The sequence below is a fragment of the Crinia signifera genome, chromosome 6 (assembly GCF_055691185.1).
Source record: "Crinia signifera chromosome 6, ASM5569118v1, whole genome shotgun sequence".
Classification (NCBI taxonomy): Eukaryota; Metazoa; Chordata; class Amphibia; order Anura; family Myobatrachidae; genus Crinia; species Crinia signifera.
The window spans coordinates 165,044,482-165,188,660 of NC_139222.1; the positions used below are offsets into that span (position 1 = coordinate 165,044,482).

Sequence of the window (144,179 nt, forward strand, 5' to 3'; positions counted from 1 at the left end):
AGCAATCTGGCTGTCCATGGACTCTATGCTGCATAAAGTTCCCCCTTACTTAAACATACGCCTTACAAATGCAGAAGGGGCATATTAATGCCCAAGGAGCTTGTGTGCAGTGAGCCTATTCCTCTGAGCAGCTTTTGCCCAGACCCTCCTTATCTTATATTAATAAATAAATAAATACTTTTTCTTATAGGGCAGTGGTACCCAACCTGGGCTACTTGTACCCCTGGGGGTATGCTGCAGACCATTTGGGGGTACTTGAAAATAATATTGGTAATGGCTCCCATTGCCATGGAGACGAACCACATTGCGTTACTTCTGGTTCCGTCTGCAGCATCATCAGCCATCAACATCTCCTCATGCTTTTGCCCAACCAGCAATACACCTGCGCTGCCCTGCACTTACACAGGTGGTGAAAGCAGCGGCATTAATCCTACAGACATTACCGGGAACCCCAGAGACAGTACTCAGCCAGCGGCCAGACACAGAGGGACCTGATTCCTGACCGCACACAAGGCCCCCGCTACTCCTTAGCATACCGCTCACTTCCACTGCACTAATAAATACTGTGGATATTTCAAATTGAGAGGAGGGGGTAATCATACAATTCAGACGGTTATGGTATAAATGGTAGACGATGTCTGGGTCGACCACTAATTGATGAAAGTGACTAGGTCGACACCTTGGAATGAACGACATACCCAAGGTCACCATTGACAAAATGTCAACACAAGCTTATGGTAGACATAGATATGGTCAACATGAATAAGGTCAACATGATTTTCACGTTTTTGGTGTCTATGTCGACATATATCGACATGGACATCGTATAAATGTACGCACGGCTCTCTATACTCACCAGGCTCACTATTATATACCCACTTGGATTGGAAAATATGAAAAAAGGTGAAAAACTCATGTCAACCTTTTCATGTTGACCATGTCTATGTCGACCATAGGCTTGTGTGAATCATTTATCAATGTCAACCTTGAGTATGTCGACCATTTGAAGGTGTTGACCTAGTCACTGTCAACCATTAGTGGTCGACCTAGTGATTGTCAGCCTAGACATTGTCTACCCAGTAACCGCATACCATTCTGATTTGATCGCAAAGCTAATTTTTTCTCAAATGGACAAAACCATGTGCACTGTAATGTGAATTGGTACTAATATGTGGCCACACCCATTCCCCGTATTGCCACACCATTACATATCTGGCACATGCCTTTGACACGCACTGTTCTTAATTTCAGTATGGGGGGGGGGGGGGGGGGCACCAATTCCGTTTCTGGCACAGGTACCAAGGGGGAAATTTACTAAAGGAAATTTGTAAAAAATAGGTGTATTTGTATCCAGAAATACACTTATTTTTGACATTTACTATCCCGAAAATACGGCAATTCGTATTTATAGCACATCAATACGAATACGAATTGCCGAATTTTCGGCATAGTAAATGTCAAAAATAAGTGTATTTCTGGATACAAATACACCTATTTTTTACAAATTTCCTTTAGTAAATTTCCCCCCAAATGTCTAGTTACAGCACTGCATGTAATAACCTGGCATGTTGCTTCTAGCGTGAAAGGGGTATAAGTGAATAAATCATTTTAATTTAATTGGTCTTGTACCACCAACCCATGGCACCCCTGTTTGGGAAACACTGCAATAGACCTTGAAAGTCTTGTCCTCCCAGATGCAGTGACTTAAGGTGTGTACACACGGCAGGATATGCGGTGCTATGCGAGTCCCGATACGATCAGATCTCATCTCACGGCATGCTGCAGAGGGACAATTTAGACTATATAATGCAGATCTGCACTATATAGTCTTGGGTGCCCTCTCTATTTCACTGCCGATTTGCACTCACACGGGAGCGCGCATCGGGCTCGCAAGCCCTAAAAAAGCATGCGATATGGCTTCCGATGTTCACTATATCGGCAACATCAGAAGCCATATCGCCCTGTGTGTACACACTATCAGCCTGGCAGTGTTGTTTAATTTCCACATCACACAGAGACTGTGTTTCTATTTCTACAAATATTCATCAAACAGATGTGCATTGAGCCTCCAGCAAGTTTAAGACGGGCTTAGCAATTTCACTGATTTCTGCAACATTTTATAATAGGACCTCAAGTCACTTCCTGACCTTTAAAATATTATAGAGAAATTTGTTCTCAATATAAAAAAAATACTGCTGTGATTTATTCTGACTTTAGGGCTAGCTGCATTACAGTACTGATTATGTAAGAAGCTAATTAAGCAGCCTGATGGTCTTGAAAACATGAAGCCAGACTCACAGTAAGTATGTGGTCTCACCACAAATCTATTTTCCCCAGCACAGCACAGAAGATGACTGGATTGTTTCTGTCAATTTCTTTCCCAGTGCTAAGCAGAGATAATAGAAAAACAATATAGTGAACTGTACAATATATTCTACCATGCAGCTTTGGAAGATTGAAAGCTGTCTGCACACGGGGTGCGGTCAATATGCCGGTGGTCGGAATCCCGGCGGTCGAAATACTGACGCCAGAATCCCGACCGCCGCAATTCCGGCACTTTGTCCCTCATAGAGGGAGAATAAAATAGTGTGCGAGCGCAGCGAGCCCGCAAGAGGGAGGCGATCCATGGCACAATCCCCCTTGTCAGCACTGCGGCGGTCGGGATTCTGGTGTTTGTATTTGGACTGCCAGGATTCCGACAGCCGGCATATCATACCGGACCACTGCACACATATAGATCAGATTTCCTTGTCTGACTAGCTAAACTGGCAGATTAATGTCCAGTGTGGTCACAAATGTGTACTACCAATAAGGATAGATCAGTTATTCGAACTGGACAGAGAAGAACTTGGCTAGGTTCGGTGCACGAGAAGAAAAAACGTAATAATAAATTGTAACCTTTAATGCCCCCCCCCCCCCCCCAGCAGCAGCACACCTGACCGTATCACATGCATGCAACAATAAGCTTCTGTTTATAAATATTTCCTTTATTTCAAACAATGAAGAGAGATTTACAGGTTCCCCTATTGTATTATACTTCGATTGATCTCTCTTCAGTTGGATGAACAATGGATGAAGTATCTGTATTAAGGCCCATACACACTAGGCAACTTTGAGCTGAAAGTCGCTCAAAACAGCATGTTTGAGCGGCTTTCAGCTCAAAGCCGTCCAGTGCGTATGCCCCGATGATGAGCGGTGAGCGCTGCTGCATCATCGCCGGGAAAGCCGCTCATCTGCTGGTATTACCAGCAGATGAGCAGCTTTGAGGATGGCTTTGCATAGCTCTGCAATATGATGGCGCCGGGGAGAAGAGAAGTGGCTCAGTGTGTATGCACTTAGTGGCTTTTCTCCCAGTGATGATAGTGATCATCGCTGTCCATACGCGCTGGACATAGTCGCCCAGTGTAAGCTTGCTGCAAGGAGAATCAATATCTATTGTTGCAAAATAATGATACTAAATAGTAACTTCAATTATTTGTGTAAGTCCCTAAGGTGTTCTATCAGCAGCGGTCTGTGTCTGCGGTGATTGTTGTTTTGTATAACGCCACACATAGCTGGCATTACAGTGTATAGAAGTTTATTTTGCAGGCTGAGGCAGCAAAGTCCGAGCAGGAAGCAGTGAATCCGAACTCCGGAGCTAAGCAGAAGGCTGGGGCAATTTACACCGTGCTCTCAGCTCCCGCATCCACTTGTCTGGCACCAGTCAGAAAATAGAGCCGCTTCCTTGCTATTGGCGTCCAGCAGTATGTATTGCGCATGACCCCTAAAAAATGAATGTGCATTTGCAGACAATGCAAACATACTGCCCATTAACATCACAAAGAATGGTGTAACCGCATTAGCAGCATGACCAGATGACCGTAATATAGGGTACACTGTGAGATATGCACTATTTTTCTATTCAATTTTGCATATAGAAGCAAAATCGAATAGAAAATCAAATAGAAAATCAAATGGTTTTTCTACATTCGATGCAGATTCGATCCCAATGCGCTCTCCCGTGTAGTGTACATCAAATGGAAAAATAGTCTTGACAGGCAACACTATACAGATCTGTACTATATTGTCAAATCTAATGCATTTTGTGTACCATTCGATTCGATCCCAATCGATTATGGATTGATTTGCAAGCAAAATTGCCCTGCATGTACCAACTATCAGTACATTACAGTAGCCGATATTTTAAAACTAGCTAACATCATGACATTATCATTGCGATGTTAGCGCGAACAAAAACATATAACAAAATGAAAATTAGTACATCCCGCTCAGGGAAGGGTATGATGATGTGAGACACAGAATGAAGGGGGCAGGCTGAGAAACACAGAGCGAGGATGGCAGGTGGAGAGACAGTGATGGGTTAGAGGCTGAGAGACACAAAATGAAGGGGGCCGACTGAGAGACAGAAAGTGAGAAGAATGCTGGGGAGAGAGATGACGCAGATAGAAGATGATGGTGTGGGCTGTGAGATGATGCAGGGAAGAGATGATGGTGTGAGACGATTCATAGTAACATAGTTTGTAAGGTTGAAAAAATATGTAAGTTAATTGAGTTCAACCTAATTATGAAATTATACTATATTTCCTATTCAGGGAGGAGACAATGGTGTGGCTGAGAGACAATGCAGGGAGGAGAATTTTGGTGGTGTGGCTGAGAGACAACACAGGGAGGAGATGATGTTATGGATGAGAGATGACCCAGGGAGGAGATGGTGGTGTGGCTGAGAGACAATGCAGGGAGGAGATTACGGTGTGGCTGAGAGACAGTGCAGAGAGGAGGAGATGATGGTGTGCCTGAGAGACAGTGCAGGGAGGAAATGGCAGTGTGGCTGAGAGACGGCGCAGTAGGGAGATAATGGTTTGTAGAGAGATGTTTTCAATTACAGTGATTGCCAATTGGCAGTGCTAGACATGCCCAATAGGTGGTGCTCGACACACCGCTCTGACAGCACCACCTAATAAAATGTGCTGCATCCTATATTGTACTTGGTTAATAAGACACAACCTGCTTATTCATCATGTGGACTGTCCTAGGTCACACCATACTTGCCTACCTGACCCTCTCCATGAGGGAGAAAATGCTCTGTTCCTGGACTTCCCTGGTAATGTATGATTGCCATCACCTGTGGTGATAAGAAAGGAGTTTAACCACAGGTGATGGCAATCATACATTACCAGGGACAGGGCCGGATTGAGCCTTTGGGGGGCCCCTCCCACCAACTGCACTGGAGAATATTACACTGACAAAACACATGGCAGAGTAAACAGAGTAAAATACCACATGAAAAGCCTGTGTTTGTCCCTCTGTATCTTACTCTGGCTCAGCACTGCCTCTGATTAAAAACCCTCCCATGATGAGGCCGCTGCTGCTGCTGTCCTCCATGGGCCTGAGAAGCATATGGTGAGCTCCACCAAGCAGAGCTCAGCACAAGCCTCTCAGCCTCTGACTTCTTGCACAAAGTCTCATGGGATTTAGGGGGTTATTCTGGTTTACTCCTTCTGGCAAATTCCTTCTTAGATGGACAAAACCATGTGCACTGCAGGGGGGCAGATGTAAAATGTGCAGAGATAATTAGATTTGGGTAAGTTATTTTGTTTCTGTGCAGGGGAAATACTGACTGCTTTATTTTTAAACAGCAATATAGATCATACTTGCCGGAGAGGAGTGAATGGGGAGGGGGGAGTGGCTATGTTGTGGGGGCGGGGCAAGGCTGATGTCACTAAGCTCTGCCCCATGACCGGCAGCCGTATCAATTTGCAGGTCCATGGATGGTGGGCGGGGCTAAAATGACGCGATCGTTTCATTTTAGCCCGCCCCCTCCCCGCGGACCCACGAAATTCGGAGCTTGAAACTGCGCGGAGCTTTAAACCGCGGGGGAAGGGGGAGCCGGGGCAGTAGGGAAAATGTGGGAGACTTGCCCACCTTACCAAGGGGCCAGGAGGGGGACCCGATTTGCGGGACCCTCCCGGCCATTCCAGGAGGGTAGGCAAGTCTGATATAGATTTAACTACCCCACCCAAATCTAACTATCTCTGCACAAGTAACATATGTCTCCTGCAGTTCACATGGCTTTGTCCATCTAAGAAGGAATTTGCCAGAAGGAGTGAACCAAAATAACCCCCTTAGTCAACTCCCAGTAACACACTGCACACTTGTGCAGTCAGTGTGTCTTAGTTCCTAATGCTCAGCACCAATAATCATTGTCACATTGGCAGATAGGTGAAGCTGCAGCACTACCTCACTCCCATGCACAAAACCTTTAGCTAAAAAATATACATGCCAACCACAGGGGGCCCTAGATGAGGGGTTCCCAGGGTTATAGACCCCCGTGCCTCCCCTTAATCTGGCCCGACCAGGGAAGTCCAGGAACAGAGCATTCAGGAAGGCAAGTACAGTATGCATCACACTCGCTGCCGCCTATTTATCAACACCTATAGTTTTTGCTTATATAAGATAAATAGCATTGGTAAATTATTAATAACAAAAACCAGTACAATGTTTTGGGACAAGCGTATGAAGTGGATGCTTGTTATGAGTAAAAATAAAAATGGATCCCCAGCTGTTGTGGAACAACCTGTTGCTGTCCCTACAGACAGAATATTTCCACTACAGCTGGAAAATCACACATTGCCTGATTACATTTATAAAGCCAGCTTGGATGAGTACATTGCAATTGTTCTGCTACGTACTTTGTCATACACTGGAAAAATCCTGCTTCCCATGCTCTAATTAGCCCTAATTACATTTGGTGGCATTCTGATTGTTAGACAGTTGCAATACAGGCAGCTCTGAATATTGAACGTTTCCTCTCTACACTCCCATACCTATCTCACTGCATGAACATTCAAAAGGTCATGCAAAGTCTCTTATTCATTTATGGTTATATGTTTCTTTCTTATGTTGTTCATTAATCCATGTTACGCTCCCTCAAATAATTTCTTACCTGTAAAAAAGGGGGAATAGTTACTGTAGTTCTGGGTGCAGTGTTGCCTTAAGATAGGTTGATCCCTAAATAGGTATCACCTAATCTATAACACAGTATCGAAAAGAGTGGAATCAGCGTGATCTATTGGGGCAAAAATGAAATAAGTGAATAAACATCAAAATGAATCAAAAAAGTATAAAAGGGACAGGAATACGCAATTTAGACCCGATTTAAAGATACAGTTATATGTGTTGTTAATCCCTCATTTAATGTGAGTGGGGTATTTTACCTCAGCCCTTCGATTGGAAAATACTACCACGCAATTTCCTGTCCCTCATATAGAGGAGGACGAGATACAGAATATACCACCATCCTAAACAGTTTAGGATTTACTATTCTGTATTATAAAATCTATGCACTGAACGATCTTACACATTTGCTTATATTCTTTCCACATATTTGCCGAGCAACACTTACAATCAAAATGTCAAGATCACCAGCTATATTCTGGGGACGCTACAGGATTTCATCTTCCCTCCATAACCAGGATCGGAATGGTTCTCAAATGCTCGTAAAATAACTTTTCACTACCCAATTTTTTTTATTAATTTTGATGTTTTATGTTTTACATATGTGTCTATTATGTGTCTCTATTAGGGTGGGATGTATTAATATACATCGCTGCCCCTCACCGCCCAGCCGCCGCGATGCTAGAGCATATGTATAACATATGAAGCTAGCATCGCACTGCGGTGACGGAGGCACCCCGCAATACCTGTAATGTGGTGTGCGTGGGGGGTCTCCGTTACCTCCTTGTGTGCCTCCTCCTCCCGTCATGCCAGGACAGCTAAGCAGACTGTCCCCGGCACCTCCTCCTCCCCCCTGCAGCCAGTAGGACATCCGGCTGCCTTGCTAGGGGGAGGAGGGGTTTACCTTCCGGGTCCAGGAGGACCTGCAGCAAAGTAAGCCAGGGGGAGGGGGAGAGGGGGGTCGGCGGTGGTGGCAGGTTTGCGACAGAGGCGGGAAGCCCATAGGCTTCTATAGGGTATCGCCACCCAAAGGTGGTGATACCCAGCGGTGTAGCTAGGTGCCATGGTGCCCGGAGCAAGGGCATATTTCGCGCCCCCTCCGTAATGAATTGGGGGCGTGGCTAACGTAATCTGCTGTGCTAGCAGGAAAATGGAACAGGAAGCCTATCCACTGCAACAAAAGATAATACCAATCAAAACCGAATAGATATAGGCAGAAAGATGAACATAGCTAGCAGCAGGAGAAGCACAAACACAACTTTAAGAGCTATGTGTGCAAATGCTAGAAGCTTAGGAAATAAAATCCCAGAACTAATTGCAATAATGACAAGGGATGAACTGGATATTGTGGCTATTACAGAGACATGGTGCAATGAAAATCATGACTGGGACATAGCTATACCAGGATATACTTTATTTAGGAAGGACAGAATGGGAAGAATTGGAGGAGGGGTTGCAATATATGTGAAAAAAAGTATAAAGACTACCTTAATACAAAGTATTGAAGAAAAAACTGAGGCCCTTTGGGTGACCATAGAAACAGGGGAGAAGGCGATTTTTCGTATAGGGGTGATCTACAGACCACCAGGTCAGGAAGAGGAACTTGACAAGAGCCTATTGCAGGACATCAATAAAATGGCATTAAAAGGAGAGGTGATAATCATGGGAGACTTTAATCTACCTGATGTAAACTGGGAGCTGCCTGTTGCAAGTTCCACCAGAAGTAGGGACATGCTGAATTCCTTGCAAGGAGCATCCCTCCAGCAATTGGTGAGGGAGCCCACTCGTAAGGACGCAATATTAGACTTAATACTTACAAATGGTGACAGAATATCTGACATAAATGTGGGTGAAAACCTGGGATCCAGTGACCATCAAGCAGTATGGTTCAAAATAAAGACAGAGACTGACTCATCGCACACAAAAACAAAGGTGTTAGATTTTAGGAAGGCTGATTTTGTAGAGATGGGAAACTCTGTAAGGGATTCTTTGGCAGAGTGTAGGAACTTGAAAGGAGTGCAGGATAAGTGGGAAAAATTAAAAAGTGCAATTCTAAAAGCAACAGAACTTTGTGTCAAAAGAGTTAGGAAAAACACACGAAAAAGGAAGCCATTGTGGTTTGCAAAAGAAGTAGCAAGTATTGTGAAAGCAAAAAAGTTGGCCTTTAAGAAATTTAAGAAGACGCAGAAGAATGAGGACAAAGAGGTGTATCTTGTTAGACAGAAGGAGGCTAAGAAGGTAATCAGATGTGCAAAAGCACAGGCTGAAGAGAAAATGGCCCAATCAGTGGGTAAAGGGGGGAAAACTTTTTTTAGGTATATAAGTGAAAGGAGAAAAACAAAAAGTGGAATAATAAGACTAAAGACAGAGGGGGTTATTCTAGTCCATTCTTTCTGACAAAATCCTTCTTAGATGGACAAAACCATGTGCACTGCGGGTGGGGCAGATGTAACTTGTGCAGAGAGAATTAGATTTGGGTGGGGTTTTTCTTCAAAGTGAGATCTATATTGAAGTGTAAAATCATGCAGTCAGTATTTTCCCTGCACAGAAACAAAATAACTCACCCAAACCTAATTCTCTCTGCACATGTTACATCTGCCCCCCTGTAGTGCACATGGTTTTGTCCATCTAAGAAGGATTTTGTCAGAAAGAATGAACTAGAATAAACCCCAGAGAGTGGAAGTTTTCTTGAGGCGGACAATGTAATAGCAGATAATATTAATAATTATTTCTGCTCAGTATTCACTGCTGAAAGAGAGGGGAAGGGGCCACAATTAAGTTGCAAGTATAGTCAGAAAACTGAGGGAGAAACAAGTACATTTACAGAGGAGAAAGTCCTCACAGAACTCTCAAAACTGAAAGTGGATAAATCAATGGGGCCAGATGGGATACATCCAAGGATACTAAAAGAGCTCAAAGGGGAGCTGGTAAAACCAATAACAGAATTATTCAACCAGTCACTAGCTACTGGAGTAATCCCAGAGGACTGGAAAACAGCGAATGTAGTCCCACTGCACAAAAGTGGAAGCAAAGAAGAGGTAAGCAACTATCGACCAGTGAGCCTTACATCAGTAGTAGGGAAATTGATGGAAACACTCTTAAAAGAAAGAGTTGTAGAATATCTCAAAACCAGCAATTTACAGGATCCAAAACAGCATGGGTTTACTGGGGGAAGATCATGTCAAACTAATCTTATTGACTTTTTTGACTGGGTGACTAAAGTAATAGATCAAGGTGGGGCTGTAGATGTAGCTTATCTAGACTTTAGTAAGGCTTTTGACACTGTCCCACATCGCAGACTGTTAAATAAACTTGAAAGCTTGGGATTGGATTATAAGATAGTTGAATGGATAAGAGCATGGTTGCAGGACAGAAAACAGAGAGTTGTAGTAAACGGATTACAGTCAAAGGAGGGAAAGGTTACAAGTGGAGTACCGCAGGGATCTGTACTTGGACCAGTGCTTTTTAATATCTTTATTGGTGATATTGCAAATGGAATTGAGGGTAAAATGTGCCATTTTGCAGATGACACAAAGGTATGCAACAGGGTAGACACACCAGGAGGGGTAAAACAAATGATTTATGATCTAGGTAGATTAGAGGAATGGTCAAGAGCATGGCAACTACAGTTTAATGCCAAAAAATGCAAAATCATGCACTTGGGTTGCAAAAATCCAAAGACTAAATATAGTATAAATGGCACTATAATGTAAACTACTGAGGAAGAGAGGGATCTAGGTGTCACTATTTCAGGGGACTTAAAGGCAGGTAGGCAATGTAACAAAGCAATGAAGAAGGCAAGTCAGATGCTTGGTTGCATAGGGAGAGGTATCAGCAGTAGAAAGAAAGAAGTAATAATGCCACTGTATAGGTCATTGGTACGACCTCATCTAGAGTATTGTGTTCAGTTCTGGAGGCCATATCTCCAGAAGGATATAAATACATTAGAGACTGTACAAAGAAGGGCAACTAAAATGGTGCATGGCCTACATCACAAAACGTACCAGGAAAGACTAAAAGATCTTAATATGTATACTTTAGAGCAGAGAAGGGAAAGGGGGGACATGATAGAAACTTTCAAATATATCAAGGGTTTTAACAAGGTACAGGTGGGAGACATTCTTCACAGGAAGAGGAGCAGCAGAACACGAGGACATGCACTGAAACTAGAGGGAGGAAGATTCAGGGGAAATTTGAGGAAGAATTACTTCACAGAAAGAGTAGTAGATAAGTGGAATAGCCTCCCATCAGAGGTGGTAGAGGCAAATACAGTAGTACAATTTAAACATGCTTGGGATAGGCATATTGATATCCTTACAAAAAAATAAGGATCAAATATGGTTTGAGGTAACATGTTTAAAAAAGGGGCAGACTAGATGGGCCAAGTGGTTCTTATCTGCCGTCAAATTCTATGTTTCTATGTTTCTATGTTTCTATGCTATATAAGAACCTGTAACGTAATCTGCTGCGCTATATAAGACACTGTAACGGAATCTGCTGCGCTATATAAGATACTTTAACGGAATCTGCTGCGCTATATAAGACACTGTAACGGAATCTGCTGCACTATATAAGACACTGTAACGGAATCTGCTGCGCTATATAAGACACTGTGACGGAATCTACTGCGCTATATAAGACACTGTAACGGAATCTGCTGCGCTATATAACACACTGTAACGGAATCTGTTGCGCTATATAAGACGCTGTAACGGAATCTGCTGCGCTATATAAGACGCTGTAACGGAATCTGCTGCGCTATATAAGACGCTGTAACGGAATCTGCTGCGCTATATAAGACACTGTAACGGAATCTGCTGCGCTAAATAAGACGATGTAACGGAATCTGCTGCGCTATATAACAACCTGTAACGGAATCTGCTGCGCTATATAAGACGCTGTAACGGAATCTGCTGCGCTATATAACAACCTGTAACGGAATGTGCTGCGCTATATAAGACGATGTAACGGAATCTGCTAGGCTATATAAGATGCTGTAATGGAATCTGCTGCGCTATATAAGACACTGTAACGGAATCTGCTGCGCTATATAAGAAACTGTAACGGAATCTGCTGTGCTATATAAGACACTGTAACGGAATCTGCGGCGTTATATAAGACGCTGTAACGGAATCTGCTGCGCTATATAAGACACTGTAACGGAATCTGATGTGCTATATAAGACACCGTAATGGAATCTGCTGCGCTATATAACATGCTAACAGCTGTAAATAAAGATAAATAAATAAAGATAGATATATACAGCATAAATAAAGATATATACAGCACAGCAGGCCAGGGCAGCAGCAGTCAGCAGAAGCCAGAGATTCACTCCCCCCCCCCCTTCCCACATCACCCCACCAAACCCCCCCCCCACACACACACACACACACACACACACACACACACACTTTCTTTAGCTGTAAAAAATAAATAAATAAATCCACCTTGAATAATGGAAATAAGGCACGGGCGGCATCCAGCAAAACACCTTCTCCTCCTCCAGGCTACAGCCAGCGCTTGGGAAGGCTGATGACGCTGCTGTAGCCAGGGAGGAGGAAGTCAGAGACAGGTGACTCTGGCTGCCGCTGGGAGGAAGCTGTACACAGTGTCAGTGCTGCTACGCTGCGCTGCCCGGAAGCCGGACCGAGCAGCAGCAGCAATTCAGGGACAGGAGGAGGACAAAGGTTCGAGTGTCAGCCCGCCGCCCGGCCTCACCGCCCGTGATGCTTGGCGGCAGGGACCGGGCGAGCAGGGCAGGAGGCAGGCGCCAGGCAGGCCAGCCGCCGGCCAAGCGCACGCTGCCCGGGCCGTTAGTATAGTATGGTGCTTGCCTTGCACAGCTTGCTTCAGAAGTTTAGACACTTGCAGGGATCATTTGCGGAGGGGGGGCGGGCTGGCGGCGCCATTCAACCAATCGGCGCCCGGAGCATGAGCTCCGGTGGCTCCGCCCTCCCTATGCCTCTGGTGATACCCTGCCCGCCGAAGACGGTGCGGCCTGGTTTTGGTCAATATGAAAATGCGGTAAAACAGGGGGTTTACGGCATTTTCGGCTTAGTACATCCTGCCCTTATTCACTTATTTCATTTTGCGCCAATAGATCAAGTTGATTCCACTCTTTTTACCTGCTCTCTGTGATGGGTGAGGATTTCTTGACTTTATATGGCACAGGTTAATATAAGTATCCCTCTGATTTGCATGTAATGTAATTTACACACTTTTGAAAAAAAATGCTACTATTGGTTATAGAACTATTACAAGAGAGAGACCCATTGGCACTGTTCTGAGACTGATAGCCTACAATTGTATTGTGGATTAGACATCCACATTCTTTGCATGCAGGTAGAAAGGGGTGGTTATACTATTTAAATAGCATCTCCAATATCAGTTCAGGGATAGCCTCACAGACCCAGTAGGGTGGTATGCTTTTATGAAATATATATATATATATATATATATTTATTATTTATTTATTTATTTCCAGTTTCTTATATAGCGCAGCAGATTCCGTTGCGCTTTACAATAGTAGACAGTGATAAGACAAACTGGGTAACAACAGACAGACTTGGAGGTAGGAGGGCCCTGCTGCAAGCTTACAATCTATATTGTGAACTATGTACAGTAGTTTACGGGTTACCTGTAATAACACTGCTTTTTCACTGTTTGTTTGGGGACTCCTAGTAACAAGCACAGCCAAACATTCCAGCTAACTAACTCTGCAATCACTGCAACAGTAACCAGCCAGCACATCTACTCACTATAAGGTCCTGCAAGCCAGTGCCAGATTAAGATCTAAATGGGCCTGGAGCTGAAAATGATCAAGGGCCTATTATGCACAGGGCCGGTGCGATCCATCTTACCACCCTAGGCAAATCTGAATCGGCACTCTCAAGGGAAATAGTCCACATTTTTATTGCATAGAGCCATAGACACTCTTCACTATGATATAAGAAATACACAACAAAAATTGATTATTGTTGTTCATTTATTTTTTCTTTTATATCCATTAAATAAAACGGCTTGAGATTAACATCTTTGAAAAAAGACCATCAACATTTAAAGACACAAAGTTATAAGTATCCACTGCGCCTTTATATCTATATTCCATTTTTTTCTCCCAATTGAATAAAGACTTGCGTCCATCTAGTTCAGGGCTGGGCAACACTGGCCCTCCAGATGTTGATGAACTACACATCCCAGGATGCTTTGCATTAGTTTTGCTATGTGGCCATGCTGAAACTGATGCAAGGCATGCTGGGATGTGTAGTTCATCAACATCTGGAGGGCCGGTGTTGCCCAGCCCTGTTCTAGTTCAACCTATGTTTATAATGGCTAATCCCTTGTTATGTAGTATGTGCTGATAATTTAAAGACAGAGAATGTTACTTATTCGTACCCATGGATGTTTTTACCATTAAATGTTTATCCAACCTTATTTTAAACGTATTTGTGTCTACCGACACCACTTCTCCAGGAAGTTTGACTGCCCTGACCGTAAAGAAATTTTTTCTACTAGATGAATAAAATCTTTTTTCTTCTAATCTAAACTCATGCCCTCGCATCCTAGATTCCTTTCTAGCAGAAAATAGGGTGTTTGATAGTTCCTTATATTGGCCTCTAACATATTTGTACATGTTGAGCATGTCCCCCCTTAAACATCTCTTCTCTAGTGTAAATAGTCCCAAATTGCTTAGGGGCCCATTTATCAAACCATATTTGCGGCTAAATCCCCGAAAAACACCAGTTTTCGGGGTTTAGCCGCAAATATTAATTATCACCTAAATGTATCAAAGGGGTCCGCAGCAGGAATCTCCAATCCCTGCTGCGATCCCCCCTGCACCGCGGCCGGCCGCATCCCCCATAGGTTTCTATGGGGGATGCGCATGGCCGTTGCAAGGCACCGGAGCACCCCAGGCGAGGGGGGGACCCGCTTCACCGGGGGGGATTGGGGTCTGAGGGGTACCTCCCCAGCAACCTACATAGCCCCGTCGGGTGCCGTCGTCGGGCAAGGAGAGAGGGATCCGCCCGTTGTACTGCCCAGCTGGAGTGAAGTGCTGACCGCTTCCGTCCATCATCATCCGCCGGGCGGCGGCGTGGGAAGCGCTTCTGATTTTGAATCTCAGCCAATCAGCGTGTGGCCAGTGTTTTTAAACCCAGAAGCGCTTCCCGCGCCGCCGCCCGGCGGATGATGATGGACGGCAGCGGGCAGCACTCCGGCTGGGCGGTACAACAGGCGGCTTCCTCTCTCCTGGCTCTCTCTCCTCTCCGGGCGCTCCCTCTCTCCTGGTCCTGGACGATGGCACCCAACAGGGCTCTGTAAGTTGCTGGGGGCGGTGGGGCACCGCAGGTACCCCTCAGACCGCGCGGACCCCCCTGCTGCATATAACCCAGCCTGCCGGATAGCACCACGGGAACCCCTTTGACGGACCCCCCTGCTGCATATACAGTAGGGGGGGGAGTTCACCTCCGCTCACCTCCATCGGGGGTCCCTGCGCCCTTCTAATGATACATCCAGGCGGTATTTCACAATACCACAATGCGATGTCCGGCAATGTCACCTCGCTGGCATCGCTTTATGTTGATAAATGTGCCCCTGAATCTCTCCTCGTAGGTTAAATTCTCCATTCCCCTAATAAGCTTTGTTGCTCTTCTTTGAATTTTTTCTATTTCTATTAAGTCCTCTTTTATAGTGTGGGGCCCATAATTGAACTCCATATCCATGGTGAGATCTAACTAGAGATTTGTATAGTGGCATAATAACGTTTGAGTCCCTAGTTTCTATGGCCCTTTTGATACATGCTAGAATTTTGTGGGCCTAGATCCTTTTCTTTTCTTTTTTTACATCAATAAATTTTTATTGAGAAAATTTTGTTCCGTTAGCCACGGAAGGGGAAGGGATACAGAAAATAAAATAGGAGGGGGGGAGGGGGGGTTAAGTCCGAATACAATACATCCAAATCACATTATACATGTAACATGTCTATACACATAACAGATATAGGCTTTATTTTACCATCAGCAATGGCTTTAATGTACATGGGGTGAGTCTGGCCTTCCTTTTCCCGGTACTTCTGTAGTTTCACGGCGTGCGTCTGAGTCCCCTTGCGGGGCTCGCTTCGCTCGCCCACGCTGCGGGCTCGGTGGCTCGCTACGCTCGCCACGCTATTTAAAATCAACTCCATGCCAACATGGATAGTGGGGGTATGAACTATCCATGTTGGCATGGAGTTAAGTTACTTTTTTTGACATATTTCGTGGCGAGCGTAGAACCCGGAAGTAGCACGGCGCCATGCTGGCGCCGTGAAACTACAGAAGTACCCTTTTCCCTTAACTGTGTTAGTCTGGGCCTAGTATAGCTTCGAGGCCGTCTCTAGACATCGAGTATACCTGCCAGTCGAGCCATTTAGCCGCTGGTGAGTTGGTCTGGGCAGAGTGTGGTAAGCCAAAGGTTTCCATTTGGTATGCATGATAATCTTCGCAATCGGTGGGGGGTTTGGGTTTTTCCAGTTTTGTGCTATCGCTGCTCTAGTAGCGATTAATATATGTCCAAGGACATATCTTGCTGTGACGGGGGTCTCGTCTGGATAAATGTGGAGAAGGGCGAGTGTGGGTGATAACGGGATGGATATTTTCAGGATTTTGGAGGCCAGTGCAAATACTTCTCTCCATAGCTGGAGAATCTTGGGACACGACCAAAATATGTGGAAGACATCTCCTATCTCCGCACAGTCTCGCCAGCAGTATTTGGAGATCGACGGCCATATCTTATGTAGTTTGGCCGGTGTGAAGTAGAGCCCATGTATCAACTTAAAGTGCATCTCTAGACGGTTGCTGCATTTAGACAAAGAATGAGACGTCATGTAAATCGATTCCCATTGTTTCTGAGTAAGCGAAAGGTTTAAGTCTGAGTCCCATTTCAATTGCGATGCTGTTTTAGCATCTGGCTCACCACTATTTGCTAGCCCGTACCAAAATCTAATTGAACCTCTAGAGTTACCAGATGCAATCTTGGTCATTATGTCAGGAGGGGGGAGGAGAAACGGCCCCGAGGAGCGAAGTGAGCTCGTTATCCAGTGGACAACGCGGGTATATGAGAAAAGTTCTGTCGGGGGCAAATTATGTTGAGCTTGTAATGTTGAGAAATGAGTAATTAAATTGCCCTCTACTAGTTCTGCAATGTTGACAATACCTCGGGAGGTCCAACCGGTCAGCGTCAAGTCTGGGATTATAGCGGATATGGCCCTTAGTGATAAAGATCTAGAGGGTAAGGATACTCTCTTTGAGAGGGTTAAGACCTCATCCCACGCTTTTAGTGAGTTCTTGATCACACATGGAATGTTGTGAGCTAGCGGTCTCTGTTGGACTGGGATCCACAATAAATCAAGTAAGGGGAACCGGGGGTACATTTGTCTCTCTAGGTCTACCCAAGGTTTTGTACCTGGAGGTAAGGACCAATCACACGTCTGAGCTATCAAACTTGCTAACTGATATCTTCTTAAATCTGGCACTGCCAGATCACCCATTCTCCTACACTTAGTCAGCCGTGAATATGCCACTCTAGGAGGCTTCTTCTTCCAAATATATTTGAGGATTATAGAGTGTACTTGAGCGATAACTTTCTGGGGTATTAAATAAGGTATGGAGCGGAAAAGATACATCAGCTTTGGTAATATAGACATTTTAAATGCGGCCAGTCTACCTAACCATGAGACCTCCAGACTCAGCCATCTCTGTAGGAGTTGGTCTATTTGGGATATAAGAGGTTTATAATTAATATCTACCGTCGTGGAAAGGTCATTGGGTATGCGAATGCCCAGATATACAATAGAATCTGTTTTCCAATTGTATCTATAAAGTCGTTTAAGCTGGGAAAGTTTACGGGTGTCTATGTTGAATGGGAGCGCTTCTGTTTTAGAAGTGTTAAGTTTGTAAAATGATGCTGCACTGTAGTTGTCTATAATCTCGTGGATGATAGGTAAGGATGTTGTGGGTTTTGTAACAAACAATAATACATCGTCTGCAAACAGACTCAGTTTGTGGGTGGAGGACCCCACTTTAATCCCTGGGAACTCCAACGTTTGGCATATTTCAACTGCCAGGGGCTCTATAGCTAGCACATACATCAGGGGGGACAGTGGGCCTCCCTGTCTAGTACCATTTGAGATCTTAAAGGGAGATGAGGAGAATCCGTTACTAAAAACAGATGCCGTTGGGGAGCTATACAGAGCTAAAATGGAGGATAGAATGCCATCTCTCAAACCTATTTTCAATAATATTTCCTGAAGGAAACCCCAGTGGAGCCTGTCAAATGCTTTTTCGGCATCTAGGGCCAGGAAGATGGCCTCCTCACCACTATTCGCAATATACTCAGCAAGATCAAAGACACGTCTGGTGTTGTCCGTTGATTGCCTGCCTCGGACAAAACCTGCTTGGTCTGGATGTATAATTTGGGGGATTAGGGGGGCTAGTCTATTGGCTATGAGTTTAGAATAAATTTTAAGGTCGGTGTTAAGTAGGGCAATGGGTCTATAATTTGAACAAAGTGAAGGATCTTTGCCCTGTTTGTGGATTGTGATTATTCGTGCGTGTAAGTAAGCCACTATCAGTTGCATGCTGGTATAACTGAGTAAGAGGGGGTAGCAAATCTGAAATTATTTTTTTGTAAAATGAGTTTGTGTAGCCATCTGGGCCAGGGGCTTTTCCATGGGGCAGGGACTTGACTACCGATTTTATCTCTTCTTCAGTCCATTGTATGTTAAGGGAGTCTACGACCGCCTGGGAAAAGTTCGGGAGGTGGAGATTTTGCAGAAAAGAATGTATCAGGGAGGGGGAGGGTTGTATGGTGTCAGCGTCGGACTGAAGGTTATATAGCTTTTTATAGAAGTCAGCGAACGCTTCTGCTATGTCTGTTGGGTTAAGGAGTTTCTTTCCATTGGAGGTTTGGATGAGTTTGATTCTATTTCTGGTGTGCTGCAGGCGAAGCCTGCGGGCCAGAAGAGCACCGGATTTGTTTCCCAGGGAGTAATATCTCTGTTGTAGTTTATCGTAAGCATACTTCATACGCTGCAGGAATAATGCCTGGAGTTGGTTACGTATGGAAACTAATTCCCTTTTCAGTAGTCTGGAAGGTTGTGCTCTATTTAAAGATTCGACTTGGAGTAAGCGACTTTCCAGGTCTTCCTGTTTTTGTAAGTATTGCTTTTTAAGTCTAGCTCCTGTTTGGATGATTATCCCCCGTAATACAGCTTTCAGGGCACACCAGTGGGTTGGTACCGATGTGTTCCTAGATCCTTTTCAAGTACTGAATTACCCAATTCCACCCCGCTTAGGTTATAACTAGCACACTGGTTAAGTCCCCCAAGGTGCATGACCTTTCATTTGTCCACATTGAACTTCATCTTCCATTTTTTTGCTATTCATCTAGGTTGTCAAGATCATTTTGAAGCGTGGTGACATCTTCTGAAGATTTAATAACTCTGCTCAGTTTTATGTTGTCTGCAAAGATGGATACATTGCTGAATAACCCCAACCCAATACCGTTAATAAAAATGTTGAAGAAAATGGGCCCTAGTACCGAACCCTGTGGCACTCCACTTAGTACTGGTATCATTTTTGATACAGCACTGTTCACACTAACTCTTTGTTCTCTATTACACAGCCAATTCCCTACCCATCTACAGATATTGGGTGAGATTTAATAGGATGAGAGATTCAAAAAGTGAGAGATTTGGTAAGAAATCTCCAGTTTTTTTAAAGCGGCAACCATTTACACTGCAAAACCAGTTTGATTTTGACGTGTAAATGATTGCCGCTTTAAAAAAACCTGGAGATTTCTTCCCAATTCTCTCACTTTCTGAATATCTCATCCTATTAAATCTCACCCATTATCTCCTAATCCCATGTCCTCCATTTTATTTATCAACCTCTTGTGCGGTACTGTATCAAAAGCTTTAGCAAAATCTAGGAAAATCACATCTACAGCGTTTTCATTATCAAGGTTTTTGCTAACATCCTCATAGAAACCTATTAGATTTTTCCCAAAACCATGCTGGTTAACCCCTTAGGTGGTATGCCCGGAAATTTTCCGGGCTCAGCTGCGCTGCCGCAGCGGGCTGTCCCGGAAAATCTCCGGGCATACCACTTTACATTAGGTGCACGCCAGTGGTGCCTCCAGTGGAGCACCACTGGTGCACTACCTTTAGGGGTTCCCCCGGTCACCCCCTTCCCGTCCTGTCACCTCCCACCACCTCCGCTCGGGCAATCGTACCCGGAGCGCTCCTGCCGCCAGCCGCCATTCACTGTGACGTAGGCAGCAGGCTCGGGGATGGTCAGCACGGCTCGGGGGGACTTGGGAGAGTTCAGGCACCCGAGTCCTCCCGAATCGCCGCGAAACATCCCGAGCCTGCCGCCTGTGTGATGACTGACAGACGGCAGGGGGAAGCGGCAGCAGGGGAGCCCCGGCGTACTAACGCTGGAGCGGAGGTGAGAGGGGGGGAGCGGCGGTTTCCTAGATTCCGTAGTGGGTTTTGCTGGGGCAGGACAAACCTGCCCTAGTAGGTTTGTCCTGCCCCAGGAAAACCCACCACTCAAGTGGTTAATACTGAGTAAATTATGACGGTCTAAATATTCCTGGATACCATCCCTTAAAAATCCTTCAAATAGTTTACCCACTATAGATGTTAAGCTCACCGGTCTGTAATTAGCGGGATCCTCCTTTTTTTTTTTTTTTTTTATATTGGCACTACCTCTGCTATTCTCCAATCTTTAGGTACCTTACCTGATGATAGTAAATTATCAAAGATGTAATGCAGAGGGGTCGCTAGTTCCTCCCTTAATTCCATTAGCACCCTAGGATGAATCCCATCTGGCCCTGATGATTTATTTGTTTTGAGTTTGCTTAGCTTCAATATTATTTCCTCGGTCGAGAAAACAATATTTAGATCCGGCTTGTTCATCCCATTTGTGGTACTTGTGCGTTCCACTGTCTGCTCTCCCTTAGTAAATACTGATGAAAAGAACTCATTTAACAGTTCTGCTTTTCCCTTATCCTGAGAAAAAAACTTTTCCTTTGGTATTGGTTAATGGGCCTATGTTCTCTTTAATTATTGTACTTATAAATTTGAAAAACAAATTTTCAAATTTTAAAAACATACTTATGTATTTGAAAAACTTCTTGGGGTTAGTTTTGCTTTCAGTGGCTATGCGCTCTTCATAATACCTTTTAGCTACTTTGATTACCCCTTTACAAGTTTGGTTTGATTCTTTGTATTTGTTGTACGCCTCCTCATTTAAGTTATTTTTATAGAGTTTAAACGCTCTGTTTTATTGTTGATTGCTATCCTCACTTTTTTGTCCAACCATGGTGAATTTTTTTTTATTGACATTACCCTTATTTACTTTGGGAATGTATTTAATAGTTAATGATTCAAGCACATTTTTTAGAGTATCCCACATTTCATCTGCATTTTTTCCCTCAAAAACCGTTTCCCACACAATTCATTTTAGTTTTTTTTTGAATAATTTGAAGTTAGCTTTTCTGAAGTTTAGTATTTTTGCCGTCCCTTATGATGTAATTTACTGAAGTTGATTTCCAATGAAACCATATTGTGGTCACTGTTCCCTAGATGTTCAATTACTTTGGTGTTTGAGGCTAAATCTATGTTATTAGTTAATACTAAGTCCAGTAGTGCCTTATTGCGAGTTGGAGCTTCTACTGTTTGTGTGATAAACTGGTCTTTGAGTAAGCTTAGGAACCCCCTGCTTCTTTCAGTTTTACATGTTTCGTTTTTCCAATTTATGTCGGGTAAATTAAAATCCCCATAATTAGTACCTGCCCCTGATCTGATGATTGTTTGATTTGGGTTAAAAGAAGAAACTCTTCCCTTTCATTTATGTTCGGTGGTCTATAGCATACCCCTATTAGAATTTTGTTATTAGTTTTTTTTTATTTTCGGTTATCTCTGCCCACACGGCATCTGTGTTATCTTCCTCTGTACCTGTGCTCATTACTTTCTCACATGATGTTAAGTTATTTTTTACATATAGGCACACACCCCCGCCCCTTCTATTTCCCTGTCTTTTCTGTAGAGTGTATATCCCTCCATGCTTAATGCCCAGTTGTGCGATTCATTACTCCATGTTTCCATAATATCAATAATGTCATAATCGACCCTACTGACCACAGTTTCTAGTTCCCTGATTTTAACTGCTAAGCTTCTTGCATTAGCTAGTAATTACCCCTAGACTTATTTGTATTCCTTACTAACTTCCATGTTCTCACATCGCCCTCAATAGACTCTCCATAGCCCTCTCCATACTCCACGACTTCCCCTACCCTAAGATTATCTGTACCTAAGAGCTGAAATGAGGTAACATAACTGTTATTACATGACATTCCTAGGCACCCTTGGACTTACCCTTGATATTACCCTTATTATTACCCTGGACATTGCCTGTAATACTGCCCTCCCCCCTTCACCTCCCCCAAATTGATTCTTAACCCCATCCTACTATTCTCACAACAGGTCCCATAGTATCTAGCTATCCCCTCCCCCCCCCCCCATCGCCTAGTTTAAAATATCCTCCAACCCTCTAACCATCCTTCCCCCAAGCACCACAGCCCCCTCCTCGTTCAGGTGCAATCCATCATGGCAAAAAAGATGGCGCCTTAACCGAGAAGTCCGCCCAGTGTTCCATGAACACAAATCCCTTCTTCCTACACCAGTCCTTTAGCCAGAGGTTTACTTACCTGATCTTCCTCTGCCTTCCTGGGCTAGCGTGTGGCACTGGTAATATTTCTGAGAAAATTACCCTAGATGTCCTCGCCTTTAATTTCTTACCTTATTCCCTATACTCTTTCTTGAGGACATCCCACCTACCACTAACTTTGTCATTGGTACCGATGTGTACCAAGACCGCCGGGTTGCTCCCAGCCCATCCCAACAATCTGTCTACTCGGTCCGCGATGTGCCGCAACAGACTGTACGGCGATCACAGTCCCGATAGCAGATTGTCCTATCTGTTCTCTTGATGATAGAATCCCCTACCACCACTATCTGACTTTTCTGCTCACTATCTTTCATCCCGTTTGAGCTAGAGGGACCGCTCCTCTGGTTGCTAGAGGGAACAGTCTCCTCCAGCTCGGTCATTTCATAGCTATTCTCCGCCGAAACTTCATCCAACCAGGCAAATTTATCTGGGTGTGATAGATCCGAGATGTCGTGCCTGTCCCTCCTGACCCTCTTTTTCCTCTTTCTGACCGTGACCCAACTGGCTACCTGTTCGACCTCATCTACCGGTGACCCCATATGTCCCTCAGTCGCTGAATGGTCCGGTCTAGATCAGTGACCTGGACTTTCAGGGCAGACGTTCGCTCACATCTCTTGCAAATGTATTCACACTGGGACTTTTGCTCCAGATGCGCAAACATTTTGCACGACATGCACTGAGTGAGATTCTCAATCTGGGCCCCATCCGCTGTGCAAGAGAGGATAGTCCTATTCCTCATTTAGGGCCTTATTTTGGTTCATTCTTTCTGACAAAATCCTTCTTAGATGGACAAAACCATGTGCACTTCAGGGGGGGCAGATGTAACATGTGCAGAGAGAATTAGATTTTGGTGAGTAATTTTGTTTCTGTGCAGGGAAAATACTGACTGCTTTATTTTTACACTGCAATATAGATCTCACTTTGAAGTAAAACCCCACCCAAATCTAATTCTCTCTGCACAAGTAACACCTGCCCCACCTGCAGTGCACATGGTTTTGCCCATCTAAGAAGGATTTTGTCAGAAAGAATGAACCAAAATAAGGCCCTTAGAGTATTAAATCCAGACCATGTAATAGGAGTCCCATAACCTGATTAACTCCCCCCCCCCCCCTGCACCTCAGCCCGGAGGGAGCCCTGAAGTTACTGGCTCTATCGCAGTTGGGGTAAGTGGTGGGCAAATCGGATGTGACCCATTTACATGAGACAGTATCATACTGAATAACTTTTGAGTGGACTTCGGATGATTTTGGTCCCGTGAAACTGGGCCATTTGGTTCCAGAATAATCTGCCCTCAAAGAACATGAAACAGCCATGAAATTACATTTCAGAAATAAAAAAAAAATCAGTTTACCTCTGAAAACAATTAACCCATATGGACCAGCTTGGTATCAGATTGAAGGCCCAGCGATTTGGGTTCAACTTAGATCAACCTTGAGCTTCTGTGATGCCGGAGGGGGAACTGGCAGCTGTTGGAACCGGGTGGCGGTCGGAATTAACGTGTCCTATGTTATTCTATGGGGGAAAAAACCAGCTTTGCCCGGCAGTATCTCCGGTTCCCAGTGGGCTAGTGACGGGGGGCGTGGCTCCTTGGAAAGTCCCGGCCCTCAGCTACAAAATGGGCCTACTTGGAGAGTGGGCTTGGAGCTGCAGCTCCATCAGGCCCATTGTTAATCCAGCCCTGCTGCAAGCCATAGCAAGCACATTTCCCACTGCTGCCATATGAGTGGAAAGGTAATACATTGCAATCAGTTACTATGACTATGGGGGTGATTCTGATTGACTCGCAGAACTGCAAGTTTGGCCCCATCCCAGTGGCAAATGCAGGATTTATAGACGGGGGTTTCCAAATACATACCACAATCTCTCACTCTGCAGAACATTGGAGTAAGTGCAGGAGTCTGGGGGAGCATAAGAAGAATCTGGGCACAAATGTAGATGGGTATGGATCATTGGGTAAACAGCAAGTAGGTCAACAAGCATTAGCAATATGTATTAATGTGGACATGAATCAAGGTTGACATGCAGAAAGGTCAACATGACTGAAAGTCGACATGGGTTAGGTCGACAGGGTCATTAGGTTGACACAAGCATTAGATCGACATGGGGAAGGTCTTCGGAAGACCCGTATGAAGACTTTTGCAATAATTAATGCGGGATATAATGAGTGCATGGATTACAGATTTAGCAGTGTTGTGTGTAAAATAGGGTCATATTTTGGATAGGGATGAGCGCATTCGGAACCTAGAGATCTTAGTTCCCAAGCTGTTTGGTTCCATCCTGCCGATAAACTGAGTTGTAAAAGAGGCCAAACGTCATCTTCCCGCTGTCGGATTCTCACAAGACTGGAAGTCCCAGCTTCCGCCGCCATCTTCATTCCGCATGTGAAATTCAGACAGCAGGGCTATTTTTTTTATTTTTACTACACGGCTGCCCCGATCAGTCCAGCTGTGCTGCGTAATGACTCTTAACCAGTCCAGCTGTGCCATTTTTTTTAATAAAAATAAAAATGGGGGTTTATTTGTTGTTGTTTTTTTACTGCAAGGGCTGTTAAGTGTGCCATATCATACCAGGGGTGTTGTATCAGTCCAGGGGTAAGCTAAGTGTGCCGTATAGTTTATGGGTTGCTGCTAATGCTGGCCATACATCAGACCAACTTTCCTCCAACCATCCAACTAGTTGGTTGGATGGAATAAAAACCTGGTACTGTATGGGAGCAAATGTAATTTGTAATTTAAGGTGCCCACACACTAGAAAGATCTGCGATCATAAGATGTGCGCATAAATTAGCCTTCAAATCTTTGGTCCAAAAAATCGTTCTAGTGTGTGGGCACCTTAAGTCTTCCCAAATTTGTTTCCCAAATCGGAAAATGGACAATAACTGTCACTCACACAATGTACTGTAGTTGGACCTATTTAATTTAAACAATTTAACTGAATGTTTTTGTCCATTCTCCTGAGTTTGTGAGCAAATTGCTTATTGGCATTTGCCCCCATACAGTACCAGATTTTCAGTCCAACTAACCAACTAGTTGGATGGTTGGAGGAAAGTTAGTGTGGCCACCATTAGTCTGCCATACCAGTCCTGGGCGCTACCTTTTTTTTAATGCAAGGGGTGTTAAGTGTGCCAGTGTCCCAGATCAGTCCAGGGGAGCTGCCCCCCCCCCCCCCTTTGTAATTAAATTAAAAAAGATGGGTTATTTATCAGTCCAGGGGTCATGCTAACTGTGCCATATCAGTCCAGGGGTGATGCTACCTGTGCGGTATCAGTCCAGGGGTGATGCTACCTGTGCTTTATCAGTCCAGGGGTGATGCTAACTGTGCTGTATCAGTCCAGGGGTTATGCTAACTGTGCCGTATCAATCCAGGGGTGATACTACCTGTGACATATCAGTCCAGGGGTGATGCTGTCTGTGCGGTATCAGTCCAGGGGTGATGCTACCTGTGCTTTATCAGTCCAGGGGGGATGCTAAGTGTGCCATGTCAGTCCAGGGGTTATGCTAACTGTGCCATATCAATCCAGGGGTGATGCTACCTGTGCAGTATCAGTCCAGGGGTGATGCTACCTGTGTGGTATCAGTCCAGGGGTGATGCTAAGTGTGCCGTGTCAGTCCAGGGGTGCTGCTAAGTGTACCATATCAGTCTAGGTGTGCTACTTAGTATGCCATATCAGTCCAGTGTTTGTACGCCCACGTGTTGTTTAACATAGTCATCCAGCTACCTCAGTGCCTTTTGGCCTAAAAACAATATTGTGAGGTGTAAGGTATTCAGGATAGACTGGAAATGAGTGGAAATTTATGTTATTGAGGTTAATAATAGCGTAGGAGCAAAAAAAAACCAAATCCTGCGAATATAGCGATTTTTATGATCTTTTTTAAAAATACAGATCCAAAACACAAACACAAAACACTGAAGGGTGGTGTTTTGGAACAGATCCAGATCAAAAACACTGCCGGAGATACAGATCCAAAACACGTTTCACAAAGTGGCCGGTGCACATCCCTAATTTTGGATGTTTTTTAGATGCATGTAACATTAGAGACAGATTGAATATGGGGAACAAAGTACAGTTAAGAGTCGAGGATGACCCCTAGGCAGCAAGCTTGTGTGGTAGGGTAGATTGTCGAGTGGTCAACAGTTATGGAGATATCAGGATGGTAACTACTCTTGGCTGGTGCGAATATAATTAATTTTGTTTTGGAAGTGTTGAGTCCAGAATGAGATAGCAGAAAGGCAGTGAGAGCTAGCCAAAAACCACTGGTGACAACTCTGGGGTTGATAAATAGATTTGAGTATCGTCTGCTTACAAATGATATTGAAATCCAAAAGAGCTGATTAGTTTGCCAAGAGATGAGGCATAGATTGAGAAAAGTAGAGGACCTAAAACTGATCCTTGCGGAACTCTGACTGAGGGCGGGATGTTATAACATCCGCGGCCCCCCTTCGCCGGACATCGCATTTTTAATAACGGCATATGCTATAACATATGCCGTTATTCATGCAAGGGACAGCTCTTGCGGTAAGAGCTGTCCCTTGCGATGCGGTGCCGGCACTGGACTTCCGGGTCTGTGACCCGGGAGTCCATCTGCGCATGCGCAGACCCCGGCGCCGGCCGCAGGTCACGCTGGGAGGGATCCGTGACGGATCCCTCAAACAGCGCTGCGGTAAGAAGCCCATAGGCTTCTGCAGGGATTCGCCAGCTTTAGCTGGCGATTCCCTCCGCAGCGCTGACACTGCGGAGGCGCCATATAGCATATAGAAATGCGGTAGAAACCCCGAAAACGGGGTTTTTACCGCATTTCTGCTATATAGCATCCCGCCCAGTCAGAGGTAGTGAAGAGGAGGTGGAATCAGAGAAGCGAACACTAAAAGAGCAATCAGAGAGGTAAGATGACAACCAGAAAAGGGCTGTATCATTAAGACCTAGGGAGTGTAGTGTTTGTATGAGAAGAGTGAGGTCAACATTGTCAAAAACAACAGATTTTGTCACGCAGCACCTGGCCACTCAGAGAGAGGAGGCTAGTTCAAATGTCCGGCGCCTGCTCTGGCAAACACTAGTTATAGCTCTGCTATAGCCAAGGTGCGGTATACACTCTGTTCCCCTGGATCTCCTGACAGCTGTCCGGTCCCCTTGTGTCGCTAAACACTGCTGACTCCCTGGAAGCTGCTACAGTATCCCACTAGTGTCTCTGTTCCTGCAGCCTTTAGCTAAGTCATTTCTTTATATAACATACTTTGTTGCAATTAGGGGTCAATACCTCAGTGTATATTATTATTATATAATTCTCTGCATTGTTGCAGTCAGGGGTTGCTCTCTTCCCTGTTCCTTATATCCTATTAATAGTGTACACAGGTGTGTAATTGTGGGTATCCACCCTGTGAGCACTTCCCTATGCACAGTAGTTGTCGGTCACCTTGTCCCTGATTAAGTCCAGACGGCATCCCGATAATTGATGGGCATAACCTGCTGAGGAAAGGCGACTGTTATTGGTAAAGCTTTAGTTGCAGGAGACCAATCAACTATTGTGCAAGGAGTAACAGCCGCTGTCCCTGACCTTGCCACCAGTACACGCAATACTGTCTCTGTGGAGTGTTGGGAATGAAAGCCTGACTGAAGTGGGTCTAATTGGTTGTGAGAGTTAAGAAAGTGTATGAGGCAAGAGTAGACAAGTCTCTCGAGTAGCTTGGAGAGGCATGGAAGCTGAGAGATGGGATGGTAGTTAGAAAGAGAGTTAGGGTCAGAATTGTGTTTTTTTAGAATGGGAGTAATTACTGCATGTTTGAACATAGAAGGAAAAGTACCAGTAACAAGAGAGAGATTGCGGATTTTACTTAATTTTGGGATAAGTACAGTAGATAGAGTTTTATTAACTTGTGCAGGTATAGGATTAAGAGGAGAGGTAGTAGAGTAGGAGGATAAGAAGAGTATGGATACTTCCTTTTCATTTTTTGGCTCAAATGAAGAGAAAGCGCCAGAGGGTTCAGGTGGGGGATTGAGTAGGTTAGTGGCTGTGGAAGAGCTAACCATTTCATCTCGGATGTTATCAATCTTGTCCTTAAAGAAGAGGCAAGTTCTTGTGCACTGATGGTAGCTGGTGGGGGAGGAGGGTGAGGGTACAGAAGAGACCAAAATGTGTAAAAAAAAACTCACTTAGATTCCAAGATCTATGCCACTGACGTTCTACATTACATGACTGATTTCCTATTTATTTACACAGCTGCGATCTAAGCCTGCTTTGGGTGTAATGGGAAGCTGTAAGCTGATCTAGCACAGCCTACAAAATGAAAGTTTGAAGCTTATTGGTTGGTGTGAAAAACTTCACTTTATTCAATTATTTTATACAAAATGGTAGACACAAGGCCACACCTCCATTTTATGTGTAATCGCACCAGTTTGGTGTTGCCGAATTATGAAGACGGATGTAGATTGATATGGAAAACTATCCCAGGAAGATTTTTTGGAAGCAGCCCTCATGGAGGTGGGGTCTGTCGAGGGGGCGGGATCCCTCTTCATGGGCCCTGATTTTGAGTTGAACACAGTTGTAGCTATCCTTGTCACTTTTCCTACAGATGTGTTTGCGACTGTATGCTATTTCCACTACAATGCTCTTCCCTGTAGATAAGATAAAGCTGATACTGTAATTCTAACATCTACTGGAATTTTTTTATATCATTACATCTTCAATAAATGTATTTATTGTAATCTATACAATTGTTCTGAATTACTTTTAGAAATATAACACTGTGAATTTATGGTGTTAATCACTTCCGTTTAATTACGACAAATCTTAAGCTTTACAATACAACAGAAAAACACTGTACTCATTACATGACAGATACATCATTCCCTCTGTTGTCAGAGAATAGTAGATGCTCTACCCAACATGTCTGAGATGGGGGAAGGCAGGTGCAGAGTTTAAAGATCCCTTCTCAGAGGAATGTAAACTATTCTCAGCCTGCAGGGCTGCATGTCCCTCTCCAGCTTGTTTATAATTAGGGAGAGTCATCCCATAGGGACTGAGGAGGGGGGTAGGAGTGCAGTGTCTTCCTAAAATAGATGCATTCCATGTGGGGACAGAAACATGGTTTGAGCACGAAGGGAGGGATTAGAGAGGGACGCAGAAACACAGTCATTCCTAAACTAAGAAAAGGTGTCAGCTCCTCTCCCAACTGATATACTGCCTAAAGAGAAAATAGTATGTAATCATGTATGTTATTATATATCATAGTATTCACACAATATATAATGTACAGGACATTATTATATACTAGTTTGCACCAAGCACTCTGTAGTAGTCAGTGGAAAACTTGCCTCCTATTAGTGTTCTTTACTTGTTTCTCTTTAAAACAGCAGATGTAGCATTAAGCTCTCTGAGACTATAAATGCCTATCTAGGGCAATTCCTCCTACTGTCTCCAAACATTCCCAAATGCCTCGGCATATCTATAATAAGTGCAAGATGTGTGGTACACACGTGTGTCTCTGGGACTAGGGGGTCCGCCAGACCCATATAATTATGCTCACTCTCCGAAGTCCCGCATCAGCGAGTAGCAGCAACAAAAAGCAATAGGAAATGGTGCAGCGGCAATTTCTCAGAGATTTGCACATGCACAGTAGAGAAGTCAATGGGAAAAAGGCAAGGGCACTATGATTTACTGGGGATACAGTAATTGGTCTACAGCATAATGGTCAACAAGAATTAGGTCAACACCATTAGGTTGACATGGTTCTAGGTCGACATGGTTCTAGGTCGACATGGGTCAAGGGCGACATGGTTCTAAGTCGACATGACTTTAGGTCAACATGGCTTTACCAGTGGCGTAACTTCAAATCTTGAGCCCCCCCGCCAAAAGTTTCTTTGCGCCCCCCAGCCCCCCCTCCCCGGCCCCCCGCCCACCCACCAGCCCGCTCGCCCACCAGCCATACTTACATACATAGGAGTCCGGCTGTCAGCGATGCGGGCAGCGGGTGGGAGCCGGGCTGTCATCGGTACGGGTGGGAGCTGGGATGCCTGTCAGCGCGGTGGTGGTCCCGGCTCCCGTCCTGGCTTCATTCTGAGCCTATGGAGACGGACCATCACAAAATGTCTGCCCCCATACAGCAGACAGTTTCAGAGAACTGTCGCTATATGGGGGCGGACATTTTATAATGGTCCATCTCCATAGGCTTAGAATGAAGCCAGGACGGGAGCCGGGACCACCGCAGCGCTGACAGGTAAAGCTGCGGTGCATATGGGGGAGGCGGGGGAGCAGGCAGGCAGGCATTACAATAGCACCGCAGCCACCCGGCGCCCACACTTACACTGCGCCTCCCCGCGACCGCGGGGGTTGCGGTGCTATTGTTACGCCACTGGGCTTTACGCTCGGCACACTATTTTGCCCTATGCATGGGTCTTCAACCTGTGGCCCTCCAGATGTTATGGAACTACATGTCCCAGCATGCCCTGACAGTTTTGGCATGCTGTTATAGTAAAATTGTGGCAATGTATGTTGGAACATGTCGTTTCACAACATCTGGAGGGCCACAGGTTGAAGACCCATGCCCTAGTGGATGGTAGGGCATGAAATACCACCTGTCGGCACATATCGGCTCAAAAAACAGTGAAAAACCCCACGTTGACCTTTTGACTGTCAACCTAGACCATGTCGACCTAATGCTTGTGTCGATCTAATGACCTGTCGATCTAAAGCCATGTCAACCTTGACCCATGTCGACCTAGAACCATGTCGACCTATCCCCATCTTGACCTAATGGTGTCCACCTAATGCTTGTCGATCAACTAGCTGTAGACCAAATGATCCCATTCCGATTTACTGCACATGTGCATGTGCATCCAGGGCTGCCACTAGAAATTGTGGGGCCCAGGAATTACAAAATAGACAGCCCCCCCCCGCATACCACCATGTGATGGCTGTCAGTGCTTCGTTGCTGTCAGAGTTGGTGGCATGCTTTACAATCCCAGGTCACGTTGGTGGGAATGTCGCGCTAGATCCACCTCAGCACTGCGCCTCTGCCCCCCTCCATGCCCCCAGAGCATGGCTCCTCTGTCCCCCACCCTGCCCCCAGAGCAAGGCTCCTCTGACCCCCTCCCTGCCCCCACAGCACAGCATTACTTTTCTGTCATTGTCCCCATAGCCCACACGCACTGATCATCCTCCAGCATCCTCCACAGCAGCGAGAAGCAGCCTGACTTCCACCAGCTTTACGTCTAAACCCCCCTCCTCCCCGGCTCATTTCATTTCTCCCCTACTCACAGCTCCCCCAGGCTTCATTAATCCCTACACACACAGCTGCTTCCACCCCACCAGGACAGCCCTTACACACCCCTACACACACACCTTCAGGCTCTGTTCCACTCCCAGCATCCATCCCCGGGGCGGGTACTCATAATGGCATGCAGTGAACAATAGGCTGCAGGGAATTCCCGTGTCCAGCAGCAGCAGGTGACAGACGTCTAGTCCCAACTCCCTTGGATAGATGGGGTGCACGTGGTCACTGCTGCTGAGCTCCTGTACACACATGACAATGCAGGCGCTCAGCAGCAGAAACTATGCAGACGCAATCCAATCATCAGGTACAGCACACAGGGGAGGGCTGAAAGCTGACTGACAACCAGCCCAGCCTGACTGACAACCAGCCCAGCTGGCATTATTTGGCGGCATCATTCGGCGGCATCAGGGGGTGCAGCCAGTGATGAAGACACTTGCGCTGCCTGAAGGATACGGGGACAGGTAACGGCAGGCATACAACTTGGGCCCTTCTCTTTATAAATTCTAATTTGTTTGTATGGGCGGCAAGGCAGTGAAGATGCAGGTGCTGGAGGCTGGGGATGGATAGCAGTGGGTGGTATGAGCGGCCAGGACACCCCCTTCACTGTCAGAGTGGCCGGACCCGGGACAGCTGTACCCACAGTACCCCCTTGATGGTGGCCCTGTGTGCATCACTAGCTCTTCTGATTCCTGTCCCAGTGTGTAAGTAGTACAGAGGCTGCTGCTACTCTTGCATGTGACAAGATAGATGATACAGTGGTTTTTATTTTTTATGTGTATTTTAAGGTTGTTTAAGTTGTCTTGGTACCGCTACAAGAAAACTGTACAAAATAGTTGTCTCTCAATTAGGTGGAGCTATAAACAGTACTCAGGCATCATTACACTATTACTGTAGTTTCAATCTAATACATTTAATATCCATAATCCATACCTTCCCACATGTCCCATTCCAGAAGGGACAGCATCCTACCTGGACTTAACCCTTAGTTTATGATTGCAATCACCTGTGTTAAAATTCCTTCATTATAAATGGAATAGTTCAGCACAGATGACACCAATCATATATAAAGAAGTGCAGATAGAGAGCATTTTGTCCCTCCTGGAATGGGTCATTTTGGGAGGTATACACAATCTAATATACCCCTCCCCCTTCTGTACCTGGGCTCTTCTGTTTAAGTGCCCAGGTGTCTCCATATCTTATTCAGGCCCTGCCCCTGCCCAAATGTACAATGTTATGGAGTGTTTAAAGCAGTGGTTCCCAACCCTGGTCCTCAAGTACCTCAAACAGTGCACGTTTTCCAGATCACCCAGCAGGTGCACTCATTATTCAGACACATTTTAAAAGATCCACAGGTGGAGCTAATTATTTTGCTTGTGATTCTGTGGGGAGACCTGGAAAAGTGCACTGTTGGGGGTACTTGAGGACCGAGGTTGAGAACCACTGGTTAAAAGTACAACCTCAGAGGAGTATGCAAATGTCAGTACATTTCTGAGTACAGATGTCTGAGTATGCCATTTCTCCTGGGTAATCCGTACCCTGATAATAATTGAATTGTTGCACATCTAGAGTAATCCAGTACTTATGAAGAATGCAATTCTAGCTGGAATCATTGATTTCTGTGAGACACCAATCATCATGTTATATTTACTAATTGGTAATTTGTCAAAGCCTCCAATCATTTGCAGCTTAGATCTTTCATTTAAAAGTGCCAACAGGAATCAATGCTAAGCAACCCTTATTTAGCAATGATGATCAGAAGCTTTGACAAATCACCAAGTAGTAAATAGGCCATGCTATGTGCCATGCTATGAATGCACAATTAGCAAAACATTGACTCAAAATGCTAACCATATTGTTAGATATGTGAGGAGACCGAGATTGACAAGAGAACCGCCCAAAGCATATCATGAGGAAGGGATCCGTATGCTATTTCCTTCTGGGCTCACTTCCCACTCTTCTGAGCTCTGAGCACTAGCATGCCAGAGTCTACTGTGAATGGGCAGGTCTCCAGGAAAATGGCTGCTGCAGACATTTCCAGTGATATGCCTACTGTGCATGGGCAAAATGCTGGGAAAATGGCCATAGCATCAATTTAGGCACATGACCAGAATAAGGTCTGTGGGGTCCCTGGACAACAAAAGGTCTGTGGCCCCCCCGACGAAGGCAGCAACCCCTCACCCCATATCCCCCCCCCCCCCCCGACGGAGGGGGTTCGGCTTCCTCCCTATGGATGGTGGCGGGTCGGTTACAAACACCCCCCCACAGACAGAGGCAGGTTGCCCCCCTCCCCTGGTACCTGGCCAGCACAGGGATTTTGGCAGCACGGTCCCTGCGGTGGATGGGAAGTCAGCGGCGGGGTCCCTGCGGCAGTGGGGGGAGCAGGTCCTAATTAGCGTGATAGCTCATGCTGAGCCTGCACATGCTGTAGGTCTGTGCTGCTGCTAGGGCCGTCTTTTCGTATGGGCTTAATGGACACTTGCCCAGGGGCCCTATGCTGATAGCTGAGGACCCCCTTTTTCCAGGGATACCCTCATTTTGAAAATCGGCCCTGGGGAACTGGAGATATCCAACTTCATTGCAGCAGTCCACCTCCGACTTGTTAATTGCACTTCCCAGTCAGATTTCTCAGGTTCTCTCTGACTTTGGGGCCCATTTATCAAGCAATATTTGTAGCTAAACCCCTGAAAACATCCGTTTTCGGGGGTTAACCGCAAATATTAAGTATCACCTAAATTTATTAAAGGGGACCGCAGCAGGAATCTCCGATCCCTGCTGCGATCCCCCCCTGCAGCGCCGCCGGCCGCATCCCCCATAGGTTTCTATGGGGGATGCAAAGCTGGCCGATGTATCAACATCGGGCAGCCCGGCATCGCAGCCCTGGGCTATCGCCATTCTGATATGGCGATAGCCCATTGTAGCCTATGGCTACATATCACACTGCCCGAGCGGCAGTGCGGTCAGCGGGGTCGCGGGGGGGTCAGCGCATAACCGTGCATGCGCAGACCCCCCGGCTTCCGGCATCGCAGGGACTGGCTCCTTTTGGAGCCCTGTCCCTGCGCCCTGGCAGATCATACATTCAGGTGATATGATCGCATTTTACAATGCGATCCTGGGCGGTAATATTCTGCCCAGATCGCATTTGTCAATGATAAATGGGGGCCTTAGAGTTTTTCTGAGAATATATTCCAAAAGCTGGGACTCTCCCCTTTCTGTCGACACTAGCGGCGAGATCCAGAGATATCAGCCTTCCAGCAGCCGGTCCCTGCGCCAGCAAACGTCTGGTGTACAGTTTTATATTTTTGTCGATGGATTGCTCTGGCTCCTGATCTCTGATCCCCAAGTTCCCAGCACCTCCTGAAAGTTGTGACTCTAGGTTTTTATACTATTGAAGGCTAAGAATCTATTTCCAGATAATGGCGATATCTGCAGTCAAACAAGCTGCCCTTCCACCGGAAAATAACAGATATTAAGCCCACTCCATTATCCAACCCTCCCCTGCCTATAAAACACTCCCTACCTCCCTGGAAGTCATTAACAAGGGACCCTTCATTCAGCTCAGTGCCCCCTTCTACACATTAGTGTTCTTCCTCCCACCACCTGTGCAGTAAAGGAGTAATTAGCAGAAGTTACTGCTCCAGGTCCTACATGTTGAGTGGAAGATAGAGCACCACCTGCCACCCGTGGGACATCAAAGCTGCTGCTGATAGCACCCCCCACCCCTAGGAGGGGAGCATGGGTAAGGGCCCCAGTGCATTGCTTTGCCCAGGGGCCCACACTGCTGTAAAGATGGCCCTGGCTGCTGCTGCTAAGGTGGGAGGTGGGCAATAACAACCCCCCCCACCCCTTGATTTTAGAGTGTTTTTTCACCCACCTTAAACATTTCAGGGGTGTGGCCTAATTGCAGGAAGTGGCCACGCCCATACCTCCCAACTGTCCCGCGTACTACGGGAACTTTCCTTTTTTTGGAAATGTTCCTGCATCCCTCCCGCCCCCAGCAGGGTCCCGCAGTGGGGGGAAGCAGTTGGGAGTCCCCCCTGTCACCCGGTAAATAGACGCTGTGCACATGAACACAGTGTCTATTCCAGCAAGCAGAGGGGCTGGGGGCTGACCAGCAGCTTACAGAGCTGCTAGCCATGCCCCCACAGCATCGGAAAACGGGGAGTGGCCTCACTAAATGGCTCAACTTTAGGCCACGCCCCCTTACAGCAAGGCCACGCCCCTAATTTCTTCGGCGTGCCTTCTGCGCACAAGTATGTCCCTCCTTGCCTACTACAAAAGTTGGGAGGTATGCACGCCTCGCATGATTAAGCCACACACCCCAAATTTTACCAGGGCTCAGCATACCTCTTGGCTGCCCTGGCGGCAGATGGGAACTAGTAGTGCTACTAGTTCCCATCTGCCGCAGGGACCCCGCTGCTGACTTCCTATCTGCGGCAGGGACCCTGCTGCTGACTTCTCATTCGCTGCGGGGACCCCGCTGCCCAGATCCCTGCACTGGCCAGGTACCAAGAGTGTGGGGGGGACTGTTGTGTGGGCCCCAGATGTGTGGAGGCCCTGAGACGACTGCCCCTGTCACCCCATGTATAATCCGCCACTGATTTTGCAGCACTGTTGCTTCCGACTCCAGAGAGATATTATAAGCTAAATGGGTGCAGGGTGTGGGACCCAGGGGCACTACACCCATTAATGGTATTCCAGTGGAACTGCCTCTCCATACAGTAGACTACAGTGACTTTCCTTACTATACCGTAGTAATTTTCTTTGTCGACAATCAGAAACTCAACAGCATTATGAGGTCTACAAGTGTATAAAGTTACTTGCAGCATTTTATACAACTGCCAACTTGATGTATTACTATCAAGTTTACAGTTGTATTGTCGGCACACATAAAATATTTTAGCACTTTGCACTTACTGGCATCCCTGTGACTCTTTATGGGGTCCACATACAGTTAGTTGACATTCTGATTAATAATATGAATCCATTGAATCTTTTCATGTGATGGTCACTGACCATCGCATAAAAATAATTCAATAGAAAAAAACGGTACTTATATGTTAGTTGGGCGCCAACTATAGTTAGTACGCTCATACCCCCACTATCCATGTCGGCATGGAGTTGATTTTATATAGTGTGGCAAGCGTAGTGAGCCACCGAGCCCGAAGCGTGGCGAGCGGCCGCGGAAAACTAAGCAAATAGCTTAGTGGGCGCCCAACTAACATATAAGTACCGAAAAACCTTTATATGATTAGCGCATGTGCAACCACATGCGCAACCATCTTCAGCACAGCCACACAGGTGCAGAAGCACTGAAGCTTGGCTGGCTGGGGGGCAGGACCATCAAAACTTCATCGAATGTTTACCATTTGATGGCAGCAAACATCGGAATGCTGCCATTAAATGGTAAAACCACTACCATCGACACAGAACATTGACGGACGGGAAACAGCGCAATGCGGTGTCCATCCCTACGCGGCAGCACTTCTTGGGAGTGGGGAGGCATGCTATAGATGTGCAGCATGGTCACAGGAAGATTCCAGAGACATTGCAGCTGCCTACCAGTTTGCAGTTGCACCCTCAAATGCCATAAAACGGTTATGACATGCCTGCGTTTTTTTGCTGCCACTCCCCAATATCTCAAGGCAGGATACAGGAACAGAATCCAAGTCTCAACAAAGAAAAACTCACAGGAACGTGGTATCAGCACACTGTGTCCGACTACAAAGCAACAAGCACAGATGCAACAGACAGGAAGCTATTTAAACCCCAACACTCTAATATACAGTAGTGAGGCCCAAATACCCTGTCCAAATGAGAGACTAGTGACATAAGAGCAGGGCCGGATTAACAATGGGGCTGATGGAGCTACAGCTCCAGGCCCACCCTCTAAATAGGCCCATTTTGTAGCTGAGGGCCAGAGCTTTCCAATGAGCCCGGTCCCGCATTGCTAGCCCTCCGGGAACCGGAGATACTGCTAGGTAAACCTGGAACGTTTTCCCCTCTTAGGATAACATGGATCCCGCTAATTCTGACCCCCACCCAGTTCCAACAGCTGCCAGTTCCCCCTCTGGCATCACAGAAGCTCGAGGTTGATCTCAATCCCAAATCACTGGGTCTTCAATCTGATACCAGGCTGGTCCATATGGGTTCATTGGTTCTAGAGATATTGCGGGTAAACTGATTTCATTTCATTTTTTCATTTCTGAAATGTCATTTCATGGCTGTTCATGTTGTTTGAGGACAGATTTTTTTGGAACCAAATGGCACAGTTTCACGGGACCAAAATCATTCGAAGCCCACATGTAAAAGGCTCAGTTGGTTCTGAGGATATAGATGGTTGTTTTAGGAGGGGGGTTTTCTCCCCATCACTCCAGAAAATGCAGGGACTAGGCTGGTGTAAAATGGGCCAGCCCGGGAATGTCCCTGCATGATCCTGGGACCATATTCCCAGGTAAATCCCTGAATTTTTACTCAATCTGTGTGCCATTGTGTGAATTTTGGCTCAGTCGGTGTGAATTTTGGCTCATTCAATATGGCATTATGGGGGAAATTTACTAAAGGAAATTTGCAAAAAAAATAGGCGTATTTGTATCCAGAAATACACTTATTTTTGACATTTACTATCTCGAAAATATGGCAATTCGTAGTCGTATTGATGTGCTATCAATACGAATTGCCGTATTTTCGGGATAGTAAATGTCAAAAATAAGTGTATTTCTGGATACAAATACGCCTATTTTTTTTTACAAATTTCCTTTAGTAAATTTCCCCCTATGTGTAAGAGACAAGTACAGTATAAGGGGTTACTATTGTGTTGCATGATTTGTATAAGGGGTATATGGTGTGGTAAACTTAGGTGACCACATAAAAGGTGCTGAAATGTTACCTAAGTTTCGGCTTTCAGTATTTTTTTATGGATGACCCCACAAGTATCTTAGGATATCGGCATCCTGCGGGTGCAGCTTTGGAGTGCATCCGCCAAAATATCTCCCTTCATTTTTCCTATGCCAGCCCCCTGCCTTTTCCAGGCATATATAATTAGTTGAAAGTATTTACACAAATAGAGACACACCCATGAGCAGACCACCCAACCAGAACACTGGTCACGCCTCCCACATTATTGGGTGCTGGCCACAAACCCTTTGTTGTTTGCATTATTGCGCATAATAGGCCCTTGATAATTTTCAGCTCCAGGCCCATTTAGACCTTAATCTGGCTCTGCATAAGAGGCAGCACAGAGTAGACTTAATAGGCAGCCCAGGGGAGCAAAGGAAGCTGCCAGCTGTTCAGCTTGTAGCCAGCGAAGGAGCCTTGGGTTCTGAGGGGTGAATTTATGAAGCTTGGAGAAGTGTTATCTATCCCCATAAAGAACGTTATGAGCAAGGTGATAATGGTTCAGCCAATCAGCTACAATATGTAAATTGACAGGTAAGAGCTGATTGGCTGAACCATTATCACCTTGCTCATAGCGTTCTTTATGGGGATAGATAACACTTCTCCAAGCTTCATAAATTCACCCCTGAGTTCAGAATATCCATTCCTGAGACGTCTCTGCTCCAGAAATGGAGTGGTTTTATTTCCTTTTTCATACCGGCGTCAGTCTCTGTATAAAGATAATTTTGGAAAGAGACGTCCACAGACCAAACCTTTTCTTAGAGCATCAATCCATTGACCTCTTGGTATAACCTAGCTACTTTAGCTGCTGAACCTTTTGTTATATTTCTTAGTAGCCTTGACTTCTCCACTCCTGTGCATTAGATGTTCTGTCACCTTGCGGAGCCATGCTGTTTTATTTTTGTATCTTATTCTTCAGAGGTGGACGTAGAGTCCACAGGGAACGCAAGCAGCCAATGTTTTATGGCTGTGTATGCATCTGAGTTGCACTTGTACATGCAAACTGATGTTTACCGCCAGCAGAATTATTTTAGTCAGCGAGAGAGAAAATCTTGGTGGTGGGCATTCTGAAGCAGGTTGCCGTGGCCAGAAACTGCATATTTTGCCTCAGTAACACTGGCACAAGTGGCCATATTCCGAAGGACAATGTGCAATCCATAAGGCTGGAGCAATGTCTGATTGTGCAACTGATAGTACCACTTTTTTCACACACAGCAGTGGATTAGTGCTGCAGCTAGTGGGCGTCTCAGTAAAAAGGCTGCAGCACTAGCATGAAGATGCAGTTGCACTGCACAACATGATGCAGTGGTGTCTGCAACAGTGTCCACCTCTGAATCAGGGTCTGATTATATTCACTGTATATATAAATAATAATTTAAAATAAATTTGAAGTTCATCTCTAGCGATAATATGGCTGGATAGCAAATGGGGTGCCAGATGACTGACCGGCAGTCGGGATTCCGACAGTCAGAATCCCGACTGCTAGAAGCCCAACAGACGGGCAGTGGCTATTGTCCCTCATGGGGGTCCACAACCCCCATAGAGGGAGAATAAAATAGGTGGTAAGCGTAGTGAGCCACTGTGCCCGCAGCATGGCGAGTGCAGCGAGCCCGCAAGGTGCTTCGTTGAGCTCCCCCGCTGACTGAGTCCCCGCAGTTGGGATTCCAACGTCGGGCTAATGACTGTCGGAATCATCAGTCATTAGTGTTATAAGTCAGTGTGTTATACCACACCCAGCAAAGGCTACCAAATAACACACATTTACAGCAGCAGTGGAATAGAAATAGAAAATAGAAAGTGGTGCCTCCTAGTGGCTGAAGTCCCAGAGTCTCACCAAAGGCATATCTGGAATGAAGATTCCTTATTGCAGCTAATTGTGATTTGAAGGAATGTATTATTCGGTGTTGGCTGCAAGTGGTAATTTATAGGGGATGCAGTCAAAATCCCGACAGGGTCAAAATCCCGACAGGGTCAAAATCCCGAATGGGTCATAATACCGACAAGGACAAAATCCCTACATTTAAAATCCCGACAAGGTCAAAATACCGACATATAGAATGATCAGGTGAAACAGTCAACATGACTTTGGGTCGACAGGTCGCGAGGTCGACATGGGATATTTTACTGTTTTTTGACCCAACATGTGCCGACAGGTGGTATTTCATGCCCTACCATCCACTAGGGTGTGGTGGGAGAATAAAATAGTGTGCTGAGCGCAGCGAGGCACCTTGCCTGAAGCATGCGAGAGGCTGCGGTTCACTTCCAACTGTGTCCATGTCGACTGTGTCGACATTTGGGTAAAAAAACAGTGGAAAAAACCCATGTCGACCTCGCGACCTGTCGACCGAAAGTCATGTTGACTGTTTCACCTGTACATTCTATATGTCGGTATTTTGACCTTGTCGGAATTTTAAATGTCGGGATTTTGACCTTGTCGGGATTTTGTCCTTGTCGGTATTATGAACCATTCGGGATTTTGACCGTCAGGATTTCATACCGAATCCATTTATAGAGCCTTAAGTACTAGTCCCCATTATCTCTCACAATTGTATCTAAATCTAAGCTTTGATACCCCCACCCTGCTAAGACACAACAGCAGAGCTGTATCTCACTATGGGCCTAATTCAGGCTGCATCGCAAAGCACCTTTTTTTCTCATGGACAAAATGATGTGCAATGCAGGTGGGGCAAATATAACGTGAGATTTAAGTAAGTTATTTTGTTTCTGTGCAGGGTAAATACTGGCTGCTTTATTTTCACACTGCAGTTCAGATTCCAGTTTGAACACACTTCACCCAAATCTCTCTGCACATGTTACATCTGCCCCACCTGCAGTGCTACATGGTCCATCATTAGAGATCGAGGGTGAAGTTTAATAGGATTTGAGATTCAGAAAGTGAGAGATTTGGTAAGAAATCTCCAGTTTTTCAAAGAAGCAATCATTTATATTTCAAAATCAAACTGGTTTTGCAATGTAAATGATTGCCGCTTTAAAAACACTGGAGATTTCTTACCAACTCTCTCGTCCTGTTAAATATCCCCCAACATGTCCTTTGCAATCCAGTCTGAATTAGGCCCTATATAGGCACATTAATCTGTTATCTCACATTCCGAGACTCTTCAGCTCAAGGGGCTATAAAGGGGGGTTTTGAGTCAGCAGTGACTGTAGCAAATCTCTATGAAATCAGTGAAGAGAAATCTGTCCTAATTCAGCAGACCCCTTTTTGGGGCCCCTTTGATAGCTGGAGGCCAGTGGCCACTGCCACCAATGTCTCTGGGAGTTATGCCAATGTAGAGCAGGCATGTTTTACTTATATTTATGTGGTAGATTCCATCAATGCCACTGACCACTATTTTACTAATTAAAACTAGAAGACTCAACTTGCACAAAAATGGCCTACATAGCTACTATCGATACGGTGTAGTTTGTGTAATATAATCAAATGCACCCTTCCCAGCAGCCTGTTTCCTCCCTTTTAAATCCAAGTAAAAATAATATTTTTATTTATTTTTATTTTAGTTTTATGTAGCTACTATGCTTAGCACTAAGCAAACAACTCTTATGCTGACAAATCAAACATATGTGAATATTTGGTTACACTGTTGGTTCCCCTCTGGGACACTGACACAATTTTACTTACTCTTTAAGGTGTGCACACACTTGTACAATTTAGACTATCTGCATACAATTTAGACCAGGCATGTCCAACCTGCGGCCCTCCAGATGTGCTAAAACTACACATCCCAGCATGCATTGCCATCATTCTAGCATACCCTAATAGCCAAATTGTGGCAAGGCATGCTGGGATGTGTAGTTTTAGCACATCTGGAGGGCCGCAGGTTGGACAAGCCTGATTTAGACTATATAGTGCAGATCTGCAATATATAGTCTATGCAGCCAAGACTTTCTGGCTGCGATATGGGAGTGCGCATCGGGATCGCATCGGGATCGCAAGGGTTAAAACCCATACAATCTGCATGAGATCCAAATGAGATTTTGACTATATAGTCAAAATCTCATGCACATTGTACAAGTGTGTACACACCATTACTGTAAATGACATGTTTCTGCAGTGTTTGGATAATGATTGTAACAAAAATATTCTGTTTTGGAAATTTGTATTCCATATACAAATACATTTGTTAAATGATTAGTAACTATTAAAAAAATATATATATATTTTAGGTTACATATTATCATTGAATAAATGTTTCCTATAATTCCTGCTGATGCATTGTATAAAGCCTCCTCTCATTCATATTTATTCCATGCACATCCTGTACAGACAAATGGTGTCTGACAGGAGAAGGAAGCATATTTTTTTTCTAATACTTCACTCACTTTGGCGCAGTTCCTGGACTACGCTTATGAATTTAGGAAAGGGTTAATTGCAGCCTCGTTGCCAAGTAACTCTGGTGTGAGAAGCAGCAGGTCTCTACTCGGCTCACGCTTTGCAGAACTATACTCTGGCTCACAAGCGGCATCTTTTTCCAAAGCAGGCAACAACACATCAATGGAAAAATAGAGGGGGGAGATGCTAAGCCTTTATGGAGAGGGAGGAACACCCTAAGGAGATACAGTTGCAGCGTCCATGGGTTCATATGTGTAGCAAATGGAATATGCACAGGCATAGTGTGATGTCTCACACAAGTTGTCGACATATCATTAACATGGAGGAGCTTATTCATCACCAACATCCTCATTTATTTATAGGGTGCCACAGATCAAATAATACTAGACAATTATCATAAGGAAGTGACATACATGAATACAATAACAAATATAATAGATACAAGACTATGACTAAGCATAGTAAAACATACAGACATGTCCCCAGTCTCACTATGGGCCTTATTCTAGTTCACTCTTTCTGACAAAATCCTTCTTAGATGGACAAAACCATGTGCACTGCAGGTGGGGCAGATGTTACTTGTGCAGAGAGAATTAGATTTGGGTGGGGTTTTACTTCAAAGTGAGATCTATATTGCAGTGTAAAAATAAAGCAGCCAGTATTTACCCTGCACGGACACAAAATAACTCACCCAAATCTAATTCTCTCTGCACATGTTACATCTGCCCCCCCGGCAGTGCACAATGTTTTGTCCATCTGAGAAAGATTTTGTCAGAAAGAGTGAACTAGAATATGTCACGCAGTGTGACATGCCTGGCATGAGTGAGCTGTCAGGTCCCAAGCAACTCTGCTAACAATGTGTGTGTCTTTTTTTGGGGGGCCGAGTGTATTAGTCACAAAGCATGACAGGGTATTGTCTAATCGCTGTGCCCAATTATCCCCCCAAAAATGACATAACTCTCTTGTTGGATAAAATTGGCCACAGCAGCCATCTTTATTGAAACAATACAATTTTAACAATAACCAAAAACATTCCCACGGAAGGTGGTCCCCGAGGCCCTCAATAAATCTATCCACACCTCTAAGCACTTCCAGGAGCTCTTACCCCCAGCCGATAGCGATTGGCTCGAGGGCACCAATTGTAAACACCCAGTGCTCATTAATTAACCTCACCCAAGGGAGTCCAGCCCCCTCATGGGGCCCTCCCCGCCGCATAATTAAGCCTCAATGCCACTAACCTCGAGGACCCCCCTCCGCACAGGCCACTGTGACAAAAAGACATCCTATCAAATAGTCTACCTAACCTATAAAAAACAGGGAAGGGTGGGTGGGAGCTGTTGAGAAAATCTCCCAGTGACCCCTATTTCCCGCCTGAACCCTGCTTATAAACCCCTCCAACACCCCGTTAAGCCCCTCCCCCTATGACCCTCTCCTTAGACACCCCTCCTATGACTATCCTGCTAGTCAGCTCCCTACAAACCCTGTCAGGGGAGCCTACCCCCAGGCTTTGCCTCCAGTCCGGCTCCTACATGACAGGGTATTGTCTAATCGCTGTGCCCAATTATCCCCCCAAAAATGACATAACTCTCTTGTTGGATAAAATTGGCCACAGCAGCCATCTTTATTGAAACAATACAATTTTAACAATAACCAAAAACATTCCCACGGAAGGTGGTCCCCGAGGCCCTCAATAAATCTATCCACACCTCTAAGCACTTCCAGGAGCTCTTACCCCCAGCCGATAGCGATTGGCTCGAGGGCACCAATTGTAAACACCCAGTGCTCATTAATTAACCTCACCCAAGGGAGTCCAGCCCCCTCATGGGGCCCTCCCCGCCGCATAATTAAGCCTCAATGCCACTAACCTCGAGGACCCCCCTCCGCCACCAAGCACGAGGTTAAACTCTTAACCCCGTGCGCCCCCCCCACATCCGGAACGCTGTTTCTATTCCTTCTTGTAGTCCCAAAGACCAAACATCTATCCCCACAGCATTCAGATGCACACCGTCCCCTCTCCAAAATGCCCCGGCACCAGACTCAAGTTCCCTGTGCCTCACCACAACAGCCCCGTTCCTGGCCATAAAACGCCCAATCGCCCTGTTAACTTTAATCCGTGCCTTATTGAGCTTGTCAGCCGACCTTGCATCCCTCCAATAATGGCGTGGCACGATATCCGACCAAACCGTGATCAATTCCGGAAACATTGCCCATAAACGTAGGAGATCAAACTTGATATCCCGTATCAACTCCCTAAATGGTCTGCCCCCAAGGTCATTCCCGCCCACATGCAAAACTAATATGTCGGGAACCCTATCGAGCCGAACAAAACGGTGAAATTCCTGCAGCACTCCACTCCATACCATACCGCGCTTCCCCAGCCAGCGGACCAACGCCTCCTCTCTATTCAAACCTAGCTGGCGGCCATTCGGTCTAACATCAGCCCGTAAAGCTCCCCAAAAGACATATGAATGTCCTAAAATCCAAATCAGGCACGGAGGCTGCCCTAAAAACAGAAAAGAACACAGTCAACCTCAACAATCCCCCAAACGAACATAAGAACGAAAACGAGACGATTCCCACCGCCCAATACGCTTAATTAACTCATCCCCAAATCCCATTCTAGCAGCCTCAGTTGCGGCCCCAATGCGGAAAGAATGACCCGCGTATTCCTCCCCCTTGAGGCCCAACGTCCGTAAGACTGCTCTAAACACACTTGTGAACTGGAACCGTGATAAAAAGGAACCATTTGCATGCATCAACAAGGGATCCCTTTCCCTGCCCACTCTGACTTCCTTAAATATCCTTAGCCGTGTCACCGGGCACATATCCGACCCTGGTACAGAGAAGAGAACTACCTTCTTCCCCTTCCCTAACTGATCCGTCTTTGACCTCCTCACCACTAGCTCCACCCTATCCGAGTATAAATCCACATCCTCCTCTAACAACCCCCCTGGCCTGGACACGCTTGGACTCACGAGCTCACCTATCCGCAGTGCCCCGAAGAAGGCAAGCGAAAAGGCTACCCCGAACAACCTTTCCTCGAAATTGGAACTACAGACCTCCCCTAACTTCATGCCCATATTCTGTAACAACTGGAAGGACACCGGCCTTCTCTGATCCTGCACTACGTGTCCTTTCCTCCAACCTTTCAAGGCTTGCGCAATCAGGAAATTTTTAGTAACATCAGGCCTGCCGCCTGCACGAAACCCAAAAGCCAAACCCGCCATGCAGCGCGTGATTTTCGCCACTGACCAACCAATCTCCTTACAATGGCCTATATACAGTAGGACAGCCAACTCGTCATCATCCTCCTTCAAACCTACTACCTCACGCCATTCCAACCAGCTCCGCCATTCCTGATTGTATGCTGACCATGTATTCGGGGCCAAAGATTCCCTGATGAGCTGATCGACTACCCGTCCAGCAGAGCCCAGAGCCGACTCGGGAACCCGGTCCCCTCCCTGTCCGCCTCTGGTGCCAACTCCTGGAAACGTTCCCACTGTGAACGAGATAAAGAATCCGCAATGCCGTTAGAGACACCGGGGACGTGCCTAGCCACCACCCACAAATTCAAAGCCAGACATTCTAATACTAACTGCTGCAAAATAGTGACCACTGGCGGTGAAGATGACGACAATTGGTTAATAGCCATGACAACGCCCAAATTAACGCAGTGAAAACAAATCTTCTTATTGCGGAACAACTCCCCCCAAACAACTACCGCAACCAAAATAGGAAACAACTCCAACAATGCCAAGTTTTTTACCATGCCCCTCTGCACCCAAGACTCCGGCCACCGGCCTACACACCAATGTCCCTGGCAATATGCTCCAAAACCGCCACTCCCGGCCGCGTCTGTGAAGAGGTCTAGCTCAGTAGCCACGCATGTGTCTGACATCCACAAAGCTCTGCCGTTAAAAGCTTCCAAAAAAGTTGCCCACACCCGCAAATCCCCTTTCAACTCACTACCCAATCTGACAAAATGATGAGGAAGAACCACCCCCGCTGTCGCTGCTGCCAGCCTCCTGCTGAAAATGCGGCCCATAGGCATAATGCGACACGCAAAATTCAATTTACCCAGCAAGGACTGCAATGCCCGCAATCTAATCTTCTTCAACAGCAATGCCCTCCGTACCTCGGCCTTCAAACCCAGCAATTTCTCCTCGGGCAGGCGGCACTCCATATTCTCGGTATCAATGACAATACCCAAAAAACTGATCACAGTCGCAGGGCCCTCCGTCTTACCTGGCGCAAGCGGGACCCCGAAATCCGCTGCCACCCTTTCAACAGTCCCTAACAACAAATCACATACACCGGTCCCCCCAGGACCAATACATAAGAAGTCATCTAGGTAATGAATAACTGAACTGCACCCAGAAACATCCTTAACCACCCACTCCAAAAAGGAACTGAAGGCCTCAAAATAAGCACACGACAAGGAGCAACCCATCGGTAAACATCGATCAACAAAAAACTCCCCGTCCCAACAACATCCCAACAAACGCAAACTGGTTGGGTGAACCGGCAGCAAACGGAATGCCGATTCGATATCAGTCTTTGCCAACCTGGCCCCTTTCCCAAACCGCTTCACCCACTGAACTGCCGCGTCAAACGATGTATAAACCACCGAGCAGATGTCGGGGTCAATGCCATCATTGACCGACGCCCCCTTTGGAAAAGATAAATGGTGTATAAGACGAAACTTGTTCGCCTTCTTTTTAGGTACCACCCCCAATGGAGAGACTATCAAATCTGGCCATGGTGCCGCCCCAAAAGGTCCAGCCATACGATCCAGCTGCACCTCCTTAAGCAGTTTTTCCTGCACCACCTCTGGATGCTCCCTTGCCGACTTCAAATTCCTCCTAAAACTCCCTGAAACCTGCACGTCAGAAGGTATCTTAAAACCTTCCCTAAACCCCTCCTCCACCAACACGGCTGTCTGCTGGTTAGGATACCTACGCAGATAGCCCAGCATCCTTTCCAGCCGAACCGGTGTCTCCCCCTTTTGAATTACCGTCCCGTGACTTCCCTCTGAAACATTTATTTGCCCCATGGGTCCCTCCACACGAGGAACATTCATGCTTAAATTTGCATTTTGCCCCAAACCGGCATGACCCGTCATTAAAGGCAAAGCAGAGTCCCTTCTGCATGGCCGTCCCAATAGTGGCCTCCCTCGGCCCCCCCCCCCCCCCCGTCCCCACGAAAGGGCTGCCCACTTTTTACGGGAGCCGTCACCTTTAACCATAAAGCAATATCCTTATGGTCCCAACGTATGTTAGGGCGCACCGCTTTCCTCTGTCTAAACTGCTCGTCGTACCGGAGCCAAGCCAAGCCCCCATATACCCGGTACGCCTCTCCTATCGCATCCATGTAACAAAACAAGCCTGAACAATTGTCAGGTGCCTTCTCCCCAATCACGCTAGCTAGAATAGCAAATGCTTGCAACCAGTTCGTAAATGACCGCGGTATCAGCCGATACCGCCGCCGTTCCTCCTCCTCCTTCTTCTCCTCCTTACGGGGCCTATCCAGATTAAAACGCTCTAAAGGGAGCAATGAAAATATATCCACGTATTCCCCTTTCCAAATCTTCTCCCGCACCTCCTGCTTCAGATGGGCCCCCAATGGCCCCTCAAAACATACATACACCTGCCCTTTTGCAGTGTCACTGAGCCTCCCACTTTCCTCCTGCGACCCCACACTGCCCCCTTCTGCCCCCGCACTACTGCTACTTTGCTCACCGCCAGATACCGGCACCCCGCTGCTCACCGGCACCCCACTGCTAACCGGCACACTATTACTGACTGGCACACTATTGCTAACTGGTGTGCCCGAATTCTGCGGCGCCCACGCCGCCGCCGGGGACGGCCCCGCCCCCTGCCGCAAACCCACCAAACAATCTGCAAAACCACTCAATAATTCATTAAAGCCCCTGCTCATCTCCCCCTGGAGGGCTAACCCTCCCCCCCCCTGACTCTGCGCTAAAGCATTAACAGACATAGAGACAGACTCACCAGGCTGCCTGGGGGCTGTGAACCCAGCAGCCGCAGGTCCAGTGTCCTGACGAGCCCCATCCAACGATGAAGGACCAGGTACTTCTCCATCATCTGCTGACGCTGACATCTCTCTTCTCCTGTCATCCCGACCCTCCGTAACAGCACCAGCCGGCGTAACCTCGTTGGAGGCGGAGCCAGCTGTGCGCCGCACGCTCCGTGTACCAGGCCTACGGTCCCCAGCCTGTACTTCAGCCCCCCTGGCACGACTCTCCCCACGCTGGGCGGCAGCATGCGCCGCATGCCCCGCCGCTCCAGGTCCAGTACCACGCACCGCCGGATCTTCTTGCACGGGGGGGGGATCCCCCCCGCGCGGAGGGTTCCGCCTGCTGGTTGGATTCCTCCCAGACCTGGTCCTGCGGGCGGAAGGTGCCCGGCCCGCAGCCTGGCCTGGAGGGTCCCTAACGGGGCTCCGCGAACGGCGCTGAACCCTGGGGGACACAGATGGGCTGAAGCGCTCCGGAGGCCTAGACCTCTGAGGCCGTGCACCCGCTGGAGCAGCCTCCTGCGTTGCTGCTCCCAGTCCCCCCATCAGACCTGACATCTGCTGCTGCAGCCACACAGCCCCTCTGGTGCCCGCTGCCTCCCTGAGGGCAGCAAGCGCAGCGGATACTTCAGCATCAGCGTTGCCTGAGGAAGCCATGGGAGATGCCAGCGCTGCTTAGCTGTTGAGAAAATCTCCCAGTGACCCCTATTTCCCGCCTGAACCCTGCTTATAAACCCCTCCAACACCCCGTTAAGCCCCTCCCCCTATGACCCTCTCCTTAGACACCCCTCCTATGACTATCCTGCTAGTCAGCTCCCTACAAACCCTGTCAGGGGAGCCTACCCCCAAGGCTTTGCCTCCAGTCCGGCTCCTACAATATGACTAGGATGCACTAGGAGACTGTGCAGATAGATTTCCTATATGACACTTGTATATTGTGTGTGACACAGAGCAGAACAGAACTTGTATTGGCAAAAAGCTGCCAATGCTGCAGTATACAGATTTATAGATTCACACACAGATATTCAACTGTCATATGTATATATACAATTAATCAGCACAGTCTCTTGGTGCATCCTAGTCGCACAGGTGTTGCAATTATGATGCATTTCTGGTTGAACGCTAAAATATTCTCACATGACCTAGTGTGGGCTGTTTAGGGTGACTGCAGCAAAGATGCAAAAAGACTTATTTGTGCAAACTAAGGATACCAATCGGTAGGATCCCGGGATTTAAGGCATTGTTGGCTGGGATTTGAATCCCGGGATTGGAGGCTCCAATCGCGGGATTACAGGATCAAAATGCGCATGCGCATTTGATCCCCTTCTCCCGTGCAGGACTGAGCGCAAGTAGCGCTCAGCTCAGGCATTGCGTGGCAACAAGGTTGCGTGGCTGCGCAGCGTGATGTTAGAGGTCACGCAGCGCAGCCACACTGGGGTTCCATGCCGCCGCATCTGCCTGGACTCTGGAGTAAGCCGCCTCCTCCCCGGGCCCGCCGAATCACCTGCTCTCCCACCTCCTCCCCGGCCTGCCGTAGTCTCCTCACCTACTCCCCCCCTCCTCCCTGGCCTGCCACAGTCACCTTGCCTGCTCCCCTGCCGCCTACCTGGCCATCAAGTATGCCCGCCACAGTCACCTTGCATGCTTCCCCTCCTCCTCACCCAGCCCGCTGCCATGGCTCTAACTGTGCGGAGTTTGTATATTCTCCCCGTACTTGCGTGGGTTTCCTCTGGGTTCTCCGGTTTCCTCCCACAATCCAAAAATATACAGGTAGGTTAATTGGCTTCCAACAAAAAAAATTAACCCTAGAATGTCTGCGTGTGCGTGTACATGTGGTAGGGAATATAGATTGTAAGCTCCACTGGGGCAGGGACTGATGTGAATGTTCAAATATTCTCTGTAAAGCGCTGCGGAATATGTATGCGCTATATAAGAAACTGTTATTAATAATAATAATAATAATAATAATAATAATGTACAGGGCCCGGCTGCCGGCAGTGTCTCCATGCTCCTTCTCACTCGCCTCTCATGTGGCCAGAGAGGTAAAAAATGCAGTGCTTTTGGAAAACAACAATGATGGCGCTTGACTCCAGTTGTAAGGTGATGATTATTCAATTTTTGATGTGATATGTATAAAATAAAAATATAAAGAAAATAGGTGTCAGGTGGTTATTCAATTATGCTATTAATCAAATTCAATCAATAATAGAGGTTCTTGGTATATTCATTGGCCAAGAAATATTTGCCCACCAACCAGCTTCACGGTAACCTCATTTCTGGTGGGTCCCTAATACTAAGAATCTGGGGCGCGGAACCCCAAAAAGGCCAGCATAAGCCAGTCACCCCAGGGCAGCACATAAGTGAAAAACTAAGCTATAAATGTGTGTTAATATTTCTTATTAACACACATTTATAGCTTAGTTTTTCACTTGTGTGCTGCCCTGGGGTGACTGGCTTATGCTGGCCTTTTTGGGGTTCCGCGCCCCAGATTCTTAGTATTAGGGACCCACCAGAAATTAGGTTACCGTGAAGCTGGTTGGTGGGCAAATATTTCTTGGCCAATGAATATACCAAGAACCTCTATTATTGATTGAATTTGATTAATAATATGGAGTGTGCATCTGCACCACATGTCTTTCTTTGCAGAACTACAAGTCCCAGCATGATAGCACCTCATATAAATCGGGTGTGCATTCTAAGATCCCCCCCCCTAAGCTAACATTGTGTACACCTGTACACCTGAAGGTTGGGACTCCTTCAACTTAGAGTAGCACCCCGCCCACCTGATCTGAACATTAGTTCACCAGTTTGGTCCCTGGTAGCCACAGACTGCAAACTGAGGGCACAATGAAGGTAAGACCTAAAAATTTACACTAATTGCTAGTCTTGGAGATGGATTTGGGGCGCGGCTCCCCTTGGGTTGGTTCAACCGAGTTGCTTTCGGGGTGGCACACCCTAACATTTATTTAGCACTATTTATTTTCACTAATATTATACTTCCTAGCACTACACTTTTTAACCTCTAGCTCCTGCTTCTTTCTTATTAACACACATTTATAGCTTAGTTTTTCACTTGTGTGCTGCCCTGGGGTGACTGGCTTATGCTGGCCTTTTTGGGGTTCCGCGCCCCAGATTCTTAGTATTAGGGACCCACCAGAAATGAGGTTACCGTGAAGCTGGTTGGTGGGCAAATATTTCTTGGCCAATGAATATACCAAGAACCTCTATTATTGATTGAATTTGATTAATAATATGGAGTGTGCATCTGCACCACATGTCTTTCTTTGCAGAACTACAAGTCCCAGCATGATAGCACCTCATGTAAATCGGGTGTGCATTCTAAGATCCCCCCCCCAGGTTATTCAATTATACCATATCAGTGAGGTGGGTAAAGGTGGTAGCTAGAGTCGTAGAGCCTTGATAAAGACAGCAGGTAGCTGTCGAAACGCGTTGGATTCTGGAGTGACTGATACTACCTTCACCTGGGTTGTGGCATTTCCCACTCCCAGCCACTTTCCCAGGTATTTTAATGTTTTAAATTATCCTTTATATTGTATGTGAATAAAAGTATATATGTGACCCTAAGACGGTTCCTATATATTTTTTTTTACACTGCACTTGAGATCCGGAATTTGTCCAACAGTCTGATGACCGGGGACTAGGATAAAAGAAACCTTGATGTACTTGTTGAATACTATGTGACCGTAAGTACGGTACGCATTACTTCTTTAGGAGTTCCTTACACTGATGGTGTTGACCTTCTAAAAGATACCTTTACAAGCACGTAACCACTAATCTTTGTGTGAGTTTGGTACGCACAGACCCCTAAAATACCTCTATGTAATCATTTACTTGATAAGGTCTTGAATTACATATATTATTTTTCCTTCTCTACATCACTACAACGCGTTTATGGTCATATATGAAACCTAAATCTATGGTCTGAGGGGAAAAGAAACCGCTACGAGAGTATAAAGATCCACTTATTAGTGAGTACGGTATGCGGCATATTCCCCATCTACTTTTCCTCTGCACAGAAGGTGATCCATATAAAAGAAACCTTGATACATGGGATCTCACAATTAACCTTGTGAGTTCGGTACGACTCTAGCTACCACCTCTATCCACCTCACTGATATGATATAATTGAATAACCACCTGACACCTATTTTCTTTATATTTTTATTTTATACATATCACATCAAAAACTGAATGATCATCACCTTACAACTGGAGTCAAGCGCCATCATTGTTGTTTTCCAAAAGCACAGTATTCTTCAAAGGAGGTGTTTCCAGTAACTTTGAGGCAGCACGGACTTCTTTATTGGGACTTTCTATTTTTTATTTTTTGTTTGTTCTATAGGTAAAAAATGCAGGATTGGGCATATCAGGATGACAATCTCGAGATCCCAGGAATCCCTAGTGCACACTAATATAGGTGGAAGTATGAATACTATGCCTGAACATCTGAATGACTAGACTTACTAATACACTGCATGCCATTTACATATGGTATATCTACCTGTATGACTGTACGTGTTCCCAACTTGTTTACTTATTACCCTCCTGGCTGTTGCATTGCAAACCGAAAACAAATTCCTAGTATATGCAAGAATACCTGGCCAATAAAGCTGATTCTGACTCTGATGTACGTAAACATCATGGATTTAGCATGTAAAGGCAGTTTACCTTCTACCATGAGTAAAAAAAAAAAGACAGAAATAGACTATGCTGGAAAAAGATTAATTACAATTTAATATATAATTATAACATAAAATATATCACCGTCAGGTAAGGAAAAGAATCCTAAAATACAATATTCGTAATAATCATAAAGTCTTGTTATATATCAGGGGCCCAATGATGACCGTCTGCTAGCTGGATAGATAGTTACGCTATCACATTGAGCAATCACACGCTGTGCATACCTCTCAACTATCCCGATTTTCACGGGACTGTCCCTTTTTTTTGGGGACGGTCCCACATCCTGACTGGCTCAGCCTCCTAACTCATATTGGACCTGTTTACCTCCCAGAGGACCCATTATAAACTTTTTTATTATTATTATTCATTATATTGAGCTCCATTTGCTCTGTTCAGCATTCTTGGGATTCTTGACAATCAAAGACAGGGAATGGGGCATCCCATGTCCAGTGCAATACTGATGGCTCTGTCTCTCAAATGGCACAGCACTGGGAAGTTGGGCCCTGTCAATGATAGTGGAAGTGACATTGCCACTAAAGATATACTGTAGGAGTGGGGAGCCCACAGCTTGCTATCTGGGACAATATAACCACTAGAACACTAGGTGGGCACCAGGGACGTGCAGTCAGGGGAGGCAGGGGAGACTGCCTCCCCTGTCATAATGATGAAAATAATAAAAAGAAGATATTTATATATCTTCTTTTATTATTTTCATAATTTCTACCTCTCTTCCGCTGCCTCCCACCCTCTTACACTGCTGCATGTGAGGGTGGGAGGCAGCGGGAGAGGTGCCTCCCACTGTTAACATTAAAACTCCCGGCAGCAGGGGGAGGGGGCAGGCTGCCGCATTTACCCCCTGCTGCCTGTGCCCCCCCCCCCCCCCCCCCGCAGCAGTGCGGGAGGTGAGTGCCTCCCCAGGCAATGTCCTCACTGCACGTCACTGGTGGGCACAGGAACTGCACTTGGCCCAGTATAGATGAGCTTCCTTACTGAACTTTGTTAATCCCATGGAGGGGGAGGGCAGATTTATTAAACCTGGTGAAGTGATAAAGTGTCTAATGAAGCAGCCAATCAGCAAACTGTCATTTTTTAACCTCAGCCTGTAACTTGAATGTTAGGAGATGGTTGGCTGGTGTGCAGTGGTGCAAGTAGGAAAAAATTCTTAGTGGTACTGTGTGCGTGCAGTGGAGAGAGTGGGTTCACAGGGAGGAGAGTGAGAACACAGTGGGGAGAGTGGGGGCACAGGGAAGACAGTGACACCACAGAAAGGAGAGTAGGGGACACAGTGGGGCCACTGAGGGGAGAGCGGGGCCACAGGGGGGAGAGTGGGGGCCACAGGGAGCAGAGCAGGTGACACAGGGAGCAGAGTGTGGACATTACTTTCTGCAAACATGAGGCCATCCTTTACTAATTCAGCATTTCCATGTATGAAATACCAATGTGCAGTCACAGTCTGTGTCTTTGGAGTGGATACATTTTTCACCTTACCAACATGTAGATGACACATGTATGGGGTCTCTTACCATCATTGAGCTGATGCTGGGGTCCCTCAGACTGTCATGATTTCTCTCCCGGGTCCGGCCCTCTCTGGGTACTGGGTGGCTCCTCTTTACCGGTAGCAGCAAAGACCGTCACACGGCCATGATGCCGCTGTGCTATCAATGTCCAGAGGGGGACTGGAGGAGCTGGGGCTATGGAAGCCGCTGCTCGCTCAGCACATATATGGAGTGGTGGAGAGAGAGCACGCTGGGGTCAGGCATAGAGGACAGGCACATAAGGGAACATCGCTGCTTCCCCACCTTATCACTGGCTGTTACCATGGTAGCAGGCCGCTGATTGGCTGAGAGACAGCCATTCTGAGCCAACCAGTGGTCTGTTATGCAGTGGGTAATAATTTTAAAGTTTTCAATGCAGCTATGAGATAGGCGGCACGAGCGAAATAGCGTACTGGCTGCCAATTTATTAACGGTATACCGTACCGACCCATACCACCATACTTTCACCTCTGCTGGTGTATTATCATTGCCCACTTTATCACATCATCAGGCTTAAAAATCTGCCCCATTGTTCGATCACTGTTCAAGGGGTATATAATTTCATCAGTTTTCCTAGGTTTTCCCCTGTCTGTCTGCCCCCCCTCTTTAGAATGTCACTACCTATGTATTGCTTGGCGTTGATGGACTCTACAAGTCTCTCTCTTGTCATGCCATCCTCCCAGTCCTCCCTGATTTTCTAGTAGACCTCCCTCTTTTCCATCCTTCCTGCCCAATACCTATGATCCTCCTGCCACTGTTACTGCACAGTCTTATCCACCTCAGTAGGGTGGCCAATCCTGGAAGCAGGATCAGCGGGCTCCAGAGATTTTGGCCTTATATTGCTGGGATTTGAATCCCAGGATTTTAGCTTGTGTTTGAATTTGGATCCAAAGGTTGAACCTCCTGCACATAAATTAAATTGGAATAGCAGCCATCAGTTCACACCACGACTGCATCTGATTTCCCTTAAACTCCCCCGGAAACTTCCCGGGAAGGTGTACGATTGTTAGGTTGTTCGACATGCATTGGGTTGACACATGAAATAGGTCGATATGGTTAAGGTCAACAGGGTTGGGAGGTCAACAATGGCTAGGTCAATAGTTAAAAGGTCAACATGGCTTTTTCACAGATTTCTTTAGCAGACAGGTGGAATTGCATGCCCTGCCATCCACTAGGGCATGGAGGTAGAATAGAATAGAATGTCTGAAGCATGGCGAGCGCAGCAAGCCATGCAAGGGGACGAGGTACCCTTTGATGGTGTCCATGTCAACATTCGGGACATAAAATGTGAATAACCCTCGTCGACCTTTTGAATTTCGACGTAGCCATTGTTGATCCAACCTAATATCGGCCCAATGACCCATAAGTCATGCCATAAAACTGTCAAAAAAAGAAATGTCCAAACAGACCAGCTGGTGATTACCCAAATACAATAATATACATGCTTAATGAGTTTAATATAAAGAGCTCGGCTTTTGAAAAACAATGGTCAGTATGGCTTCTTGTGACAGTGTCCAGGATTGGACTGGCCCACAGCACTACAGGGGAAACCCTAGTGGGCCCACATACTCAATTGATAATTTCCACACTGTGCACTTGAATTATACTTTATGGCCCTCATTCTGGTTTATTCAGTCCCCGGTGGATGTGCAATGGGGACTGATGTTAACGCACTGTGCATATTCGCATGTGCAGGGCTTCTGTGCAATTGCCTTCGGTGATTTGCATAGTTGCAGATGCGTTCACACGGGGAGGGGGGGCGGGATGGAGGCGGGCAAGGGGGCGTTCGCATGCAAACAAAAAAGGTGTCGTGCCCAGTAAACCGATGGGTGTCCTCATGAGAACGCAAGCGGGCACCTGCCTTCACAGGATGTCAACCGCCCACCCCATTCTTGGACCATGACGCCACAAGTCTAGGTCAGTCAAGACTGACTTAGATTTGGGAACAGGATAAAAATAATTTGATGGTCGGCAACCATCAAATTATTTCTGCCCTGTACGCTACCCTGCCGGCGGGCAGCGTTAAAAGGGCCGCTAAGCTGTGAGTTTTTACTGCTTAGCGAGTCAATCAGAATCACCCCCTATATATGCTACATTATATTGCACAGAACAATGGTATATTAACCAGTGCATTGCTAATGGTTATCCATGGCTCTTTAGCTTGTGTCCCTACCGCTGAATTTCCCTGGTGGGCCCTTCATGGCCCAATCTAACAACGACATCAATAAAGTAGTGGTTATTGTAAGCTTTTGTTCAAAATGTAGGCCAAATGATACAATCTCTTGGGTTTCACATATACACCTTTTACACCAAAACTGGGTCTAGTCTAGGGTGACCAACTCATCCCTTTAATCCGGGACACATGTTAATTACACTGGTTCTGTGTCTGGCTGATTTTAAACTGCCACACCTCAAGACTCCATTTCACCTGGTTTTAAACTGCCACAGAACCTGTGTAATTAATATGTGTCCCGGATTAAAGGGATGAGTTGGTCACCCTAGTCTAGTCCGCGTCACTGAAACAGTAGCTGGCAACCCTGTTTACCCTGGAAGCTGGACCCGAGTTAATGCCAGCGCTTCCCTCTGCCAGTGCTTGGAGACAACATAACATCATCTCCATAGGTTTATAATGAGACCCATTTACACTGTGCCATTACCTCCCTCCTTGCCAGGTCCAAACCTTGGTCTCTGCCCAGGTTGTATTCCCTGGTCACTGGACTTAGGTTATTTTTTCAGGGACCCTTTTTACACTAAGATGCAACCCAGATGAACGCAGCAATAACCCAGGTTATTGCAGCGGTATTAGTTTACATATATGCCCATAATGACTAACATCAATTGGTTGAATTTGTGCCATGTTTCCTACCTGTCGCACATGAAGATTGTCTGTACAGAATACAGAATAGATTAGATCCATTACTAAGCACAATCTGTGTATGTGCTGAATGTAGACATAAAAGTGTAGATCATCATCTTATGCCAGGCACAAGCTTATAAAAGGAAAGGAATAATTAGTATGATATTGTGTTTACATTTTATTTATATTAGGTTTTATTTTATGGGACTACTTGCTTTCCTTGTCAGTGTTAGCATGTACCAATGTGTGGAAGTGCTAGTGCACACTCTCCCCTCCCATAAGATGTTCATGGAGTAGCAGGGAAGAGGGAGCTGCTGCAGCTAGAGGCGGGATCCTGTGCTAGGAGCTGTGTATTTTCCCACAGTGGGAAATGGACCAGCTCCCTCTGGGAATCTGGCTCCATGAGACTTTAATCAGCAGAGCAGCTGCTTCCTGCCATTATCCTATTAAACACGCAGGTTGAGCTTCACACAAAAGGATTCTGCTCCTCACCTCTAAGTAAGCTGCGGCCCAAGAAGGGATGTGACAAGCGGCACTGCAATCTGAGGAACTCAGAAGGGGGCAGGTAAGTTCATGTGACATGGAAGGCCAGGGAGAGCAAAATCTGACAATATGAGTTTACAGCGTATGCAGAGACGAAGTAAGGAGCACAATTCTCCTTGTGCTAGCTGAATCACATCATAAGATGAGCCTGTATAGATGATGTAGGATAGGGTTAAATTCCATGTGAGTATCGAGCTTGGAATGGATGAAACTGTCCCCAGACTTGCAGAGAGAGAGACACATCACACAGCCAGTGACATGTCACAGAGATGGGAGATCGGATGCTCTTATGTTCAGTACAGATAAACAGAATCATGTCCAGCTACTATAAGGAAACATCAGGACCCTCCCAAGACTGAGCGCTAGAAACATGATCTCTGAAATCAGAATTATGTTAGAGATGGACCAAAGCAATGTATTGAAATGAGTGTGCACAGTATTGTAAGCTGCTGGTTTATTTACTAGGTATTGTGTGTGTGTGTGTGGGAAGGGTTAAGGTCAGCTCCCAGATTAGCAGTGTGTATGTCAGTGCCTTGTAAATATAATAAACCCATCAATGTGAGATATCAACAGGCTTGCTGCAAGTCATTGCCTATTCCCATCCTCATTATTTGTCCTGACATTGTTGCAGGCAATATATATTGATTTGTACAGAGGAGAGTAATGACTTATATAACAGCAGCTCCTATCTCTTTGTAATTGTTTTCCTGCACTGAAATAAACGATAGTTGCAAATGCACAGCATAGATTCATAAAAAAAATCTCTTTTATAATATCAAGAATGTGTGAGTACTGTAACCGAGTTTACTTTAATGAATGGTGATGATTTGTCTGCTTCTTTGTCCAGGTGCCCCCATTTCAGAATAAAAACAGCATGTCAGCCCACGAAGGTGCCAGCCCGGCACCACCTCACTTGCATCCCATCAGCAGATCATTAACGCTGCGGGGAATACGTGGTCACACAGCAGAGAGTAGCAGCCAGGGGACAGTGACAGGGTGCAAGAAGGTGCATAACTCACTGAACAAGGTGACTGCGTGTTATCGGCAGCTGGTGATGTGTGTTGGTGGAACATCAGACTGTACCCGCTTACGAGAGGAACTGGAGGAGAGCAGGAAGAAAGCCTTTGAGCTTAGCACAGGTAAGTGACTTCCAGGACAACAGCTATGTATGTGCAGAACATGTATAGAAATAAACAAAGCTGTATTGCTCTATTTTACCTTTGTGTTACTATGGGGTAAATCTAACATGTGTGTACCCAGCACGATATCGGGACCTGGTGAGCTGCTGGCTTCGGCAAGTACATACACACATGCCAATGCCAGGCGCAATAAGCTACACCCAGCCATATACTATGTTGTCCTGCATTTACAGATGATGGAGGACATCACTTACCCTGCAGGAGTGCGCATCATTAACAATATAGTGTGCACACACTAGACTAGGCCTGGCCAATCTGTGGCTCTCCAGCTATTGTGAAATTACAAGTCCCAGCATGCCTCACCATAGTTTTACCTGAAAGGGATGTCAAAACTGTAGCAGGGCATGCTGGGGTGACTGGGGCAGGGCCGGCGCCACCACTAGGCAGCTTTAGGCATTTGCCTAGGTCGCCGGCCACTGGAGGGTGGTACTGAGCCGCTGAGGAGACCAGGAAGTAAGAAGAAACCTGCAGCAGCTGCCAAGTACGGACATAGGGACACCCAGCAATCCAACCAAGCAGGGAGCAGGTGAGTACACCAGCCCTGCCCCCCCCCCCCCCTGACTCCCGTGGATCATGATCGCGAGTGGCGGCAGCCCCCCCCAGCTAGTCAGCGGCAGGCGCCCGCTGACCCCCCGTGCTGGACAGCTCCAATCCGCTGTCCACACACCCCCCCCAGAGCGGCTGAGGGGGGGGGGGGTCGGACCGGGCAAGGGGGGGCAGTCAGGCAGGCTGGTCGCCTGAGGTGCTGCAAGGGCTTGCACCGGCCCTGGCCTGGGGGCATGCCTGGAGGTGGGTGGCTGACATCACAGGATGTCAGCCGTCCACCTTCATCCGTCACAAATAAAAGTCAGTTCCCACTGACTTATTACCAACGCTAGGAGAAATCATTTGATGATCGGTGACCACTGAATGATTTCTCCTGTAGCAAAGAAATGCGAGGGGATGTATCTTCGTTACACATCCCCTCGCATGTTAATGAGGGGATTCGGCAGGATGGCTTCTCTGGCGCTCGGTAAGCTGCAATGTTCGCAACTTACCAAACAAACCAGAATCAGGCGCAATGTTCAGTGTGATATGGCTACTGCCCTATTATCCCACATCTTTGTGCGATAAATGGGCATTTTATATCACAGATCAAACAACCCTCCATTCTTAATTTGACACTGCATTGTTTTACCCTGTCATAGAAATGTCTGGACCCTAGATTGTGGTCTGTTGATTTATGTAAATTCAATATTTGTTGATGCGTGTATGAACAGGAACCGCACTGCACTGCACTGCACATGTGCAAATCTGTGTCTGCAACATTGCAGCAGCATGATTGACATGGGGGAGCGTTCCATAAGAAGTTCTCTGAGATTGTTGTAGCTAGTGGTACAAGCTTAACTGGCAGTGTGATAGGGAAACGGTCATTATGTTGACACCACTATGTCAACATGGGTGTAGGTCAGGCATTCCCAACCACGGTCCTCAAGGCACACCAACAGTGCAGGTTTTAGTGATATCCAGGCTTCAGCACAGATGATTTAATCAGAATCCCTCAGATACTAATTAAGTCACCTGTGCTCAAGCCTGGATTTCTACAAAACCAGCACTGTTGGTGTGCCTTGGGGATGCAGTTAAAATCCCGGCGGTCGGGATCCCGGCGTTCAGAATCCCGACCGCCGAAATGCCGACACATTCTCCCTCCTGGGGTGTCCACGACACCCCTTGAGGGAGAATAAATTAGTGTGCCGAGCGTCCCCCCCCCTTGTCGGCATTTCGGCTGTCGGGATTCCGGCATCGGGATTCTGAACGCCGGGATCCCGACCGCCGGGATTCAATACTGAATCCGTGCCTTGAGGACCGTGGTTGGGAATGCCTGGTGTAGGTGGACAGGTCATTAGGTTGACATGGCCAAGGTTGAAATGGGGTTTTTCACTGTTTTTTGAGCTGACGTGCCGACAGGCGGTATTTCATGCCCTACCATCCACTAGGGCATGGTGGCAGAATAAAATAGTGTGCCGAGCATGGCGCGTACATTGAGCCATGCGAGGGGACGCGGTGCTACGTTTCAATGTCCATGTCGACATTCAGGTAAAAAAAACTGTGAAAAACCCCATGATGACATTTTGACTGTTAATGTCGACCTAGACTCATGTCGACCCAGTGGTGTCGACCTAATGACTGTCGACCAACTAATGGTTGACCAAATGATCCACACGTGTGTGATATTGTTGGAGAACCTGAGGTTTACTTAGATTGTCCAGTGTTTACACAGTTGATCCAAAGTTGCGCCTTCAGACGCATCAGAAGATCACTTATGCCAGCAGTGGGCGTCTTTTCGAGAGGCCTGCTTACAACTCTACTGTACTATGTATCTGTTGTCTGGGGTTAGTTGCACATTAAAACAAGTGTTAAGCTCCATATACACTAGACAACCCACTCTGCGGGCGATATAGTTAACGATATTAGCTGAGGGTGGACAAACTGAGCATAAACACTGAATGACATCGGTAAATGATATCATTAATTTACATCAGAGACCTGCTCAACATGCAGGTCAAATTTGGCTATATAGCCAATCAGCCACCATATGAAGGGTTAATGCACAATTTTAATTATATTCAGCATATACTAGACTTTAATGGACCTTCTGAGCAATATCTTTTTAAACGTTGTCTAGTGTGTATCGGGCTTTGTATATCAGATGCAAGAATCTATACCAGGCATTCCCAACCACGGTCCTCAAGGCACACCAACAGTGCAGGTTTTGTAGATATCCAGACTTGAGCACAGGTGACTTAATTAGTATCTGAGGGATTCTGATTAAACCATCTGTGCTAAAGCCTGGATATCACTAAAGGTGCGTACACACAGGGGCGATTTTGTCCAAAATCGCGGGAAATATGGTCGCTCAGCGACCATATTGCCCGCAATGGGAGTGTGCACCGGCGATATATCGCCGGGTGCGCGCTCCCGTTTTTGCCCCTGTGGTGATCGCTGGTCGCAGGAACATGCTCCTGCGACCAGCTGATTACCACTGCCGGGCTCCCCCCGGCAGTTTCTTTTTCATCAGCGACCATCTCTGGTCGCTGATGAACAGGAGAAACTGAGCAATATATTGCTCAGCCATATATTGCTCAGCAATATATAGCTGAGCAATATATCTCCCCCGTGTGTACACAGCATCAAACCTGCACTGTTGGTGTGCCTTGAGGACCGTGGTTGGGAATGCCTGATCTATACTATAGAGAGAGACTCTTGGATAAAAGAGAATTAAGCTTTAAAAGCAAAGCATTATTCAGAGCATGTGGGTGGGTACACACTATATAAAAAAATGAATGTCAAAAATGATGGATAAAATGGACTGACAAATTACAGAAGACATTATGGTAAGTAATACAAATAAAATGTTAGAAAATGGATGTACTATGAGGAATGCATGAACCTCCAACCATGAGGAAGATGACCTAATGTCAAATATTCCGTAATCAAATGTGATCATGCTGCAGAACATATCAATTAAGCATTACTGCAAAGAGCTTAACTATCTATGCATTTTCCAACAGATCTGATGAACACACTGATGGTGTTGCTGATGGAGCAAGAAGTAAGTCAGGAGGAGCGAGTGGAGTTGGAACGTATCTGGGTTCTCTTCCTCTCCACTCTAGAACTTTTCCAGCAGGACCTGTGTAAAGCACACCACCTTTGCCAACTCTTTCCTCTACATGCCCGGCGCAAGAGACTAATCAATACTGGAGTTATAGGAAAAACTTCAGAAGTTGCCTACAGGGCTCGTAACATCAAATCACCCAGCAGCAGATTACGGGAGAATCCGCAGCGAGCTGAGAGACCCTGCTCCCCAGACCTGGCCGATCAAATCGAACATGTGGAAAGGATGCTTCATGATATGCAGATGAAAGTTAGCATTCCTATATGGACAGTTGAGGCCACCGAGGAGGCTTGGGCAGAGGTTAGCTCAACCTGTGACCTCGATGAGGGCTCAGACAACGAGATCTTAGCAGGTGAAGATATTTCTAGTAGGGGCTGTTGTGCTCAAAGGCAATCACTTGCTCGCCCTCTGTGTATGGTTTCATAATGGACTTGTACAGGTTAGAAGCACGTGGCAAGTATGCAAGCTATGGTACCAGTCCAAAGAAAATCATTTTAATAGGAGAGGACCCATCTCACAAACAAGAACACTTGGCACATATCTGATCTTGGAAACAACTGTTTGGAGCATAATTTACCAGGAAATAATATAAATGGCTTGGTATAGTAACACGTTTTTCAACTGTTGTACACATCTTATGGCTCATCAATGACCCCATTGGCACTCAACCACCTATTTTCAATGATGTATGTTTGTAGACAGATGTAAGATGTTATTGAGAAAGAGCTAGAACTTCAAACAATGGCTCTTAATGCCTTTATAGGAAAGGCAGAAGAACTGTAAAGCAGGATTCCTCCGGGTGAACACATTAACAGCATTTCAATGGACATTAAAATGTTAATGTATGCATCAGTGTGTTTAATGACTACTATATTGAACTAACTTCAATTAAGAATAGTGTGAGTTGAGCATTCTGATCCATTTTGAGGCAATCATGTCCTTCACAGGATGCATGGAAAATGAAGCACTTACTGGAATGTTTTCTTTACCTGTTAATTATCCACTCCTACTTTGAGAAAAAGATGCAGTGTGGCCTTTCCACAAAGAAGATCATTGTTCTTCATGCAAAATTAGTATTTTCCTCAGTTTACAGTAAAATAAAAATGGTTTTCTGGGGCATTTGAAGACACACATTTTGATTATAAAATAAGAGTCCCTTCCCTCCACTTGTCCATCATAGGCTGGGTACACACCTAAAGATTTGTCCAATGTATCTGGTGGGAGCAAAAGTGTGGAAGTGTTTGGGAGCATAAGACAATTAAACATTTGCACAGGAAAACAGACAATGGTCATAGACCAGAAGTTTTCAACCACGGTCCTCAAGTACTCACAAAAGTGCATGCTTTCCAGGTCACCACACAATTAGGAAAGCCAATCCAGGGTCATTTTTTTCAATCCCGGGATTCGGGATTGAAAAATGCTCAATCCCGGGATTGGCTTCCCTAATAATAAAAAACACCCACATATTTACTTACAGTTGTGGAGTGGGCGGCTGGGAGCCAGGTGCAGCCAGGAGCCGGGTTGCTGAGTGGGCGGATGGGAGGGCTGCTACTGCCGTCTCCTACGGCGGGGTGGCCGGGAGCTGGAGAGGATGGGTGGGCGACTGAGGCACGTGTGCGGCTGTGCCCTGCACGGAGAGGATGGGTGGGCGGGCTGATGTGCATGTGCGGCTGTGCCCTCTGACCTCGTCACGCTGCACAGCCGGCTGGGTAAGGGAGAAGCGTCTGAGTGCTCAGACGCTTGCGCAGTCTAATCCCAAAATTGGAAACTCCAATCCCGGGATTGAAATCCCAGCATTTTGGGGGCCAAATCCTGGGATCCCGAGATTGGCCACCCTACACACAATCACAAATGGAATAATTAGCTCCATCTGTGGATTTTTTTTTAAAATGTGTCCGTTAGTAATGAGTGCAGCTTTGTACCTGCCGGATGACCTGAAAAATGTGCACTGTTAGGGGTACTTGAGAACAGAGGTGAATAATTAAAGTTTGTATCCATTTTCCAGCATTTAGAGAGTGAATGGTTGCTTATCATTTGCTCCCATACATTACCAGGTTTTTGTTTGCATGAGCCACATAGATCTGTTTGTACCCTGCTTTAAAGATGCCACAGATCCTAAGGAAACCAGAACCCTGAGTTTCAATGAGGCAGATGTATTAATCTGCCAATAACGTTTGCCAAATAACAAGTCCCGCTTCTCCAGCATAACGTGAGGAAGCGGGCAAATGTTATAGGCAGATAAGGAGAGCCGTTATCCCCAGTGTGAATGGCTCTCCTGATCGGCTCCCTCGCCACCCCACACTCGCAGTCCCCCCCCCCCGGCTTTCTGGGCATGCGCGAGATCTCGCTAACACCGCAAGATCTCCAGCGCAGCCAGACGCAGGGCTAGTGTTGTCCCCACAGTGGGGGGATAGGACAACGCTAGCCCTGAGCTGGCAAAGCAGCCGGGGTGAATTAACGCCTTGAAGGCTGTTAATGCATCGCCCTGGCCATCAATCCCTGGGGGGTATTGCAGGGGACAGCCCCGCCGAGTGTAACTCAGCGGGCTGTCACTAGCGCACGTTAGGTGCACAAGTGATACATTAGGGAAATCGTAATCCCCCCAGTTAACCAGCGTTAAGTGCATTCATCTGCCCCAATGTGTGTGAAATCACATTGGTGCCTCTGATGAAGATATCATAAAATTATCACGAAAGTGTTCAGAAGACCAAAAATGAACAAGTTACATTTCTTATTCCCAAATAAAAAAAATTATTGTCATTTATGTACTGAATGTAGTGGTTTGAAAAAGCATCCAAACCCTAAGAAGTGAGTTGTCTACAAATGCCATTTAGTGCCAATTGATCTAGATGAAGTAGGCTCTGAAGCTGGGTACCTAGCATACACATCACAATGATCTAATGTAGGACAGAAAAGTGGTCTTATCCCCCCCAGGGATTAACGTCCGGGACGATGTATTAACAGCCTTCAAGGCGTTAATTCACCCCGGACGCTTTGCCAGCTCAGGGCTAGCGTTGTCCTATCCCCCCCTGTGGGGACAACACTAGCCCTGCATCTGGCTTGGGCTGCGCTGGAGATCTCGCACATGCCCAGAAAGCCGGCAAGGGGGGGGGGGGGGGGGTGACTGCGCATGTGCGGGGTGGCCCCTGCCCTACACAATTTATAGGCATTTTCTAAGCAATCCCACTAGATGCTGGATATTAGTAAGTCAGTGTTCCCACTGGCCCCGACAGATTGCTCAGCACTGAACAATCTAGCATTGCTTAGAAAATCTGTGTGTCGGCCCCTTTATTGCCCTTCATTACAATACACTAAGGAGCCATGTGATCAAGTGGTTTTCATGCAGCATGGCTGATTCATATATGCACTACAGGTTGTTCCATTTTGTCCTGAACCACAACGGACCAATGCTGTCCCAGGGTATACCCAGCTTTAAGTACATTTTGAGATTTGGGTAAATCCACTATAGTGCAAGATTTCTGAAGTGAGAGTTCATTAATCTAGCACCTTCGGAATAAGGATAAGAGGATAAAAGCTAGAATATAAATGGTTGCTGTGGGCAACACTGGTAAATTTAGCACCTAAAATTAATTTTGTCTGGAGATTGTTGAGGCAATTCTTATATAAGACCATTTGTTAAAGAAGTTCAAATAAAAAAAAATAGTTTTGCAAAAAGATTTCCTATATAAAAAGGCAAACACTACAGGTAATTTGGAATAATAAGTGTTTGCTTGCCAATTTCCATACCTATTTTGACACTCACCTGGCACTCAAGGGATAGGTGATAACCTTTTTTCTGTGCAGAGTTGATGATCGCGATATACTACCATACATCAGTGGTCCAGATTGTATCAAGCTAACAGGAACCAGTTTATTCACCTGTGCCTAAGCCTGGATTGTCTTAAGGTGCTCATACACTGTGCAATTAACACATGCAATCAGAAGGCAGCACAAAGTACGTGCAGCACATAATTTTGTACTGTGCATGGGCACCTTTAAAACCTGGAATGTGTTCCTTGAAGGCTGCAGTTAAGGGCCACTACCATGCATTACCAGTCTCAGACATACTAGGTGTGTGCCCAGCTCTAGTGGAGCTGCATACTAGTCAAATGATCAAGCCACAGCATAAAGTAGAACTGAGGTAGAGGAGAAGCAGTGCTCACAGCTACAGTTTAGTCCTTCTGGGTCTTTACACACTTTCCAAAACTTGGTCCTCAAGGCACACCAACCATCCAGTTTTAAGTATATCCATGATTGGCCACAGGTGACTACATTATTGCAGTCATGTCTATTTAAGTCACTGGTGGCCTGGTTGTTCTATATCACCCCAACTCCCAGGATGCCTTTAAAATCCGTGGCAGGGAAAATGGCTGAATGTGGAATACGGTTTCACTTGTAGAACCTAATGGAACAGTCTCAACAGAAGGTGATCTTTCAATTTCGGCATTAAATTAGTGTTAAGGATTCACCATAAGCAGGATACTGATAAAAATTATAAAAACCCTTTATTTGTACAACAGTCAGACTAGTATTAAGTTAAGCATATTTTACAGCAGTCATATACAGCGCATAACACCGGGAGCCACTCAAATGTCCTTTTCTCGAACTTGCTTCTTGTACTGCTCATGGAGATGCTTTTTATAGGCTAGGAAAAAAAAAAAAGTGCTGGTTACAGATCACATTGCACCGTTCAGTCTCAAGCTTTGAGTGCCACCAAGGGGCAGACGTCACACACTAGAATGCACATAAGTTTTACTTTTTAAAAAATTTAGTATAAACAAGTCTTTTATTGTATTTGATTATTACCTTAGATTAGCTCTTGAGACCTCCCCCCCCCCCTCATTCCTAGTTCCCTGCAACACCTCATCTCTAGCAGATATGGCCAGAACTATCAGTGTTATTTTCAGCACACAAGCAGGTAGTGCTATAGTTCTAGAACAGCTAAACATGCTCTGTAGGAGTTCAGCAGAATATTTTTAGGCTATATAAAAAAATAGAAATGTGGCTCACATTTTAAGACTCACCAGGCATTAGGTGTAAAAGGCAATGTTATGGCTTTTAAGCTAAAAACAGAAAGTGACCAGAAGGTTCATGTTTAGCTAGTCAACTGCACAAGGCTAACTCAGTATGCAGCACTGACACCACCTGTCAGCACAATAAAACAGTGAAAAACCCCATGTTAACCTTGCAGCCAACTGACAGCTAAGCAGACTACTAAAGTCTGTTAGTTTTTTCCATAAAAATCACTGTACAGTTGGCAGAGCACTGGTTTCACTAGTACACCATTCCAGAGACTTGTAAAGAAGGTTTAATTTTTTACTTGAGTCAAGTCATTATGTTTCAGCAGAAAGCAATATGTAGGATTAATACTGGATAGTTCCATTCACAGTGAAAAGTTAACTTTTACACTATAGGCAGACAGGTTTGCTGTAGGCAGTCCATGTAATAAGAACCTACAGAAAAGTCACTTGTCCTTACAATTTGAGTTTCAGTACCAGTAGGGGCAGCAACAAAAGTTAAGGCTATGTAACACATTTTACGTAAATTATAAAACCCTACAAGATCAGGGGCAGACTAGATGGGCCAGGCGGTTCTCATCTTCCTTCAAATTCTAGGTTTCTAAGCTGTATAACAAGTTCATATTTCACATTGGCAAGTTTCATTTATTGTAAACACAAGTGTTTCATTAAAGGAAGCTCTAAGCAGACAATAGTTGGTCAGTATATGCACTTCCAGAAAAGGAATACAATTTTAAAGGAGTTTTAAAAGCAAATAGTGTAATGCCAGGATGACACAAATCAGAGCACTAACACTTACCTAGGAGACCAGCCAATACAAGGTTTACAGTCCTGTAAATCTTCAGCAGCTGATGGACATTATATCAATTGAAAATGGTTTATAATACTTGGTGTGCGCCAAAGTACTTACCCATCTGATTCTGCCAGAGCTCTGCTGCATGTGGATTCAAGGGACTGTCATTATTGGGCTCTGAGGAGAACAGAGAGCACATTACAGAATACTGCAGAGGAAGTTCACAAGTATTACACATGACTTAAGATGCAATACCATTATGGAAGTAACATTTTGCAGTTACAAGAAACACTTATTTTGTGATGCTGGCTTTTACATCAAACACATAATCTGTATGAGCTAGGTTGTAACACATTATTAAGTCTTTGTGCTTACAACATGCTTAAAGGTTACAGGCCAGTCATAATGCACGTCAACACCAATTCTATTTAGAAAGGCTGAAAAATTCACCATTTTATATTTATGGATTTATTTTAGAACCCCAATTTGGCAATTTCCAAACTTAAATTTCTATCACTTGATCCAACAGTACTCTTACGGTTAGATATAAAAAAATATATATAATATAAAGTTGTAGCAGATGTCCGGCACTCGCACAAACAGAATTCAATTGCTCCCTGTAGCCCTGATGAAAGAGGCAATAAAGGGCCTCAGAAACGTTGACCACACTTTGGTGTTGTTCTAATTATTGCAAGTCTCCTTTAGTACCAGCCGCAGCTCCTGTTGGAGCACTTGGAATGAATGATAGAGATAGATAGATCTAGATCTCAAAAATAAAAAAAACATTCCAGCAAATTAAACTATTTGCAGCATTTGTGGTACAGAAAGTCTCTATAGTGGTTTTCATAACAGTTGAAAACTCACCTCACCTGCAACTTCAAAATCCCCTCATTAAACATACATACCATTTGCACATCAATTCATCATTTGTTATGAGCCAATGCTATATTGCCCCCTCCAAATATATATGGTAACAGTATAGATGATAGACAATGTCTAGGTAGGCACCGAAAGGTTGACATGAGTATTTCATGTAATTGTATGTCAACATGGACACCGTATATGTACTGTATCCCCTCGCATGGCTCATCATGCTTTGGGCACGGTGCCTTGCTGGTCTTACTGTGCTCACATTACTATAAAAGTGGCAGAGTAGGAATATAAATTATGAAAACTGTTTTGGGGGAAATTAAATAAAATCATGTCACCCTTTTGACTGTCAATCTTGCCTATGTTGACCATAAGCTTGTGGCAGTGTCGACCTAAGGTATGTCAACCCAGACACTGTCAACTTAGACATTGGTTATGCCATTAGTGGATAGACAATATACAATCTAACCATTCATTCGTAGTGAACTGTACTATACGCTGACACGGTTCTCACCTCCCAAAAGGCTCTGTAGAGACAGTAATATAGTTCTGACATCATACAGAGCTGACCACTTATCCTTCAGGATGTCCAAGCAGATGTTTCCGTGTCCATCAACATTGGGGTGAAAGCAAGGAGTAATGAATTTCACAGTTGGGGCATTGTAGGGATAACCACTTGGGAACTCCAGTGACAGCTTGTACCTTAGAGCCTCATAAACCTACAGAGTAGAAAAGGAGTTGGAAAGAAAAGTTTTAATAGCTCAGTTGGCTGGTTCACAAATAGCATAAGGGGGGAAATATATACACAGTCCTACATCATTCCTGCCAAACCCACCACGCTGGCTGTGACAGGTCACACAAGGCTGATATCGCTAGATGTCTTTGCCAAAATGTAATCTTATGGTCAGTGTGATGCTATCTGGATTCGGCAGTCTCTTTAACCAATTGCAAAGTACTACAATGTAGCAGTTGCGGCTTTCTCTCCAATCAATCATAGAAACAAAAAAAGTGTCATAGCAAATAAAATAACCGCCATCAATGCATCTTTGTCCCATTTTTGGGAGGTTTGGTGCATGACGATAGAGTAGCACAGAACAGAAGCTGACAACTTGCGCTCTATCACCATGGCAATCAACACTGCGTAGTAGGGATGGATATCAGTGATCTTGTGCATGACCAATGTTTTTATTGTAGTGCCAGTGATGTCAGCATTCATTGGCAGCTTCCCAATTTTCATCATCAGATTGTAAACATTAGATTGTGTTACAATGGTCTATCCCCAATGGCCAGCCAATGCAGAGAGGTTTTGCACATGTACAGCCACACAGCAGGCATTTGCACGTACACAAATGAATTTTCTTTAGAGCAAGTTGTGATTGGTCATCAGTGGTCATCAGTTACCATCACAACAGATTCCATGGCAGATGCCCAGTCATCTCATGCTGACCTTCTCATGTCTATCGCTATTGTGTGGCTTATGCTGTACTGTGGCTAGGTGCATGAAGACATCCATACTGCCCTGGCAATGGACTAGCATACTTTAGAACCTAAATAGATCTTAAGGAAGAAGAACCAATATGTGTATGGACTTACAGTTCCCACAGCTCCATCTATAGTACCAATCCACTTGAACAGGTTATCAGACTCCGGGAAAGCAGAGATACCTTTGTCTCCAGACATCTAATGGAAAACAAAGGAAACGTTATAAGAGCATTTTGCAAGAGCAGTCACAGCTATAGCATAAACAGCAGATGCAGCACAAACTAACCATCAGTGTCATCAGCTCCTGCTGTAACCTGTAGGAAAACAGAAAAAGAATATAAGGTACAGCGATGAGACAGAATCATATATCCCCTCATACCCGGCAACCCGTGGATGGATACATAGCAACATGATGGGCACAATAGCATGCGCTGCACGAACAAGCGATGGCAGACAGCATCACAGGTGTTATTACAAAAACATTATACAGGGAACAAGATACCAAACACATATGTGGGTACCCGAACCGCGCCTTACCGTTTCCCCACAGACCCACGGGCAGCCTGAGCACCAGGCTCCAGCCCCTTCCTGGCAGCTGTTGACGGTGCTGCGGCCGGATCTATATTCTGTGAGGCCATCGGTGTAGGAAGAGAGATCTATATAGGTAAGCTGCCGCACTGTCTCTGATCACCGGCGTCCGTGTGCGTGCAACCAGGAACACCGATCTCCGCTCCGGCCGACCGCCCACAATTTAAATGTTTTAAACTTCAAGATCGCCAGCCAATCAGCTGCACAGGGCCGTTTGATTCAACCAATCACTGCACGTTGTTACGAGAGTCTCCACGGTGATGAGTGGCTTGGCCTCGCAATGAACGTTTAAAAAGGAAGCGAGCTATTGGCTGTCACCGTGTCGCCGCCTCTCGTTCGGGCACGTACGACGGGCTCAACGTCAGTCATAAGCGTCACTGTATTCGTCCACGCAAGGCGTATCACATATATTCCAATGGATATGTGTCCGCTGTAATGGTATTTTACTCACGGAATTCCTTCCTCTGTGGTGGCCAATACCGTTTAACGTGTTATGAATGTTTCTCCTGCCCTTATCTGTGACGGCCTGTACCGCAGTGTGTGTACCGTACCTTCTCCTGCCCTCATCTAAGATGGCGTATTATATTGTAACATGTCACCAGCGTATCTATGGGGTAGGGTCGACAATCAATAGGTTGTCCACTGTTGGTCGAAATAGTCAAAAGGTAAACACAAGCAATAGGTCGACATGGAAAAGATTGACATGAAAATGGTCAACATTAGTTTTTCATGGTTTTTTTGTGCCTATGTCGACATAAGTTAACATGGACACCATATACGTGTACTGAATCTCTCAACATGCTTCTGGTATACTATTAACACTATTATATGCTCCCTTTGTATCTGTATGGAAAAAAACACCTTTAAAAATCCTGAAAAACTCATGTCTACAATTCTTAAGGCGACCGATTGCTTGTTTCGACTTTTGACCATGTCAACATTTTTTCATGTGTCGAACAATAGTGGTCAACCTATTGACTTTGACGCATACCCTTCTATGATGGCCTATGCTCTAACATGTCACCAGTTCTTTATTTATTATGTTATTTATATAGTGCACACATATCTCGCAGTGCTTCACAGGGAATATTTTAATATTCACATCTGTCCCTGCCCCAGTGGAGCTTAAAATCTATGGGGCAGATGTATTAAGCCTTAACAAGAGACAAATCCAAGGGTGATAAGGAGAGATAAAACGTCCAGCCAATCACCTGCTAACTGCCATGTTACAGGCTGTGTTTGAAAAAAGTCAGTGAGGAGCTGATTGGCTGGATGTTTATCTCTTGTTATCACCCTTGCATTTATCTCTTGTTAAGGCTTAATACATCTGCCCCAATATTCCCTACCACATGGCTATACACAGATACACAATCATTATAGGCTAGGGTTCATTTTGTCGAGAGCCAATTGACCTACTAGCATATTTTTAGTACGTGGAAGGAAACCGCTGTAAAGGCCCCCATACACTATGCGATTTGGGCAGGATTTCACCCAATTTGGATGAATCAGGCCATGAAATCGGCCCAAATCGCACATGTAGATATCCGGATTTGCTAAATCTTATGTGCAGCCTGGAGCCAGGTGGGGGACAGCAGTGGGCGGGGGATGCCGGCTACCAGAGAGCCGGTGGAGGGAGCAGGGAGGGCAGTGGAGGGAACCAGTGTACCAGGCAGGGGATGCCAGTGCCATCAAGAGCACTTGAAAAAAAAAAGGGTACTGATATGTTAGTTGGGCGCCCACTAAGCTATTTGCTTAATACGCACATACGCTCGCCACTCTTCTGGCCCGGTGGCCCGCTGAGCTCGCCACACTATATAAAATCAACTCCATGCTGGCATGGATAGTGGGGGTATGAGCAGTGGCGTAACTATGAAAAATTCTCCCCCCTGCCACAAATCTTTGCACCGCCCCCCCCCCCCCCACACACACACACACACACCACATCGCCCCCGACCTCCCCACCTCAAACCCTCTTACCTCTCCACATAGTGCCGCTGCGTCTGCCCCGGGACCTTCTGCCGGCGAATCAGTCTGCAGTCCGGCTCTCCCTGCTCTCCTGGTTCCTGCTGCTATAAAAAATGTGTAACTCAGAAAATGGCTGCCCCCATACAGCAGACCGTTTTTAAGGATGCTAGAGGAGGCCTCCGCCTCTTCTAGCATCCTCAAAAATGGTCTGCAGTATGGGGGCAGAAATTTTCTGTTTGTCATTTTTTATGGCAGCTGGAGCCGGGAGAGCAGGGAGATAGAGAGCTGGACCGCAGACTGATTCGCCGGCGGCAGGTCCCGGGCAGACACAGTGGCACCCTCTGTTTTCAAGCACCTCCCCGTCACCACATACACTGCGGGCACAGTAGGTCGGCATATGCTTCGCAGGTAAGCTTCGTTTGGACCAGAAGCGTACCTGTGAAGTGTGTACGCAGACCGACTGCGCCCGCAGTGTATGCCCCCCTGCTTCCCTTCCCCATTTGAATGTATTTTGATTGATGCTAGTTTAAAAGTGCAGCGTTACCGATGGACGTCAGTTTTCACTGAGTCCGTGGAGCTCAAGAAGCAGTGTAGTGGCGCCACTCACCGCAGCTCCCTTCAAGGGTGCACGACTGACCGGAGGTGTAGCAGCCTGACACCCCGGTCCTTCCCCCACCACATAGCGGGAACCACAGGTTATGGCCGGTCTCCTTAAACGGCTAAGCGCTCCAGTGTTGGTACGTCTGTCCGCATGTGGAGCATGCCGCTATAGTGAGATCCAACCAGTGCCAGTGGACACACGCCCGCAGCCTCGAGATTCAGGCTCCTGGCTGTCACTCACCGCTTAGCATCTATGCCTATGATCGGAAGCACTACCTGCCCCCACTGTATACTGTATCATAATCACTAATACGTATTAGTTACCATTCAATAGACTAGCTATTTGATTATATAGGGATGATTTCCCATGATCATGCTATATGTCGGTAAAAGAGTGGTACACACAGGATATATAAAATAATTTTTTTCCAACACAATGTACATCTGTATTGATTTCTTGGTAACGCATGCCATTAAAATAATTCATATAAAACCTATTGGGGTAGGTTCCACTGCGCGAGGTTTCAGTATCCTTTTTATTTACACTGTCTGTGTCCTACATGTTTGTGTGGTTTTTTGAGTCAATATTTCGCAACTTTTTATCAATTAACTCTAATAAAAGTTATATTTTATTTATTTTCTCCCAAGTGCACCACATAGTGATACTCTTCAATAGGTTGACACAGAGGACGAAAGCCAAAAGGTAGAAATTCGTTTTTCACTTTTTTTTGTCCTAAATTTCGCTGTGTCGATATGGACACCGTTTTAGTGTACTGCGTCCGCTCGCCATGCTTTGGGGATGGTGCATCACTGCGCTCGGCAGACTAATATATTCTTCCACTATGCCCTAGTGCAGGGGTGGGGAACCTTCGGCCCTCCAGCTGTTGTTGAACTACATATCCCAGCATTCCCTGCAACAGTTTTAGCATAGCCAAATAGCAAAACTGGAGCAGGGCATGCTGGGATGTGTAGTTCAACAACAGCTGGAGGGCCGAAGGTTCCCCATCCCTGCCCTAGTGGATGGTAAGGTATAAAATACCGCCTGTTTTGGAAAACAAAACGTGAAATGCTCATCAACCTTTTGACTGTTGACTTTCCAATTGTTGACCTAATGATTGTGTTGACCTTTCGACCTTGTCAACCTTAGCCATATCAACCTATTTCATGTGTCTACCTAAGCCTTGTCGACCTTTAGCGGTCAACCTAAATTATGTCAACCTATCGACCGTATCACGCCTCGGGTGGGTGGTCCAGGACCAATTCAAATTAATTATGATCAATAATAATTGAAAACCCAGTGCTTGTGGCTGTCAATTATAAAATATATGGACAAACAGAAGCACATCTTGTCCCTCATTACATAATTAAACCTAAAGATTACATATTTATTTAATTGATATTTTATCTCAATAAGAAACTTTCGGCCTAAGGGTGCCGTGGATGAAATTCTGATACTATTGAGTGCCGAGATTCCACTGGCCTATACTGTAACATGTCACCAGTCACATTTCCCCTGCTCTCATCTAACATACCTGTAGCCTCGTGCAGAGGGGTGGGACTGAGAGCTGTGACCCCTCCATTTGTGTTATTTTAGGGGCATGCCCAACTCCCCGAGCAGTTGGGCAACCCATGTGTTTAGCCCTGAGTTCATGATTCATTGTACACTATAGCATCTTTGACAGTGCTTGTATTTTGCCTGCATATCTCAGCTTCCCCCTTGATCATTAACAGCTCTCTCATCTCCTTATCACTCTAATTGGCCACAACAATTAATCCTCACACATGCTGAACTTCTAAAATACTGCCTTTGTACTGCAGTGTGCTGCCTGTGTCCAGGGCTCTAGCTAGTGACATCATCAAGGTAGACGAAGAGGAGGACCCCCGCACCGCTAACCCGACCACTGTACAGTCGTAAAAAGAAGACATCGCGCTGGGACGATCCCACTATTACCCTATGAGACACATATTTTTGGAGCTGTTAAAAAACATTCAGCTATAATACTTAAGACCTGTACACATGCATCGATTTTTCCCGATTTTCAATACGATTTTGCTTATAGAAGCAAAATCAAATCGAATCCTAAACGAAATCGAATTGTTTTTGTGTCACTTTCGATCTACATTCTATTCGATTTGCGCTCCCGTTTTCACAAAATCGAACAGAAAAATCTATTGTGCAGCCGAGGAAATATCGAATTCGATCTAGTAAATCAAATGTTGACAATGTACCATGAATGTATATCGAATTCGATATCTAATGCAAAAGTGCAGATCTAATGGCAAATCGAATGGAAAGCTCTAATGCCACATCTAATAGAAAATCGAATCTAACATCGAATCAAAAGCAAATCGATGCGTGTGTACAGGGGTTAAGACACAGGAACAGCCAATCAGCACGTGAGTGGTGGTTTATTGCCCAGTGGTGGTTTGAATAAACCAGGTCAGACCCTTTCACATTGCAGATCGACCTGGATCCGACCCTGCTTTAATTCCTGTTTGCTTGACACGGGTTATAACCCAGGTTATTTTGGCAATGTAAAATTGGTATTAAAGACACCTCTGGTTCAGGCCTCTATGTGAGCAGACACATCGGAAGAGTTCTGCTGCAGCCCCAGCTCACATTGTCTGTAATCCAGCTCCCACACTCACAATCCCACCCTGCAAAGTGGGCCCGCACTCACTACCCCGTGCCGGTACATGGAGAAGTAATTCTCCCATCAGATGCCCGCCAGATCACAAAAACCTACAGATGAAAGGAGGGGGACGGAAACCAAGATGGCCGCCATGACAGAGACCACGCCAGGCTCACAGCCACAGGAACCCCAGTCTGTGCCCCAATCTGAGGGTCCCCCTCATGAGGACTCCCCTGTAATATATGGGGCAGTTGTCAAAGATATTCAGAAGACCATGGGTCTTCTCATTGACGCACAGGCTGCTAAGTTTTCACTGGCAGTGCAAGACATTAAGCAGCAGCTGCAGCAGATTACACATGTTCAGCATGAAACAGAGTGCAGGGTGGGGGAGTTATTTAAAGATGTTTCAGATGAGAAACATTCTACATCTACACTACAAAATACATATACAGACATTCCTCACTTAACGACCAGGTTCCGTTCCTACGACCCGGTCATTAAGCGAATTGGTCGTTAAACAAACCTATATAAAACCCCTTAATACTTCTGAGACGTGGGCCGCTAAATAGTCTGGGCAGGTCGTAACTGCGAGAGGGTAGGCGGACAGGTCGTAAATCCAAGCAGGCGGGGTTGTAAGTCCGAGCAGTCACAGCACGGACACTAAACAAAGGTTGTAAGTCCGGATGGTCAACAGGTAGGTCATTGAGGAATGTCTGTATTTAGATGTAAAATAAGATCGATGATCTTGAAAATACATCAGAAGAAATAACCTGCGCATTGTGGATTGAGATGAATCCCTTAAAGGGCCAGAGCTTTACAGCTTTCTCCAAACTTCACTTCCTGAGATGCTACAGATTCAGGCTGAATGCGAGAACATGGTCATTGAAGGGGAACACAGATTGGGCCCAGTTTGCAAGGCTACCAATAGTAGACCCAGGGTTGTGATCTTCAGGTGCCTTATTTTTTTTGCATAAAGAAATCATTTGGTCGGCCTCCAGGAAACAAAGGGATTTGTCTTTGAAAGGGATGAGACTGTTCATATTTCAAGATTACTACGCAGAAATTACTTGTGCCCGCAACTGTGTGCAAAACGGTTTAAAGCCAACAAGAAATTTGCACGTCTATATCCTTTCTAAATATTCAAGCACAATATATGTCAAGCACAGTAATGTATGTTTTGTCTGTGTTTGTGATTTTAACTTCTTTATTTCACTGTTATTTCCCTGAAAGCATTAGAAGGGAATTTGAATAAACTGTAAATTTTATTATTTTTGAGGTGTGCGTCCCAAATAACAGTCCCTCTTTCTCTTTTCCATATAACACTTCTATATCCAGCAAGATTACGTTTGTTTGAAGGAGACACACATAAGGATTTTTACTAAAGCTGCGGATGCGGATGGGTATATCACAGAAAGTGTGATGTCTCTTTCCTGTGCTTAACCTCCCCAATGTGCTCCAGATGACTGATAAGATACCAATCACCTTGGGCATATGGCTAATAGTACTGATAGTTCCTGTCAATGACTATGCAATATTGTGCCTATGAGCTTCTTGCTTTCGGTCCTTATTATTAATTATAATTTTATTTATAAGGCGCCACAAGTGTTTCGCAGCGCGGTACAAAGGAACAATACAGGGAGACAAAACTTGGCATAACATTGAATAAATAACAAAAATAGAGTACAAATAAAGAGCACCACAGTTCAATACACATTACAGCTTAAATATAAGTAGTGAGGACTCAATCAACATACTAGAAGAGGCTTGAGGCCAATGATGTAGAGGAGTATGCGGACGAAGATGGTCACTGAGGAGTAGATTTATTAAGCTCGGTGAAGTGATAAAGTGTCTGGTTTTTAATCACCGGCCAATCAGCTTCTACCTGTGAAGTTACTGGCTTGGTTTGAAACATGACAGGTAAAAGCTGATTGTCCGGTGAAAAAAAACACTTTATCACTTCACCGAGCTTAATAAATCTACCCCTAAGTGTTTGAGTATAGGAGAGCTGTGAGTGAAATGTGAAGAGAAGAGGGCTTTAACATCAGGAGGGAAGAGGGCCCTGCTCGGAGGAGCTTACAATCTAGTAGGAAGGGGAGACAGACAGATTACAAGAGGTGCAAGCAAGTGGGTGGTGGCAAGATAGCAGGATGTAAACAGGCAAGGGGTCGGAGAACCAGCTAGTTTATGCAGGACTAGTTTATGCAGTGGAAGGGTACACTTTGATGAATAGGTGAGTTTTCAGTGCCCGTTTGAAGCTTTTCAAGGTCGGGGAGAGTCTAATGGAGCAAGAGAGTACGTTCCACTGAAGGGGTAAAGCAAGGCAAAGTCCTGTACTCTAGCGTGGGAAGCAGTGATCAGGGTGGAGGAGAGACGACAGTCATCGGCCAACCGTAGAGGGCAGGAGGGTGTTTGAATGGAGATGAAGTTAGAGATATATGGAGCAATGGAATTAGAGATGGCCCTGTATGTGAGTGTGATGTGTTTGAAGAGGATTCTGTAGGGGAATGGGAGCCAGTGCTGATTTTGTTGAAGGGCAGTGGCAGAATTAGAGCGGCGGGAGAGGAAGATGAGCCTGGCTGCAGAGTTGAGGACAGATTGGAGAGGCGCCAGTTGGGATCGAGAGGTCCTAAAGGATATTGCTGCTCTGATGTGAACTGTTTTTCTTTTGGTTGCTTAATTTACGCTACGTTCTACAGTTTTGCCTTGACTCGTCATATGGTTATTGATGTGGACTTGATCCAATCTTGCACTATTAACAATAGGATTACTATGAAGTCTGTGTATCCCCAATGCGTATGCTGGGTGATGCTTTCTTCCTCTCTGTGCAGTGGGGTACTGAACTTTATGGGACTTCCATCATAAGTAGTTTCCTGAGCTATAGCTCTTTATTTATACCAGGCTTGGACAATATGTTTTTGCGGTGGAGGGACTCTGGTATCTCTGCAATTAGAGAGGTCTTCGCCCCCGGAGGCTACTTGCTATCTTTTGCTGACCTAAAATGAAAAGATGCTTTGGTACATGCACAATTTTATATGTATCTGCAGGCCAGCCACTTCATTCAGTTTCAACCGTCTCCCATGTTTACCAAAGATGTTAGAGATCCTATCTTACTGCTGTTTTCCCATTACCAGAACTCGTACGTATAAGCCGAGTCATTATCACTCCACACTTCGTGTAACACAAAAAAACAAACTATGGATGAAATCGATGGTTAAATAGATGAATGATATTCCTGACTTCACAGGAGTTGACGATGTTGTGCAGCACTGCCAATCTACTCTAAAACACCTCTATTCTGCTTCACTGCAGGAGATCTATTTGAAATAATGTTTAGAGCTTACATTTCACCTGGTCAGAGGGCTCATATGATTCTGGGTACACCGGATAGTTGTGTGAAATGTGGGAGTGCCGCAGCTGCCCCTTTTCACAATCTGTGGCAGTGCGGTAGAGTAGCATATTTTTGGAATAAAGTCATTAACTTTATAAATTATACTTTACAGTTATCGATAAGGAAATGTCCTCTTGCATGTTTGATACTTAATTTTAGGGAGTAGAATCTGAGTGTTTGGAGGAAATAATTTATACCTTTACTAACTATTATTGTACGGGAACAGGCGGGCAGCTGACATCCGGTGATGTCAGCTGCCCGCCCTTGGAAGCTGCGTCACTGCCTCATCCATGGGAATAACCAGCATTTTCATTAAACACTGGGCGTTCCCATAGGCGCGTCCCCTCTTGCTGCCCCACGCCCGCAGCGGTGGGTGCAAATGAGCCCGCTCGCACCCGGCATATGCACATGCGCATTAGCAAAACATCGGTCCCTCGTGCGAACCAATGTGTGTTGTTGATTATGAAACAAAAAAATTAAAGTATAGTTATAGTTTCCAGTATATTTGTGAGGACTATTGGCCAGATTAGGTAAAGCGAAAAAGCAAGTAATTTTTTTGTCTGGAACAAACCACATTGCTATGCAAGGGTAACAAATACATTTTATATTGTTTCTCTGCAGGGTAAATACTGGCTGCTTTTGCATGTAGCCGACAGATGTTTGACTTTTTTACATTGCAATTCAGATTTCAGTTTGAACACACCCCACCCAAATCTCTCTTCATGTTACAACTGCCCCACCTGCAGTGCAGTCCAGCGTGCTTTTTTTGCTTTGCCGACAAAGCTGAATCACCATTAAAAATAGGTTCTCCAGGGGATATCCATTTAGCCACGTTAACCGGTACTTACCTGAAATTATGCCCGGTGCATCAAGCACGTGAAGCATAATCCATGAAAAGATGACCCTCAGAGCCAGACTATAACATGTTACTGCCCAATACGGCTTACTTTTCTGATGAAAAAGGACAGGCTATAACTGGGTAGGCCGATGAGGACCACTGGGCTAAAACTGCGATAAATAACCCATTCTTTTTCATCTGAGAAATTATTGCATCCAATTGGATATCCCTGTATGTTGGAATAACACCTATAACAGCAATAAAATGTTACAATTCCTTCTAGTGGACAGTTTCTGATTACTCAGTAGCCAAAGTATATATTCATTTGTAAAGAAAGACTCACACATGGGTAGGTGTAAAATTAGCAAGACCTTTAATAAGCAATCCCAAATAAACAAAAAAAAAAGAGCAACACATTTAAAAACATAACAATGTCAGCATGTCGTCCATGGTTATTTATGGAGCACACAATTCCAGCACCCTTACACTAACACATAGGGGGACAGATTTAAAGACACCTGAGTTCGGTGGGCGTGTGGGGCGGTGGCTAAACTCGGACATTTTGTTTTAAAAGAGCAATCATTTACATTGTTTTTCCTTGTAAGTTCTTGCTCCTTTAAAAAAAAAAAAGTCAGAGTTCGGCCAGTATCCCACACAGCTGCCAAACTCAGGCGTCATTACATCCAGCCTACGGAGTGTGTTTCCAGGTTTGTTTGGTTTTTAATGTGTGATAAAGGAGTTAATAGGATTTCTTGCTGTACCTATTTATAAATAAGTCGTTTTAAACACCTTCAGCCTGTCTTATAAGTCATAAAATTGTTTCATTTTATGGTTTTACAATAAAGGCTGTTTCAACCTTTATGGAATATTGTAATTCAATGCAACAAACTATCCATACTAACTATATTCTCTCAGCAGGGATCCCCTCTCCCTCCTCTGTGCGGCTGGCTACATGATTCTATCAGGTCCTCACAATGGATAACGTAATGCATGATTTGGCCCACCTAAGTGACCATGCTCTCTGTTCTGCACTCATTATGGAACCTATTTAGGCCAATAACATTTCAGTTACTTTAACCAATAGAATTTGGACCTCATGCTATCAGCCTGAACCAGCTCCATGAAGAATGAGGAAGTGGAGCCAACATGGGGCTCAGATGCAGCTTATTTATGTAATGTGCTCTCGGTCATAATTCAGACAAGGCAGTCAACATTTTAAAACATCTATTCTAAAGGGTGGAATTAGCTCGTAAGTTTGTAATGTTTCCTGCATCTCACTTGTCTGGCTTTTGTTGTATATTGCAGAGTATTCCAAATGTTTTATCACTCTGGTCCAATCAGCATACAGCTTTTATATTATGTAGGGCAAATCAAGCGGCTTCTTGAGCATTGCATAATGACAGTCCACTGGATGGATTATGTTAATGCAAGTGTGCCAACTACTCTTGTTCTGTCCGCACGAGATCCATGTATTTTTTCATCTTCTCAATCATCCATAATGGGGCAGTAAATGGCTTAAGTTCATCCAGCTTCAACTCCAATGAGTCTCTATAGAAGAACAATCAGTTAGAGATAAGGTATAAGCCAAACATGAGAAAAAGGAGCAGATCTAAGCATGCATTCTGGGTGCATAAAAAGCAGGATTTTAGAGGATATATAGACAACGTTCACACAACTACACATTAACATACATATGGCAGCAGATAGCTAAAATGTGCTCATATTTGCGCTGTTGTACAGCTAAAGTTTTTTATAAATCCACCTTTTTACATGTCTGCATGTAGTTAGCCATTTTTGATGTAGTTCTGAATGTTTGCGAGTGGTAATTGCTCCTTTAAATTTTGCTGCTGAAACCACCGAAGACGTGTTGGCTTTGTAAAGTGGCACATACCAAATTTTGCTACAAAGGCAGGAGGTGCAGAAATAGTGTGACCAAATTTATCACAAGCAATCAATGAACCCTTGGGTATGCCTACAAAATAAAACCAGGGAAAGGATGGTGCATCCTACACCGAAATTGTAGAAACAGATACATTATCTGAAACAAGCGGACCTCAACCTTAGTGGTGGTATATGTTGGATACCTCTTGTTGAGGATCATCATTTTATACTCATTGGGTACCACTCATGCAACTCATAGAAGTACATATAACAAACCAAGAGCTGTAAGTTATTTTCAGTGGTGAACACAGGTCATTAAGCAATAAAAAACATTTATATTTTATTTACATAATACATATACATATATATATATATATATATATATATATATATATATATATATATATATATATATATATATATACACACACACACACACACACACACACACACACACACACACACGGATTGTGATGAAGCACTTGCTTGTTTCTAACCTGTATTCATCTGTGGCTGCCAAGTCCAATATATCTTGGTCCAAAAGGAGATACACCTATATCACGTGCAGAAAAGGGGTCAACATTTTGAATGCATTCTAATAAAACAAGATTTATAATAATGAGCACTAACAGAATAAGGTGGAAGCACACTGTAATAGTTTATCAGCTCACAAAACTGCTCTAAATCCTACAATGATTCCTTAATCCTCCAGTTAGTAATGTACTCACAAGACTTCAGTTTAAATCAGAGTGTAAGAAATAAAGTGAAAAGGTTCCGTGTCTTCCTGATGAATGTGAAGTATCTAAAAAGTAACAGTACATTACCCCCAATGTATGAATAAAATGGACATAATTACGGTGTTTATAGGTCATCCACTCACTAGTCATCTCCAGATTTAACTACTGTAATCTCCTCCTTTCTGGCCTTCCTGAAAAACACCTCTCTCCACTCCAATCCATCCTCAATGCTAATACCTGGGCACATCTTCCTCTCCAAACATACTATTGTCCACCTCTCTCTCTCTTACAAGTAATAGGGGGAAATTTACTAAGATGTGAGATGTATTTCAAAACTAAAAACGGGCTCTCAAGACCCACTTCTTCATTAAACCCAGCCATCTCTCACCCTAACCTACAAACATATGCTAAAGAAAAAGAAAATAATTCCTGCAAGGGGCACTCTGAGCTGACTAATTTTGTTGATTCAGCAATCTGATACCTGCATTTAGTGTCCCAAGAAAAGTTTTTTTAAAATCAAACTTATTAATTGCATCTTAAAAAAGCTGCATAATATATTAAAATCATTGTGAAAAATGTGATTAAAGTGACAAATTATTAAAATGAAGCTGACCATCGTGTGCGTGTGTTTTAATTACAGTTCAATAACTGTCTAGCAACTGTGTGATCATGTTGTGTCCAGTTAACTTTGCAGAATGTTGTAGTTCTGTAGAATTCTAACTACAGTGTATCTAACTGGCTTCTGCAACTATGTTGCTTAATGTTAATATACTTGTATCAAAAGGCTATTGAGATAGTCAATCACCCACATTTGTGTACACTAGCAATGTTTATTGGTGACTGATTCACTCAATACGGAAAATTGAATGAATAAAAATTGTGCTGCAATGTTACTATGCTTGTTAATGTTTATATGGCGTGGGTTATTAATCCCCTGTGGGATCCCATGTCAATAGCACCAATGCGATTTTGCAAACAGACTACAGTATTAATGAAAAGGACAACCCATATAGGGCTCCTGATGAGGAGTATTGTCCTGCTCTCACTCAGGGGCAGATTTATTAAGCTTGGAGAAGAGATAAACTGGAGATAAAGCGGAGAAAAGGTAAAAGGAGATAAAGCACAGCCAATCAGCTGTGTTTGAAAAAGACAGTTGGGAGCTGATTGGCTGGTGCTTTATCTCCTTTTACCTTTTCTCCGCTTTATCTCTTCTCCAAGCTTAATAAATCTGCCCCTTAGTTGTTTAACTATGATCCCCGTTGGCTGATGCTAAGTTAGTTAGTATCAGCCAACGGGGACCATAGTTAAACAACTAAGTGAGAGCAGGACAATACTCCTCATCAGGAGCCCTATATACAGTAGGTTGTAATTTTCATTAATACTGTAGTCTGTTTGCGAAAATCGCATTGGTGCTATTGACATGGGATCCCACAGGGGATTAATAACCCACGCCATATAAACATTAACAAGCATAGTAACATTGCAGCACAATTTTTATTCATTCAATTTTCCCTATTGAGTGAATCATTCACCAATAATCATCGATAGTCAATCACCCACATTTGTGTACACTATCTCAATAGCCTCTTGATACAAGTACATTAACATTAAGCAACACATTCACACCGGCCATATCATACATCTGAGACCGTAATGACGACTTGTGTTAACTGGATTTTACTTAATATTAAAGAAGAAAATATCAAATTAACAAATTACAATAACAATTAATCAAGAACAAAGAAAATAATAGTCATTCTTCTGATTCTGCATCAGCCTTTTGGAAGAAGAGAAAGTGCATAAAGAATACGCTCAAAAGCATTTTCTGCACCAACAGTCTTTCGACAGATAAACTCCTGTAGGGATGAGTAGAGATTCTGGTGTGCGGTGCCTCTTTGACGCTTGTTGCACCATTTACAGGATCCCCACAACCGTTCAATGTTGTGTATGCGAACCCCAGTCTCCGGATCTACGATATTAAACTGGTGGTTCACCCGAGCATGGTGGTACCCTGCCTGCTCCAGCTGCTCGGTGTTATAGGCACGCCAGCAATCAGAGCAGATAGTCATCCCCGGTTCAATGTATTGGTTGATGGCAGCCATCAGGGTACTGGCTTCACGTCTTTGTACAGGTGTCACAAATGTCCGGTGTCTCTTGAAATGTCTCCGAATAGCCACTGCTGAGGCAGCATCCGCCCCACATGACTTTTCCTCTGTACAAAGAGGCTCTCGTCGACTTCAACGATTTTCCCTGGACCGCCAATACGGTGTGGGGGCTGTGACATTAGGTTCATGGTGGAGGCCTCCTGCATCAGGTCATTGTATAGCACCGTTGTTTTATTTGACAACTTAAGTTGCCGCACACAGAAAGATATACTTGTGAGATCCTCCGCCCATGAATAAACCGTATAAGTGTAAGAAAAGGTAAACAGGAACCAATGTGCTGCACAGAGGCTCACCTTACGACACGTTTTAATATGGCAGCGCCACTTGCACTCCTTCATATTTAAGCTCATTGGGTGTCCATTAATACAAGTTTGTGTCATTGGCAGCAAATGGTGCTGCTGGAAGAAAACCACTGCCTCCTCCTCTGTCTGCGGCAAGTTGAACATTGTGACAGGTTCTGCAGACATTATGTCACCTCACCTTCACCTCTGACTGAATCTGACAAGGAGCAGGAACACTACGCTACTTCTGACTGACTATGCTATTTACGCAGCCTGCACGAACACTACGCTGATTCTGACAGTGCCGCTACGCGAACTGGGTAACGGGCACCTTTCTAATATACAAGTACCATATTAACTAGTGAGATCGCATCGCACGGCACGAAACCGTGCCATGCGATGAGATTTTGCTATGCCTGCGTACGTATGCAAATTGGGCGCCGCTGCAAATATACAAGTGCCGTGAAAAATTTTCGTCTTCATTCTTAACACAGGTACTTCTTGATCCACCCTCATAATGTATATAGGGTGAAAAGTATTGTTGGAGCATTAATCAAGCTACAAAGCTCTCCCTGCTATGCATCTACTGATAATGATCATACATCTAATATAGTGGGAATTCTAGAACAGCTTCATTACATATTTTTTTTGTATGAATCTATGTTAAATATATGCTCAAATCTGTGTACACAATGTTCAGATCAGATAAATGCTCAAATCCTAGCAGTGATTATCCAATCAGTGTGCACACTGAATAGTGTTCATTCTAGCAGCCACCATCTTTGGAAACCCATGCAGTTCCTGTTCCCTGCCTGGGGTGTCGCTGTCTGCTGTGGTTTTTCTAGCACAGGTCTGGTTTGCATATCAGTGTTGATATACAGACCACACTGTGCTAGAAGCACTAAAGCAGACAGCGACACCCCAGGCAGGGAAGAGAAACTGCATGGGTTTTCAAAGTTGGCGGGTGCTAGAATGAACACTACTGATCACACAAGCGATTTTTAGCTCAGTGTGTATGTAGCTCAAGTTTCTCATTTTAAAGCAGCTTATAATTTACAAAATGATCCCACCAATGCAGGAGCATTTATTAAGTGATTGGCCCAATAATTGCATTGACGGATACCAATCCGTATTACTCTATAGTAAGGCATTTGGGCAACTGTGATCACTGCTGCCAATTTATCATTTTGGGCAGGTGAAACATTCTAAACCAGGATATATTTTGCATTGAAATAAAATAAACATACCATTTTGCCACCTGTGGCTTTCATGTGCTGCTGTTCTGTCAGCCACTGTTTATCCTGGGCATCAGCTGCATACTGCAAATTGAGCAAATCATTACCTGAACCGATCAGCCTATTGGATTTGCAGGTCATATTTTACCGTTAATAAAGCAATAAAATGGAAGAGTCCTATTTAATACATACAAAGAGAAGTATTAAAGATGATCTGTTATGTGTTGTTCAGAGGTGTCTGGTAGAACAAATACACAACAATCACTAGCAGTTAACATAAATGTACAAGGATTTCTCACATAGGGCCTGATTTAGAATGGATCGCTAATTAAAGAAGTAGCAGTTGACTGTTAATAGAAAGCCGCCACCCAGACAGAAAAGTGACCACCCTGTGCAAATTTAGGATGGATTACCAACCACGATCCACTCACAAATCCATACGCACATTCCAGAACATCAAAGAGACTCAAATCTGAGTAGGTCTGGGGAAACCATTAATCTATAGCTGAGACAGGCTGGAAGTGGTCAGCACTGACATCAGAGACCCTCCTCAGAAACACCTGGGAACGTCTGCGTTTTTTCTCACACAACCAGAAAGTGTCAGGTTTCCACCCCCGCCACAGGCTTCCCGTCAGTCAAACTGCGGCTACATTGCGTTTACGATCCATATGCATTTTCAGCCGCTATTTCCCCTTGTGCATACACATTTGCAGTTGTTCGACAATCAATCAATTTGCGAATTCCATAATTAAAGATCCATGCTGAATCAGACCAAGCAGAACTGTATGGGCATCTACAGGAGAAATCTACATACCTTAAACAACTCTGGGTGTTTGATATAGATTCGTCCCCTTGTTCCTCCCATTCCTAGAGCTCTAAAGACAAATACAGTAAAATTGATAAACAGACTGAAAGCTTGGACACATAGGCCTTTATTCAGATCTGATCGCAGTACAAATTTGTTTGGAAAATGGGCAAAACCATGTGCACTGCAGGTGGGGCAGATGTAACATGTGCAGAGAGAGTTAGATTTGTGAGAGTTATTTTGGTTCTGTGCAGGGTAAATACTTCATTATTTTTACACTTCAATTTAGATTTCAGTTTCAACACACCCCACCCAAATCTAACTCTCTCTGCACATGTTACATCTGCCCCACCTGCAGTGCACATGCTTTTGCCCATTTTCCAAACAAATATGTACTGCAATCAGATCTGAATAAGGGCCATAGAGAGAACTTTCACTTACTTGTTAGCCCGTGATCCCAGTGCAAATGTGGTTGTATCATTTAGTCTAGATGGGTCCCACTATATCATGAAAAAAACAAAGTAGTCATCATCACACTTGTGTGGTTTATCATTTTATAGGTTCACTTATGACATACATATATTGCATTTAAATATACTTAATGTACCATGTAAAGCACACGATCAAACCATCTCCGCTCATACTTATTCAGTAAAATAATAATATATAATAAAGTAACACTCAGCTTGGCCTATCCAGCACTTCGCCAGGTCTCACAGCTCCGCCTGTGCAGCACTTTGCCAACTCTCACAGCTCCGCCTGTGCAGCACTTTGGCAACTCTCACAGCTCCGCCTGTGCAGCACATCGCCAACTCTCACAGCTCTGAGCAGCACATCTCCAACTCTCACAGCTCTGAGCAGCACATCTCCAACTCTCACAGCTCTGAGCAGCACATCTCCAACTCTCACAGCTCTGAGCAGCACATCTCCAACTCTCAGTTTGGCCTATCCAGCACATCTCCAACTCTCAGTTTGGCCTATCCAGCACATCTCCAACTCTTACAGTCGCACGTACTATCTTAAAGAAACCATTTAAGAGCAAAACCATAAGTCTTTTACTCTTTTTGCTTTTTAATTGTCCACAAAGGGCATAGTCTTAGGGGTATCAGATTAGATGGTCGACAGTAACCATGTTGACACTGGACTGTTCAATATGTCCACACACCCCATGTCAGCATCCTCAGAATGTAAACATCCTCCTGCCCAGCGAATCTGCAATCTTTGCCAACTCTCACAGCTCCGCCTGTGCAGCACTTCGCCAACTCTCACAGCTCTGAGCAGCACATCTCCAACTCTCACAGCTCTGAGCAGCACATCTCCAACTCTCACAGCTCTGAGCAGCACATCTCCAACTCTCACAGCTCTGAGCAGCACATCTCCAACTCTCACAGCTCTGAGCAGCACATCTCCAACTCTCAGTTTGGCCTATCCAGCACATCTCCAACTCTCAGTTTGGCCTATCCAGCACATCTCCAACTCTTACAGTCGCACGTACTATCTTAAAGAAACCATTTAAGAGCAAAACCATAAGTCTTTTACTCTTTTTTATTTTTAATTGTCCACAAAGGGCATAGTCTTAGGGGTATCAGATTAGATGGTCGACAGTAACCATGTTGACACTGGACTGTTCAATATGTCCACACACCCCATGTCAGCATCCTCAGAATGTAAACATCCTCCTGCCCAGCGAATCTGCAATCTTTGCCAACTCTCACAGCTCCGCCTGTGCAGCACTTCGCCAACTCACAGCTCTGAGCAGCACATCTCCAACTCTCACAGCTCTGAGCAGCACATCTCCAACTCTCACAGCTCTGAGCAGCACATCTCCAACTCTCAGTTTGGCCTATCCAGCACATCTCCAACTCTCAGTTTGGCCTATCCAGCACATCTCCAACTCTTACAGTCGCACGTACTATCTTAAAGAAACCATTTAAGAGCAAAACCATAAGTCTTTTACTCTTTTTTATTTTTAATTGTCCACAAAGGGCATAGTCTTAGGGGTATCAGATTAGATGGTCGACAGTAACCATGTTGACACTGGACTGTTCAATATGTCCACACACCCCATGTCAGCATCCTCAGAATGTAAACATCCTCCTGCCCAGCGAATCTGCAATCTTTGCCAACTCTCACAGCTCCGCCTGTGCAGCACTTCGCCAACTCTCACAGCTCTGAGCAGCACATCTCCAACTCTCACAGCTCTGAGCAGCACATCTCCAACTCTCACAGCTCTGAGCAGCACATCTCCAACTCTCAGTTTGGCCTATCCAGCACATCTCCAACTCTTACAGTCGCACGTACTATCTTAAAGAAACCATTTAAGAGCAAAACCATAAGTCTTTTACTCTTTTTGCTTTTTAATTGTCCACAAAGGGCATAGTCTTAGGGGTATCAGATTAGATGGTCGACAGTAACCATGTTGACACTGGACTGTTCAATATGTCCACACACCCCATGTCAGCATCCTCAGAATGTAAACATCCTCCTGCCCAGCGAATGTACAACGCGGACAGCTCCTCCTGCCCAGCATACGTACAATGCGAACAGCTTCTCCTGCTCACCATAAGTACAATGCAAACAGCTCCTCCTGCTAAGCATACATACATACGGCACAGAACTAACCACCTACTATAAAAACATCACACAAAGGCCCTTACTCAGATCTGATCGCAGTACAAATTTGTTCGCAAAATGGGCAAAACCATGTGCACTGCAGGTGGGGCAGATGTAACATGAGCAGAGAGTGTTAGATTTGTGTGAGTTATTTTGTTTCTGTGCAGGGTAAATACTGGCTGCATTCATTTTACACTGCAGTTTAGATTTAAGTTTCAACACACCCCACCTAAATTCAACTCTCTCTACACATGTTACATCTGCCCCACCTGCAGTGCACATGGATTTGCCCATTTTGAGAACAAATTTGTACTGCGATCAGATCTGAATAAGGGCCAAAGTACCTCCAGCCGAATATTTAATCAACGCTTCCAATGCCACGATATGTACAACATTCACAGTTCCACCTGCCAAGCTTATCTATCATGCTGTTCCACTTGCCTAGAATATCGAAGTCTCTCCAGTCCATCTACACAGCATATTTAAATTATAATTTCCACACATAAATTATGACTCATACCTTTGGGCCTTCACGTCTGATAAGATCAACAACCTTTGGTTTTATACTGAAAAAGAAGTAAAACCCAAAGCTAAAGTAGGAGTTTTACAAAATCTACAAATATGCTTTGATATTCTGTGCATGCGCTTACCCAGACTTTAGATCAACCATATATGAGGCCCCTCAGGGAACCACTTGGTTACCCACATTCCATAGCGGTTATGCAATCTGTGCTCTATTTCTATGTATCCTATGCCTCCATTTATTGAGGGGAAAAGTGTTATATTGGAAACTAATGGTGCCCATACACGCTACGCTTTTTTGGTCCTATTTGATTTGATTTGATTTTGACTACATGCGATACAGTACAAAAAGGATGTGCCTGCACATCCTTTTTGTACTTTACTATATAGGGCTCCCGGGGACGCGCATCGCGTCGGATCTGAACGCGGCAGACACTTAACACGCCACGATTATCGTATATGCGATGCGTTTTGTACTTAAAAAGTACAAAACGCATACGATAATCGTAGCGTGTATGGGCACCATAACATAAACAGCCTCCAAACAAATCTGTTTTGAATGCCTGGTCTAAAACAAACAAACAAACAAAAAACCTGCAAAGTTGGTGTATACTTGTGTAAATCACTGTGCATTGCAAAAACAGTAAGTAGGAAAATTGAAATTGAGCCACATACAGATCTTACTCAAAGTGCCACTGATCAGAGTACTATGTATACTCACGACGTTAGTCCAATGGAGTTTCTGTCAGTGTAAGAGTTCTGTCCAGGGGGTCGTCCCTTTCTCTGTTAGACAAATATGAGTTAGATAAACCATACCTGGGGGAGATTTTATATTATAATATATTAGTTTCTTCAGGTATATACCTTTTTGGGTACTGGACTCCTCCGCATGGATGACTCCTCATCTGCTTGTCTTGGTCTCTGAGCCACAAATAAATAAATAATAATGTAGAACAAATACCTACCACAGAGTCTTCTCTTGACTAAAATGACACTTAGTGACCAGTAGGTGTGTGTTGCAGCAAAATACAGTATATGGTTGGGTGTACGGTGAGAGAACAAGGTGTTTAGAGCAAGTTAAGATAACAGTATCAAGTATATTCATCTTACTGTCCTATATATACACCCCATGTATTCTTAAACACTTTTACTCTTCGTAGTTACACAACTATGCTCCCATTTCTCTGTTTGAAAAATGTAAAATCCAATTTATGAACACAATAAAATCTCCCTCTTACCTTTGTAACAGGCACCTCCGGAGCAGGCTTCACTACGGCTTTTTCTGTACCAACGAAAAGAACTTTTGCCTGGATCGGAGATTAGGGAATTGATTAGAGGAGGGATTGCTATGCAATGTTAATTCTGTCACAACATTTCCTTTTTTGCTGTACCTGTTCCAGGCAACTACGACATGTGTCACGTATCAGCTGCTCAGGGTCCACCTGGTCACCAATGTTTTCTCTCACATTTACTGCAGCCTTCTGGAAGAACTGCAAGTGGAATTAGTAGAAAAAAATTATGAGTAAGGATAACAGAGGAAGGAGCATAAATGCCATACAAAATAAATATTACTCGGGGACACACATAATAGGCTGGTCAGTTACATTAATCGCATTTTAAAATGGAATTACCAGGTGCAATACTTCCCTCAACACTACATAGCCCTTCACATGCTACTTTCGTTGTGTTTCAAACCCAGGCCTTGTATAAACAGAAATTAAATATTCATAGGGGCTAATTCAATGCTGGGGGCGAGCGGTGACATCAAGCAGTGCTGCCTACTGGCTGTCACCGCTCGCCCCATCAGCATTCAACTGACCCCCCGCATACGCCTATTCCCCCTCGCTGTTTTTGGAGCGAGAGGGAATCGGCGTATTTTGCCGCAGAAGCAGCCAAGCCTCACTGTTTGGGGGAATCCTCACTGTCCTGAATATGGAGAGCGGCCGGCGCGGGGTTAAACAGCGAGGATCGCTGGTTTTCTGCGATCCCTGCCGTTTAACCCCGCTCGCACCCGCATTTAATACTGCCCATAGAACATACCTTATTGTATCCTATTTAAAAATATACATCATGTTTATGTGTGAATTTACTGTGCTAACACACGGTTGCAACAGCAAATGGTTTATTCCATACACCACAGTGAACAAGTAATGGTCCTATCTCAGCAACAACATTAATAATAACTGGTCCAAGATGTAGTGCAGACAGGGAACAAAAGCTGGCTAAACACTATGCAATTTTATGCACAATTTATCGTTACAACAAGAACGGTAATAATAAATCATTCACATCGCATATTGTCCGCACAATATGTGCACACACCCACGGGTCATAAACAACTTCCTTTGTTGTCCATACATGAAGCTCAATCTGAGGATATTGTCAATGGCATCATACTGCTCAAAGTGACCACGGATACTGGGGGAATTTTACTAAGATGGGAGTTCTATATTAGATGGGATGTTGCTATGGGCAACCAATCAGAATCTACTTCTTATTTACTTAGCACCTTCTAGAACATGGGTCATCAACCTGTGGACCTACAGATGTTGTAAAACTACATGTTCCAACATGCATTGCCACATTTTTTCCTATAAGAGCATGCCAAAAAACCTCAGGGCATGCTGGGACATGTAGTTCCACAACATCTGGAGGGCTACAGGTTGAAGACCTGTGTTCTAGAGTATAACAGATAGTAACATCTCATCCGAAATAGAACTCCCATCTTAGTAAATTTACCCCAATTTCTTTTTTGAGATCTATGGCAGCACAATGAATAGATCTACCCAAGCCAAAAAGAAAACACAGCTAGGGATGATTGTGAAGTACAGCAGGGAAATCAGTTATTCTGCAGTCATGGCTCTGAGAATGTTGCATTGTATTCAGTTTCAATTAATGAAAAATGTCTGGAAGAAAAATGGTTCTCATAGAATGTGCTTCAAGACCTAGGTGCTATGATAGTGCACATAACTTAATACACTCGGTAATATCATAATTCCTGTGTCAGTAAGGCAAGTAGCGTGTGGTATGGGGCTCAGACAGTGGGGATCCCGACAATCAGTATTGCAACGTTGGGATCCCAACTGCCGGTTCTCTGACAGGGGGGCCAGCGCAAAGAAGCCCCTTGCAGGCTTGCTGTGCTCGCCACGCTGTAGATACCTATAAGAACATATATTACGCAATAGATTGGGTGCATCTAGCTTCTGAGCTATGGCATCAATAAAGAATTAACTGTTCACACATAGACAGCCATTACCTTCATGTATTTGTTAAAGACATTCTGAATTTCCTCATTAATGCTTGGTTGAAGAACTGCACGCAGCAAATCCATGGAAACCGTGGGGTCATTGAAACTGCAGCCATCAGAATAAGCAATCAACACAAATAAAATAAAAATAAGAAATAGATCAAGAGGTATGAAGAAATGCACATTAAAAACAAGGTGACTTTACAGATTTGTCCATTTATGTTTTATATCCATATAGGAAAAAATTTACATAATGTATTCCCTCACCTGACTGCCACATGAGAGCGGCGTCCTCTGCGCTGCACTTGTCGATGCTTTATCATAATATTCCATGGGCTCTATAAATAATAAGGCAGGATCATCCACAAAAAGTTTTACATTAAAATGGCACTCAGGATTGCATACAACTAAGTATTCACTTGGTAACTACATATGTAAACTAAGGTGTACACATCTGTATACAGCTTAAGAGGCATACTGGCCTTTAAACCTGATAATTGTAATTTCTTATTGCAACTAGTCATGTCAAATATTAATTTACATTAGCAAGAATGAATAAAAAAAAAAAAAAAACGGTACTTGTGTATTATCTGGGCGCCCGATGTTGAAATTGTATGCCACTACTTGACGCGATTTCCCTTGAGGAGAAAATCGTATTGCATGCGATGCGATTTTAATATGTACAGGCACACAGATGCCTGTTTCATATGTGAAATGGCCCCCCAGACCCCATTTTTTATTGTATACCCACCTACCCACCCTGATGGCTAAATGCCCCCCATTGTTAACGCCACCCCACTATCAACGCCAACCCGAAGCGTGGCGAGTGGCGGCGGTACTCGTCCTCCGACCTTTTCATACCCCCACTATCCACGTCTGCGTGGAGTTGGTTTTATATAGTGTGGCGAGCGCAGTGAGCCCCGCGAGGGGAAGCGTATTACTTCACATGTAATTTGCGTCCGCTCGCCACGCTTCGGGCTCGGTGGCTCGCCACACTATATAAAATCAACTCCACACCGACGTGGATAGTGGAGGTATGAAAAGGTCGGAGGACGCGTACCGGCGCCGCTCGCCACGCTTCGGGTTGGCATTGATAGTAGGGTGGTGTTAACAATGGGGGGCCATTTCACATATGAAACAGGCATCTGGGTGCCTTTACATATTAAAATTGCATCAAATCGCATCGCATGCAATATGATTGTATGCGATGCGATATCATGCGATTTTTAGGTGCGATGAAGAAAATCGGGTGCCCAGATAATACAAGTACCAACAAAAAAAACACATGCAATGTTTTATAATGGAGTTGTTCACCAGTGCCGGATTAATAGATAGGCAGAGTACGTACAGGCCTATGGCCCCCTCGACAACATATCAAAATAATATTGATTTGATCTTGAAAATAAAATTACAATCAAGCCTTCTTAAATTGTTTTCAAAAGGAATAAAAAAATTGATCAAGCCTGTATTTATGTCATGTACCCGTCAACAATTGAAAGTATATAAACCATAGACTAAATCAGTACATAGATCAGATTCACAGTTTCCAGATTGTAGACTGTTGGTTGGTAAAATGAAAAACGTATTAGGAGATAATTTGCGAGGGTGCAACTGAGATTTTGGCTGCATTGGAGGCTCTACAGGGTTTAATTTGGCACTGCTGTCCAAATTAGTGATCACTTCAGTTCTGTTTTTCGCCCCTGCTGACAATGCGTGTTGGTGACTTGGCATTTGCTGGTTAGGGTTTTGGAGGAACACTCCTAGGCTACGGCAGAGGAGGCGCAAGGTTGGAACAAGGGACCCAAACAGGCCATGCTTCGGGCACGGAGGGCTTGTTCCTTCACTATCCACACCACCACTGGTTGCCTTTAGTAACCAGGTGGCGAGCAAGCCAAAGTACCCGAAGCTTGGCAAGTAAAGCAAGCCCGCGAGGGTCCATTTGGGTCCCTTTTTCTGACCTTGCTCCTCCACTCCCGGCCTCCTCTCCTCCTCAGGTCCTTAAGGTGAAGGGGAACTAGTCACAACCGTATTCACACATGTAGAAACACACAGACAGATGCTTGTTGGTTACGCTGGCCATGCTTATGTTATGGGTAGGAAGATGCAGTTCCAGATACCAAGATGTACATGTCAGCACAGATGCACCCTCTTACATAGAGGCACACGGACTACTGACCGGGGAGGTGCGATCCTCGGGATCTCCATCTTCCTCTCCTCCGCTGTTAGCCTTCAGTTCCGACTCTTTGCTGGTCCCCATCACTAAAGTCAATCACTGCTCACACACAATCCCGGAAGACCCGGACATCACTCACAGCATCCGCGCGGTGACGTCATCACCGCGCGACTCCTTCTGTAACCATAGACACAGCACCGGCTTGTCTCCTGTGCTAGTGTGCCGTGGATACTAGTGCTGTCGGAGGTCGCAAGAGTCCGTGCTGTGCGAGGCGAGCTGCCTACATGTTACCTATAGGGGATGGAGGCATTGCCAGCAGATTTTTGTTGTTGCCCATTGTTTGCTTAGTTGCACAGGGTCTACTACATTAAGGGGGTGATTCACGTTGGTTCTATAAGTGCTTCGCATTACCGAGCAGTTGCCACCCGCTGGGTGAGCGAACTCAGGGGCAGATTTATTAAGCTCAGTGAAGTGATAAAGGGCCAGATGTACTAAGCTTCAAAAGTGATAAAATGGAGAGTGATAAACAGCCAGCCAATCAGCTCCTGCCTGACATGTCACAGACTGTGTTTGACAAATGTCAGGCAGGAGCTGATTGGTTGGTTGTTTATCACTCTCCATTTTATCACTTTTGAAGCTTAGTACATCTGGCCCAAAGGGTGAGATTTAATAGGATAAGAGATTCAGAAAGTGAGAGATTTGGTAAGAAATCTCCAGTTTTTTTAAAGCTGCAATCATTTACACTTCAAAATCAAAATGGTTTTGCAGTGTAAATGATTGCCACTTTAAAAAAACTGGAGATTTCTTACCAAATCTCTCACTTTCTGAATCTCTCATCCTATTAAATCTCACCCATAGTGTCTTGTTTTTATCACCAGCCAATCAGTTCCTACCTGTCATTTTTCAAACCAAGCCTGTAACTTCACAGGTAGGAGCTGATTGGCCGGTGATAAAAATCAAACAAAATCACATCACTTCACCGAGCTTAATCATAGTGTCCTACCCTCCTGCATTCTGCAGGAGACTCCCTGAAATAACAGCAATCTCCCTCATTTCACCTAGCCCACATGACAATGTTACATTTTTGGGAAAAAGGAATGAGAGAGAGAGAGATACATTTACATTGAATCATCAGCACTATTTCCCAGCACTTTACCAAGTATAGTATCATTTACTAACAGCTTTGGGGCTCATCTACACTTGGATATAAGTCATTTTACTAGATTCTTCTCAGATGTAGCAGTACACACCCACGCTTCTAGGTGCCACGTTCACAATCTCTTTACACAATCTCTCTATATATCTGGAAGTAGACACGCCCATCGGGTGGCACATGACATGACCCCTTAATGGGGTGCTGCGTAAAATTCAGTTACCAACTATAATCTCCCTAAAACTGATATTCAAAAGTAGGCAAGTATGAGCTTAATAAATCTGCCCCTCAACCCCTTCCCCAAGCAAACGGACGCATTTTCATGCGTATTGACACTCCTACATCTATTTGCAAGAGAGTGTATGGGTGAAAAATCATTACATGGTCGGTAGCCATCGAATGATTGTTCCACCTGTTTGCAAATAAAAGTAGTCAGTCTAGGCTGACTTTATTTTACGAGCGCTGGACAAATACGGTGCTGGCAGTTTACGTCCTGTGACGTCAGCAACTCTCCTCGAGCAGGCTTTGGCACACCCTTTTCTGGGAGCACCCACCGTTTTTGTGGGAACCCCCAGGAAACGCTGGGTGTCCTAATGCTCTGCGAGGCTACACATGCTAATTTTTTTGCCGATACGAATGCGCAGACCCACAGCATCGGTCCCGGACCAAATTCGTCTCTTTAAGAGCCAACCTGAATCACCCCCTAAATGCAGTCAGCATGTCCACATTCAACATGTCCACGTTCTGCAGGGGGAGGAGAGTTAGGTTGCAAGACTGGGTAGTTAGAGTTATGCACTACTAGAGGTTTAGTGATGAGCAGTACCACCTGTATCGCTAGATAATAGCCAGAAGCCACCATCACATAGGCCTTGCTCCTCCCCTGGGCATGAAAGGTCCTTTAGCCCACTTGGATTTAGCAACTACCATCACCTGATTGCCAGAGTGGTAGGCACTGCCAGAGCAACTGGAGGTCCGCAACCTGATTAAGGGCCTTATTCTAGTTCACTCTTAGAGGCAAATTCTTTTTTAGCTGGACAAAACCATGTGCACTGCAGGTGGGGCAGATGTAACATGTGAAGAGAGAATTAGATTTGGGTGGGGTTTTTCTTCAAAGTGAGATCTATATTGCAGTGTAAAAGTAAAGCAGTCAGTATTTTCCCTGCACAGAAACAAAATAACTCACCAAATCTAATTCTATCTGCACCTGTTACATCTGCCCCCCTGCAGTGCACAGCGGTGTGGTATATTTCAGTGACAGTCGGGATTGCGACAGTCATTACTCAGACGTCGGAATCCCGACTGCACAGCGGGGGGAGCACAATGAAGCCCCTTGCAGGCTCGCGCTCGCCACGCTGCGGGCACGGTGGCTGCGCTCGCCACCTATTTCACTCTCCCTCTATGGGGGTCACGAGGAAGCAGTTGGGATTCCGACGTCGGAGTAATGACTATCGGAATCCCGACTGTTGGGGAGCCGTCCGGCAACCGTGCACATGGTTTTTTCCAGCTAAGAAGGAATTTGCCTCTAAGAGTGAACTAGAATAAGGCCCTACGTAACGGCTCCACAGTTTTGTTGACGTTTCGTCAGTATAGACCTGATGAAGAGATATTTAAGGAATGGTATCCAAAAATATTTAGACTAGCTTCATAGTTGAATCAGTATTAACCAACATGGGTTTGTGAAAAATCGCTTGTGCCAAACAAATTTATGAGAATGTCAGCAACAAATTTATGAGAATGTCAGCAACAAACTTGATAATGGAAATGCTGTAGACGTGGCCTTCCTAGAGTTTGCTAAGGCTTTTGATACGGTGCCACATAAGAGGTTGATAAATAAAATGGAGGATCTGGGACTAGGGGTAAGAATTTGTAGATGGGTAGGAAACTGGCTGCCTAGAACACAGAGTGGTTGTAAACAGTGCAGTATCAAATATGATACCTGTACTAAGTGGAGTGCCACACTGGAAATTAGCTGTGCAGGCTCTACAGGGAGGTATTACTAAAAATTAGTTGCACTGGTTCTGCAGGGAGGTATCACGGGAAATTAGCTGTGCACGGTGGTTTCACTGGAAATTAACTGTGCAGGTTCTGCAGGGAGGTATCACTGGAAATTAGCTGCACAGGTTCTGCAGGTTGGTGTCCTTCAAAAATTAGTTACAAGGAGGTGTCCCTAGAAATTGATCTGTACATACACTGCAGGGAGGTATCCTTGGGCATTAGCTGTGCAAGCTAATTAGTGATGCTCCCGAAGATGAATTGCAAGCACAGCTAATCGATCATCAATCCTTCCCAATCATAAATGTTTTGTTACCAATGGTCAATGATTTTGCAATCAATGGAGATCAGGCTGTCAGGGGGCAATGTGTTTTTTTTTTCTCTGTGTTGAAAGTAAGGAGCATAGCCCTGCCAAGGTAGCCCACCTGCCTAATAATGCCCACAGCAGGAATGGGCATTGATGGGTGCAAACCACTGAGAGTTATTCTCATTGTCAGAAATGGCACCATTAATGGCTAAACCTATATCAGTGCTAAAGCTGTAGATCTGAGCTCCAGCCCAATTATGAGTCTGTCACCAGGATACAAAAGATCAATTTGCCGAGCTCCACATATTAGCATCTTAGTAAAGACAGTACCAGGAAATAGCTTGTGGCTGTGTCCTTAGGGGCAGCTTCACTGGCTCTGGCACTGTGGTTTTCCTAGACATCATGAGGACCTTTGTGCTGTCATGGTCCTCATGGCTTTGTGCTGTCATGGTCAAAGTTGGAGTTAGAGGACCTAAACAGGACTCTGATGGAGACTAGATCTGAGCAGAATGCAGGAAACTTGGTGGTCAGATGAAATTCTTTCTCAAAGACCAATAGTAGATTGGCAACAGAGTGAAGAGGAGCAAGCTGGCAGAAGACTCGTGTACTGCTTGTGATTATAAAACTGGTGAGACTTTTGGACTAGGTAAAGCCCTAACTGAGATCAGTAGAAATGTTTTTATAATTTGGTATCAGGGCTTGCGATCAGTAATCCAGGCCTTCCGCGTAACGTGATTTGCATCCATCTCTAAAGCTGGCCCTATGTATAGAGCAACCACTCATTCAACACAGGGCACGCACATCCACTCCTCCATTGTCCCACACTAGCCAGAGTTAAGATGGAAGCATGAGCCCAACCTGACCCTTAAAAAAGAGTCCAGAGCTTTTCTGAAATTTCCAATCATTTAAGGAGGAAAATACTCACTTCAACCCAACTTCTCATTCAGAAACGGGCATCCGGGGATGATCTATAGGCACGGCACCCTTTGTTATATGTGCATTAAGAATTGGCTTAACTTTTCATATATGGTAAACTATTTTCGGTTTCATTTTTGGGGTGGATTACATTTGTAGACTTGACTTAATCTTATTCGGCTTCATAACAACTGTAAAGATATTCCAAGATTGGTTCAGATAAGGTCCACACAGCAAGTACATGGATATTTCTGATTCCTCATTGGTGTTTATTTTGAAATATTGCACTAGTAGACTCGGTAGTTGTTTAGTTTCACGGCGGCAGATATATCGCATGCGATTTGCATATGATTCGATGTGTGATGCGATTTAGTACCTGTTCATAACTCCACTATCCTCTACGCCATGGAATACATGTAAAGTAATCCGCGTACGGTCGCTACGCTTCTGGCTTGCTGTGCTCGCCACACTATATAAAATCAACTCCATGCTGCAGTGGATAGTGGGGTTATGAACATGTAATAAATCGCATCGCACATCAAATTGTATGCAAATCACATGCGATATCTGCCGCCATGAAACTAAACAAGTACCGTAGACTCTCTAACCTCCTACTGGAGATGGTCACTGGGTCCAACAAGAGGCTACCTGCATAGGAGATGGTGGTGGGGGGGGGGGTGATATGTGGTAGTATTCAGAAAGAAGCCCATGGGCTTCTATAGGGTAACACCGGAAAAATCTAGTTACACTCCGCATTGAAAACTCATTGGGCAGTGATTGATACATTAAAAAATGCGGTAATAACCCCAGTTTTCATTTAATACATTCCACCCTCAGTGTTCTTTTGCTGCATGAGAGCATCCTAGTGACCACTGTACTGTGACCGCAGCACTATGTAAAGCCATCCACAAAACCGCTCATCTGTTGGTAATACCAGTAGATGAGCGGCTTTCCCGGCGATGATGCAGGTGCGCACATCTCCGCTCATCGCTGGGCCGTACACACTGGACGGCTTTGAGCTGAAAGCCGCTCAAACTTGGTCGTCTTTCAGCTCAAAATCTCCTGGTGTGTATGGGCCTTTAGGCTTCAATTTATATTATACAAATAATATAGTTTCCTTTGCACACAATATGTACCTGAGAGTGGTTTACATATCCACTCAGCTAATAAGCAGCCTTAGGGCCTCATTTATCAAGCAATATTTGCGGTTAAATCCCCGAAAACATCCGTTTTCGGGGGTTCACCGCAAATATTTAGAATCCCCCAAATGTATTAAAGGGGGACCGCAGCAGGGATCTCCGATCCCTGCTGCGATCCTCCCTGCAGCGCCGCCGGCCGCATCCCCCATAAGTTTCTATGGGGGATGCGAAGCTGCCCGATGTATCAACATCGGGCAGACCGGCATCGCACCCCTGGGCTATCGCCATTGTAATGTGGCAATAGCCCATTGTAGCCTATGGCTACGCTTCGCACTGCCCGAGCAGGGCAGTGCGGTAAGGGGGTCGGCGGGGGTCAGCGCATAACCGCGCATGCGCTGACCTCCCGGCTTCCGGGTTAGGGCTTCACAGGGACAGGCTCCTATCGGAGCCCTGTCCCTGCACCCTTAATATTGATAAATTGCCCCGATATGATCCTATTTTACAATGCCATCCTGGGCGATAATATTCCGCCCAGATCGCATTGTAAATGCGATCATGATAAATGTGCCAAGATACCTGCATTAAGCCGCATTTTCTCACTGCTTTAAAATGTCATTGCTTTACTCTCTACTAATGGATCAATCTGGAGGAATCTATACGCTGAGGACCAGAATCATAAGTGTTGGGAACCTAAACTGTGGATAGAGTTATCTTCCTCCTTACTCCACATATTTCTTCTCCTTCCACGTGTTCCTCCATCCCTCTTCTTGTGATGCCTGTTGTTTTATTTATTTACATTGTTACCAAAGGATGTCCCTCACCTAGTAGCATCTAGCATGTCATTAAACTGCTGTGTAGTGACTGGATCTAACTCAGGAACAAGTACCACAAGTGCCATGGGTGATACTGATCTGTCAACCCGTGATCCCTGCAACTTGTACCTTCACAATAATCCTGATTCAGATGTGGTTGGAGTTGCTATTGCTGCTTACTAATACATACTGTACCTCCTAACATGACCATTCCAGGAGGGACAATATGCTCTCCTTCTTAATATATGACTTCCTTCTTAATATATTATTATTATATTTTTATTTATAAGGCGCCACAAGTGGTACGTAACGCCGTACATATAGAACACATTATAACAGTACAGAGTATACAGAACTAGACATAACAGTGACAGAAAAACAAAAACAGCACAACTAACAGCACAAATCGTGGTACACAATACAGCTGAGATATAGGGAAGTGAATGAGAATAGATGCAAGTATAGATTGTAGTTGAGTAAAGCTGTACACACGGAGCAATATATCGCTGAGCAATATATTGCTCAGTGTCCTATTTTCAAGCAATATATTGCTCAGTGTCTCCTTTTCATCAGCGACCAGCGATATGTGCTAAATATCGCCCATGTGTACATAGCTTTAGAGAGCTGTAATTGAAAGGCAAGAAGAGTGCTGTGAGAACAGGAGGGAGGAGGACCCTGCTCTAAGGAGCTTACAATCTAGAACAGGCATGTCGAAACTATGGCCCTCCAACTGTTGTGAAACTACAAGTCCCATCATGCCTTGCCACACTTTTGCTATTAGGGAGTGCTGAATCTATTGCATGGCATGCTGGGATGTGTAGTTTCACAACAGCTGGAGAGACACAGTTTGGACATGGCTGATCTAGAAGGAGGGGGAGACAGACAGGTGATTGATGTCACCTGTGTTGATCTATTTAATTAGTAAGAAAGGTGTTCCAACGCAGGTGGTAACAATCATACATTAAGAGGGAAGTCCGGGAACAGAGCATTTTGTCCATCCTGGAATAGGTTATGTTGGGAAGTATGCTAATATGGTAATGCAGCAAGAGCCTGCTTGCCTGTGACTGGAGGGTAGAAGTAGCCACGCATAGGCCAAGAACAGGAAGGGTGGATCCACATAAATGTAACACAGACACCTGTAAGGAGGCACATCTTGTGTGTGCTGCAGTGATCATGCAAATATAGGCAACGATGATTATACTAAGAACAGATTAGCTATTTATATGACTCATGGCCTTGTATTTACAGTACTTAAATTATATTTATATTTGTACTACCGCAGTTAATTAGACTTCCATTTGGGTATTTTAAGGGGAACATTTTCCCAGAAATTAAATTAAATTACTGTGTATTTTTCACCAGGGATTGAGCACCAGCAAGTTATACCACATGCCTGTGTGAGCCATATGTATGTGACCATGCAATTATGATACTCCCCAAGAGCTTGCAACCCTACCATGCACCCCATATAGCTTACAGCTTTGGATGACAAGTCCCATTCACCCCATCGGCACTACTCACTAGTGGGGAGTCTAGAGTTGCAGTGCCGCCAATCCCAGGGAAGGGGGAGGGGCTTTCATATTATTGTTATTTACTGGCGCACTACAGGTCCCAGCTAGTCATGATCAGTGTAAATGGTTGCCAAGGCAGGCAGCCATTTAGAGAACTAACAATGCCAGCATGCCTAATAATGGTGGTACTAGGACACAGCGATCAATATCGTTTATTAAATAAAAATGAGCCCACACCCATTGATCCCATCTTTATTACTTACATCCATAGGGAAGGTTCCTCTTCAAGTCCACTAAATAAAAGAAAAAACACTGTGATGATGCATGACGGCTCTCATAGAGTCATATGAAATAACCACTTGTAACTTGTCATTCATAATAATCTATCTGGGACAGAAGTCATGTGTCATTACAGTATTTCTCTGTGCTTGCTTGTATGAAGCCAGGTACATGGAATGTTCACTGCATCAGTCATACAAACTTTTTATTATACATTTACTATTTCTGGTACTTATGTAGTATCTGGGCGTCCGATTTAGAAATCGGGTCGGATCGGGCGCATCGCATGCGACCATCGGATGCGATGCGATGACCCAATTTTTCCATAGGAATCAATGTTAAAATGGACTGAGTCCATTTTAACATGGATTTCAATGGGAAAAAGGGGTCCTTTTCATACCCCTACTATCCAAGTGGGCATGGAGTTGGATATAAACCTGTGGCGAGCGTAGCGAGCCACCGAGCCCGAAGCGTGGCGAGCGGACACAGAATACCGTTCGCTCGCCACGCTTCGGGCTCGGTGGCTCGCTACGCTCGCCACAGGTTTATATCCAACTCCATGCCCACTTGGATAGTAGGGGTATGAAAAGGACCCCTTTTTCCCATTGACTCAGTCCATTTTAACATTGATTCCTATGGAAAAATCGGGTCATCGCATCCGATGGTCGCATCGCATTACTACATAAGTACCCTATTTCTTTTTTTATGTACACGTGGGAATTTGATGACATTTGAAGACTGGTAAATACATTATTTTGTGATCTACAAGATTTTTTTAATATTCAAACTAATGTTGACAGTTGTCATTGTGAAAATATTTCATGGTAAATGTATTTAGATTTGCAATATAGAAGCACCATTGTATATTTGTTTTGGTATTTAATTAAGAAATGATTGGAATGCATAAAAATGACAGTACTGTTTAGGAAAAAAACGCTTTAGACGTATAGAAATATCTATAATTACATTTAAATATAATTTACATACGTTTTCTATGGCCTATACCAAGAACAAAGACAAGGGATCTTTAATTGGAGACAACATTATTTCACCATGAGTACAGGAGGGATTCTTTACTGTATGGGTGGTAATGCCGTCTGATTCATTATCACTTGAGGTGATGATGATAAAACCATGCTATAGCTATAATAAGTAGAGGGCAGTAGTTTATCAATAATGGGTGCAGGGTGTGCTCTGGGACAGCTCAGGAGGAGAGCTGACAGGACACATGCCTGGAGCACTCTGGTCTGGGGGAAGCAGCTACACTCACCTTGCCTGAGTCACCAATCCCCTCTCTTCCCCCATGTTACTCTGCTCCCACATGTCCCGTGCTCTGCAGGGAGAAGCCTGTAGTGCACCGGAAGCAGTAGGAGAGCTACTGCTACTACTACTGCTGCTGCTGCTGCTGATCAGGGATGTTGGTGGGGCCCGGACTGTAATTGTCTATGTGTCTGTACCTGTGGCGTGCTTGCAAAGAAGAGCCAAGAAAGATCAGGCAGTCAGGCATCACCTGGCAGGAGCAGGAGGATGCCAAATCACCTGAAAGAAAGAGGAGCAGTCAGGCTGTCAGAGAAGAACAATGGAGGTGGCCAGGGTAGTGGTTGCCTTTTTTGGTGGCGTAGAAGGCTGGAATGACATGGGGCAGGTGGCTAAAGAGACAACGAGCAGAAGGCTGAAGTGGTAGTAGAAAAACAGATGGTCTGGCGCTGTATATCAGACAAAACTATTTAAATGAAGACTCCTACAACCAATTGCTGCAGTTTTTATGGGCGGTTGCTCACACTCCTCAGAGACACATACAAGAAACACAGCAAAGAAAAAAACTGCGCAAAACGTTGAGGTAAAAAAATTAAACAATAAAATGTATTTAATAAGAATAGATATATTTAAGAACTTAGAAACAATGTCACAGTAGGCATGCATATAACTATCTATATTAGCATAAAGGCAATAATACACCTAAGGTTTCCCCCAGCTGGGCAGATCGGTTAGTGTTCCTATGCAATATTAGTAAGCAGTGTTAATTGCTGTAGATTGTTCATTTAAGCCAGGGGTGGGAACCTCAGGCCCGGGGGCCGTATGCGGCCCCCGTAACCGGACTGAGGGCGAAATGTAATAGGGTGCGATTTTTAGACTAAAAAAAAATCGCACCAAATCGCACCTTTAAAAATCGCATTTTTTGCCGCGAATTCGCATATGTAATGAGATGCGAATTAGCGGCAAAAAATGCGATTTGCCGCGATTTGCCGCGATTTTTAGTCATGAAAATGTGCGCATTTTCAGTCATGAAAATGTGCGCATTTTTATAAATGCGATTTTGTGCAAAAAAAAAAAAGTTAAAAAAAAAACGGCGTGGGGTCCCCCCTCCTAAGCATAACCAGCCCCGGGCTCATTGAGCCGGACCTGGTTCCAAAAATACGGGGGGACAAAAAGCATAGGGTCCCCCGTATTTCTGAAACCAGCCCCGGACTCTTGGACCGGTCCTGGTTCCAAAAATACGGGGGACAAAAAATCTGGGGGTCCCCCCGTATTTTGAAACCAGCACCGGGCTCCAACAGCCCGCGGTGTCATGCCACAGCCGGGGGACACTTTTTATACAAGGTCCCCCGGCCAAAACATGAGCACCGTGGCTGGTCAGCCTTGGACGGGGTACCTGGAGGAGTGGGGACCCCCCCAATAAAGGGGTCCCCCCCCCCAGGCTTCACCCGTCCAGGGCTGAAGCCCGGGGCTGTCACCGGCGTCCGTGGCCAGTGGACGCCGGCCTGATAGGGTTAAATCCATCATACATATCATTACATTGCTTTTTACCGGCGAACTACAAGTGCCAGCAGACCTCCCCCGCATGCTGGGACTTGGAGAACCACAAGTCCCAGCATGCAGGGCATTAATGGGCCCGCTGGGACTTGTAGTCCACCTGTAAAAAGAATGTTTATAAAAAACACACACACAGAGAAGTACAAGTTTATTACACACACACACCTCAATTTTACACCAGCATACTTACCATTCCTGGATCCAGCGCTGGTCTGGCTGCTTCACAGCCGGCTCCCCCCGCACTGACAGGCAGCGGGGAGAACCGGCTTTCTCCGTTGCCTGTCACCGGCTTTCTCCGTAGCTTCTGTAGCGCTGTCCCAGTGCTACAGAGGCTGAGAGCGTGATTGGCTGAGCTACAGTATGCGTCTCCATGGAGACGCATAGCTCAGTCCTGATTGGCTGAGCTATGCGTCTCCATGGAGACGCATACTGTAGCTCAGCCAATCGCGCTCTCAGCCTCTGTAGCACTCGGACAGCGCTACAGAAGCTATGGAGAAAGCCGGTGACAGGCAACGGAGAAAGACGGTTCTCCCCGCTGCCTGTCAGTGCGGGGGGAGCCGGCTGTGAAGCAGCCAGACCAGCGCTGGATCCAGGAATGGTAAGTATGCTGGTGTAAAATTGAGGTGTGTGTGTGTAATAAACTTGTACTTCTCTGTGTGTGTGTTTTTTATAAACATTCTTTTTACAGGTGGACTACAAGTCCCAGCGGGCCCATTAATGCCCTGCATGCTGGGACTTGTGGTTCTCCAAGTCCCAGCATGCGGGGGAGGTCTGCTGGCACTTGTAGTTCGCCGGTAAAAAGCAATGTAATGATATGTATGATGGATTTAACCCTATCAGGCCGGCGTCCACTGGCCACGGACGCCGGTGACAGCCCCGGGCTTCAGCCCTGGACGGGTGAAGCCTGGGGGGGGGGACCCCTTTATTGGGGGGGTCCCCACTCCTCCAGGTACCCCGTCCAAGGCTGACCAGCCACGGTGCTCATGTTTTGGCCGGGGGACCTTGTATAAAAAGTGTCCCCCGGCTGTGGCATGACACCGCGGGCTGTTGGAGCCCGGTGCTGGTTTCAAAATACGGGGGACCCCCAGATTTTTTGTCCCCCGTATTTTTGGAACCAGGACCGGTCCAAGAGTCCGGGGCTGGTTTCAGAAATACGGGGGACCCCTATGCTTTTTGTCCCCCCGTATTTTTGGAACCAGGTCCTGTCATGCCACAGCCGGGGGACACTTTTTATACAAGGTCCCCCGGCCAAAACATGAGCACCGTGGCTGGTCAGCCTTGGACGGGGTACCTGGAGGAGTGGGGACCCCCCCAATAAAGGGGTCCCCCCCCCCAGGCTTCACCCGTCCAGGGCTGAAGCCCGGGGCTGTCACCGGCGTCCGTGGCCAGTGGACGCCGGCCTGATAGGGTTAAATCCATCATACATATCATTACATTGCTTTTTACCGGCGAACTACAAGTGCCAGCAGACCTCCCCCGCATGCTGGGACTTGGAGAACCACAAGTCCCAGCATGCAGGGCATTAATGGGCCCGCTGGGACTTGTAGTCCACCTGTAAAAAGAATGTTTATAAAAAACACACACACAGAGAAGTACAAGTTTATTACACACACACACCTCAATTTTACACCAGCATACTTACCATTCCTGGATCCAGCGCTGGTCTGGCTGCTTCACAGCCGGCTCCCCCCGCACTGACAGGCAGCGGGGAGAACCGGCTTTCTCCGTTGCCTGTCACCGGCTTTCTCCGTAGCTTCTGTAGCGCTGTCCCAGTGCTACAGAGGCTGAGAGCGTGATTGGCTGAGCTACAGTATGCGTCTCCATGGAGACGCATAGCTCAGTCCTGATTGGCTGAGCTATGCGTCTCCATGGAGACGCATACTGTAGCTCAGCCAATCGCGCTCTCAGCCTCTGTAGCACTCGGACAGCGCTACAGAAGCTATGGAGAAAGCCGGTGACAGGCAACGGAGAAAGCCGGTTCTCCCCGCTGCCTGTCAGTGCGGGGGGAGCCGGCTGTGAAGCAGCCAGACCAGCGCTGGATCCAGGAATGGTAAGTATGCTGGTGTAAAATTGAGGTGTGTGTGTGTAATAAACTTGTACTTCTCTGTGTGTGTGTTTTTTATAAACATTCTTTTTACAGGTGGACTACAAGTCCCAGCGGGCCCATTAATGCCCTGCATGCTGGGACTTGTGGTTCTCCAAGTCCCAGCATGCGGGGGAGGTCTGCTGGCACTTGTAGTTCGCCGGTAAAAAGCAATGTAATGATATGTATGATGGATTTAACCCTATCAGGCCGGCGTCCACTGGCCACGGACGCCGGTGACAGCCCCGGGCTTCAGCCCTGGACGGGTGAAGCCTGGGGGGGGGGACCCCTTTATTGGGGGGGTCCCCACTCCTCCAGGTACCCCGTCCAAGGCTGACCAGCCACGGTGCTCATGTTTTGGCCGGGGGACCTTGTATAAAAAGTGTCCCCCGGCTGTGGCATGACACCGCGGGCTGTTGGAGCCCGGTGCTGGTTTCAAAATACGGGGGACCCCCAGATTTTTTGTCCCCCGTATTTTTGGAACCAGGACCGGTCCAAGAGTCCGGGGCTGGTTTCAGAAATACGGGGGACCCCTATGCTTTTTGTCCCCCCGTATTTTTGGAACCAGGTCCGGCTCAATGAGCCCGGGGCTGGTTATGCTTAGGAGGAGGGACCCCATGCCGTTTTTTTTTTTATAAAAACACTTTTACACATTTTTATTAACAGAACCATGCACAGATCTTAATGATCTGTGCATGGTTCTGTCAAATTCGCCTGTCAGAACCTGGTCTATTTTTTTTGCGATTTTTGGTAACATTGACCAAAAATCGCACCCTATTACATTTGCGAGTTGTATACTTTATAATGGGAAAACATCTGGATGCGAATTGAAATGTGACTAAAAATCGCACTTCTAAAAGTGCGATTTCGCGGTAAAAAGTGCGATTTTTTACCGCGATTTTCAACCTATTAAATGTGCGATTTTCGGAAAATGTGCGATTTCGGCCGTTTTTGACCAAAAATCGCACATGTCTAAAAAATCACACCCTATTACATTTCGCCCTGAGTGTCCATCCCAACTGCCTGGAGCGGAGCGTGGGACGGCTGCAGCAGGACAATTTTTAAGATCAATTTTTACATATGGCCCCCGAAGGAATTTTTCCCCATTTTAAGCAGAGGTTAGAAGGTTATTGCTTCCAATATGGAATGGTTATTAAAACAGTCCTTTATGTCTGGCCAGATACTGTATGGAAAGGTACATGTAGTGTTGACACGTAGAATAGGTTTACACTTCTCCCAGCCGCTGGTGCCGAATCACCTAAAATCATGCAGCTTTATCCGGAGTCTTTGTGTGGAGTAAATTGTGCCCAGTTTAGGTACCTGACGGCGACTTGTGAACAAGAGGCATCCGAAAGGTTGATATGCATGATTTTAGGTGATTCGGCACCAGCGGCTGGGAGAAGTGTAAACCTAGTCTACGTGTCAACACTACAGGTACCTTTCCATACAATGGCCCTTATTCTAATCGGATCGGTACGGCCCGCGTGCGGCCGTACCGCCGATGTTTTTACTCTGCACATGCGCAGAGGTCAATCTGCGCATGTGCAGCCCCCTTCGCCGCAGACGGATTTCGTCCGCCGCAAAGGGGGCGTATAGGGGCGTGAGAGGCTTCATGCCCTCATTTCCCTATGTGTACGCCCCGCGTTTCATGGGCGTTCCCATGCAAACGCGGGGCGTATGCATGGTAATGAGGGCATGACGCAACTCATGGGGGCGGAAAGCTGACGTCGCCGGATGTCAGCTTTCAGCCCCCATACAAGCTACCACACGGACGATTGTCCGTGTGGTCTCAGCTTGCGGGAGCTGCCGGGGCGTGCGGACCTGCCTTCGATGGTCGACGACCATCGAATGCAGGGGGCAGCTCCCACCATTTTTATGCGGATCGCCAGCCGTCCGTGTACGGACGGCCGTGGCGATCCGTAGGGTGGGCGGGGATTGGTTTGTGCGGCCGGAGCCCCGTGTGCGGCTCTGGCCGCACCAACCAGAATAAGGGCCAATGTCTGGCCAGACATAAAGGACCGTTTTAAAAACCATTCCATATTGGAAGCAATAACCTACTAACCTCTGCTTAAAATGGGGAAACTTTTTGTGCCAAGGGCCGTTTGTATGGGGAAAAATTCCTTCGGGGGCCATATGTAAAAATTTCTCTTACAAATTGTCCTGCTGCAGCCGTCCCACGCTCCGGCGGCTGCCGCTGACTAGGACTGACAGTCTCCGGCTGCTGTTGATTAAGAGGAATTTCGCAAGAACTACCGACCTCTCAAGAGAATTCCCCTGTACTTGACTCCCGGCAAAGCTGCCAGGCGGGTGGGAGGGCCACTCAGTCTGGCTACGGGGGCCGCATTTTGGCCCCCGTGCCTGAGGTTCCCCACCCCTGGCTTAAATGAACAATCTACAGCAATTAACACTTCTTACTAATATTGCATAGGAGCACTAACCGATCTGCCCAGCTGGGGGAAACCTTAGGTGTATTATTGCCTTTATGCTAATATAGATTGTTATATGCATGTTCTCATAGCAGATAAAGCAGGCCTACTGTGACATTGTTTCTAAGTTCTTAAATATATCTATTCTTATTAAATACATTTTATTGTTTAATTTTTTACCTCAACCGCAGTTTTTTTCTTTGCTGTGTTTCTTGGAGTGGTAGTAAACTGGATAGACATCGGGCACAGTGTCAAACTCAGGATTTCTAGAGGGGGGTTTCCAAATGCCGTCCACAATCTAACACTATGCAAACCACCTGCGGGAGTCTAAACGAGTGTTAGAAGAACCTAGAAATTACTTTTTATGCAGTTGAAACAATATGGAATACAGTATTTATATTTAACACTATGGGGGACAGGGGCTGGCTGGCAACTTTTAGCCTGGGGGGCAAGTCCAGAGCACTGGCCCATAAGTAACAGCGCATCTTTAAATTTTGTTTTTTTCGGTTTAAAAATATGTATTAATAAAATAAAAAAAAACAATAATAGGACACCACAGGCTGCTCCCCTGTATAATATCAAGACACCTCAGGTTACTCCCCGTCTTATAATAATAACAGGACAACAGAGGCTGCTCCCCCTGTATAATATCAGGACACCACAGGCTACTCCCCGTCTTATAATAATAACAGGACAACAGAGGCTGCTCCCCCTGTATAATATCAGGACACCACAGGCTACTCCCCGTCTTATAATAATAACAGGACAACACAGGCTGCTCCCCTGTATAATAATAGTACCCCCACAGGCTGCTCCTCCTGTATAATAATGGGACCCCACAGGCTGCTACTCCTGTATAATAAAAGTACACCACAGGCTGCTACTCCTGTATAATAAAAGTACACCACAGGCTGCTCCCCCTGTATAATAGGACACAACAGGCTGCTCCCCCTGTCTTATAATAATAATAGGACCCCACAGGCTTCTCCCCCTGTATAATAACAGGACCCCACAGGCTGCTCCCCTTTATAATAATAACAGGGCCCCCACAGGCTGCTCCTCCTGTATAATAATGGGACCCCCACAGGCTGCTACTCCTGTATAATAAAAGTACACCACAGGCTGCTCCCCCTGTATATTAGGACACAAAAGGCTGCTCTCCCTGTCTTATAATCATAACAGGACCCCACAGGCTTCTCCCCCTGTATAATAAAAGGACCCCACAGGCTACTCCCGCTGTATAATAATAACAGGACCCCACAGGCTGCTCCCCCTGTATAATAGCGGGACCCCCACAGGCTGCTCCCCCTGTATAATAATAACGGGACCCCCACAGGCTGCTCCCCCTGTGTAATAAAATTACATCACAGGCTGCTCCCCCTTTATAATAACAAGACACAACAGGCTGATCCCCCTGTATAACATGACCCCACAGGCTGATCCCCCTGTATTATTATTATTATTATTATTATAATAATAATAATAACAACAACAACAACAGGACCCCCACAGGCTGCTCCCCCTGTATATAAAAGGGACCCCCACAGGCTGCTCCCCCTGTATAAAAATAACGGGACCCCCACAGGCTGCTCCCCCTGTATAATAACAGGGCCCCCACAGGCTGCTCCCCCTGTGTAATAATAACAGGACCTCCACAGGCTGCTCCCCCTGTATATTAAAAATACATCACAGGCTGCTCCCCCTTTATAATAATAGGATACAAAAGGCTGCTCCCCCTGTATAACATGACCTCACAGGCTGCTCCCCCTGTATAATATTAATAATAATAATAACAGGAACCCCACAGGCTGTTCCCATTGTATAATAATAATAATAATGGGACCCCCCACAGGATCCCCCCTGTATAATAATAACAGGACCCCCACAGGCTGCTCCCCATGTGTAATAATAACAGGACCCCCACAGGCTGCTCCCCCTGTGTAATAATAACAGGACCCCCACAGGCTGCTCCCCTTGTATAATAATAATGGGACCCCCCACAGGCTGCTCCCACTTATAATATTAACTGGACCCCCACAGGCTGCTCCCCCTTAAAATAATAACTGGACCCCCACAGGCTGCTCCCCCTTAAAATAATAACTGGACCCCCACAGGCTGCTTCCCCTGTATAATTACTGAACCTTACAGGCTGCTCAGCCTGTACAGTCCCACTGCCTCTTACCTTGATGCCAGAGACAGTGAGGCAGGCTGCAGCATAGGGAAGAAAGTGTAACGCACAGGCAGGAAGTAGGTGGAACATACAGAGTCTCTGTAGTGGCCTCCTGCACTAGACATATCCTCAGTGCAGGAGGCCGGCGGCCATGTTTATGGAGACCACTCGGAAACTGGTCAGTCTGACTGCAGCAGCAGCCTCAGAACAATGGCGGCCTGCAGGCAAAACGATTCAGCGGCCCGGGGGGCACATGGCACCCTGCCCCCCAGCCCAGCCCGCCCCTGATGGGGGATATTCAATCCCGGGTCCTGACTGTCTGTATCTCCGACAGTCAGGACTCTGGCCCGTTTTGGTCCACTCACTAGTTTATCGGCAGGCGGAATTCAATGTCCGGCTTGTCGATTGGCGAAAAGGGGTTGTATCTGTGAAAACGGCCATGAATTGTCGAGATCTGGGTGTAGTCTGGACAATCCATGGCCGGTTTTCGCCAAAATGGGCCCGACTGCTTTTAAAGTCAGGTCCGTTCTGTCGTGCTGCCTCTTTAATGCTATCGGGACCGACAGCATTGAATAGGTGCACGCCGCTATTTCCCCTGACATAAATAGCGGTAGGGATTGAATACCCCCCTATAGATAATATATAATATAGGCTGAATCAAGTAGATCGTATCAAAATCAGAATCAAATTTATTGGCCATGTATACTTGCGTATAATAGGAATTTGACTTGGATTGCTGTGCAACAGCCAGTTAGGTAGAGTTAAACAGTGACAGATATATTAACACATACAGGTATATGCCAGAAGAACCCTGGGGGGATATAGATGCAGGGAGCACATACCCGCTGAGCTGCACAGCGCCTAGGCAGCCATCAGTGGCCAGGGCCGGCAACAGGGAGGGTCAAAGGGGACAAGCGTTTACTGTGTGTGCACCCTGCTGTTCAGCACTCAGAGCTGTCTACTCTGTGTGTGCACACAGCCTGGGGCCGCAGGCACACAGCCATACCGCCGCTGGCACTGTGGCCTCAGTCTCTGGCTCCTGTACTTTTACTGCAGATCCGTGGATCGTTTGTTCCACACTCTGCCTGCCTGCTCGTAGTGCTTGGTGCTCTTTTGTGAAAGTAACAGGCCAGGAGCAGTCGGAAACCAGCTGGAAGCAGGAGCCAGACCAGCAGGACTGAGAACGAGAGGATTCCGCACCTGAAAGCAGGATCTGGAGCAGCGAAAAGTTAAATGAGGCTCATGCAGAAGAGTTGTGTGGATTTAGGATTAGGTGGAGAGCCCCAGAAATATCATGAGATGATAGTAGGAGACTGTAAAGTCAGGAGGAAAGTGGATTGAGGTGACACATGGGGTACGAGGTTTGTGTGACACAGGGAGAACACAAGTACATAACAGAATCCTTTTGTAACATCAAACCCCAGTAATTAAACATTTATATATTGTCATCTGAATTATATTTCATCTTCATTTACATACAATAGGCTTTTATTTTTATATCTTGCTTCATTGGACATTAATTGTTTATACTTTACTTTGTCATGTTCTATTATTATCTTGTCCTCACTGTGTCATCTTCTATTTATAATGTAAACATGTCAATTATTCTTTAATCACTGCCATAAAAGACAAATTGGTCATGATATTAGCAATAAGTTAGAAGATTTGGTATATCACCAGTGTGCGCTGTGTTTCCCCCCAAAAAATATAATTTATAGAAAAAATTATATTTTCCTAAAACTGGTAAACAATAAAAAAAAAATCACAATCTAAATAGTATGATATAAATAAGGTTATTGTGGAGACATGGCATCCAGATCAAAAGCAACAATGGTAGTATACAGTGGGGATCGAAAGTTTGGGCACCCCAGGCAGAATTAATTTTAATGAGCAAAAAGAAGCCAAGGGAAGATGGAAAAATCTCCAAAAGGCATCAAATTACAGAGTAGACATTCATATAACATGTCAAAAAAAGTTTGATTTTATTTCCATCATTTACACTTTCAAAATGACAGAAAACAAAAATGGCGTCTGCAAAAGTTTGGGCACCCCGCGGAGTTTATAGCATGCACCGCCCCCTTTGGACAGCTGAGACCTGGCAGTGTTATGTATTGTTCTCAATCATCGTCTGGAAAGACCAGGTGATGTCAATCTCAAAGGTTTTAAAAGCCCAGACTCATCTGACCTTGCCAATCAGCACTATGGGTTCCTCTAAGCAGTTGTGTAGAACACTGAAACTGAGAATAGTTGACGCTCACAAAGCAGGAGAAGGCTATAAGAAGATAGCAAAGCAAATGGCAGTCATCAGGAACAGTGGATGTTAAAGCAAGATCTGGAAGACCAAGAAAAATATCAGACAGAACAGCTCACAGGATTGTGAGAAAAGCAAGTCAAAATCCACATTTGACTGCACGATCCCTCCAGGAAGATCTGTCAGACACTGGAGTTGTATTCCACTATAAAGAGATACTTGTACAAATATGGTCTTCAAGGAATAGTCATCAGAAGAAAACCTCTTCTACATCCTAACCATAAAAATCAGCGTTTGAAGTTTGCAAATGAACATATATACAAGCCTGATGCATTTTGGAATCAAGTTCTGCGAACCGATGAGGTTAAAATATAACTTTTTGGCTGGAATGAGCAAAGGTACATTTGGAGAAGGAAGGGCACAGAGTTTAATTTAAAGAACCTCTGTCCAACTGTTAAGCATGGGGGTGGATCAATCATGCTTTGGGGTTGTATTGCAGCCAGTGGCTCAGGGAACATTTCAAGAGTAGAAGGAAAAATGGATTCAATAAGATCCCAGCAAATTTTGTACGCTAACTTCATGCCATCTGTGAAAAAGCTGAAGTTAAAGAGAGGCTGACTTCTACAAATGGATAATGATCCTAAACACACCTCAAATTCCATGGTGGATTACATCAAGAGGTGTAAACTGAAGGTTTTGCCATGGCCTTCACAATCTCCTGACCTCAACATTATTGAAAATCTATGGATAGACCTTAAAAGAGCAGTGCGTCACAGACAGCCCAGGAATCTCAAAGAGCTGGAAGACTTTTATAAGGAAGAATGGGCGAAGATACCTTAAACAAGAATTGAAAGGCTCTTTGCTAGCTACAAAAAGCATTTACAAGCTGTGATACTTGCCAAAGAGACCAGTACAAGGTTTTAACTCTGCAGGGTTCCCAAACTTTTGCAGACGCCATTTTTTTGTTTTTCTGTTATTTTGAAAGTGTAAATGATGGAAATAAAATCAAACTTTTTTTGACATGTTATAAGAATGTCTAGTCTATAATTTGATGACTTTTGGAGGTTTTACCATCTTTCCTTGGCTTCTTTTTGCACATTAAAATGATTTTTTGCCTGGGGTGCCCAAACTTTCGATCCCCACTGTATTTCAAGCAAATTGTAGGAATACAGTATAAATGAAAGATATCCCAGAGACATGGCATGTGCCATCTAGATCCTAAGCAGCAATGATAATATAGCGCAGGCAGTCCAAAAGAAAATTTGTAATGCAATGCCGGTGGGTTAAAATGTTCTAACCACTTCAATGAAGATGGAGGCACTGGTGGTAAGAAAGCAGAGGACTATCTGGATTACGCACACTCTTGGATCCAGGGCGCAAACTGGGCAGTCCCGAAAAGTCCTTAATGGACTGTGGGTGCTGAGTTGATGGCGTTAAGTGTAAAAAAAAAAAGAATGAATATTGTGTTTTACCTGTGGAACTACAGGTCCCAGCAAGCCATCCCCGCATGCTGGTACTTGGAGAAAAACAAGTACTAGCATGCAGGACATTAAATGGCCTGCTGGTATCTGTAGTTCCACCTGTAAAAAAATATGACACAGAGCAATATGGCTTAATATTGCTCAGCAATCATATTTTTCAGTGTCCCATTTCCATCAGAGATCGGGGGCAAGCCCCCGGTGGGAAACAGCTGTTCGCTGGGAAACCGCTGGTGTGCTGCCAAATAAATTATGTAAGTGTCCTGTACCAGAAGTTCCTGCTACAGAAGCAGTGCTTTCCAATAAAGGCAACCTTTATCGTTACACACTCATACTGACATTACAGGAAACACACAACAGACAAGATTATATGCTTACGCCTTTGTACCATTTAAGTAAAGGCGTGTAACCACTTGTAAAAAAAAAAAACATACAATTATTCCTCTTCATTATCACATAGCAAGATTTCAAGTTATTTCAGTTCTTATATCTAAGTAGCTGATAATCACCAGTGTTTTGCTTTTCCTTCCAATTTCTACTTGTAAAGCAAAACACTTGTTCCCAAAACATGATCTATATATAGCCTATAATAAGTGTAGATTGCAGAAAAATGTGGGACTGCACAACAATGCTCTGTCTGTACTGGATATATTTTATTTAGTGTAGTAACTCAATAGATAAGGGATAACTGATACATTTGACAAACCTTTCATACTATTAACATATTAGGTACACACAATCCCTGCTCTAGTTTTGCCAACCGTTCCTTTGAGTGCCAACATCTCAGAGATGGGCAAAATATAATTTGTTATGTACATTGAAATAAAAAATGTTGTGCAAACAAAGATTATATTTCCTATGTAATTTAAACATTACAGGTCATTATGAAGAATTATTATTACTACCCTTCTAACAGCAGTGTCATGTGCGGGTTTTGGGTGGGGGGGTGCAGTCCAATTCTTAGGAGCCTCCTGGCCGATCTGGGAGAGTGTTGGGAGCCGCATCGCCGGCCGCCGTGCACGGCAGGCGGGTCCCGCCCGGAGTGTGCGCCCTGGCTTTTGCTAGGCAACCAGGATGTAAGCTCACTTCCGGGCCTGAACTTTTGGCTGCCGTTGCTAGGCAACTGGAAAAGCGTCCCCACTCCGTGCTCCCTGCTGCCGCAGCAGTTGCCTAGGCGATGGGAATGCCAGGCCGCTGATGGAAGGCGGGAGAGTTGTCTTCAGCTGCGCATTAATTAATGAATTGTGGGCAGGTCCCACAGAGTGTGATTGGGTCATGCCCCTTTATAGCTCTCTCACTGGAGCCAGACAGATGCCGGATATAGAGTCTGTCTTAGGATCTACCTGACTTCTCTGTTAGTATCTGGTCCCTTCTGTTACTGCTACCTGCGGTACCTGTACAGGTTATTTACAGTTACTTATTTTTACTCCGGTGTCCTCTAGCTTTCTATCATTATTGTGTGAGTGATTTGTTCAGATAAGTACTGTCCTGTTTAAGATCTTTCTCCTGCAGTCTTACTCACAGTGTCTTCCCTGCCAGGGACCCTGTGGGGGACTCCCTTACATAGGCCGTAGGTTCGGCCACACTGTATATAGCGTTCATTGTTCTTCTTGTGGTCCACCACATCTCTTGTCTTTGCAAATGCCTTTCATCACCTGTTTAACCACCGTTAATCTCTGTATGTTCCCTTTGTTCGGTCTACCTGTGTGTGCATTGTCTTAGTCCCATACACTAGCCCCTTGTCCTTAGCGTAGTAGGCATTGTCAGCTCATTTACACACCTCGTCCCTCATCGGTAGCCGCCTGGGTCGCTGAGGATTAAGCCGGCACTGCCACCTGACGACGTAAGTCCTGGTGGCATATCAGTACCTGTAGGCCAAGGCGTACACGGGCAACTACCCAGAAGGTACCGGAAGAATCCTGCTCGGTCTGCAGCACCCTAAGCACCATCCTTCAGTATTTTGCGATCTCCTCCCAGAAGCCCGTTGCGATCCCTGGACCGGCTGGATTAGCTTCCTCAGGGCTAATCTGCAAAGTGCGTGCCGGCTAGCGGTGCGCAGGCAGATTGTTGCTCTTTATTATTTTTCTTATATGCATTTTGATTGTGTGTTCTCGACAGCTGCAATGTCTCACCAGTCCTTTTAAGGGCTGAGACCTGTCTGCAACAGTGCTCTGTACTCAACTCTGTGTGCAAATTATACATTGCACACCGAGGGAGCACTATTACCCGATCCTCTCACAGGGCGGCGATTCCTACCTGCATTAAGGCAGTGGAACACCCTGATTTAGTGTAGAGTGATCACAAGATAATCCTTGTATACTATATGCTCTATCCTGAGATACATACAAGGCATCCCCGCCTAGTGTCTCAGACAATAGACGCATAATTATTTCATCAATATAATAGAGTTGCAGCAAAATGACACGCAGAGTTATAAGAGGTTATTTAACCCACTCCTCTCTGGCACCCCTTAATCTAGCAGCAACGTGTGGGTTCTGCAGACCCACATTTCTGCACAGAATAGGTGTAGTCATAAACTGTTAACAAGTGACATACCCAAACATGTTCAATTTACAGTATAATCATTGTCAGCAACATCTGCCTGCCACCTTGGTTTTAAATGTGTGAACCCCACCTGTGTATGTCAATATTGTGTTTTTTAAATATTTTCTCGCAGTTTTTTATCATTACCTAATAAAAGTTAAATTTTACTTTTTTCTTTGGTGCACAGAAAAGGACATATCTTTCTTCTTTCTTCAACATTGTCTCAATCCATGACCGAAGGTAGCACACCCCTGTCTTGAGAACATTCACACCCGAGAATTAAGATTAAGGGGTCCTCTACTAATTTACAGTAGTCTTGTGCGATTGACCAAACCCCCCCCCCTTTCTCTAAAAAAGAGGCTGACACCTTACCTCCACATCGTCCATTGATTTGATTCCTAACGCTCCTTTACACAAAGGTCGCTTATATGCCCTTTCTGTACCGGAAACACAGGCAATGGATTCGTATATTTAAGAAAATCTAGATCTCCTGTGGGGGCAGGGTTCTTTTTTGTGGAGAAGATGGTTCCCTGCGCCCCCTGTATCGATTACCGGGACTTTATTAAATCACTGTGAAAAACTCCTACCCGTTTCCTTTAATTTCAGTTCTTTTCGATGAAGTCGCGGAGGCTGTGTTTTTTTTCTAAGATCGACTTGAGAGGGACGTACAACCTTGTCAGAATTCGTGAAGGCAACGAATGGAAAACTGCCTTCAATACACATACAGGACATTATGAGTACCTTGTAATGCCCTTTGGGTTATCCAATGCCCCCGCAATTTTTTAAGACCTAATTAATGAGGTCCTTTGTCAGTATCTTGGTGTTTTTACTGTTGTCTACCTCAATGACATATTGATCTTTTCCAAAAGCCTCTCAGAGCCCCGATGGCATGTCAAAATGTAAGTACTGTCCTGTTTAAGATCTTTCTCCTGCAGTCTTACTCACAGTGTCTTCCCTGCCAGGGACCCTGTGGGGGACTCCCTTACATAGGCCGTAGGTTCGGCCGCACTGTATATAGCGTTCATTGTTCTTCTTGTGGTCCACCACATCTCTTGTCTTTGCAAATGCCTTTCATCACCTGTTTAACCACCGTTTTCTCTGTATGTTCCCTTTGTTCCGTCCACCTGTGTGTGCATTGTCTTAGTCCCATACACTAGCCCCTTGTCCTTAGCATAGTAGGCATTGTCAGCCTCCAGGTTGCCATGGGTTAAGCCGGCACTGCCATTTGACAATGTAAGTCCTGACGGCATATCAGTACCTGTAGATGTGTGCAGTCTTACGGGAAAGGGGCTGTTATAGGTGAGAAGGCTCGCTGATGTGCTCTGTGGGCTTAGGCCAAGGCATACACGGGTGACTACCCAGAAGATACTGGAAGAATCCTGCTCGGTCCGCAGCACCCTAAGCACCATCCCTCAGTCTTTTGTGATCTCCTCCCGGAAGCCCGTTGGGATCCCATCACCTACCATGGTGAGCATAACAGAGAGTGGGCTAGTATGCTCTCCATTTAGTTCATACTTGCAGACATTTCAAGCAGGTGGGTGATGGTGTAGGTGGGTGGGCTGTACGAGTCACCTCATTAGGCCCTGACTGTTGTTGTAAGATGATGCAGTTCACCCAGATTTGCATAGGAGCTGGCCTAAAATGATGCAAATACAATAGAATTGAGTTGGTAAGCCTCACCTTCTCCAATGGACCACAGATTTAAGGTACTTCCCCCCTATTCTGCCCACTTTATTAGGAAGTGGGCAGAATACGGAATGGTTACCCACTCTTCTTGGGGTGCGGAACACTTCCAAAAACATTGGCTGCCTCTGCAGGATTCAGGAGAGATTGGGTAAGTATGACTTATGCATAAGCTGTGAATGATATATAAATAACAATTATACGATGAGAGTGCAGGATAAGGCCACTGATGTATAAATAAGATATATAATGTAGACTTAGTGCCTGATTCTGGGGCGGGGGGCAGCGGCGTAACTATAGCACCGCAGCCCCCGCCACCGCGGGGGGACGCTGTGCATGTGGGGGCACCAGGGGCTGCGGTGCTATAGTTACACCCCCCCCCAGAAGGCTCCGTTCTTCTGCTAAGGACCACCACAAAATGACCGCCCCCATATAGCACACAGTTCTCTGAAACTGTCTGCTGAATGGGGGCGGCCATTTTGTGGTGGTCCTCAGCAGAAGAACGGAGCCGCCGGGACCAGCGAGATAGGTAAGGCTGCGGGGGATTGGGGGGGGCGCTGGCTGTAGCAGGTGGCAGCTACTGCTGTTACCCACTATAGCCAATGCCCACTACCCCTGCTGCCGTCAATGCCTGTTTCCGTAGCGGGCCTTGGTGACAGGGGGTAACGAGCATCGAAGGCGGAGGTAGCGGGCATTGACGGTGGCATGGAAACAGTGTAAAAAATTGTAACTTAAAAATGGCTGTGGCCAGCAAATTACAGCTCCACATGTCCCATCCCCTTGAGCTGGCTATATTAGCCAGGAGCAGAGAAGAGGTCCTGAAGATGCTGAAGCCCTGCGAGGCGGCTGCCATGCAAAAGATCTTAAAAAGGTCACCGCCCCCAGGTGAAGGCACCGCAGAAGCCCCTGTGGGGGATTGGCAGCCCCCTGAGTGAAGACTGCTGGAAAAAGCAAACACCAGTGTAAAACCAGTGTTTTTTATTTTAATATTTCCTTTACAGGGGGCTATAGGTACCAGCGGGCATTTAATGCCCCACATGCTGGTACCTGTGATTCTCGCAAGAACCAGCATGTGGGGCAGGCTTGCCCAGGGGTGCGGAGGATAGCCCCGGGATTCAGCTCAGGCCTGGGGTGACGTGGAGAGGGGAGACCCCTTTATTTGGGGCGTGCCCACCTCCTCAAGAACCCCCGGCCTGGGCTGACTAGTTAGAGTGGGTAATGTTTTGGCCACAGGACCCTGGGTCCCTTTGCTATGGCATTACACCCCCTGCTAGTGGAGCCCGATGCTGGTCCCTTAAATACGGGGGACCATACTCTCATTATTTCCCCCATATTTTGGGAACCAGGGCCAGCTCAAGAGCCCGTTGCTGGTTCCTAATATACGGGGGACCCCTACTCATTTTGTCTGCCTGTATTTTGTGAACCAGGACTGGCTCAAGAGCCGGTGCTGGTCCCTAAAATACAGGAGACCCCACTCACTTTGTCCCTGTGTCCACTTTGTATTCTGAGTCAGGCATATGTCAAGGAGATACCTATTTTAGAAAAATCTCTTGCACCTAGCATGGTGTAGGCCTCAGCTCTATCATTGTGATCAATGTTATAATTGGCATTGGATCCCCTCTAAAGATATTTGAAATGGGGCCAGACATAATAGGGTGGGAGAATCAGAAAGTGGGGAATTTTGGGAGCATTTTCCCAATTCTTTTTTTTACAGCGGCAATCAATTACATGGCAAAATCAACCTGTTTTTTCAGTGTAAATGATTGCTGCTTTAAAAAAAATGAGAAAGCTCTCCCAAACTCTCTCACTTCCTGATTCTCACACCCCATTACATTTGGCGAGAGAGTGAATATGTTAAACTAGGGCAGGAATCAAAATCAGTACTGTACACTGTTCGTATGGCTACATGCATCTATTTTGAGCTTCTGTATTAATATTAAATAACAGTTATATAACAGTATTATATAACAGCTATTATTAGTATGATTTTATTATATTTAATTAAATGTTTTATATGATACCCTCCAGTCTCCTCTGTAGAAAGACTAACATATATTTGTGGATGACTGGCAGATGGATGACTGTAGAAGTTTTGACCTTGAACTTTATGTTCCCCTTCAGAATCCTCTTTCCTCGCTAATGTGGCTTCCTGCTGTCCCAGAATGGTTTGTTTGTTCTATCTTTCAGATTCAGCTGAAACTGAACTAATACTGAGGCCCATTTATCATGGATCGCATTTACAGTGCGATCTGGGTGCAATGTTACCGCCCAGGATCGCATTGTAAAATGCGATCCCATTGGTGGTATGTATCATACCTGAGGCTCTTTTTGGAGCCCGGTCCCTGTGAAGTCCTGAGCCAGAAGCCGGGTGGGCTGTGCATGCGCGGTTAGCGCGGACCCCCTGCCGACCCCCACTGCCGTCGGGGCAGTGTGTAGCCCATAGGCTACAATGGGCTATAGCCATCTCAGGGATGCGAAGCCGGGCTGCCCGATGTTAATACATCGGGCAGCTTCGTATCCCCCATAGAAACCTATGGGGCAGGTGGCCGGCGGTTATGCAGGGGAGATCGCAACAGGGATCGGAGATTCCTGCTGCGGTCCCCATTTGATACATTCGGGGGATACTTAATATTTGCGGCTAACCCCCGTGTTTTCGGGGATTTAGCCACAAATATTGTTTTATAAATATGCCCCTGAATCTCCACACCCTCACCTACCCTCTCTCCACCTAATGGCCAAACTCTGAACTATAGGCTATCTCCTATTTTGGGATATTTTGTGGAAAGCACATTTGAGATCCATTCCCTATAAAGGCATACATGGTCGGTCCATTGTTCAAAACATGCAGGTATACTTTCTGTATCTTCCCTCTAATTTTTATTAGATTGCAGACTCTTGAGGTCACCCTTTATTCTTTCCATCTGAAGTAAACATCTATGTTGACTATATTTTTGCTTTACAAGTAGAAGAAAAATGTTATTGCTACACAGTGTTACTCATAGTGATTCTTATGTTATGCACTCCTAAATGCTATATTTATCCCTACACTATTTGTGTGTAGGATTGTGACCCAAAATGTAAATGAGATGAGTCACCTCTCAATATTGACTTTAGCTCCAGGCAAGACATTACAGTATTTAGATACCTAAATTATTGGCTAAAACAAAAGAAGTAAAATTAGATTGCAAAACGTCACATGTAATTATTTCATCAGCACACTGTCATAAAGTCATCACTCTATTGTCACAATACCTGGCGGTGAGCATATATATAAATGCCAGGAGACGGGTTGCAGAACAGATTACCATCATGATGAGAATAGGACAGATCCAGCTTCTCTGCCTGTTGCTTCCGCTCTGCACAGTGGTCACCAGCTTAGCAATAAAGGGACATGATGGAAATGGATTTCGTAAGTAATAACTCTTTTCTACTAAAGTCCTGTGTCTGACCCAGGATGTGGAACACAGTTCTAATTAGGGATGCCAATCCCAGGGCATTTTTTCAATCCCGAAATTCGGGATTGAAAAATGCCCAATCTTGCGATTCCCGGGATTGGCTTCCCTAATAAAAAAAAAACCCACCCGCATATTTACTTACATGTGCGGTGCAGTGCAGCCGGAAGCTATGTGGTGCGGCCGGGAGGGTGGGAGTTGGAGCCGGGCGGGCGATGCAGCCAGGGTGGGAAGACGGGAATGTTGGAGACTGGGCTGTGCGACCTCTGACATAATCACGATGCACATCCTGGTGTTTTAGGGGCCAAATCCCGGGATCCCACTGATCCCAATCCCAGGATTGGCCACCTTAGTTCTAATGCAGGTCAGACCCCTTCCACCACTGTGGATTGCTGCCATTCACACTACATTTCCTTGTGATGGGAACCCATTTCATGCTGTGAATGGGTTCTGTATCAGATAAACTGGGTTACCCATCTCCACTGCTGCTCACAAGTAAAGCCCTGCCAGGCAAAGGCATAACTACCATAGGTGCAAGGGGTGCAGCTGCTATGGGGCCCAAAGCTGAAGGGGGCCCATCATTACCGTCTAAGTAATTTGTTTTACATACATTTATCACCATCAGTTGCTAAATAGGGGGCCCTTACAAACTTTTGCTATGGGGCCTACAAATATCTAGTTACGCCCCTGCTGCCAGGTGTACATTATATACAATCCTATATAATATAAGACTGATACTGCTACTCACCTCTATCGGGGAATATGTGTTTTTGCGCAATGGCGGCCACTAGATGTTGCCTAACTGCACTGACATTAATGTTATGTTTGGTAACTAGTTGTATATAAAGAGAAACTGTTTCCCAAGGCAAGAGATCTAAACAACTCTACATTATGACATAAAGACAAGTATAAAAGTCATAGAAGGGACAAGGACAAAACAAGACTTTTTCTAAAGCTTGCTCTTGAACTACTGTAACACTTGCAAATATAGTCATCTGTAGTTAGAAAAGCCTTTTAATATATCATTAATATGGGCCATTCAAACATTAACAATTTATGGTATTATTTCATATGTATCAAGATGTCACCGATTCTTTGCTGCAGCCTGTATAGGAAGAAAGGCAACAGAGATGGCGCATTTTATTAATGCATATTTTTGGGGGCAATTTACTAAGATCGAATGGATATGAATACAACCATTCGTACCCATTCGATGTTAAACACATACGTAAATTAGCCGTCTACAAATTTACTATCAGCCTAATTCATATGATTTTCAATTTTTACGAATGGCAAGCTCCTACGTATTGATACACCATCGATAGAACGTGTCCATAGAGTTATATCTGATTGGCAAATTCACTATGAATTCCTATGCTGAATTCCGATGGGAATTCAGCTCAAAATACACATGCAAATTACAATGCATTTTCCCTGTGTATCTTGCTGAAGCCTGCACAGATCAGTCAGATCCTTAGTGTAAAAGATAGGGAAAATAAATAAATGGCGTGCGGGCCCCCCTCCTGGCTATAACCAGCCCCGGGCTCTTAGAGCCAGTCCTGGTTACAGAACTACATGGTGAAACTGGGGTCCCCTTGTATTTCTTAAACCAGCACCAGGCTCTTGTTCTAGCCCTGGTTCCCAAAATACGGGGGACAAAAGGACTAGGGGTCCCCCGTATTTTCAGCAACCAGCCCCAGGCTCAAACTGCCAGCTAATGCTGCAGCCGGGGGAGACTTTTTATACAAGTTCCCCTGGCCAAAGCATCAACCTGTGACTGTTCAGCCTAGGCCGAGACTCAAGGGGAGTGGGGACCCCCCAAATAAAAGGTTCCCCCCCCCTCTACAGTGTGCTCCCGGCCTGGGCTGAAGCCCAAGGCTGTCCCCAGACCCGCTTGCTGTGCTGTGAAAGTGTCAAAAATATAAGTATTGGGTTCTGTTGTGGAACAACAAACCCCAGCAAGCCTTCCCCGCATGAAGGAACTTGGAGAACCACAAGTCCCAGCATGCAGGGTGTTAATGGTCCCACTGGTTCTTGTAATTCCACAACAGAACCAATACCTAATTAAAACACACACAATGTAATAAGGTATACAATTATTACACACCCCATACACACATGCTTACCTATGGTGTCCACCGCAGGCCTGTCCTCTTCTCCATGTAGAATCCATAGGGTACCTGTGAAAATAAATCATACTCACCATCCCTCCGGCAGTCCACTTGGGTCCATGTAGACAATCCACGGGTTAAATATAAAATAATGCTAATTTTCCCAAATCCGGTGGACAATGAGGGGCTGCTTGTTTACACAAGCAACCCCTTCCAGAGACTGAGGGAAGTCCCTGTGACGTCAGTCATAGAAAATTCCCTCATCTAATCAGGAGCGAGGGGCTTCGGACCTGTTTGCCAGGCTGCGTAGCTCCATAGACGCGCATGTTATTAATTTTTAACATTAGAGTCTGTATGTGGTTCTCACCATAGGGCTCAATGTTAAAGATTTAACATGGGTGTCTATGGCGGGAACTGGCAAATGAGGCTGACAGCAAAGTCTGTGAGTGATGAAACGCGTTGGTAGTGGCCACCAGTGGCAAGGCACGGGTCTCTTGCCTTGTCTGTGTCCAGGATCTGTCTATGCCGAGTATGAGAATGACTGCTGGTGTACTTTTAAATTATATATATGTATGTATATATATATATATATATATATATATATATAGTAGTTGCTGGGCCGGCCCTCTCTGCTGCTTTCTGGGGTCAATATGCTTGCCTGGGTGCCATCTTTCTGCACCTGTACTCAGGTGCACCAATGTATGTAGCTATATGAAGCGTCACTCCAGGGCTTGTTTCAAATGTGAATATTTATTCGGTCAACGCCGTTTCGGGCCTCACCCTGTGTTCTGAGGATGGTTCTAGCCCCGAAACGGCGCCCTGGAATGACGCCCTGGTGTGACGCTTCATATAGCTACATATATATATATATATATATATATATATTCGGGATTTGGTGGTGCGGCACTCCCCGCATATTAACCAGACATGAGACCGGTTTTAAAGACATTAACCATGTCTGGTTAATATGCGGGGAGTGCCGCACCACCAAATCCCGATTGTCTAAATCTTATAGTGTGGGCACCCATCTGATTTCTGACAGCGTATGTGCAGTGTGATGTGCCGGTCTATTGGACTTCATATATATATATTAGGGCGGAGTGAAAAAACTGAAATTGAGAAATTCAAAATCGGCTAGTGTGGAAAAGTTGTGACTTGACTTGAATAAGAAACGTGCAAAAGCTTTTTGATCTGAGTCAACATCTTCTGTTCTGGCAAGAGGCCTGAAGTTTCACTTTTTTGGTGAAAATGACGAAAACTATGAAGATGCTCCGATCTAGTTATAATTATGTCAGGATGACCTAAGGTCCATACACACTCGAAGATTTTCATTTCAAAAGACTTTGCCAAAATCTTTGAAAGATATATCTGTCACCAAAGTAGTGCGTACACACTGAGCTATTTTCACCAAAGAGCAATAGATTTTCAGGAGGCGAAAGACTTTGCTGAAAATCTTTCATATATAAGGCAATTTACATAATGGGCGGTGTTTGACTTCCAAGGGTGGGAGCAGCAGACATTTTATTCAGTGCATTTCTGTTCTTGGGGCCTGGTTCAGAACTGATTGCTGGACTGTGTATCAAAAATGTAGCTAAGGCGGCACCTTTACAGGTGCCTCAGTGACAGGGGCATGCCTTCAGCCAATATGAAAGCACATCCCTGTCACTGAAACCGATGTGATTGGGCACTGGGCAGCAGATTCAGCAGTGACTGCATCCGTCTGTCTCTGTCAGTGCTGTATAGGCATTTAGCTTAGCTGCGGGGCCACTCGTACTTGCACTCAGCCCCGCCGCAATTAACTTTTACCCGATGGCAGGGCCTGCCAAACCATCACGCTGGTCCCGGACGTGTTGATCGCCACACTGGAAGGCGCAGATAAGCTTCCACGCTGCCGCATTACAATTGCCGGGGAACCGGCTGCAAGTCAAACTTTGGTAGTGTGTGGCCCGGCTCCTTCTCTATGGTCTCTCCGGCTCTGCCCCCTGGCCCCTGGGGGGGGAGGGGGTGCCGGATCTGGACCCGCAGGGGGGGTGCCTAGCCAGGTGCCTCATCAGCCGCTGACCCCACTGCACACAGTGGTGCCGATAATATATACATTGCTGGCCTCTACCAGCAATATATATATTACTGGCTATAAATACAGTAAATAATCATTGGTGGGCAGTGGTGCCAGTAGTATATACATTGCTGGCATGTGCCAACAATGTATATACTACTGGCTTATGGCATAAGCATATCATTGGTGCCCAGTGGTGCCCATAATATATACATTGCTGGCTTGTGCCAGCAAAGTATATACTACTGGCTTATGGCATAAGCATATCATTGGTGCCCAGTGGTGCCCGTAATATATACATTGCTGGCATGTGCCAACAATGTATATACTACTGGCTTATGGCATAAGAACATCATTGGTGCCCAGTGGTGACAGTAATATATACATTGCTGGCACATGCCAGCAATGTATATATTACTGGCTTAAAAAAGAAACATTGGTGACCAGTGGTGCTCCGTGTGGAGCAGGACGGAGGGAGGCGGGGGAGCAGGGCGGATGGAGGCGGGGCGTCAACTGCAAGCCCCGGGCAGCTGAACTGCCTGGACATGGAGTCGGAGGACGGAGGAAGCAGGACGGAGGGGGCGGGGCGTCAGCTGCAAGCCCCGTGCGGCTGAACATGCCAGGAGCCGTGGGGAAGGTGCCGGGGGACCAGCGCGGTGGACGGTGGGGTGAGTATGAAGCAGGCTGGGGCGGAGGGGGAGGGAGCGGGGCGGTCCGCCGGGTTGAAAGTGGCTAATCTTTCAGCCCGGCGGCCGTACACACACAGCGATGATGGATGAAATACCATCCATCATCGCTGCATCTGCTGGTAAAACCAGCAGATGAACCACCTTACTAGCGATGATGCGGGAGCGCGCATCATCGCTAGTCGGGGATCGCTGACCCATACACACTGGGCGATTTTCATCTGAAAATCGGTCAAAACGGCTATTTTAACCGATTTTCAGCTGAAAATCGTCAAGTGTGTATGGGCCTTTAGAGTGGTTCATTAATATACTTTAGCATAGTAAAAGAGAGTACGAGCTTGTGCTAGTGCAAAGTGACTGACTTTGGTGGGAGAAAAAATCCCTAATAATTGACCCATTTTCATGGTCACAATTGTGAATATTGTGTGTTTTCTCCTGAACGTGTTTATAATAGAAGAAGCACAAATACTCTAAATGGAATTTCGGTGACACTGTGTGAAATATAACACTGCATAATAGCCCTTAATCAGACCTGATCCCAGTACAAATTTGTTCTCAAAATGGGCAAAACAAATGCTGCATTGCAGGTGGGGCAGATGTAACGTGCTGAGAGAGTTAAATTTGGTTGGGGTGTGTTGAAACTGAAATCTAAATTACAGTGTAAAAATAATGCAGCCGGTATTTACCCTGCACAGAAACAAAATAACTCACACAAATCTAAAGGTGGCCATACATCTACAGATCGATTGTCAGATTGGGCTGGTTGGAACAAACAGCTGGTAATATCTGAATGACAGTTTTTCAGCATTTCAAAGCAAATGGTCAACTGTCATTTGCTCTCATCTTTTACCAGGATTTTGTTCCAACCAGACAGATCGGACAATAAATCTGTAGATGTATGGCCACCTTAAATCTCTCTGCACATGTTACATCTGCCCCACCTGCAGTCCAGCATTTTTTTGCCCATTTTGAGAACAAATTTGTACTGCGATCAGGTCTGATTAAGGGCCATTATGCAGTGTTATATTTCACACAGTGTCACTGAAATACATGAAATTGGATTTATGCTGCTCTCTTTGCAGTGCATATACAAAGATAGACAATCCTGTGTATATAAATAAGAAATAACTGTTGCAGTCTGTTATTGAAAAACAGTAACTGTTACAATAAGTATTACAAGTAAGTGTAAACTGACTAATGTATCATTTTACATATCACTTCTGTTTATTGACAGAAAAACAGTGTTGCATCCCCTATACTGGGAACATGATTGCGCTGCATTACAGCATATAATTATGCCAAAGATAAGCCAATATATTAACTGTTAAATACGTCGAAGTGTATTATGATGTAATAAATTGTAAGCTTGCAGCAGGGCCCTCTAACCCCCAAGTCTGTCTGTCATTACCCAGTTTGTTTTATCACTGTCTACTATTGTAAAGCGTAAAGGAATCTGCTGAGCTATATAAGAAACTGTAAATAAATAAATAAACAAATACATCTAATGTTTAGGGGAAAAAAAACAAGAACATTGATTCAAAAAATAACAGGTTAATCATTCTATGAGTGGTGTCCAGCAGTACATATATGCCAATCACTGTGTTCATTTCTAGGCAGCAGGGCCGTCTTAACAGCAGTGTGGGCACCTGGGCAAAGCAATGCACTGGGGCCCTTACCCATTCTCCCCTCCTAGGGGTGGGGGGTGGTATCAGCAGCAGCTTTGATGTCCCACAGGTGGCAGGGGGTGCTCTATCTTCCATTCAACATGTAGGACCTGGAGCAGTAACTTCTGCTAATTACTCCTTTACTGCACAGGTAGTGGGAGGGTGAACACTAACATGTGGAAGGGGGCACTGAGCTGTATGAAGGGTCCCTTGTAAATGACTTCCAGGGAGGTAGGGGGTGTTTTATACACAGGGGACGGTTGGATAATGGAGTGGGCTTAATATTCGTCATTTTCTGGTGGAAGGGCAGCTCGTTTGACTGCAGATATCGCCATTATCTGGAAATAGATTTCTTAGCCTAGTATAAAAACCTAGAGTCCCAACTTTCAGGAGGTGCTGGGAACTTGGGTATCAGAGATCAGGAGCCAGAGCAATTCATTGACAAAAATATAAAACTACACCAGACGTTTGGAGCTGGAGCAGGGGCCGGCTGCTTGAAGGCTGATATCTCTGGTTCTGGGCATGATAGAAACAAGCCGCTAGTGTCAGAGAGAACCTGAGAAATATGACTGGAAATTGTAATTAACAGGTCGGATGTGGACTGCTGCTTGGAAGTTGGATATCTGCAATTCCCCAGGGCCGATTTTCAAAATTCTGGTATCCCTGGAAAAAGGGGATCCTCAGCTATCAACATAGAGCCCTTATATGCCTGGGGCCCCTGGGCAAGTGCCCATACAAAAAGACAGCCCTGCTAGGCAGGATTGATCCTGCTCCACTCATATTCTGACACGAGCTGTGTGGATGTCTGCTGATATCTTGTCTTGAGAAAGGCCACCTGGTGGCCGAAACGTAGACTTCATGCTGTATAAAGTGGTAAAGTACCCTTATTAAAACAAACCATTTGAGACTGTGGTGAGTGCCCTCATTGGAGTATTGTACCCTACACTGCTATATGATTGGGACACATTGTGTCGCCTTAGGGGAGCACCCCAATAACGAATCAAGGAAGGTCCTGAGTCCACTGTATGTATATATATATATATATATATATATATATATATATTACTCTTTTGAGCACACCTTCCAGGGATGATTATATAGATTTTTGTTTTATCTGCCAGCTGAAGTGAGTAAATGTTCTATTTGTCCTGTACAAATATTAACAACAAAAATGTGTGCATTTCATATGCGTGTGCTTGTATTCTGTATATGATTTCTTTATCTAATGTATCTAAATATAGCATATGTGAAGTCAGGAAAGTGCCCCCCCGAGAGGAACTATAACAAAAGTGAACTTGAGGTCTGTCATCATCTTTGCAAAAACGACAATGATTGTGATGGGAATATGAAGTGTTGTTCTGATAACTGCCAAAGAATGTGCAAGCCTCCTGCACAGGGTAAGTGTACAGTACTGAGTATTATTATAAAGTACTTCAATCTGATTTCTGTGCAAGGCATCTCTGTAAAGATTTCCACAATGATGTACTTTAAAGTGTTCTCTACTGAGAGCTACCTTTGTTTTTCAGTATGTACGCTACACAGTTACTGTTCTAAACCATAAAGGTCCCTAAAGGTGATGTTTTATATACACTGATTCTGACTAGATATTCTTCAGAACATAGGTGTGTCACCCCCATTTTGTACGAGAGCGGGCCCAGGATTAGCCTAGTCAGACACAGATTTCTTCGACCAGGCTGCCGAGATGCTATGGCCAGTTTGAGTAAGCTTTAGACTGCAAAGACTCACCACAGTTTGCTAGAGTTTCGAGTTGCGGACGATTATTGCAATTGTGATCAGAGGCTGCATCCTCAGACACAGCACTCGGATCTCACAGACATATGGCTCCTGCATCTATCTCCAGCAGATGCCTCCTGCATCTATCTATCACCAGCAGATTTATTTATTTTATTTATTAACAGTTTCTTATATAGTGAACACATATTCTGCGGCGCTGTACAGAGAATATTTGAACATTCACATCAGTCCCTGCCCCAGTGGAGCTTACAATCTATATTCCCTAACACATGTACACGCACACACAGACATTCTAGGGTTAAATTGTTGGGAGCAAATTAGCCTACCAGTATATTTTTGGATTGTGGGAGGAAACCGGAGTACCCGGAGGAAACCCACGCAAGTACGGGGAATATACAAACTCCACACAGTTAGGGCCATGGTGGGAATCGAACCCATTGCCTCAGTGCTGTGAGGCAGTAATGTTAACCATTACACCATCCGTACTGCCCCAAGCAGGAGCAGATGCCTCCTGCTTCATTTTAATTGTACAGAATTGCACAGCTACTTCCCTGCAGGCTATGCAATTCTTGCATTATCATAATCAGGCCGACTGTGCAATAAGTGAACTTGGCTGCTGAGAATTAACTGTTCAGGTCAATTATTGCACAGTGTGTAAACAACTGTGGAGTATATTAGATGTCTGGTGCCCCTAAAATATTGCTATTTTTAGTTATTTCCCTGTTGAGTGAACCAACATTAAATTCACTCAGGAAGATTTAAAGTAATGGTACAGATTTAGGGGGGAATTCAGACCTCACCGAGTAATGGTATGTACACACTTGTACAATGTGCATGAGATTATGACTATATAGTCATAATCTCATCTGGATCGCATGCAGATTGTATGGGTTTTAACCCTTGCAATCCCGATGCGCTCTCCCGTATCGCAGCCAGAAAGTCTTGACTGCATAGACCAGGGGTTCCCAATCTTTTTTGATTCACGGCACCCTAGAGTATAAAAAAAAATTCACGGCACCCCTAGGCCAAATTTGTTTTTATTAGATTGGGTTTATATGCGATTCTTAGGATCAGTTTTGTGGTAAAGGGCAGGATTTGCTTCTGTTTATACACATTTTATAATTGCCAGCCACCAGCACTTCTTTTGCTCATAAATAATTAGCCATTAATAATTTTAATTGGTCCTGGACCACCAACCCAGGGCACCCCTGCAAGTGTCCCGAGGCACCTCAGGGAGCCACGGCACACAGTTTGGGAACCACTGGCATAGACTATATAATGCAGATCTGCACTATATAGTCTAAATTGTATGCAGATAGTCTAAATTGTATACATAGTCTAAATTGTAATATAGTCTAAATTGTACAAGTGTGTACACACCTTAAGTCCTCGGCTACGTACAGACTGTGCACAGTGGAAAAATCATTAGATGGTGAGCATTTTGCGTATGGATCTGCAGCAAATCGCCAATCAGCATAATTATCACATGCCTTGCACATCAATTTGAAGACTTGTACAGGGTGGGATTTCATTCTGGCTGGGAAGGCAATTAGCAGACCAGCAATCAGCCTGAATAACCCCTTTAATGTAGTTATAATTGTCTGTCAACTCTCTTTATTATTTTAAACAGTGATGTCTTTGAAGATGCATCTGGAGGTAGCTATTGTTTACACACAGAATGGCCGACTTATACACCTTTTGCATTGCAAAACTATGTCCGACCCGTGATCGCTGTCCCAGGTCCGACCCAGGCCATCGCTGCCACATTAAACCTGTGTCGCCATTATACAGAGGGTGGCCTGGGTTTAACCCTTCTTATTACCCGGTTCAAATTGCCGAGTTGGTCGACTCAGGTTATAAGCTGTATAATACTTTCACACCACACCTCGATCCGGGTCCATACCCTACCAACCTGGCAATAACCCAGGTCCAATGTGCAATGTGAAAGGGGTATTCGTGAATCCTAGTGAATTGATAGGCAATATATTTTTGTAATCTACAAATGGCTGCAATCCATAGGGTTGGGGTGTCCATCCCAGTTTTTAAAGTTCTGCAAACCTGTATTGATCCTTAGTATTCAGTTTGTTGTCATATGATGGTAATGTACACTCTTTGTTCCTCCACAGAGAGGGCAGGACAGTGCCCTATGTATGAAGCTCGCGCTGGAAAATGTCCTGATAATTGCACATCTGATAGTGAATGCCCCGGCCATAACAAGTGTTGCTTTAAAACCTGTGGAAAAACTTGTGTACCCACTTTAAGTGACCTTGCCAATCCAAACCTGAAGCCCACAATACGTAAGTGAAGCTTAATTAGCAATACTTTTGCAGGGGAATGATCATCTCTTTTTACATTATAAATAGTTCATACAAATTTTATTGGCAGCATGATGGGATCCCATACCCTGGACACCTCTGTACATGATATATGAGATTGTTCCCCTCTAGCTGTGACAGGTACACTGGCAAAGTGGCTTTATGGTCCCTACTATTAAAAAAAAAAGTGGCTTGTGAAAGAGGCTTTGGCTTTAGGCTGCCCAGCTGAAGTACAATGTACATGAAGTAATGGTTCCATCAAAGTTACATTGGCGCAGTCACCTTAAGAACTTTACCCTTACAGTACATTGGGATTGGTTATAGCTAACAAGCATGGAATAAATTAGGCCTTCATTTTATTCCTCGGCTGTCACCAGAAAGCCCCCCCTCCAGTCCTACCACCCTAGGCTGCAGCCTAATCAGACTATTGGTTAATCAGACACTGGTGGGCATGATCGCACATCTGAGCAGGGAGAGAGGCTTAGCACTGAGCAGCATTGTGCTGAGCTGCAGAGAGAGGCTGCTGCAGCTTCAGTTCTTTCACTCTCTCCCTGCCCCTCCACCAGACCCAGGCTCAGATAAAAAGTACCTTCCCCCCGCCCTCAGTTCCACTGGGTACAACCAGCGGTATTTGACACTCACAATGAGCCTCTGTATGTATAAAAGCAAATAGTGTAGAGAAAAATTACTTTTCTTTATGTTATCTGCAACATAAGAGTAGGTGTTACCTGTCCATATGTGTACTATCCTTCAGCAGGTGCTGGGGTCCAGGAGGCGCACTAGAGATTTGATGTAGGCTGATTTGATTTGGCTCTGGCAAGGATCGCCAGAGGAAACAGTTTTCAGTCCCCTCTCCAGTAGCCTTAATGTTTCCACATCTCGTTGGTACTGCTACCTACATCACCTTGATAAAGAGTCGCTATAATACATTTCCCCACAAGTTACTACACCATAAAAAACAATATAATCAAATAATATATTTTTTTCTAAATTGAAAAATGGAATCACATCTGTTGTTACATCGTCCCTGAAAAGCAATGTCACCACTCTGAGCTTGTGTCATTGTTTTTTTTTTTATCTAATGGTTTATTTCATACTGTATGCTTACATATAAGGATGCCAATCCCAGGGTATTTTTCAAATCCCAGGATTCGGGATTGAAAAATGCTCAATCCTGGGATTCTGGAGATCCTGGGATTGGCCCCCCAATTTAAAAAAACACGCCCCCTCCCCCCAAAGCCGCACATTTACTTGCATGTTACCAATAGCGGGGTAGGTGGCAGTACCGCCAAAAGAGGGTGGGCAGCAGTGACCTCTCACTGGGTGCTCAGATGCTGCCCATCATTAGACTGTGCATGCACAGTCTGATGCCAAAATCTCGGAATTGAAAACTCCAATCCGGGGATTAAAATCCCAGCAATTTTTGGGCCAAATCCTGGGATCCCCCCGATCCTGATCCCAGGATTGGCCACCCTACTTACATACAAGTATGCCACAAGTGTTATGGTTACAAGAAATCCCAGCAATTATATATAATTTGATTCATTTATATGCATAAAAAGGGCTGAAATAGGTAAAATATTTCCTGTCCAATCCATATGACAGTAATTACAGTGTCTTCAATGCCTGTAAACAACCATGCTTGTTTCTTTTCTAGAGAGAGGTTTCTGCCTTCAAGAAGAGGTTTTGAATTGTACAATAAAGGAAAGGTCAACATGTGACGAATTCTCATGTATAGATGATTACAAATGCTGCGACATTGTCTGCAGACGTGAATGTCGACGAGCTCTTGCAGGTAACTTGAAAATAGACTTTATTACCATTTTAGTACAATCTATGAGTAAAAAGCAACTTTGATACATAGTTCCACCACTTTTTATAGACCATATTCATCATCCATTGTGAGCCACTATAACACACAAACTACCTAGAGTGAATCTTTTGGGTGGGGGGTGTACTTTCAAATTGATATCTATATTGCAGTGTAAAAATAAAGGAGCCAGTATTTACCCTGCACAGAAACAATAAAACACCCAAATCTAACTCTCTCTGCACATGTTACATCAGCCCCACCTGCAGTGCACATGGTTTTGTCCATTAGAGAGTGATTGTGCCTTTTCAAGTGAATTAGAATAACCCCCGATGTTGGACCATGCCCACCAAAGGCTTGTTCCTGCTAAAAGTATGTGATCAGCCATTGAGTAGGTATGGTCATAAACTTGCTATCCCACAAATACACATATTATGAACCTTCATCTTAAGACACAGCTCTGTACCCCCTTTATTTTAATACATTTTATCTGTGGAACCTTTAATTTAATGATCTGTGACCACTTTAGAATAGTAAAAAGGATATGTGCCTCCTTAAGTGTATTAAATATAATCTGTGCCTTATAAATGTAATATGTCTGTGCTCCCTTTAGTCTAATTAGAGATGTTACTGCACTGGGTCTCAGGAGTGTTGTTGCTATGGGGCCTGGACTGCCTCTGGTGCACCGCTTTCCTCCTGTACCCAACTCACCCCTCCACCGCCATGTGAGAGTGAGACTGGTAACTGGGCCTCTACTGCATGACACAGTCTCCTCCTCCTATTGAGGGATGGGATGTTGCTAAGGGCAACATCCCATCTTCAATATAACTCCCATCTTAGAAATTGTACCCCTTAAATTTGGGTGTGTTATATTTTTTATATGCTGGGTAAATACTGGCTGCCTTTGAAAGTAACCCACAAGTGTTAAGGTGCGTACACACGTACAGATTTTCTGTCTGATCTATATGGTGGGAACAAAAACCTGGAAATGTATGGGAGCATATGACAATCAAAATTTTCCACCCAAATGCAGGAAAGCAGAAAAAAAGTATATGCTTTGATAAATTTGTTATATCAGAGTGATTTAAACAATTTGTCTGACTGATCACTGTCTGTTTTCAAGTGTTTGGGAACAATTTTTTGATTGTCAGTTGCTCCCATACATTTCCAGGTTTTTGTTCCCACCAGATAGATCAGACAGAAAATCTGTACGTGTGTATGCACCTTTAGATAGCTTTATTTTTAACCTGCAATTTAGATTTCAGTTTGAACCCACCACACCCAAATCTGACTCTGCACACATTACATCTGCCCCATCTGCAGTAGAGCATGGTTTGCCCAGTTGCTTGTTTTTTTTTTCTTCTTTACTTACAAACATGAATCAGAACATGGCATGGAGCTGTATAAACTTGGGGAATATGTCTTTCAAAAAAATATATACCCCATAAGGATATGCCTTTTATCTTATTTGTCCCTAAGTGTTTTTTGGTGTTCTTTAGAGAGGGCCGGTAACTGTCCTGCTGAAACTAAAGATTGCCCTGCTGGAGTGGAAAATACAAGCTGTCAGTCTGACTATGACTGCAAAGCATTACACAAGTGTTGTTCTACAAAGTGCGGCAAGAAATGCGTCCAATCAGAGAATGGTAAGTATATTAGAAGCACTGTCAGCATTAAATACTTAAAATTAAAATATAAAAAAATAAAAACTTTCTCTCTATATCAGTCATTCCCAACCACGGTCCTCAAGGCACACCAACAGTGCAGGTTTTAGTGATATCCAGGCTTGAGCACAGGTGACTTAATTAGTACCTGAGCGATTCTGATTAATCCGTCTGTGCTGGAGCCTGCATATCACTAAAACCTGCACTGTTGGTGTGCCTTGAGGACCGTGGTTGGGAATGCCTGCTATATATATATATATATATAAACAAACAAGGTTTCCAAAACGGCACTCAAAAAACGTATATAACAACAGTGGTGCAGGGTCCGATGGGATTAATAGAAGCAGCACTTACCCAACCTTGCAGCAGGGAAGTAGACAGACCAGCACTCGTTTTAAGTAGAAAAAAGGTGAACGTATTAAAGAATATTTACAACATGGCAAACATCTTATAGAACATCAAACAGACCCAGCAGGCTGTTTCAACTGGGTTCCAACCTGAAGAAAACTGGTTGGAACCCAGTTGAAACAGCCTGTCGGGTCTGTTTGATGTTCTATAAAATGTTTGCCATGTTGTAAATATTCTTTAATACATTCACCTTTTTTCAACTTAAAACGAGTGCTGGTCTGTCTACTTCCCTGCTGCAAGGTTGGGTAAGTGCTGCTTCTATATATATATATATATATATATTCAGTGGCGTAGCTACCTATGTGGCAGACCCCGAGGTGGCTTGGGGGAGCGACGCCAGCAGGGTCTGTGGTGGGCGCCGCTGGCTGAACTGACAGGTGACCCAGGCAGCAGTAAGTGCTGAGCTGGTCCCGTCTTGTACATATCTATTGAAGCTGGGATGTTGCCCATAGCAATCAATCAGACTCTACTTTTTATTTAATTAGCACCTTATAGAAGATAAAAGATAGAATATAATTTGTTTCTATGGGCAACATTCCATGTTCAAAAGAACTCCCATATTAGTAAATGTAACCCCATGTCTCACAAAATGCAAGCCTTAAGGCCCATACACACTGGGCGACTTTGAGTTGAAAGTCGCTCAAAACAGCAGGTTTGAGCGACTTTCAGCTCAAAGCCGCCCAGTGTGTATGGCCCGGCAATGGGTGGTGAGCGCTGCTGCTCGCTCCCGCAACATTGCCGAGAAAGCCTTTCATCTGCTGATTATACCAGCAGATGAGCGGCTTTCAGGACGGCTTTGCATCTGCGGGTTTCACAGAAGAATGTAGCACAACCTGAGTAAAATTTCGCTGTAGCTGGGAGATGCTTGAGAAGAAGTGGCTTCAATGCTTTTCCAACTTTGAACTTTGTTGTGTGCATGTTATTAGACAGAGAAGAAATATAAAATCTATAGTACACAGGAAAATGGGACAAGCAGCCAATTTATTGTATGCTCTCCAGTTAGTAGATGAAATCCTGCCTCAGTTATCTCACAACAATGATTGCAGTGGCTCGGGTCACCCTCCATTTGGAATACATAGGCACCAGAGGTCAAAAGGCTGCCACTGGCCTCCCAACACAGTGAATCCCGACAGGAGCTCTGTATGTATCCTAACCTTCTCGATAGCCTAGCCCCTACCCTTCCCATACCCCAGAGCCTAACCCTAGACATCCTGAATAGTGCCTAACCCCTGTACCCTGACTCCTAACCCTAACCTCCCCACCCCGCAGCCTAACCCTAACCCACCCCTTCTAAGTGGCTAAATCAAACACCCTTCACCGCAGCCTAACCCGAAATTCCCCCATAATCCTAAACCTAAATCTCCCCTAGTGCCTGCACTTAAACCCCCCTTCTCAGGCCTAACCGATACCCGCTCCAGCATACTTTCGGTCAGGATTTCGGCACTGGCATAGTCCTACACGTTGGAGTTCCATCGCTAGTGTTCTGGCGGTAGTGGAATTCTGGCACCGGCATCCCAGGATTATAACTGCATCCCCTCCATTTATACGTCTGGTGCGGGGCAGAGCCTCCAAAAAACATCTCTCTCTCTCTCTCTCTCTCTCTGTCTGTGATTCCTACCTATGTACTAGCAGCATAATTTTACACTTCTTTCACATCCCATCCTGGGGGCAGCTGTATAACCCCCACAGCGACCTGGCAACAAGCCAAGTCGCTGAAGCCAGGCGGGGCGGGGTGGAGCGATGGCGAGTCATCTGGGCGGGGTAGGAGGCAGAGCTTGGAGCTGATACTGTCTCAAAGCGCTGCCTCCTCCATATTGTGAACATGACCCGGGATACACATTCTCACTGCACAGCAACAGCAAACACATTCTCACTTCACAGCAATAGCAACCCGGGTCCGACCTGGGATTAACCCTTTTTTAACCCGGGTCAGAATGCTGAGTTGCAGGACCCAGGAAATTTAAAATGGTACTTTCGCACTGAACCTTGACCTGGGTTGATACGTCATCAACCCATCAATAACCCCACGTGTGTACTGAGTTCACAGACGAACACTGCCGGTGGGGGTGCAGGAATGAAGGGTTTTAAATAGATCCCTGTTTATAAGCCAGACCACCTTCCCAAAAGAAGGGTCAGCTCTCTGTGAATTTATGCCAACTGCAGGACATAATACTTCAATAGGCAGCAGGGTAGCAAAACCCAAAGTATAGATGCCGTGGAGGGCAGTGAGGATGAGATGATGATGACAGCGAGGGAAGAGCACCCTTCTCATGAGACCTTACAGTGTAAAGGGTATTCACAACATAGTTGGGATAGACAAACTTGTCACCAATCTGATCATCACAATGTTGCTGTTACTGACCTCTACACGTCTTTATAAAACAAAAAGTCAAGCATTAAATATTCTTTATAATGCAGATTGCCCTTTTAGCTACTTATTCCAAACATAAACAGAACATTGTGATAATTTAGCGGAAAAGAATGCTACATATGCAACACTTTATACTAGGGCACCTGTGTACCAGAGAGCATATAATTGACTTCATTATTTAATTATTAACAGTTTCTTATATAGCGCACATATTCCGCAGTGCTTTACAGAGGATATTTGAACACTCACATCAGTCCCTGCCCAAGTGGAGCTTACAATCTATATTCCCTACCACATGTATACGCACACAGACATTCTAGGATTAATTTTGTTGGGAGCCAATTAACCTACCAGCATATTTTTGGATTGTGGGAGGAAAACGGAGTACCCGGAGGAAACTCACGCATATACGGGGAGAATATACAAACTCTGCACAATTAGGGCCATGGTGGGACTTGAACCCATGACCTCAGTGCTGTGAGGCAGTAATGTATTACACCATCCGTACTGTTATACAGTAAAATTCTTTATGCGTTATTTAGGCTTTATTTACTACCAGTTATTTATATAGCGCACAGATATTCTGCAGCGCTTTACAGAGAATATTTGAACATTCACATCAGTCCCTGCCCCAGAGGAGCTTAAAATCTATATTCCCTACCACATATACACGCACACACAGACATTCTAGGGTTAATATTTGTTGGGAGCTAATTAGCCTACCAGTATATTTTTGG

At 45.2% G+C, this 144,179-nt stretch overlaps 4 protein-coding genes across 7 annotated transcripts in view; 2 read left to right on the top strand and 2 right to left on the bottom strand.

Annotated features, from left to right (window-relative positions):
* The first annotated feature begins 32,307 nt into the window (after nt 1–32,307).
* Nucleotides 32,308–64,881, top strand: LOC146008528 (regulator of G-protein signaling 9-binding protein-like). 4 transcript variants are annotated; one of them, XM_083147912.1, is made up of 3 exons: nt 32,308–32,449; nt 59,756–60,047; nt 63,659–64,881. In XM_083147912.1, exons 2-3 carry the CDS (start codon nt 59,783–59,785, stop codon nt 64,186–64,188), a joined length of 795 nt encoding a protein of 264 aa, XP_083004038.1. In that variant the 5' UTR covers nt 32,308–32,449; nt 59,756–59,782; the 3' UTR covers nt 64,189–64,881. The 4 variants fall into 4 exon arrangements, with proteins under 4 accessions (XP_083004038.1, XP_083004037.1, XP_083004039.1 ...); XM_083147911.1 differs by lacking the exon at nt 32,308–32,449 and adding an exon at nt 58,638–58,930; XM_083147913.1 differs by lacking the exon at nt 32,308–32,449 and adding an exon at nt 59,006–59,091.
* Nucleotides 64,882–68,250: 3,369 nt separating this feature from the next.
* On the bottom strand, nt 68,251–72,747 carry UBE2C (ubiquitin conjugating enzyme E2 C). The gene is made up of 6 exons (XM_083147915.1): nt 72,463–72,747; nt 72,212–72,239; nt 72,037–72,123; nt 70,958–71,162; nt 69,691–69,750; nt 68,251–68,407 (listed from the first exon to the last, which is right to left on the bottom strand). The coding sequence occupies exons 1-6, from the start codon at nt 72,561–72,563 to the stop codon at nt 68,349–68,351; spliced, it is 540 nt and encodes a 179-aa protein (XP_083004041.1). The 5' UTR covers nt 72,564–72,747; the 3' UTR covers nt 68,251–68,348.
* A 9,540-nt stretch (nt 72,748–82,287) lies between these two features.
* On the bottom strand, nt 82,288–97,905 carry DNTTIP1 (deoxynucleotidyltransferase terminal interacting protein 1). The gene is made up of 13 exons (XM_083147916.1): nt 97,600–97,905; nt 95,691–95,761; nt 95,433–95,529; nt 93,568–93,666; nt 93,415–93,483; nt 93,041–93,097; nt 92,898–92,959; nt 92,175–92,220; nt 89,483–89,541; nt 89,051–89,111; nt 88,249–88,320; nt 84,316–84,371; nt 82,288–83,485 (listed from the first exon to the last, which is right to left on the bottom strand). The coding sequence occupies exons 1-13, from the start codon at nt 97,678–97,680 to the stop codon at nt 83,377–83,379; spliced, it is 939 nt and encodes a 312-aa protein (XP_083004042.1). The 5' UTR covers nt 97,681–97,905; the 3' UTR covers nt 82,288–83,376.
* A 27,378-nt stretch (nt 97,906–125,283) lies between these two features.
* The window catches only part of WFDC3 (WAP four-disulfide core domain 3), a 19,478-nt gene continuing 582 nt past the window's right edge, over nt 125,284–144,179 (top strand). The window contains exons 1-6 of the mRNA XM_083145509.1: nt 125,284–125,318; nt 126,368–126,562; nt 134,364–134,519; nt 137,004–137,174; nt 138,850–138,987; nt 140,502–140,645. Of these exons, the coding sequence (XP_083001635.1) occupies nt 126,463–126,562; nt 134,364–134,519; nt 137,004–137,174; nt 138,850–138,987; nt 140,502–140,645 (709 nt within the window). The 5' untranslated portion in view covers nt 125,284–125,318; nt 126,368–126,462. The remainder of the gene's footprint in view (nt 125,319–126,367; nt 126,563–134,363; nt 134,520–137,003; nt 137,175–138,849; nt 138,988–140,501; nt 140,646–144,179) is intronic.

What these genes read in the sequence shown, in the direction of transcription:
- LOC146008528 (XM_083147910.1), top strand. An exon ending in AGCCTTTGAGCTTAGCACAG is followed by an intron (nt 60,048 to 63,658) that starts GTAAGTGACTTC and finishes ATTTTCCAACAG; the next exon opens with ATCTGATGAACACACTGATG.
- UBE2C (XM_083147915.1), bottom strand. Translation starts at nt 72,563, where the DNA reads ATGGCCTCACAGAATATAGATCCGGCCGCAGCACCGTCAACAGCTGCC. An exon ending in CGTGGGTCTGTGGGGAAACG is followed by an intron (nt 72,240 to 72,462) that starts GTAAGGCGCGGT and finishes GTTTTCCTACAG; the next exon opens with GTTACAGCAGGAGCTGATGA. An exon ending in AGGAGCTGATGACACTGATG is followed by an intron (nt 72,124 to 72,211) that starts GTTAGTTTGTGC and finishes GTTTTCCATTAG; the next exon opens with ATGTCTGGAGACAAAGGTAT.
- DNTTIP1 (XM_083147916.1), bottom strand. Translation starts at nt 97,680, where the DNA reads ATGGGGACCAGCAAAGAGTCGGAACTGAAGGCTAACAGCGGAGGAGAG. An exon ending in GGAGTCCAGTACCCAAAAAG is followed by an intron (nt 92,960 to 93,040) that starts GTATATACCTGA and finishes TTTGTCTAACAG; the next exon opens with AGAAAGGGACGACCCCCTGG. An exon ending in AAGCCACAGGTGGCAAAATG is followed by an intron (nt 84,372 to 88,248) that starts GTATGTTTATTT and finishes CACGTGATATAG; the next exon opens with GTGTATCTCCTTTTGGACCA.